This window comes from Nesoenas mayeri (assembly GCF_963082525.1).
Source record: "Nesoenas mayeri genome assembly, chromosome: Z".
NCBI lineage: Eukaryota > Metazoa > Chordata > Aves > Columbiformes > Columbidae > Nesoenas > Nesoenas mayeri.
In genome coordinates this window covers 41,674,426-41,818,604 of record NC_137542.1, presented here as the reverse complement: position 1 = coordinate 41,818,604, position 144,179 = coordinate 41,674,426, and the positions used below count along the sequence as shown (strand labels likewise).

Below are 144,179 nucleotides of genomic sequence, written 5' to 3'. Positions count from 1 at the left end.
AAAAAAAATCTCTTGTACAGAAAAAAAACAGGTTTGACCATGTCTTTTTGAAGCTTGCACTAGCTTTTTTCCTTCAAAACATTTTGTTCAGCCTTCCCCTTCCTTTCAAATAACATTTTGTGATCCTGCCTATATCCAGACCCTAATCCCTTCCTGCAATGACCCTACTACTTTTATTTGTTCAGGCTCTTCTTACCGTTTCCTTTGTCTTGAACGAGGTGCTTTCATTTAATGACTTTATACCACCATCCATTTATCCTATGCCACACTGAATTTGAAGATGTGATTGAAACACATGGAGGCATACCCATGATATCCTTAATCTACTTGCTTATGTTATGAGATTATTGCCTTCAGTGCAAACCTCTCAGAAATTTGAGTGACCTACTCAAGATATGACTGTCTTTACCCTGAAATCTATGACTCTACTTCTTCCCTATATTGCTTCCAAAATCTCCTGTTTTGTAGCTAGAATGGATATATATCCCAAAGGGTGCCAGTGTGCCAGGGCAAGACATAGGTAGAGACTTAACCACTTAACCACTGCTGGGCTGACAAACTGACCCTCTGCTGTGATGAGTACTATAGACAGTAAGTTGTGCTTCACTTCTTCTCAGTTACATGTATGGTCTTGAGCATGGGAATATTTTCACACAGAAGTGAAAATAATACCATAGACAACATATATATATATATATATTTTATATATATATATATATATACATATATGTTTAATACAATCTAAATAAAGTTATATTTGCTTTACTACAGAGATTCATTGTTTTTCCTGTGGTACTAACATGGACTTTCACTTGACTTGGCCTGTTTAGTTGTAGCAAAATGCAAAAAATCCAACGCTGTTCATCTAAGGCTGGTAGAAAGCTTTCTCATAACTTCCCATCCCTTAAGGTTAGTACTAAGACACAGGGTTTCGATTTCAGAAAAGCCAACTTCAGCTTGCTCAGTACTCAGTTGGGAGGGGTTCTGTGGGAAGCTTACATGGAGAATAAAGGGGCTAATGAGTGCTGGGAGTTGTTAAAGAATGCATTCCTGGAAGCAAAAAAGCAGTGCATCCCTTTTAAAGGTAAAGGAGGTAGATGGAGTAAGAGACCTCGTTAGGTTAACTTTGAGCTTCTGAGTCTGCTCAAAACCAACAGAGACGCGTATCAGAGGTGGAAAAGTGGATGAATAACTGTTGGGAACTATAAGGGCAATGCCAGGGTGTGCAGAGAGGCAGTTAGAAAAACAAAAGTTTTGCTCAAATTGAAATCAACCAGAGACATCGAAAACTACAAGAAAGGGTTCTTCAGGTATGTAAACAATAAGCAGAAACAGAAGGAAAATATTGGCCTCCAGTTAGACTGCAGAGATTAAGTAGTCACCAACAACACTGAAAAGGCAGAGGTTCTCAACATTTTCTTTACCAGCACTGTTGGGCCTCAGGACTTGGGAACAGAAATCCAGGTTGATGTTAATGCAAACCCACCATCAGTGAAGAAAGAGTTTGTATGTGAACTATTACAGGAACTTGGCCTCTATAAATCAATGTGCCATGACAATATCCACCCACGAGTGTTAAGAGAGCTGGCTGACATAATTGTGAGAAGTCTTGGAGATCAGGAAATGTCCCAGAAGACTGGAAGAAGGCTAATGTCACACCTATCTACAAGAAGAGCTTAAAAGCCGATCCAGGAATTTATAGGCCTATCAGTTTTACATCATTCTCCAGTAAAGTTCTAGAATGAATCTTCCTGGAGGTTATCAAAAGTCAGTTGAAGCACACGATTGGGAGTAGCCAGCACAGATTCACGAGGGGCAATTCATGCTTGACAAACCTCTGTGACAAAGTATCCTGCTCTGTTGACATGTGGCAAGCAGTGGACATTGTCTACCTGGATTTCTCCAAGGCTTTCAATGTGGTTCCCATAGCCTCCTCTTAGGGAAACTGATGTGTTCTGGTCTAGACAAATGGTCTCCATGGTGGCTGGGGAACTGAATGACAGGCCATATCCAGAGGGTGGTGGGAAATGGCTCCTTTTCAAACTGACAGCCTGCCACAATTGGAGTTCCCCAATGATTGATATGAACCCAACACTGTTTAACATCTTCAGAAGTGATATAGATGACTGGATCAACTGTATCCTTATTAAGTTTGCCAGCATCATCAAATTGAGTGGGGAAGTGGACACTTCAAAAGGGAGAGCCACCCTGCAGGAAGCCCTGGATAGGTTGGAAGAATGGGCTAACAAGAATCTTGTGAAGTTCAACAATGACAAGTGCAAGGTCTTGCACCTGAGAAAGCATAACCCAGGAGTGCAGCACAGGCTGGGATCTATCTGGCTGGGAGAAACTCTGTGGAAAGGGACCTAGGGGTCCTTGTAGACAACAGTCTCAATATGGGTGAACTGTTTGTTGCTGCAGCAAAGAAGGCCAAGAGGATGCTGGGCAGCATTAGCAAGGCCATTAGAAGCAGAGACAAAGAAGTCATTATGCAGCTCTACTCAACACTTGTCGGCCACACCTGGAATACTGAGTTCAGTTTTGGTCCCTGCTATGCAAAAAGAATATGTGGACAGGCTGGAGAGGGTTCACAGAATGGCCACAGAGACAATCAAAGGACTGGGAAGCTGCTGCATGAGGAAAGGCTGAGAGACCTGGGCTTATTCAGCCTTGAGAAAAGAAGGCTTAGGGGAGACCTCAGGACCAGGTTCCAGTATTTAAAGGGTGGCTACAGAGCAGATGGAGACTCCCTTTTTACAAGGAGGCACATGGAAGATATGAGGGGTAATGGGTGCAAGTTACTCCTGGGGAAATTCTGATTGGACACAAGAGGGAAATTTTTCAGGATGAGAACAACCAGCCTTTGGAACAGCCTCCCCAGGGAAGTGGTGGATTTCCCAACACTGGACACTTTTAAGATTTAGCTGGACAGGGTGCTGGGCCATCTTGTCTAGATCCTCCTTTTGCCAAGAAAGGTTTTACCAAATGATCTCTGTAGTCCCTTCCAACCTGGTATTCTATGATTCTATGATTTATTTGTCTTTTTACACAAATCATTCCATAACACTTTGTGCTGCTTGTCCCTGTATTAAGCCAAATAATAGTAAAAAATGAAAACACATCTTCTTCTCTCCAGTTTGCAACATAACCCAGAAATATACTTTCACAGCTGCCTATGCTAAAAGGTATATTGCTTCATTTGTGTTCTCTCTCAAAGCCATACCTTGATCTGTGATAATTCAACTCTATGGTTTTGTTTTATTTTTACTAAACAAGCTAACCAATATTGTTATCTGTACTTTTCTCCACTATGTTACTCTTAAATGCCAAAAGGGCTACAGCTGCTCCAAAATGCCTTGTAATCTTTCTGATGTTTTCAGCTAAAATATTTGCAATAGTGGCATACCATGGACTAGGAAGAGTTTTCAGAGGTGAAAATGAACTCCAGATGGAGTAGTTGGGAATCACTTATGTAAAGAATGTTTTTGCTTTCATTGATTTTAAGAACCCTTGTCAACCTGTGTAGATGGAAGGAAAAAATCCTCTCAATTTTCTCTCAGGGAAAGGAATAGAGAAGGGTAATAGTGCCAGTCTTTAAGTCCTCTGTTGGCAATAATAATTTGAGATTTTTGTTCCATTTCGGGTAATGCTAACCTCCCATAAAGGCTTAAAGGCTTTTGTATTCAGAGTTTCTCTGCATTTATGATGCTTCATTTCTGTTCATTTGCCTCACACACAGACCAACGGTCTTCAGTTTTGAGCATCAGTTTTCACACTGCTGAAAAGAGGATTATGTTAATACCCATTTTGGAGTCATCTGTAGACAGATGAAATTGTTCTCCCTGGTGTTGTTTTTGATCACTGCTGCTTCTTCATTTAACTCCTTCAGATTCTTTTATTTTGTGTTAAGGTTTTCTTTTAACGTTCACAGGACATTGGCCCAGAGCTGTATTCTCAAATTGTTGTGTTGAGCAACTAGATTAGGCACACTTCTTACGAAGCATATTGTTCCAAGGGACCTTTACTGGAGAAAAAGTATTACTGATGGCAACAACTGTACTCTGTCTTATTCCTAGGATTTCTTCTTTTGTAGATGATTCTTCTATCAAGTATTCTTTTTTTACAGAATTACCTGGTTAATACCCATGCCTGTTTTAATTATTAATACTAGTAAGGGCCAAGTCTGGAAACACACACTTTTGTACATCAGTGACCAGCCTAAAATAATTTAATAAACAATTTCCTTTCAGGCTTTTATAGAGAATTTGACTGTGGCATTTTTGCCAATTTTATGCATATTATGCAAGTTGTTAACAAACTCTTATAAAATGACGTAGTTATGTCTCTTGAAATATTGATATGTGTGCTGCGTATTGTCTTGGCTCCAATATCCTCCTGAGCAGTTGTTAGAGCTCTCCAGTCCTGAGTTTTGTCATTCTAAACTAGGTCTATTTGCATGAGACATTTCAGATTTTTTAACAATTTTTCTTGCTTTGGAGTGGTTCCCACATCTTATAAACTTTATTCTGGTCTGAACTATTTCTGATGCCTGCCCAATTGCTTTGTCAAAAGTCAGATTGAGGGTTTCAGTTGTTCTTTCACTCTCTTTCTCCTTCCCCAATTATTTTATTCCAGACTTAATTAAGATGCTATTTCTAGGGTACTGTTCATCTTTACATTCTAAACTAACATCACTTGCTTTTTGTAGTTTCTATTTAAGTGCAATGCCTTCAAAGTTTTTACTTTTACGTGAAATGTAAAAAAACTCCTCAAGCTTTCAGCTGTTTCAGCTAGCTTCCTGTTTGGTTTATCTGCTGTGCCCATCAAGTGTGTCAGAATTAGCCATTTGGTAGAAATATGGCAGGCTTTTTTTCTACCTTCTGATTCTTGCAGATAAAGAGAGCAACACCAGTAAAATTTCTGCCCCCTCTAACAATACATACATTTTTTTGGCCGTTGAATGCTTCAGCCTTTCATTCAGTTATTTTTCTTAGCTTCTTTTTAATTCATTACCCTGTGGGATTCAGAAGGTGCCCAGTGCTTCTACTGCTTTATCCTCTGTTGACTAAGCTTCATGTCTGAAGCCAGGATGAAAAATTCTGTGCTTAAACAGCTCCCAATTATTGATACAACCAGTTCCCTTGCTGTGGTAAAAACTGTAACTTTGAAATGGGTCATGAAGGACAAGCTACCATCTTCTGTCTGTGATTCCCACCTACACCTACCTCAGTGCTGTGCCCTAAAAGTTTCAGAAATTTCCCAGGCTTCAGCCCTGCTGGATGCGGCATAGAAGTATCTCATTTGGAACACCAGCAACCCACAGAAGTCCATTCGTGTGGAGAAAATATGTCAGGGGAAGGACCGTGGCAGCACTCTGAACTTGCCATTCATGGTTGTTGTCTCCACAGCTCCTTCACTGTGCCTGATGCTGTCCCAGAATGATTTATACTCATTGAAACTAGGATCCCAATGAAGAACCATAACTCAATTCCGCATGCAGTGATTTCAGAGTAGCAAAGTAACTACAGTAGTGGCAGCTTTCTTGCTTGCAGCTAAGTGTGTGCAGCCTTAGGAGGGAAGGGTAGACTGCTTGTAAGAGTGGAAGAGTCAGAACCAAAGCTTCGGGCAAAACCCACAATATCTGTTGCATTGTTCACTGACTCCCTGCATTGGTGTTCTGCTTTCAACAGGGATAATTTTCTTCCTAGTGGCTGGTATTTGGTTTAGTATGAAAATAGTATTGATAACACACTGATGTTTTAGCTGTTGTTACACAGTGCTTATACTAAGTCAAGAACTTTTCAGCTTACCATGGTCTGCCAGCGAGGAGGTGCACAAGAAGGGAGGGGTCTTAGCTAGGAAAGCTGACCCAAACTGGCCAGAGGGTTACTACATACCATATGGAAGTAATTGCACAGGTGGTGGTGAAAGCTGCCTAGGAACAGGTTAGGTAGGAATTGGTGAGAAAATGGTGAGCAATTGCATTGTGCATCTCTTGTTTTGTATATTCATTATTGTTGTTGTTATCATTTTCTCCTGCCCTCTTGCTAAATTACCTTTATCTTAACCCATGCCTTTCACTTTTTTTTTTTTTTTTTTTCCCCAGTTATCTCTCCCTTCCCACTGAGGAGTGGTGAGCGAGCAGCTATGTGATGTTTGACTGCTTGTCAGGCTAAACGACAACAACTGCTATACCTTCATCTCTGTCTCCTCTTTCTATCTTCTTCAGCATTACTTCCTCTCAGCCACCAGCACTGCTTTGCAAGTCATATGTGGCCTGCAGATACTCTAATGAGTAATTACATTTCTAAGGTTTCCCTCCAGTGAAGCAGTGAATGCTTCCACAACATTACTGTGCTCAGTAAGTGCAGTCTTTTCAGCTGGCTAGTTCCCTCCCCAAAGCAACGCAAGTGTAAGACTGGAAGAGTTAATCTCCTTCTCCTTTGTCAGAAAGACTTCACAGAAAGAAAACTTGATCATTTCAGGATTCTGGATTGCATCAAGCTAGTAGTTTATCATCTGTATCATTAAATTATCTTGTATCTTTTCATGTAATCCAACACATTTCTCCACAGAGCATGGTGTCTTAATCTTTGATTTTGGACACCTAACAAAAACAAATCACTTTTAAAAAACAACCATGTAATGATATAAAAATAAAAATAAAATATCTACTTCATTCCAGACTGGAAGCTGGTAAGTAGGAAAATAATTATATTTTATTTAAGTTGCTGAATCTGGATAAAGAAATATTCTTCCTCAAGAAGTCTTGTTATCTGTATTTCTCTCATCATTTTAAAGTCTTGTGGAAATAAGTTAATATTTCTTCTCTAGAATGAGTCATTGTGTTCATATACTAAGAGAAATTCAAGAAAGTTTCTTTCCTTTAAAAGCTATAGACAAGTTCATCTGTAACTTCTGAATAATTGTTTAAATGTCAAGATAAAATAATTTAAATTTGATTGAGTATACCACAATATCTTTTTAAATCATTCTTTTTTGGAATTAGAAAGTCATGGAATTTTCTCTACTAGGGGAACTCTTTCACAAAAACCAGCTAAAATTAGGTTCAGATGTCCTTAGTGGGCAATATACGTCATCTTATAAAATAGTCTAGTTTGTGAAAAGTACTTAGATTTTTCAATAATTTATCCATAAGAACCTAATCAAACTTTCTTCATGAAAGCACACTATTTCATGTAGAACTTCTCCACTTTAAAAATAAATTTTCTACCTTCTTGCACATAATAGTTATACATATTTTAAGATTTAGGATTCACAGCATCCTCACAGCTAAATTGAAGTAGTGCGGTCTGGATGACTGGGTAGTGAGGTGGACTGCAAACTGGCTGAAGGGAAGAAGCCAGAGAGTTTTGGTCAATGGGGTGGAGTCTAGTTGAAGGCCAGTATCTAGTGGAGTGCCTCAGGGGTCAGTACTGGGGCCTGTATTATTCAATATATTCATCAATTATTTGGATGAGGGAATAGAGTGCACTGTCAGCAAGTTTGCTGATGACACTAAGCTGGGAGGAGTGGCTGACACACCAGAAGGCTGTGCTGCCATCCAGCGGGACCTGGACAGGCTGGAGAGTTGGGCGGGGAGAAACTTAATGAAATATAACAAGGGAAAGTGTAGAGTCTTGCATCTGGGTAGGAACAACCCCAGGCTTCAGTATAAGTTGGGGAATGACCTATTAGAGAGCAGTGTAGGGGAAAGGGACCTGGGGGTCCTGGTGGACAACAGGATGATCATGAGCCAGCACTGCGCCCTTGTGGCCAGGAAGGCCAATGGCATCCTGGGCTGTATTAGAAGGGGAGTGGTTAGTAGGTCGAGAGAGGTCCTCCTTCCCCTCTACTCTGTCCTGGTGAGGCCACATCTGGAATATTGTGTCCAGTTCTGGGCCCCTCAGTTCAAGGACAGGGAACTGCTGGAGAGAATCCAGCGCAAGGCAACAAAGATGATGAAGGGAGTGGAGCATCTCCCTTATGAGGAAAGGCTGAGGGAGCTGGGTCTCTTTAGCTTGGAGAAGAGGCGACTGAGGGGTCACCTAATTAATGTTTACAGATATATAAAGGGTGAGTGTCACAAGGATGGAGCCAGGCTCTTCTCAGTGACAACCAATGATAGGACAAGGGCTAATGGGTACAAACTGGAACACAAGAGGTTCCACTTAAATTTGAGAAGAAACTTCTCAGTGAGGGTGACAGAACACTGAAACAGGCTGCCCAGGGAGGTTGTGGAGTCTCCTGCTCTGGAAGCATTCAAGACCTGCCTGGACACCTTCCTGTGTAACCTCATCTAGGTGTTCCTGCTCCGGCAGTGGGATTGAACTAGATGATCTTTCGAGGTCCCTTCCAATCCCTAGCATTCTGTGATTTTGTAGATTACATTCTATGAATTGGAGCAAAACCTAAACTGCTTTTATGTAGAAAACTTAGAAGAAATTTTTGAATATGTAAACACATGGATTATAAATCTCAAAAAAATCCCATTTTTTAGATGAATGAGTGTTATAATAGTGAGAGTATCTGATAGAACATTTTACTGACCTCTTTTTGAAATACAGTTTGGCTAACCCGTAATCAAAATTTATCATTCTTTCTGCAAAATAAAATGCAATCTATATAGCCTGAAAAGCCTCCTACACATTCCTCCTACAAAATGTTCACCTTGGCCTGTGCCTGTGTCTTGCACTTTAATTTGAAGAACTACATCTATATACAGAAGAATCCTCCAGCTTTTAAGGTGCTATTTTCAGCATGAACTGCACAACTACCAGCCAAAGCCAAGAAGGTTATGGCGTGGCATTGCTTATAACCAGTCTTCTACATATTTATACCTATATGCACACAGAGAGAGATTTCTTGTGTTTAGTTTCTAGCAGAAAGCCATTCATTATTTCATGAGTTTCAGACTGGGACTTGCAGTTGTTTATTAAATGAATGACAAAAATGTGAATGATACTGAACAGAAACGTTAATATAATGACTAATCATTTTCCTTTTTTGTACCACTTCCATTTCAAGGTCTTCCCTTCTTCAATTAGTCTCCATGAATTGATTGCTTAATGCATAACTGATCTCAGACTTGTTCTTCTTTTTCTAATGGGAAAATGAAAGTTAATTTTGTTGAAGTCATGATGCTTATGTTGTACATTAATCGAATTATGATATTTTCAAAATCCGTATGGCAGCTGTTCTGTTTCTCTTCAGCAGTACATGGATGTCAATTTTATTTACAAAAATAGAGACCTCTACCCTGGTTCATGCACATAAAACCCAGTCAAACACTTTATCCATCAATACAGAATTTTCCCTCATGGTGGTGGGAATTCTCTTACTGTGGCCTGCATTACAATAAGTTAAAACATAATATTGCTTGGGTTGGAAGGTCTAAACTGCTGGCAAAAAAGTGTAGAAAACCAACAACAAAAGATCATTTTTCTATAGAAGGCACACAAAAAGAATAGATGTAAAGGTCTGTGATATGTTTATTTGCTACAGCAGCTGTATTTTAACCAAGAAAACAATGCCTATGCCATACAATTACTTGAAATTAATCTGAACCTAACCTCCAGGCCTTTGGGGAGTACATGACTAGATTCACCCTTTGTATTTCAAGCTTTCAATTTTTCCAAGGGAATTTTTCCTTTATAAAGCACTGGTGAGGACTGTATTCCTATTCAGAATATAGTTGCAGCTTTTGTATTTACCTTCCACTGATGTTCAACAAATCTTTTTTAAAAGGGTATCTAATATAAAACTCTTGATAGGTCTGCTGGAAATGTAAAGTGAAATGAATGGATAAAGGTGAAAGTAATATAAACATTATCAAATCCTCACTACTAAACCAACTACAAAAAGGCTGTGAATCATCTACTGCACAAATGTAGAGCACAGACCATTTGTAGAGCTATAATACAGCTGCTAATACAGAGACTAAGAAATAACACACATTCAGACCTATTGCATTAATTTTGCCAGGATTTTTGATTGCCTCAGCTGTGTACTGTCCAAATCCCTTCAAGCCTCCTCAAGTCACTTCAGTCATTCATACCATATCTTTTACATGCACAGATGCCATGGGTTTGTTTCACTGGATGGAGAAGAAATCTGCCTGTTTCTCCTGTGCCAGTCTTTCTTTGTGCCCCAAGACACAGCAGAGAATCATGTGCCAGCAGGAGGATGGAAGAGATTCAATTTTATTCACTCAGGTTTGCCCACAGAATTATTCAAATGGTCTGAGCCCTGAGCTTTTGAACTCCCAGTCCCTAATCTTGACTACATCGTGGCAAGCAGATCATTCCACTAACTATAATGAACCATGTTATCTCAATTGCCTCTCATTTAAATAATAGAGGCATGACATTTTTACTTTTCTGGTTTTTACTTTGTTAGCTAGTTTTCTAGTAGCAATTACTAGTAGGTCATATTAAGTTTAGCTAAATCCCTTGACATACATGCTCAAGCATCAGAAAAGTCTTGTGACTTAGCATAACACGAAGAAGCTTTTATCATCATCTGAAGACAGTGAAATAAATATAGGTATCTAAACATATAAAACTGATGAAATTAAACAGCCTGAAAGTAGACAACATTACTCAGCATTGGGAAATAGTATAAGAACTCAAAAAATGGTTGAGGAACTGCCTGAAAGAGAGACACTATGAAGCTCTGATGAAAGAAGAACCACTGCGCTGGAGAAAGGCAATTAGGGACTTTTTCAAGTGTTGTTTTTAGAACTGATGTTATTTAAATATTTTCATCAATGTCCTTGGCAAAAAGAGTAGGAGTATGCTAATGCAATGTGTCAGTGCCATGTATTCCTGTTTTATCGGGTCATGGCTACATTCCAGCTACAATATAAAAAAGGCCATATGGATTTATTTTCACTACATGATCAGCTGCTGCTGCCAAAGCAGTTTGGCTTTTGGCCCACTCTGTGTCACTGTTCTTCCCAAGCCCCTGCACATGTAGGAAAGGAGCAGGACACAAACTTGATGACTGTTTTGGGAGTCTGGTGAATATTCTGGGAAGGCTGCAGTCTCTTCCTCATCATTCAATGGCCTCATGTTGTTCTCATTTTGATATGACCAGTTATATGTATCATCTGAACAACTTTATTTACTTAGTTATCTGTGGTTACATGCCAGACGCACACTGAGTTAGGGAATGAGACCACACATGTATTTCAAGGTACATGGGAAGAAAGAGCATGGGTGTCCTATCATATGACCTACAGACAGGTTAGGGGAAAAAGGCAAAAAATAGGGAAGAAATCTTGTGTTGCAGTGCTATCCTAGTCTCTTGTTGTCAAAAGTTATGTAATTAAGCTACCTAATAAGTCTTTTGAGGAAGCAAAAAGTGAATTACCCAGATAGCCTACTTAGGAATGTTCTTGAGGTATGAATAATGTCCTTGTAACAATATAACTTTTAGACTGTCTTTCTGATGACTCTTATTTAAGCACAAAGTAAATGTGCAAGATACAGCTGAAGTTTCTATTGGAACAGTTTTTCTTTTGAGTCAGTCAGCTTTTTATGTACATACTTCAGTAAGATTTTCCTTTTGTTATAAGAGCCTGACAAAGAACATGAACAACATGTGGGTCTGTCTTCAATAACATGTTCTAAGGCTATGTACCTTTCATGTACTTTTCAAGTATTCCATCCTCACAGAAAATGAAACTTTCTTCTTTCTATTTCTAAACTTACAGGAACTCAAACCTAGATGATCTCTGAGGACCCAAGAAAAACATATTTCTAAGGCTTTCAGATTATTATTTTCAAGTTTAAAACAAGTTTAAAAATACGAATAGTCAAAAACAGAAGAAAAAAATATCACTAAAAAGAGTCAGTAGACAAACCTTTCCTTTCAGGCTCTAAAGAACAACAATGAATCTTGTTTGTTTCCATCTGCATTTTGCAGGAATTTTATTTTCTTTACACTGAAGATTCTGCAGTATCTGTGATCATATCTCTCTTCTGGCAACTCTTCTGTGTACTTATGGCAAATAACAGTGGGAAGTTGAGTCAGTTTCACTGGCACAATATACTCCAAATACAAAAGTCAGTTACTCTACACAACTACTCTTAAGCTAACAGAATTAGACTACAATATCATGCTATACTATGTATGTAAAAAGTCTTCAACCCCTCTCTTTCTAAGAAACAGCAAAGTTTTATTAGTGATTGACCTACTGAGTCATTAAAATGTTTTTAGTAGTGATGTGAAGAGGCTACACATACTTTTTATTTTTAGCTAAAAGGGAGATAATGCTTATTTATAAATTTTAATCAGTGTATCTGAATTACACATATTCTACAACCACCTTTTCAGTAGAATCTTGCCTGAGAATTATCTTGCATATATCTGCATAAGCAGATGCCATTGATAAGATTAGCCATTAAGTGGTCTAGGGAGAGAAATGCACAATTTACATCTTGTGTAAACAATTTTGCATAATCATTGCTACATTGGTCAGATTTGGGGTCTGTGTAGTATAACAAACAGTGGTCAATATATTATCCCTAAGAAGAGAAGAACATTTGTACAGAACAGTTATAAAATAATCCTCACCGTGATTTACTCTCCTGACTTCCAACAACTAATTGTTTGGGAATTTTCAGAAATGCAGGTTATGCCTGTGTTCTTGTTTTTAATAGCCTTTAAAGACCTATCTTTTCTGAATTCGTCTAACCTCTTTTTGTGTCTCTTTACCCACAAGTTTTCCAGAAGTTATACTGCTACATTCTTCAGTTTTAATTTGTTACTCGATAGTTTCATACTGTCTTAACTAGTTCTTATAAGTTAAAAGATAGTAAGTCATTTCTTATTATTGTGTCCACACACATGTATAGTTTCATAATTTTATAAATCTCTTCCAGTTTTGCCATTTTGTCTTTTTTTATGCTGTGTTGAGGAGTCCCAGCTTTTTAATATTTCCTCATAAAGGAGTCACCCTAATCATCCCTTTTAGGCATTCATGGCTTTTCCTAGTTCTACTATATTCTTTTAAAGATGATATAACTGCAGGTAATGTTCAAGACAGGAGCACATTCTTGATTTGTGTAAATTCATAACAGTATTTTCTGTTTTGGGGGTTTTCATTTTTCTCTTTGCCTGTCACTAAACACTGGAACCGACGTTTTCAGAGAAGTGTACACAATCCCTTCTGGATCTCGTTCCTTAGTAACAGCTAATCTAGAGACCATCATTTTGTATACATGTAAATACATTTCATTCTGAAATTCAGCTCCCAGTCCAGTTGTCCTGTCTCCAGTACATGTATTGCAATGTCTAATCCTGAATAGCAGGTGTGGTGTCAAAAGCATATAAAAGCGTAAGAATTATAGAAGAAACTTCAATTGGTATATATGTCCAACATGAAAAATGTTTCTGATTAAAGGTATTTATATTCCAATAGAGAAGATATGTTTAAGGGAATATGCTGAAATATCAAGTCTACTACTATTGTTGCAAGGTTAGTTAAATGTCTGGACAAAGTATTACAGCAAATGCCAGAATTATTTCACAAGAGAGACTCTAGTCTCAAAGTCATCCAAGACTATGAAAATATTATAAGGAATTTTATCTTCATGCAGGTCTGAAGCTACTGAAAGCAGAGAACATTGAAGTCAGAAAGATTCGATATGAAGGAAATATCATCAAATCAGAAAAAGAGGGGAAGGATGTTTTCCACTGTCCTTCACAACAGGTGTTTCCTCTGATATTTTTTTCAGTCTAAGAAACACAGTATCTAGAATGAAAAGTGCTGTGAAAAGACATTTTTCTTTCTCTAATAGATAGCATATGCCCATTACATCACTTTCATCTCACCATGTATAGATGAAGAGATCTGGAAGACCTGAAATAAAACTTATAATTGACAAAACCCCTTCATTTATGGATAGAAATTCAAGACAGTTTGGAGAACTCATATCACAAAAGCTAGTTGAAATAAAAATTAAAGTCTTTCAAATGGATTAAAATCAGAACAGATCAATTCAACCAAACTTTTCATTTGCATGCACAGAAATTAGTGTATCATCATAGCAACCAATAACTTTGTATTCTGTCTGTTGGTCATGTGATGCAAATATTGACATAACGCGTTTAGATGAAGTTCTTAGGGACATGCTTTAGTGCTAGAGTTAGCTTGGGTTATTGTTGGACTAGATGTAGCAAGCCTTTGGGAAAACTGATGAATGCTTCATATGATAAATAAGGTATTGCCCACTCTTTCCTTTCAAATGTTTTCCTAAGACTCTACTACAAAAACATGCTTACAAAAACATTAGGAGATATATTTTGCTAGGTTATAGATCAGTCATAGACAAGTACTGTTGCTTATTTATGAGTTTAAAAATATGAACTCAACACTAACATGTAATGATTCTAACAGAAATAGAACTACTCCCTGATAATTTAGGAATTTGATTAATCTGGTACTGGGATATTTTCTTTCTGAAAAGTGAGGTTTAGGTCAATGGCAAATAGGACAGACACACAGAGGCTGGAAGGTGCAGGGAAAAAAAAAGAAAAAATAAATCAAAATAACTTCTTCATATCTCACTAGCAATAGAGAGTTAAGAGAAAATCCTATAAATGGACAAGGCTGATGATATAATAGACCAGAAAGATTACTGAAATTTATTTGATTGTTTGTTTGTTTGTTTGGGTTTTTATGTTGTTTTTTGGGGTTTTGTTTGTTTGTTTGTTGGTTGGTTTTTTTTGTAAAGGAGAAAGTGTTAGCTGCTGTAGTAGCTTTTATAATAGAATAAACAAATGCCCAGACACTTATTGGAACATTTGAAGATGATAAGACTTCCAGAGAATAAAGGTACAAATGTATACAAGAGAGTCTCTGTTAAGGTATTTATGATTTGTTCTTACCATTAAAATAAACCATGCATTGTATTTGTATCCATTTATATATTAATACACTCAGGGTATGGGTACAAGTGTACTGGCATTGTTAAGCAGAGACTTTTACACTCATCTATTCTGGAGCAGTCCAAGCCACCTGCTCTCATTTTCAATGTAAACAGAAATATAAATGGCTAGATCTGTCCTAGTCAGTTGCTTTCAATCCAAGAATCTGGAGCCAGGACTTTGAGGGGAAAGACAGAAAGGTAGCTTATGAATGCATGTATTGGAAACATCTCTGAAGTAATGTCTCTTAAGTAACTTTTTATTTTCCCCAAAATAATCTCCTGAGTAGACCAGCCATAACTTACTGATTTTACAGCCTATTCGTTAGGATTTATGAGTTGCTTTCAGTCTCCCAAAACAACAACAACAACAAAAAAAAAGTATAGTGTGGGGAGTTTTTGTGGAAAAAATTGGCACTTCATCATGCTATCTAGCAGCTCATCAGAAGGTTGAGCTTATCTGTTATAAGATACTGGTGCCAAATAAAAAACTGTGCAAAAAGAAAGTTAAGAAATTGCATTTAAGAATTAGGAAAACCTGAAGAAAGCAAAAGGAGTGTGGCATCAGTTTAAATACTGATAACAGATAGAGTTTGAAACAAGCAGTTAAAGAGAGTGCACAGTGCAAGAGTACCCCTCTAAATTGTGCATACACTGTAGAATAAAGCAGATCAGCCATCTGGGCAGCTGATGCCAGGCTGATCTATACCAGCTCACTTTTAGCTATTAGTCATGCCCTGACAAGTCAGGATCAAGTGTGTTCAGTAGCAACATTAGAGAATGCCTCTTGAAAGGGGTCATCCACCTCTTAGGGAATTAACTTTTTCACCACAACTCAGACTATCAAATCAAACAACAAGAGTAAGTGATGAGTCCTAGACATTTCTGGATGAAACCTCTTTGGCACCAGAGATTAGCCATGTTCTGTCACCTTTACCTATGGGGGAAAACCTGGATCACCAGCCTAATAGAAGGTAATTCTTATGAAACTGAGAATTATACATTATATATCTTAATATCCCATGATCCGTTTCTGTTGTTACCCCAAATGCAGATATTCAGGAACGTATAACAGAAACATTTTTTATCTATTAGCTGGCTAATCTACAGCCTTTTCAAATTGGATATTTTCTTATATTGGATAGTTGGTAAACAAGTGCAAATCACAGCATTCTATGCCACATAAGATAAAATTATAAGGATGCTTTGGCTTCTGAAGAACAGACTCTCATGGTAAATGACATACAAGTATAATACATGCACACATACTAATTTTAACTTTTGTTATTTTTTCTAATGCATGCACCACTTAACGATAGTCCTCTATCACCATCCTGCTGGCCAGCAAAAATTGTCACACAACAGAGTTTTTAATAACATCTCAATATTTAATAAAAACCTTCCTGAGAATCATACAGCAGGCTGCTATTTCCAACCCAGCTCACACAATTTTTTTCATATTTCATAATTTTCAACAGCCACAAGACAAAGTGAAGCGAAGGCACCCAGGTATTTTTATTCATTTTTAAATTGTGTGTATTTTGAAACTTTGTTCCCAGGAAGATGTTAATGAGACAAGTATCTCCTTTGAGTATTCATCTAGATGTAGGAAAATTTGCAAATTTGGATCTCTGACTAAGCCATTCAAGCCAAAATACCTCCCACAGTTATGCTGCATATGCACATTTGTTCACACCATTATCCCCTCCCTCCCGCAACTCTAGAGCAGCTCAATGTATTCCAAGCTGAAGAACAGATGTGTTTTGTCATCTACAACAGGCAATATTCTGATGTGTGCTGATGAAAAATTAAAGCTCCACAGTCTAACAGCTTAATATTAATAGATTTTATTTACAAAGACAATAAGAAAAAATAAAAAGGTTCACAAGAGGTGTCAATACACTTGTAGTTCTGGAGAGTCTTAAGCTATTCTGCTTTTTAAAAGCAGCATATTCTAAAAAAGAAAATAATAAGTTGAGTAGCCATAAGCATTCATCCTTTTCAAGGTCTGTATATTTGACCTTCTGGTATCAGAGAGGCTGAGGGAGCTGGCAGGAAGCTGTGCAGGGGAAGAGGAGCAGTATTTCTTTTTATGTGTAGAGGAGGAACCTTTCTTAAAGCTCACAGTTGAACATCATTTCTCCTAACACCAGCAGCTGACTGGAAACAAACTTCCTGACAGTTACCTCTAAGTGTGCCATTCCTGTTATTTTGTTTATCTTATTATGAATGAACATCCACATAAGAATGTTTGTTAGATAATGAGTTGCCAGAAAGACGCTATGGTTTGTGGCTTTTTTTTGTTTGTTTGTTGTTTCGGTTTGGTTTGGTTTTGGTTTTGCGTTTTGTTTTGGTTTGTTTGTTTTTGCTAGGAAGGGTTACTTGGGAAAGTCCCCACATCATTTTTACACTGTGATTTCCCTTAGTATTCATAAAGGAGATTGTGTTAAGTAACAGACTACCTTAGTTTGTTGAATTAGACTCACTGAAAAGCATACATTAGAAAAGCAGAATTAACAATAAGAATGAAGTTTATGAGACGGCTAAACCTAATTGTGGGTGTCTACAGTTTTCTTACCCCTACAACCCTTACACTTAAGGGTGGCATGTCCACATCTGAATTGCTAGAAATCCTAGCAGACATCTGGAGTTGAAATTCAAGACCACGTATGTTTCTCAAAACCAGTTCAGATAGCCATGTCAATCTGCACCTAGATAATCCTAGAATCACAAAGGACTGACTGAAATACCTGAAGATTCACAATTTATACTCATTACTGTCTCATATGAACAGCAAACTGGCAGAACCCACTGAAAGTGACCTGAGGCTTCTCACAAAAAAATGCACAGTAATGACGCCCTTTAGAATAAGATAAAGTGGACATTTTCATCCCAAGCCACTTGCATAGTGACCTAACCCAGCATGCAACCTCCAGCACAGCTGCCGAAGTCAGCACAGTTTTTAATTGCCAGTAGCAAAGTAACCAATAGAGGGCAATGTCATCTTGAAAGAATGGGATCTGTGAGAGATAACAATATGGTGTAAACGCTGAAGAAGTCAAGAACACCTTCATGCTAAAGAACAATACTGTCAGTGGCTCATTTATTTGAGGGGTAGTGTGTTCTACAGTTTGTAACAGCTTACATCAGATTTAATTTTTGAAAGAAAAGTACAACTAGCCGTCTCAACATACCATTTTTCCAACGCAGAAAATTGTTTGCAGCACACTGAATGCCTGTGAAAAATGCTCCTAACTTTCTTTGGACCAGAACTGACTTGTTATAATGGAAGTGGCTATGATCACAATGCATAAGGCCTTTCTGTCTTTATTATTGCAAACTATGGCTTTCAACTATATCTCTACAACTAAGGGTCAGATAGAGCAATAATAAAGTGATTTGGAAGATAGATTCTTCTGGTTTTGTTGGATGTGAACAGAAAGTCGATGGTGGTGCCTTCAAACCGTATATCTTCTGTGTGAATCCAACTACTAACATCCTGTTGTGATAGCTGCAAGCACTGATTATTATTCTTAAACTCTCAAACACTTTCTAGGATGTTTTCAGTCAACTAGGTGAGATTTTTTTTTAACACAGGTGGTTCACTTTGTGCAATGTTCTCAGGAAAGTTTTGCCGAGTGATAAAAAAATGCTGGAAAACCAAGCATACAACTGCTAGTAGAATAACTGTTGAAGAGCAAGGTGCGCATGAGGTCCAGATCTGCAAGATTCACTGTTATTTGCTACTGGAAGGACTGTAACCATCTTACATGTACTGAATAATACTATGCAGAAGACTCAGAGATTTTTACCAGTGAAATGTTACACTACGTGCTAAGAGGCAGAGGACACTGAAGTAAAACACTCAAGTCAGCAAGGAAGAACTGGTAACACTTTCTGTCCTAAACTCACCATTGCATTTACAACCGTGAAGTAACTAGCAAGGGAATGATTGGAGGCATGTTTTTTTCAGAGGAAGTGATGATGCCACTGCACTAGCTGAGTGCTTGTAAAGTTGAACACAAATATTTGAATAGTGAAAAATGGAGACAGTGAGCTGGAATAGCTCTGTTGTCTGAAGTGTCAACACTGGGGCACTGACTTTAACAGAGCTTCAGGAATGTAAATGACACTTTTTGGCCTGCTGGCTTCAGACTCAAACCTCATCACACCCTAAATTACAGGCAAAACTATATCAAAATTCTCATATCCTCCACTGAACTGTATTACCCTTCTTATAGAAGCAGAGATGTATAGTCAGATATGCTTGGCCGTGTGTAAGCCTACATTGTAAGACATTCTGCATTCACAACTTCTCCTCAACTGTATTTGGAGCCATACTTACAATCAAATGTTTTTTCTTATCTTCTTTGTTGTTAGACTTCTATTAACCTTATCTTATCTTTCTTCATGTAAGGGATTTGGAACAGGAAAAGTAAGCTGAGCATCAGGCTTGCAGAAAGAAAGCAAGCTCTGCCAAGCACAAAAGAGGGACTGAAGCCATTGTCATGGCAACAAGAATCAGATGTGAATGCTTCTGTTGCCTATATACTACTAAACTGGAGAAAATAATCTATGCATCAACTTGAGGTGCAGTATTCCTTATTAATGATCACATCTTTAAATTATAGATTACATCCTGTAAATTGAAAGTAAAAAAGAGTCAGAAACAGCTTTGTGTTCTAATTAATCTAAAGATATTATAATTTTCAAGAACATTGAACAGTGTACGGGTATGATATAAATATAAAATCTTTCAAGTATTTTATTTTTTTAAAAAGTCCTCCATTCTGAACAGTTGTCTCTCAGCATTATATATTGAGAAAATATTCTGTTTTCCAAATGCTATATCCTAAATAAAATTATGTCCTGAGACTCAAAATACAAACAAAATGTTTATCTGCACACTATAGTATACAAAACAATAACTTAAAAAAAGGCCCTTGTAATCACCTCACTAAATAGCCTAAGAGGTACACGATTTTTAACTGTGGTTTTTTTTTTTCAAAAAGCCTTTTCAAATGTATGTAATCCTCTTTTAAAATAAAAAAGGATTACATACATTTGAAAAGGCTTTTGGAAGAGCACAGAGCAAATTATGCTGTACTGTAGTACACTGCAGAATACATTAAACATTTTCAAGCATTATGTGCTGAATATTTAACACATTAAAACCTTTTTGAAGTATTAGAAAGTCTGGAAGTGTTTTAATTGAAAAGCTGGGGCTCTGGAGTCATTGTTTCTTTGCTCACAGGAGTTACACATAGTACAACCTTAGGTTTAAAGGAAAGAATTTTTTCTCCCATTTTTAACACGATACAGATTTACCAGCCTTCGGTTTCTCAGCAAGTTAGTGGGAAGTAGCTGGTAACTGGGGTCTGAACCAGCAATCTTCTTTCCAGAGCCTGAGCTGCACCTGCCTGCCTGGCGCTGCTGCTTCGCCCTCCACTGAGTGCCAAGGGTGGGAGTGCCGGGGCTCCCTCCCCTCCTCTGTGGCACTGGTCACCGCTGGCCATGCCTGCCTCTACACCTGTGCATCACCTGAGAATGATACAGCTGTGCTGGAATTCTTTCCTGGAGAAAAAAAAAACACGAACAAGTGAGGTGAACGTGCATTGTGACCCGCTTGGTGGCTTTTCAGCTACCAGATCTCACAGGAGCATTTTGTTTGCAGCACTAGCCAACACAGTCCCGTAGGGAATTTGGTGTTTTGGTGTAAATCAAACCTCTAGCATTATGCAGGTGATGATAGTGACTCTGCTTACTATTCTTGGGTGATGATCAGTGAAATACTCCCATGTTTTAATTAAATTGATGAAAAACTGATTCTGTTCAGCTGCAAGAGAGAAACTGAGTTCACAGACGAAGCAAAACTCATTGCAGCAACTTCAAGCCACAGCGTATCTGTGATAAAAGGTATGTACATACAATTAGTCAACATAGCTTATATTCTAGCACTGATCTTACAGTCTTCACTGACTCTAAATTGTTATATCACAGATTCCAAAGATATCTCTTTTTGCATTTTGGCTTTGTATCATGTTATATAATTTTTACAACTGTGGGGGTTGGATTTTTTGTTTGTTTTTGTTTGGTTTGGTTTGGTTTTGGTTTTGGGTTGTTTTTGTTTGGTTTGGGTTTTTGTGAGGTTTTAATAATAATAATAATAATAATAATAATAATTAATAATAATAATAATTATTATTATTATTATTATTATTATTATTATTATTATTATTATTATTGTTATTATATTATTTTTATTTTTATGTATTCATCTATTTGTTGGGGTTTTGGTTTGGTTTGGTTTGGTTTTGGTTTTGTTTTCCCCAGATATCATTTTGGCTCAAAGACTGCTGTGTCCAATCTGTTTCATCTCTTGATGTGAGGTGATATTCCAAAAGATAAAGCCAAACCCTGGAAGATTAATAACCCTATAAGCAGCTATATAGAAGCATGAGAGAGGGCTATGCAGGGAATGTTTCTGTGCACCTAAGAGTAGATGACTTCTCTGAGTCACTCTGCAGAAGACCTATTTACCCTCCCTGAAGAAAGAAGCTAGCCTCCTCTGGCTAAAGTTTGCCTTTCCACGCTAGTCTGAGTGGTTCTTGCCTTGGAGTATCCTCCTACATGAAACTATTGAATGCTTTTAATACTTTTGCTTTATGACAAAGTCCACCACAGACATGTCAAAACACATACTCTGCCATACGCACTGGTTCGAGGTACCATAGAAGGACATGTCCAAGGTCCCAGTTACAGAATCACAGAATTGTTAGCATTGGAAGGGACCTCTGGAGATCATCCAATCCAACCCACTTTGAGCAGATCACACAGGAATGCACTCAGGCACGTTTTGAATGTCTGCAGAGAAAGACACTTCACAACCTTTCTGGGTAGCCTGTTACAGTGCTCTGTCACCCTCAAAGTAAAGAAGTTTCTCCTTATATTTAGGTGGACAATTCTACGCTTCGGCCTGTGCCCGTTGCCCCTCATCCTATCACTGGGCACCACTGAAAAGAATCTGGTCCCATCCTCTTGACACTCACCCTTGAGATATTTATAAGCATTGATTAGATCCCCTTTCAGCTTTCTCCAGGCTGAGCAGACCCAGATCTCTCAGTCTTTCCTCTTCAGAAAGATGCTCCAGACCCCTAATCATCTTCACAGCCCATCACCGGACTCCCTCCAGTAATTCCTTATCCTTCTTAAACTAGGGAGCCCAGAACTGGACACAGTTTGCCAGATGCAGACTCACCAGGGCAGAGTAGAGGGGGAGGAAAACCTCCATCAGCCTGCTCGTCACTCTTTTCCTAATGCACCCCAGGATACTGTTGGCCTTCTTGGCCACAAGGCCACATTGTTGACTCATGGTCAACCTGTTGTCCACCAGAATTCCCACGTCCTTCTCTGCAGTGCTGCTCTCCAGCAGGTCCACCTCTAAACTGTACTGGTGCCTGGGGTTATTTTTCCCCAGGTGCAGGACCCTACACTTGCCCTTGTTGAACTTCATCTTTGCCCAGTCCTCCAGCCTGTCCAGGTCTCACTGAACAGCAGCACAGCCTTCTGGTGTGTCAGCCCGTCCTCCCAGTTTGGTATCATCAGCAAACTTGCTGAGGGTGCACTCTATACCTTCATCCAGGTCACTGATGAACAGGTTGAACAGGACTGGACTCAGGACTGACTCCGGGGGAATGCCACTAACTACAGGCCTCCAGCCATACTCTGCACCATTGATCACAATGCTCTGAGCTCTGCTATCTAGCCAGTTCACGTTCCATCTCACCAAGCATCTACCTAGCCTGCATTTCCTGAGTTTTTCTATGAGGATGTTCTAGTTTTCAAGATTCTTATGACTTCAAACAGCATTATCTAAATATATTATTTCCATGGGAATATGATGATGGTAAGAAATTTAGAATTTCAATCAAGGTGACACATTCAAATCCCTGATGGACGCAAGACCAACTCCTTCTGTTTTCAGCCACTAGTGTAAACTATGTTTCCAAGTAATTTTGAAGAATGCTGTGTTTTTCCAAAGTATGCTTTTTCTGTCTTTTCTGTTTTAATTCATAGGCACAAAATTTTTACATTTCCTCAGCTAAAACCTCAAAATTAAGGATTTTAGTAGTGTTGCCCTTATGGTAGAATACTCCTTAATCAGCCTTCAATGAAGAAATTTAAGTAAACTTTTGGGTTTTGAGACCTCCATTCAACTTACATGTTGTTTTGCTACATAGGTCAGAATCATTATAGGATCTCTCCCTTTTTCAGGTAGGGACTTCTATTATTTATTCTTCTCAGACAAATTAAATATCCACTTTTTTTAATGGGCTTCTCCATTTGGCTTGTCAGAAGTTATCGTCACATATTCTCTACTCAAAATGAAACAATTATCAGTTTGAGTTGTCAGGATCTGTACACTGTCCAAATTACAGAAATCCATTTGTGCTTTCCAGGATCTCCAAAAGAGAGTTTTGTGGAGTTGTCTGCTGATGCTGATGAGAAATGCTGTTGTTTGCCAACCAGCTTTTCATGGACAGTTGTTGAACAACCAGATGCTGTACACTGATCTCACCTCTATTGCATTAGCTTACAAAAGTGATCATGCACTGTCCCTTCCAAATCATATAGAAGACTGCATGTTTCTTAAGATAGTATAAATTTTTAGATTCCAAATATCCCAGCTTGCCAAAACACTCTATGTTCATGTTTCTCCCTTGGTCTGTAATAGATGCAAGAGTGTGTATTCACTATAAACTCTTCTTTCTATCTGTTAAGTTTCAGATCTTTTATACAACTCAAAGTCCCGGATGTTAACAGAAATGTGGTTTGTTGCTTTAACAGTGAGCTAGTCTTAGCTAGATGCTCTCTCAGTCCCATTTCCTGCACATTTCCCATTGTCAAATTTCCTTTTCCCCAGATAAATTCGCTCTTCCCTTGACTTTGTTTTTTAGAACTGCAGAATGTCCAATAGTTTAAAATAATGGCACAATCTTAAGATCTTCTTCTTCCTGATATAAGCAGTGCAGACGTGCTCTGATCATCACCTGGCTTTCCCCTCTCCCATTGAATACCTAACCCATGAAATCCAAGCATTCTCTCTGTGATCAGGAACCATTTGTCATGGACTTGAACATGAACTTTATTTCTAGGATGGATCCTTACTTGTTCATTTTTCAGCTCCATAAACATATTTAACGTCACCTTTACGTTAAAAAAAAGTGTTGTTTTTAGTGCAAGCCTGCTATCCTATACCCATTTCCCAGCACTGGAAATGGAAATATTTATCCTTCTTCTAATCATTAGAGCACTTTCATCTTTGAGAGGAAATCAAATCTTTTCCACAGCAAATTTATAGCTATTTTTCTGAAGGGCAGTGATTCAGCAAGGACTGAATTAAAAATGAATATAACAGAATTTCAGATCTGGTTAGCAAGTGCTTACTTTTCCATTAGATCAGATCAAAGATCTCTGCAGTAACTGCAGACTTTCTCCCAAAGTATCAGTGATACAAACAGTAAGGGAAATATCTATATTGATATTGATTCTCTCAATAAGTTCTTAAAGTATATTATAGCTTTTTTTTTTTTTTTTTTTTTTTGCAATATAGTCATCAGCTTTACAAAATTCCAATGTTCCCAAACCTGTGTCCACAGTGAAAGACAACATAGGTAGATGAATATATGAACAGCCACTAAAACTTTCCCAGCTTTGACCACTAGAGTATAAGTTGGTCACAGAGTTCTGAAAAGCTGTCAAATCTATAAGCAGATGATGTATAATAGGAGCAAAGTCCAACAAAACTCCTTCATCTATAGCTGGCTGAGAAATTATCCAGTTTAAAGCATTTTCAGTTCTGTTTTTGACCATGGAAATTTGCTTTTGATGATTGTGCGACTAAAATAGAAATAATTCACATTTCTTCACCTTTATTCATATTGACAATCTTGTGTTTTCACAGGCTAATTGAAACTATATTGATTCTTGTTCAAAGAGTGTAATACATACCAAGATACCATCTTTTGGCAAACAAGCAATATCCTTCAAACATGGTTTGAGGCATCATGTAGGACAAGGGAAATCACTTTGTATTATCACAGCTCTGGCATTACCATAGAAACATTTTTCCCTTGCCCTTTGGACTAGCTTCCATTTGCCAGTGTCTACTTCTAAAGCAAAGTGTAGTATGCAAAATTAAAATAACACTAGTGCCAAGTTTCTGTGCACCAATGTCAAGTGATAAAATCCTTTTAATCTCAGTTTCCAACTTGGTCTAAATGTAAGATGGCATTGGGTTGCCCTCACTTTTAGAAGAAATACAAACTCCAACCCTGACTACTCGCGGTTCCACATGTCCCATTACAACATAGCCAGCACTTTTCCAATCCAGTTACTCTGTGACCTGCATATCTGAAAAGCTACTTGTCACCATGGTCACAAAGATTTGGGTGCCTAATGAATTAGGCAGTACCAATGTGAAAGCAGAGTGCCTAGAAAGCCCTGTAAACCCCATATTTTGACAACAGGTTGTAATATAAAAATGAACTGGACTTTTATAGATCTTATATTGTGGAATTCTAGGAATCACAACAGAGATGATATGACATTCCCAGAGACTGGATGAAGTACATGTGTGTTGGGGGTGGGGCTGTTTTTTTCTTTATGTTTTTAATGGAAAGAATGGAAGGATGGCAAAGACTGCTGCAAGACTCCTCACAGATTTTGATAAAGCCCTAAGGAATGCTGTCTCAATACTACTTTTTTTTTTTTTTTTTTTGTTACTAATCTTTACTTAAATGGTGCCTGTTTCATGCTTACCTCTATACTGGTCAGCAAAAACCAGACATTTTTTACTTTCGACTTGAAAGGTTGCTCTTGAATCTTAGCTTGGCAGGGCTTTTTGATTCTCTCCACTAAAATGTACGGAATCATCAAGGGAAGAATTTGTGTTTGCTTTTTCCTCTTGGCTAGCACTTACATGATTCACTCTCTCATATTTTACGTATTAAAAATAATTTTAAAAACTCCCTACTACCTGGTTATTAGTTGTAAAAAACATTCAGAAAGTTAGCAGAGATCAATTTCTAATACCTATGTGCAGGAGGATTACGTACTAAAGTTTCCCAAACAATAGGTTTCACATTTCAGATACTCCTTGTATTCTGTACTGGAAAGAAACGGATAGCTCACAAATCATGAGTTTCACAGAGACAATATTTTTAAACATTAATCACCACAAATGTCATTTGCAAGGCACTTTTCCTAGCAGCAATACACATTTATTAGCTATATTAAAACCTAACTCAATTATTAGCATCTTGGCTTGCATTCCAAAGGCCTAGTTTTTGATGAATGAAAATTTGTAACTCATTTTCTCTATTTGGAGACGGATTAGGTGAATAGGTTGTGTCAAAACCATTTCAGTAAGTTAGCATTACAGTAATGTTGGGGCTTTCACAGCTTCTTTCTCATGCCTAGTAGCCAAGCCAGTAGAGTTCATTTACAAGCAAAAGCAATACGACTGATTTTGTATCTGTGAAAACAGACTACTTCCTTTTGGTGTGCAAATCTTAATTCTTTATCTGGGTAAAGGACTTTTACTACCATGCTTCATTCAGAATTGACATGTTTGTAACAGCTGTATTCAATCTTTTGACACAACAGCTGTCTATCTGAATTGCTTCCATTAAACTCCTATAGTTTAATTTATTTTAGCTTGGAAAGGGTTACTGTTTAAAAAAATTCAAAACAGAAGAAATAAAGATGATGCTTCTTTTCACTGTCACAGGTATTAAACAATTTTGTGAACAAAGGTCATGTGTTTGCAGAGCGGCTTCTTTCAGTACACTAACAAGTGATGCAGACAGCAGGGCTTCCTTAGGATGTATTTCATCTTCATTCGGCATTTTAAACTGCAAGTCCAAACTCAGCTTTAAACTTACCAGTTTCCATTTTTCCCTGGAAATGTTCAGTGCTGGACAGTGAACCAGGAAAAATACTTCTGGTAAAGGTATTTCCCTCTCTCAGTCTCCAGCTATTATCTTTGGCCTCACGTCTTCAAAAATGCATCTAGATATTGTGCAAGTTCTGGTTATCTAATGAAGCCTTCCTTCCCCTTCACAGGAACTGACCATGAGGCACCACAACACTGAATGGTTGAGGTTGACAGAGACCTGTGGAGGTCAACTGGCTGAAACTCCTTCTCAAGCAGGGCCTCCTAGAGCCAGTTACCCAAGACCATGTCCAGATGGCTTTATAGTATCTCCAAGGATAGAGACTCCACAGCATCTATGAGCAACTTGTTCCACCTGTTCCTGTGCTTAGTCACCCTCAGAGTGAAGAAGTGTTTCCTGATGTACAGCAAGAACCTCCTAGTTTTCAGTGTATGTCCATTGCCTGTTGCTGTCTCCAGGCACCACTGAAAACAGCCTGTCTCTGTCTTCTTTACACTATCCCTCAAGATATTTATACACATTGATAGGACCCCCTGAGCCTTCTCTTCGCCAGGCTGAACAGGTCCAGCTCTTTCAGATCCTCCTCATTTGAGAGAAGGTCTAGTCCCTAGCAGAACTACGCAATGTCATTACCAGATCCTTTTTTTTAAATTTTTCTTGCTCCTTTACACATGTATTCCATGGTGACTTAAGCCAAATAAGTCACCAAGGAATTTTCTCAGAGATAGAAGATTTCTGCATGAATTGGATTGGGACAATTTGCTTTTCTTTGTAGACCTTGAGAAGAACTGCTGTAAATGTACAGTAGTGCTGACAGCATTTAACTTCTATCATCAGAAAACTGAGCTCCACTGTCATCTGGAACTGCTCATTTTCTTTCATTAGTGCACTTTACTGCTGAAGTCTTTGTCCAGAAAACAGATTATATTAAAGTTTTGGCCAGGTTTTAATTTAGTAACAGAAAAGAGCTTCAAACTCTGATCTAGCACTATCAGGTTGCTGATTCTCTCTTTAATGTGACTTGACTGGGTTTCTCAATATGCTTAAATCTCGTGTTCTAACAAAGACTTTGTCTGTGCTTACAGGTATTTTTTCTAGCTTTTCTGGAAATCCTCCAGCTGCCCTTGTTTGAAAAAGAGTTTTAACTACTTTCACTGTAGTCAAAGATGGCAGAATATAGCACTTTCAGACAGTTTCCCTACAGCAATATTTGTATAACACATATGACAGAGGTTCGCTCACCGTATATTATTGCTCACTTTTTTCAGTACAAGACAGTTGCTATGCAGAAAAGTCTTTGGAATTGACTTGAAGCTGGTATTTACTGAAAAAGTGAGAACTTGCAAATGATTTTGATTTCCCTGTTCTCAATAAGTTCTTCCAGTACAACACCTATGGTTTAAAGAGATTTGGATTCTAAAAAGAAGTCTATAAAGAGTCTAGTTTCTTCAGAATGAATTGGCTTGCATTCCATTCTCACAAGTTAATTGAACTAGAGATTTCGTTTTTCAAAGTAGGTATATCTACAGGCTCATGCCTACTTGCTTCTGGAAAACAGAGTTAGGAAACAGAACTCGGAGAAAGCAGCCCAAATCACAGAAATGGTATAATTTTTTTTTTGCTGCTGATACTAAAAGGTTGATCCTCAGTAGCCAAAGCCATAACAGTTGGGTATTATCAAAAAGTCTCTGATTTACTGTTGCCTGGTCAAGACAGATTGATCAATTTGGATTGTACTCAGAGCTTCTGGAAGGTAGGTTACAAGTAAACCTGGGGATGACTGACAGGTCCTGAAATGGGGGTAGTGTTGGATCATACTACTTATGCAGAGCACTGACAGAACACAGTTTGTCAGCACTTGCCCATCTCTCTTGATGAGTATCAGGAATTCCTGGATTCTTGATCATGCACAATTCCAGCTCACTAATATGTGAATTTGTTTTGGAGAACTCTGGAAAGAAACTGAGAAGAAAAGTGGAGAACAACACCAAAGTCTGTTCCAGTGATTCACGAAAGGAATTTTTTTTTTTTTCTAAATAATAATAATTTTATATATATGTATATATATATATGTTTCTGAAAAGCAGGCTAGCAATGTGAGACAGTTGGGGCAAGCAAGTAGGGCATGTACCCCTTTCACAAGGTCATTGATGTAGATTGAAACTATGTAATCCTTGAAGAGCTGACTGAATGCTCATCCCAGCACATCTCATACGCTTAGGCTGACACTGCAGGCAGTCTGAATCCAGAAAGCTCTGTAGTTTGCACAGGGCAGAGCTGTAAGCTGTGTATAGGCCAGACTCTACAAATGCCTACACATTTAGCTGGCATGCTAAGAAAGGAGAAAGTAGTATAAAAGGAATAACTAAGTTAGAAATAAAAATGGGCTGGCTGAGGAGACCAAAAGTTACTTGGCAGGTCATGATTTAAGAGGAACAGAAGCACCCACCTTCCTGTATGGCGGATGTGACCCTGTGATGTACAGGGAGTGGTGATGGGGGTGAAGCAGGACAGACACCACTGGGATCAAAGTCTCCCATTTAATCATACCTGTAATATGAATGATTTTGTAGACTGACAGTCAAATGTCATCCCTCTAACAGGCACTGTGTAGCAGGAAGAATATGTTATACTGAGAATCTGAAGCTCTGAAATGCACAAGTAAAAATAATCCTGTCTCTACAGTTCAAATAGCACAAGTGTGCATACAAGGAAATATTTTATTTAATTATTTTCTCATTACCCTCAGTGTTATAAAATAATTTGCCTGAAGGAAGGAAAGTAATGTAAACAATGCATTATTGCTACTACATAGATATTCTGGCAGAAAAACACTAGTGATGCAGTAAGGACTTTAAATATCTTCTAGTTCATAAAATCTGTATATTAAACGACTGACAGGTCCACAATTTAATATTAGAAGTTACAGAAATGTTTGAGACAGAAAAACTTTTTAAGAATACTGCCTAAAAAATCCAACTAGTTCTCTAATGAACTGAGCTTATTCTAGATGATGCATTTTTTTAATGTTCCCTCTTTTAGATGACAAAATTAATATGTTTGGCTGATTTTTGCTGCTGCAAGTTCTTTATATATGACAGAGTAGTTATCCCAGAATAAACGGGACAACAAATTCAATCTCTATTTTGTATTTTGTCATATATATCACTCATCACAAGTTAGATAACCTGCTAAATCTGAGTAACGTATCTTACTGTCAGTATAAGTAAAGACGTATAGAGAGATCTAGTACCTGTTATTTTAAAATAAGACGGGCAGGTGTGCATCAAATATAGTTAATTCAATTTCAAAAAGTAAAATATGACTGTATTGGTAATTGGCATTGGTGGGATATGTTCTGTCCAGGTGGTCATGCTGGTTATTAATGGATTCCAGAACAGGATGACCTTAAAAAGGTGAAGGTGTGTTTTCAATTGGACCCATATGCATTGCTGCCTGCTGCAGTTAGATGTTATGTAATTTTATTTTTTATCTTAAAATCTCAGCCTTAAAATTACAGGGATTTATATAGTATGTGTGTATGTTATATTTATAGTTGACGCTACCCAAGTCCAATACGATATAGCTTCATGCACTGAGTGAAATTTATGCTATTCATCTTCTCAACTCATTATGCTCAAGCTCCATCAGCACTTTGGGAAGTAAACCTGTAAAGCATCTACGCCTGTTAAACTTGTCACATGTAATAATAGCATATTATATTAGCATTATATTACTTTCTTAAAAGTATTCAGTCTAATTACTGTTGAACTGTTATTTTGTCTTTATTTTCTAATGGTATGTTTGTTAATTTAGTTTACAAGAACAGCTTCCATTCCATTACTCTGAAATGCTTAAAAGAGACATGAGAATAATTCAAGTAAAAGAAAATTCTAGAATGGCTAGGGCATTAATGACACTGACTCCATCTCACAATGACAATATCTTTTATTAGAGATCTTATTTTACATATCCCCATAATATAGAAAACCTTCCAAGAGAAAATATCAAAAACCTTCAGTTGAAATCTGTTTGTTTCAGGTAACATGAGCAAATTAACCAAAGGCATTCCAGATAAATGAAAAAAAAACCAAACAGTACAGGTACAACTCTGGTATGGAAAGTAATTACAAGGTTTTAAAACATTTCTTACATGGCATTGTCTTTAAAACCATACTGGAAGGTAAGGATGCTTGGTTCTCTTAACCAGTAGTTATAAACCCAGCAGCTATAAAAATAGAGAAAAGAAAATAATATGATTAAAGTAGATGGCCAATGCACAGAAAAAAACAAGAACTTAATTGAAATATCCATATAACAAAAATACAGTGTAAGAATTCATTAAGAATTGTTGAAAAAACAAACAAACTCAACGCATCGATAGCCACATTCTCAATAAATAGAAGTAAAATTTATTATCAAACTTTGACTGGGGTTTTGACTTGGTAAAGGATTTCAGGAAAGGATCCCAAATTGAAGGCTCTTCTGTTATTACACAAAAAATGCAAAATAAAGGAACAAAGATTAAATCTGCTGGTTAAGGAAGATTCAGGCATCATGATTGTACAGCTGATGATAAGAGAAAAGATGAAACATCTTTCGGAAGCAATTCCAACAGGCAAAATACTTAACTTTATTGCATAAAAATTTTCTTTTTCTGCCTAACTAAAATGACATAGTATTTTGAAAGCTCTCTTGCACAGAACACATAAAAGTCTCAGAAGCACTTTAACTCTGAAGATGCAACAAAAATAAATGTTATGAGAAATTTCTGCTGGCAAGACTACCTAGCTTTGAGTTCCAACAAAAGCCAGTATTTTCGAATACTACAGCTAAGAAAAGTTACAGTACATGTTTATTGCATGAAAATATCCATTTATTGGATCCATCTGATTTTTTCATTTGTGGTTAGTGGTTCTCATGTTCTTGATATAATTTGCACCAGATCCTACTAAGTATTCCACTAATTACAAAACACACAGTAGATTGAAGCAGGGAAATCTACAGAATCTCAACAGGGATCCAACTTGTGACAATGCATGAAATTTAAGTTTCACTTTCATTTTCTTTTAAAATAGCCTGTAGCTACATGGTATAATTTGGTTCACTGTGGAACAACAATGATGAAATTAAATGGAGTAGGCAATATTAGAGTCAGAAAATAGCACATCTTTTTACCAGTTATGATGACTTTTCATGCATTAGTATTAAAGATAAGCAAGGATGTATGGAAAAGTAAAACATAAGTGAGAGGAACAAGAAAGTTATGAAGATAAATTAGGACAAAGAAATGGGATCATTCTCAAATGCATGTTTAATATATATTAACTGTAAACAGCAGGTCTACTTAGGGAAATACTTTTCACACTTGAATGGCTTCAGCACTAAATATGAATTACATAATATGTGAAAATAAAGCAAAAAAGTAAGACACTATTTTTCAGTAAGGTGAACACTGGCAATGTAAGTGAGGTTACAAGTTTGAAACATGTTTAAAATATAGGCACGTGATTCCAAATGAACAGGTCACCACAGTCTGTGATATACAAGCACGAGCTTTGATGCAAACTATGTCTTGCTTACTACCAACTCTCTGCATCAAGTTGCAATATCCTTGAAAGCAGTTGAATTCAAATTTTACAGTATATTTTTGTTTGTGTTTCATGTTATGACATCATTTTAATACATTCAAATAGTCAAAATATTCAGAATAAGACAGCACAAACTTGGTGCAGGAGGACATAGATCAGAGTGTGGCCAGCATTGTCAAATAGGAGATACACAGCTTAAGTATTATATAAACTATCTTTCCCTCCAAAACATTAACATGGACACCAAAATTGTAACAAGACTTATCAAAAAATAAGGCACATAGATCTTGATATGGTAATCTTGAAATAGAAAACTCATTTCAGAGAACATCAGTATCTAAATGAGTTTTATAAAAATCTTGTATTAATGATAATTATGGACATTTCTCATCATACATGATAATGGAATAATTGCACATATCCCAGTGTGTCTCAAGTAACAAAATGGGAGTTTTATTAAACATTTCCATTGCAAAATTACTTTGTAGGTTCATGTTTTCCTATTTACATAACTCAGGTGAATGGTAGAAGTATTAAAATCTACCATCATTTATCACAAGTACTGCAGGCTTTCATTTTACCACAATTAATAATCCCCTTTGTGTTGAATAAATTGAAATTAATTGTGGAAGAAATTGAGATTATTGTAATTTATATAAATTATTGTGAATATTTGGACATTAGCTACTACACAAGGACATTTTCTTCTGTTTTATTTCCAAGCTGCATCTGAACTTTCTACACTGAATTATTTGTACATAAATTCATCAAGGATCAGCAAAGAAGGCTGTTTAAAATTCAATCCCATCTTTATGAAAATTAAAACACCAGAAACACCATTAGTTAGCATTTAACCTGAGATTTAATCTGTTGAGAGGTTAACATCCTTAGAAATTTCTTCACTTGTTGCATTAACTTATACTGATGTTGCTGTTTTATGGAAAATAATACTAAAAAAAAAGTTGTTTGCAACATGGCTTTTCACTGTGTTGTCAAAAAAACTATAGAATGCATGTTTTTCTCACAGTATCCAGAAGCTGGAATAATTATGTGCTTCTTATTGCACGTGAAACTTAGAGGAGATATAATTGCAGATTCCTCTTCTTTATCTGAGTATTAAAGCCAGATTTCATCTTAGCCGAATCCGAAAAGTATTTATTTCCATAGAACTCATATTTATTTCACTTATATTTCTGGCATCCGGAGGTGAATGCATCAAAGATAAAGATGTGGGCGTAAGACTTTCCACTCTGAATTTGTTAAAGAGTTTATGCACCTTTATCTGGGAGAAAACAAACAAACAAACAAACAGATATTTAGAAAATACAGTATTTATCTTAAAGCTGACTTTAACCTAATCTCTAGCAACAATTCAAATGATCTGGCCAGGGGATTAGACTAGATGATCTTTCGATGTCCTTTCCAATCAAAACATTCTGTGATACATCATCTTAGAGCTATCAGTACAGCAATTCTTACACCAAAGATTATGAATATTTTTAAGTACTATGTCTCCAATGCTGTATGCTAAATTAGATCTTTTTAGGCAGTGTTCACTTGTCACATTTCAAAGCGAATAAGTTAAATCAATACATTAAAAATTGACCAGAAATATTTGGATTAAATTCCTCTTGTTTCTAAACAAAGCAACACTCTTCCGCTTAAAAAAAATCAAAACTATTTCAAAATTTGATTACAAAATTACTGTAGGTTCATAACCATCCAGTCCATCTCAAACCTTCACAACACTTATTTCATAATTTTATGTATCACATCAATTCTATAGCAACTGCAAAACACTCATATATTTGCAATGGTGTAGGTCATGTACGTGAGCATGGATAGAGATAGAACAAGTAAGTTTTCAAAGTAACAGTCACATAATTTGTGGATATATTAATAATATTCAGAAGATACATTTCAGAATATGAAATTTGACTCTTTTTACTTAGTAAAGTTCTAAACCACTATTAAAAATAGAGAAATACAAACTCATTTTATATGAAAACTTTCACAGAAAGTTAATGAGATTAAAACTGACCTAGAAGTTTACTTGATGATGTGGTCATTCCCACATCCCAGCAAGTCCGTATCTTTATCAAATAGAAAGAAGCTTTCAAGATAAACTTAACTATTATCCTGGAAGTATAATTCTTAAAAAATAACTACCCAGACATCACCTCTAGTTTGTCTTAAGTATCAGTGTTTCTTTAATAGTAAGCTATCCATAAAGTGTTAGTATACCTTTCCCTGAGTAGTGGAACAGAACAGATCCATGTGTCTGTTTGAAAATCTACAGTCAAATCCCTTTCTGTGAAGAATCAGAACAGCTTCATCAGATGGCTCAATGTCTACCTACAAATAAACAAAACTAAAAATTACTCAGGAAGTAGCAGAGTTAGAAAGACATTTATAACCTTATAAAATTATCATTACCTTACAGTAACAGAGCCATTTATGGTTTAAATAACATTTAGCCTAGATAGAACACGTTTCTTTTAATGTTTGTAAGACAAAACATAGAAAGAAATAAACAGTAAAGAGAGTTTAGATATACGAACTACTACAGAATCTAAATATAAGTTGATAACCAGAGTTCAAACCTCAACAGATGCACACATACACACTCAGAATTTAAGTGTAGCTACCACAGCTGCATGAAACTGTACACTAGTAAAACTAAGTTTTTTGTTTATAAGTTAGACATACAGTACTCTTGAGTGTCAGCAGGCATCAAACAATAACCTAAGAGTAACCCACAATCTCAACTTCCTAGTTTGGACCAAATCACTTAGAACAAAGGATAGAACATAAATTTCTCAAATCAGAATCTTGTTTTGACATGTACACTTCAGAAAACAAAGTCATAGCGGAAAACTGTCTGGGAAACTTTGATTTAGAGGAAAACTTCATTTTTTTTTTCCTTTTATACTAAGATGTAGAAAACCACTCTTGTATAGCAAGAATAACTGAAAAGAAATTCCTCACATTATAGTTGAATGTGCATGCAAGTTATCTTCACAGGACACAAGTGGCACATGACAAGATGCCCTTCACACTGCAAGCTGTTTGCTGTATCACTACACTCACCTTAACCATTTATTTTCTATGATGCATTATTTGATTTCTTTTTTGTTGTTGTTTTACATGCTTGAGCTCTTATCATATAAATACTGAGGACATAAAAAAGGTGGTTCTATCCACTGCCATGCCAGCCCCTAGGGCTCTTTTTATTTAATTTATTTCCAGTTTAGTTGGTTTTGTAGTGGTGATTTTCCCCAGAAGTCTCTAACATGAGTTAGGTTATTTTCTGGTACTTTGGTAAGTATCTATCACCTCGGAGAAAGCTATGACAACAAGCATCAAGCACTCTGTGATGCCTTAGGTCTTGAAGGTGTAACAAATTAGAGAGGTCTTAATCTAATAGGCTTCAGATACAAACCAATTTTCTATTAATAAAGGACATCTTGGAACAGTTTGAACCAGCTTTTTTGATAGCCAGCATGACACAACTTCATAGTATGACAAATTCATAGTATTAAGTACTCATTCAGATAATAAAAAATGGTAAAATGATAAAGTTATTGTTTTCTAAGTAAGTTCCTCATGTAAAATATTAAAAAAATAACTCAACAGTATTTGGAATTGAAATGAGATACTTTGCAGTAAAACACACACTGGTAAAAACTTTGCATAGTTTAAAAACAATGAATAAAATTCAGTTGGAGATTTTCATGAACAACATTAGCTTGTAACCACCTAAATCTAGGTTTTTTATTAACGAATTACATCTAAAGTCAGCATATTCAAATAAGTTTGCAATACTTAATATCACTGATGGTTGAAAAAGTTCTTATCCTGTTTATAGATCACTTTCTACATCAAGGTAATGATATGACAAAATTATTTTCCGTCTCCAACTATGAAATACTTGACATGGTTTTCACTGTCACTGATGTGACAGTTTTGCACTTAAAACTAGACATTTTTATGCACACAATGTAATATTGTCTGCCTAAACATCAGATTAGTGAAATATTAAAATTCATACTGCAAAAGCCTGAGTTCCTATGGGTTAAATTGATGTTAAAAATGACAAGGCAGTAATGAGTATCAACACTTTCATTATTACAGTGGAATTATCTTGTAGTAATCTGCATAACAAATGCATTTCAAATGATGGCATGAATATTTCATGTCAAGTTTTTAAAACTAAATATTATCTTAATTAAGATTCAAAAGATATAAACCAGAAATGCAATAAACAATTAATGGCACCTTTAGGTAAGTATAAAGTATAAACACCTATGATATAGTACTCGATCTTTTAGAATTCCCAGGAGTTTATCATGCACAGAATATTATCCACGCATAATAAACTATGCTGTTCTAACCTATTAGCAAAGCAGGCGTAAGACTGACTAAGTTGCCATCTACTTTCACTTACCTCTTCTTACATAATCTCTAGGTAAATTAGATTAAGCATATGCAAGCCTAAGGAATGTATGAGCAAGTACCAACCTGATCTACACCAATAAGACCTTCTAAACATGACCTTGCTAACTGCATGAAAACCTGTAACATTTCTAAATTTGCAACAGACATCACCCTAAGCTTGAAAACTTCACAGCACTGTTATATGACAAGAATTCCTTAACTACTGTAGTATCAAATCTCTGACTACCTTTCTTGGAAGAGCTGCCAAAGTTTGATGTGATTTTCACATCAGGCCTCTAGATAGAAATAATTTTTGCTAGGCTTTCTCATAAGCACTATCCCAGGGCAATGCTGATAAAAATTTGATATGAAAGAAAAAAAGATTTAAACACTTATCTGATTACTGTAAGCTAACAGACATGCATTGAGAAGTTCAAGTAATGTGACAAAAATATTTATTTCTATTTAGTATAAAGGGACAAATGTACTCAGATTTTAAATCTTGAGGTCCAGTCTGTTTACTGTGGGTAAAATCAGTGCCAAACAAATGAAAAACTGAAGCTTTATTTAACATTTCTTTAAATTCCTAAGGTATTGGACTCTTCCACAACAAGATCACATATCTTACAATAGTGAGATTCTTCCCACTGATAGGAGTAGAGTTCAAAGGGAAACCAGGAATTCCCTTACATTTTTTCTAATTTATGCTTTATTGCCTTTTCATGCATTCTGATTTCTACCTTAATTCTTAGTAATATTTTATTTTAATTTGGTATGTTTTTATGTGAAGCTGTAATGATATAATTTCTTAAAAATCAACTTCAACAGCTAAAGCAAAGAAGTAGTACTCTACATTTCTGGAAAAAAATTGCATTGCATCAATTAGCCAGAATTATGAGACTTGTCATTCAAATTCTTGGAAGACAGAGAAAAGGAGCAGAAAGTGAGAAGGGATTTTAGAAGACCATTTTGGTGTACAAGAAATCATTTGCAAGGCATAGCACCATTTCTGCTGCAAGGAAGAACTGTTCTGTACCTATAACGAGAATGGTCCTGTCCTATGACTACTGATAAATTTCACTTTGAAGTAATGCTGCAAGCTCAAGGGTTGTCAATCAAGAAATCATTGAAATATACAGTTGTGCACAGGGAAGAGATCATAGCCTCAGTCTTATACCAACTGGGATAGGGAGGCTGGAATAGCACAGATAAAATTGTACAATTCACCTGTGAGTAGCAACACTGAATTCAACAAACCAGACACAGAGCCAGTCTTCCATTTCTCAGGTTTACTAGCCACATGATAGAAACACGGGGAGGAAGTTTAGGCCTTGAAAAGGGAGAGGGGGCATGTTCATGAAGGCCTACCCCTGAAGCAAACAGGTCTTGCTGAGCTGGCTGGGATAAATGAACAGATGTTACAGTGAAGTGTAGAACATACATGTCATATGAAGATCTAATTCAATACAATACTAACTCTTCAAAGGCATAAAACCTACAGAATCAGAAGTTATTCCACTTTGAAACTGAAAATAAGAAACAGTCACGGCTGAAGGTGTGTACATAAGATTACTAACAGAGAAAGTGTGAGAAGGTAACCTCATTCTTCAAATTTCAAAATAAGGTTTAAGACTAAAGATGAAGAATTATGATAAAACAGTAACTAATGGCAAGTTTTGTAGATATTCTGAATAGAATGTGAGGTTATTACAGATGAGAAGTTCTACCTCAGCCACCACAGAGACTCTAAGTAAGTAAGTATCTAAGTATAGCAGAATTATTAAGGTATGGTAGATTTTCTTGAAGTCTTCCAAATGGAATCAGATGGGTTTAAAACTACAAGCTTTCTTAAAAACACAGATTATTGTACTCAGAACAAAGTCAAACAACCTTAAATTTAATTTTTAATACAGAAGACAAAGTATATGAACCATTCTGCACTTAAACTTTGGAAATGCACTGAAATTTGTCCCCTGCAGAGACAGAATAATGCACTATGAATTTTATTATGTTGGGAAAAAATAAATTACTGTATTTCACGCTACTCAAACAGATACAAGTTCCTGCAGAATTAACAAAAACTAGTCATCACACTGCAGTTTATCACATCATATAAACCGCCCCCGCCCCCCCCCGCCCCCCCCCCCCCCCCTTACTTTCCTAGAAGGAAGTATTTGATTAGGCTATATAATAAGCTACATGATATGTTTGCTCATAAAAATAGTAGTATGACCTCACCTTTGATTGGATTGTCCTGAGATTGACTATATGCATATCACAAGGCATGGACAACACGAGTGGAGAAAAAGTATTTAGCATCTCTGGGACACCTGAATCTGCATAAGTTGTCATTGGAATTACAGGATGATTCAAGAAAGCAGAAGTCATATGGCTAAGCAGTGAGGGAAAACTGACTGACGCCTTCTCTTCATTCTGCAAAATACAAGAGAAAATATTTGTAAATTCAAGTTAATATATCATCATGTCTAAATTCTGAAACCCACTTACTTTATATATGATTCCATTAATTTAATACAAACATTTTACAGACTGTCCATTTAACTACTTTTAGAAACTTCTGATCATCCACTAACTCTCTCCTAGGAATAGGTATACTTCCTGTTTTTACAAATCATTAGTACTACTTTCAAAACAATCATTAAAAGACACCTCATTTTACACCATTCCTCTGTTTTCTGTGTTAGCTCCTGGTGTGTAAACAATGTAGTGTAGAGAAAGAAACTAGCTACTAGTTTAGCATTTTGCTCTATCTATTATCTACTTGAATACTGACAGCCAGCTAGTCTTTTGCAGGCCTCTTTTTCTGCATAAAACGTCTGTCCCAAGTTTCTTGTCCACTGTCATCGGATGCATCTAACTTGTACCCTACATCCCTCTTTCTTCTTAAATCTAACTTCTTAAAACTGTTTGCTTGCAGAAATCACAACTAGCATATTTTTCTTGGTCCACAGTGCAAAAGATATCTTTCAGCAGTTTTATTACAATGTAATGCTGGCAGGAACAGAAGTGACTCCTCTCTTTCAAGATTTTACAAGTTTTATACTTTCCCAAGTTTTGTGTTTGCAGTGCTTTTACAGGGCTGCAGAAGTCATGTTACAAACCTAAAATTACTAAGTCCTACATATTGCCAACAGCTAGTTAAATCTCCATAGAAGCCAGAAAAGAAAACAAAGGAATTTCAAAAAGGTAATTTCTGTTTCAGAATGTCAGTGAAGGCAGAATGTGTGAAAAACTGTTTTGCTCTTGTTTTTCCTTGCATACCTAATCAGATAAATACTTGTTTGTTTATAGTTGAACAGGTGATTTTTAGTGAAAACTTTGCAGAAAGTTTACTGTAAACAGTATCTTAAGCATTACTATCTTAAATTTGCACTTTTTGATAGGCTAAAAAGATGGAAATAAAAAAAATAAATGGGAGATACTTAAAGCAAAGGAGAAGATTATTTATCAGCTTATAATTGACAATCGTAACAGTAATTCCTGGTTTGGGGTGCATGTTCCTGTATACATATTTATTTATACATCTGCAGTACCATTAAATACTTCCGACAGTGTAGCAATTGAAAATATGCCAGAGCTGAACTGATGCAGGATCATAATTTCGGTTTTATTCTTGGTTGTTTTCTTAGTAATGAGTAAAACTGTTTGCCTCTTTGGTAGCTACTAATCAATGAGACTAGTATTTTTATAGATCTATTATGAAATTTACACCCCCAAATTACACCCCCAAAATGTAAGAGTCAATACTTGTAGAGGATTGCTACTCTATGCACTTCACTACATTAATTTACATTGAATTCCATTTGCCAGTTTACTGCATGCTTAATCAGTCTTAAGTCCTCCAATTCCTCAGTTAGCCTTGATTTTTTATTACGTTGAATAGTTCAGCATCAGATTCTGGAAATAATGGAGGATTCCAGAGAAACAGAGTCTTGAAGGATTCTGGCAAATGCTAGAACCAGAGCTGATTCAACACGGCTCATTTTTGCTCCCACTGTGTTTAGATGTTTTATCACAGGCATAAGCATAGAACTTAAGCATTACCCACTTTGAAAATCTGAAAAGCTGCACTAAGGCTTAGGTGGAGATTTTATCTTGAATCTTGTATTCACACATCTGCACCAACAGAAGAAGTGCAGTCATTCCATGAATCTATATAATAGTAATGAGAATGAAGAGTATAGCAAGTGTTAAAAGCTGCCAGGAGACCAAGGGAAAAACGAGTTTGCAAACACCGTGAAGACTGCTACCACAGAAGATCCAGAAGGGACACTTCAAATCCCAGTCCCCCCTAGGTAGATGCCAGTCATGAAAGGATTGGAGTACATCTTTCCCCTCTCAAAGAGAGATTCAAAATTTACATAGCGCCCTGGGGAAACACAGAGATGGGAAGGGTTTGCATGCACAGACAATGCATTTGGAAAAATAGTTACATTATACACACATTCAGTACGTGGGCAGCTTTCAGCAGTACCCTGCTGGTGTTAAGTCAGGAGATGCAGTCCCACAGACTCCACCTGCTCTCTCAAAAGTGGCATTATTTCCTCAACTTCAGTGACAGTGTACAGCACTCAAAGTGTGAATGGAGCTCCACTGGTAGCCTCACAAACATTACGTACTGGCAAGATTCTGATGAATGATACTGATGTAGCTGAGTGCTGGCTTAATGAGCTCTGATCAAAGTAAATACTGCCTTTTAAAACTACTTTACAGCACATTTTATACAGTTATCCAATTGAAAACTGTCCATTGAAATACAATCCCTTGAATGACTGTGCAATAGATGTAACAAATCCTCATATAGGATCTTTCCTTGTCACCAAAAGTAAGGTGAATAATTATTAACATTTTGTTTTGAGGAAAAACAAACCAACTAACCACACTTCAGCTTGCAAGAGGTTCTAAGAATGGCCTCATCTATGAAAAAGTGCCCTCCTATCAGCAATGAGCTATTTTATTGATAAATGGAGGATGGAAAAGATAAGAAAAGACTCAAAGGGTTTTCGGTAAGAGTTTAAATTGAGAAACTAATGATCTGGATGAAGGTACAGAGTGCATACTCAGCAAGTTTGCTGATTATATCGAAGTAGGAAGACGGGCTGACACACCAGAAGGCTGTGCTGCCATTCAATGAGACCTGGACAGGCTGGAGGACTGGGCGGATAAGAACCTGAAGTTCAACAAGGGCAAGTGTAGGGTCCTTCACCTGGAGAAGAATAACCCCAGGCACCAGTACAGGTTTGGGGCTGGCTTGCTGAAGAACACGTCTGCTGAGAAATACTTGGGAGTCCCCCCGGACAACAAGTTAACCTTTAGCCAGTAATGTGCCTGCCTGGCCAAAAAGGTCAATGGTATCTTGGGGTGCACGAGGAAAAGTGTGACCAGCAGGTCAAGGGAGGTTCTCCTCCCCTGCTACTCTGCCCTGCTGAGGCCGTATCTGGAGTACTGTGTCCAGTTCTGGGCTCCCCAGTTAAAAGAAAGACAGCCACTGCAGGGAGTCCAGCAGAGGGCTAGGGAGACCATTATGGGTAAGAAGCATCTTTCTGAAGAGGAAAGGTTTAGAGAACTGGGTCTGTTTCACCTGAAGAAGAGAAAGAATCTTATCAGTGCTTATAAATAACTTGAGGGCAGGTGTCAAGAGGATGGGGCCAGATTCTTTTCAGTGGTGCCCAGCAACACAGGAATGGGCAAGGGACATAGACTGAAACATAGGTGGTTCCATCTGAGGAGAAACTTCTTTGAGGGTTCCAGAGCACTGGAACAGGCTGCCGAGAGAGGCTGTGAAGTCTCCTTCTCTGGAGATATTCAAAACCCACCTGGGCATGATCTTGCACAACTTGCCCTAGGTGAACCTACTTTAACACGGGGGTTGGACTAAATGATCTCCAGAGGTCCCTTCCAACTCCAAACATTCTGTGATTCAGCACTGGACTTGATCAGACCCTTTTATGCCCCTTCTACCACTGTTTTTCTCACTTGTTCCTCCTTGATGACTTGATTCTCCTTCCTCTTCTATGTCCATTCCACTCAATATCCCATAAGAAACCTCTTGTTTAAAAAAAAAAAAAAGTCCAGAATGGTCTGAAATTCTTTTTCAAATTATTTTAAATCCTGGACCTCTTTAGGCAATAATACCCTTAGTCTGCACAAAGTGATTTCTGTCAAGTTGTCTTGTTGGGTTTCACACCAGGAGCAGTCTAACCTTCCTCATTTCATGGTCTCTGGATCAGCCAGTTCAGTGTGCTTCACTCTTCCGTCTTTAGATTCCTTCGCTTCTTCCACCTATCACTGTTCCTGAGGTGACTGTTAGGTCCTTGCATTTAATTGAGTTATCTTTAACCAGATGCCATAATAGCAATCATGTTCTATAAACAGGTCATTTGGATAAGAGCTGCTCACTGGTCTACAGAAAAGTGCAGATGGCAATGAAAGTAACTGGTCACCATGACCTAAGCACATCACCATAATTATCAAAGTTGACAAATATGCACCCATCAGTATAGCTGGGATCCCAAAGGGATCCCAAAAGCAGACAGACAGCATCACATGCTATTCTCAACAACAGAAATATTTTATACTTTAGTTATAGCCTCTCCCACTAATTTTATTTCTAATTCTTCTTGCAGTGTTTAGATTGTTCACTAATGATCAGGAAGAAGAAGGAGGGGCTTAATGCCTAAATAAACAACCCATGCTAGAGTTGTGGAAGGGGCATGGTACTAGATTTTGTTTCCTGTTGACTGGGAAGAGCTTATCTTGTTCCCAAAGATGACAGAATACAGTGATCACAAATTTTCTGGAGTTTTGCTTTGATGAAAACAAAAACAAACAAAAAAACCACAACCCAAAACCAAACAAAACCAAGAACAAAACAAACAATAAAAACTCCCAAAACTATGATAAAGACAGAAACTACACAATTATATCTCCTCATTTTTGTTCTCCAGAACAGGTATCTGCTTTGGAAGTCTGCTGCTCACATGAAGTTCTTGCTGCTGATGAAAACTGCTTGTTACATGTGCAAGGAGAATAACCTTTGAGAGATACATCACATGAGAATACAAGAAGAAGAAGAAGAAGAAGACAGACTTGTAGCCTTTCTTCCCTCTTTCAGGAAAGATTCTGCCCTACTGGCAGAGCTTGCAAAATGAACGAAAATGCCCTCCTAGAAGTGGTAATACAGAAGGTTTAGCTTTAAGACCTCAAACTGCACCAGCTCGGATAAGCTCTCAAAAGACCCTAAAGAGGTCTACCCTCCCACTTCTGTGAATTACATGGGCTGAAATTGGAGAGACCAAGCTTGAATACTACGCATACTACTGAAGTAAAATAACTTCTTTCTAAACAGAGTTGGCAGACAGGTACATAGAAATGAAGGCAAAAAAAAAAAAAGGAAAGTAACTCACTGTAGAGATGTATATACATACACACACACATACACACACACAAAAATCGAACAAAAGAAACCACATACACAGAAGAGACATAGCTGTAGGTCCAGAAGTCAGAGGATGGCATTACTCTGTACTATTTGCTTCACCATGAGCCAGGTGCAATGAGTGGCTTCTGCCCTATTGTAGGGTAAGAACATTAATTTCCTATAGCTTTGGACAGCACCACATAAATGGAGCTTGGAGACAAATCCATCTTTATTTAGAATCTTTCTCCAACATATCTTTGTCACAGTGTCAAGAAAAAAATCAAGTGTTTGAAAGAAATGAAGCTGTAAGGTGCTCTAGCATAAAAATGAGGACAATGCTTGCCCAAAAACAGATAGTATCTGTAGCTAAATCTGAGCAGCAGACACATACTTCCAGCATAATAAATATAGTATCATCTACACAGTAGTAGCAGTAATAATAATTTAAATGTATTGTTTTAAGCAAAGCTGTAAGAGCTAACACATACCTGAATCCCTTTTCAAATCAAACAAGAAATAAGTGTACCTTCCTTACTAAATATCTGTGGCAACACTCCAAAGAAGATGCATTGTGTTCTGTGCAAGAGGGAGAGAAATATCTTTTTTTTTTCTTTTGTCTTCTGTAGCCACCATAAACACCCAGAAATTTCAAGTTCAAGATTTTTTATACATTTGAGGAGTTCACTATGTCAGTCATAACCAAAAACGAAATCAGAATATCTGAAGTTGTCACACATGGGTTTGAAAATGCTTCTAAATGGCAGTTGTTAAGCCAGTGTTTCTGCTTTTTTGAAATAACATGTTGACTATGGTTGTTAAGATGTGTTTACACATAGCATAACAGTGCATGATATAGTATATAGCTACTACATTCAAGGTATGTATGCATTACAAATATGCAGACCAAGTAACTGGCAAATGCAACTCAATAATCAGACATAAATGGTTATATCACCAAGCATATCTTTCCAGAGAAAGTGGATACTGACAGATACTTCACAAAAGAAAAAAAAAAAAAGAGTGGTTGTATATGGTGGAAGAAAATGAGTTGGATTATCTCACTGCCACATATTTGTTATTTTATTAAATGCCTTTATCACTGTTTCTCTAAACAAGCTCTGCCAAACCACAGCAGCTATTTAAGCCATTGAATCCTGGTCCTCTACTTGAGACTACACTATAAATCCAGTTATATAAATTACACAAGTCAAAGCAAGGTATGAAATAGGAATGTGAAGGAGAAAGTGTGTGCTTGGCATGGTATCTTTTCTCCAGCTATGTCCTTGATAAAATAAATATATCACCACTTCCTGTAAATGCTTTTTCATTTATATTCTTATACTAATATAACACAGCAAGGCCCAGAAAGCAAAAAAATATTAATGCCTTTTTTTTAAGAAAACTTACAATAAATGTAACAAGTCTGTATTTTAAAAAATAAAGAAACATTTACTGTTTTGACACGCAAGTATTGATAACTGTACTCAGTTTCATTCTCAGCTAAATAATAATAAAACCTTCAATTTAAAAATTAAATGCATTCCATTCTTGCTTAGCAATCTGAGGAAAAAGGTGAATTAATATTAGAAGAGAAGTCAAAAACATATGTAGAGCCCAAAAATGCTTGCAAGGACAAAATGAACATAGGAGAATTAGTTAGGAGAAGAAAAATATGTATACAGAAATATGTACATATACAGAAATTGTATCAAAACATAGTAAGAGCATCAACAGAGGGTTGAGGGACACAGTTGTCAATAAGTCAGGTGAGTATAATGCAAAATGAAATGAGATTTGCCCAGCTCTTACTACATAGATAGCTCACTTAATGAACAATATCGTCATGTCTAATACACATTTTGGAGTACACAGACTGGGAAAAAATATAGTACAAAACTTCAGCAAAACACATCAATCTGAAGTCTTTTGCACAGTGGCAATATCAGTCTGAGTAGTTACTACTGGCTAGATGAGCTAGAATTCAAGAGACAAAAAACAGATAACATTGGGATTAGGGACTATAATACAGGCTACCTGAGTATGCTAGCAATTATTAAGAATTCTACCTACCTACTGGACAAGTCAATCTTATGCTTCAGGACATTCATGTGGTTTGACTCTGCCATGGAAATATACTGTTCAGGGTGGGGTTGGGGAAGTATTTTGGAGACATAAATTAGAAAAAACTTTTAGCTGATATTGACACAACCAAAAAACTACATAGTGATTACACTGAAGTGATCCACATTTATTTTAGTTTATTTTAAAGAATTGCTCATCCCACACTTCACACTCTACTTTTATGGGGAAGTTTTCCGAAGAGCAGAAAAAAAATCCTGTTCTTTAGAACTGCTTTTGAGAAAAGACAGAATGAAATATTTTGAAATATACTTTAGGAAAAGTTTGTACTAGCAAATATGCCAAGTGATCAAAACTCTCTCCTCCTATAGCTTCCATGGTTCCTCAAGTCAATAACAAAATAGAGCTTGACAACAAAATTAGGGTCAGTGTATGAGTCACATTGCAGCCAATTACATATATAACCTGCACATAATTTCTTTGTAATTTTTTTGACAGGCTGTTTTAAAACTATTGTAACAACTACTTTATGAGTAATACCGCACTAGAAAAAATATGTTTGTACATTTAACAAAACGAAAAGAAAGGGGACTGATATCCCTCATTACTTTAATACATCTGAAACAGTTACATGAAGCAGATGTTCAGACAAATTTTGAAAAACAAAATGCTAGAACACCGTTAATATAGCAAAGGGGTCTTCCAGATATAACACCAGAAATATAATGTGTCTTTCAAACATCCTGTTTGGTTCCTTGATGCTGTGCACACTGTATCAGCTGGGCCAACAGCACCTCTTTGACTGTGCCCACCCCCTCATAGCTTTGATCCCCCTTCCTTTCAAGCCCCTCTAAGTGTGCATAAGAATGAACTGCACCTTCAATGCTTACTCTGCAGCTATGTAAAACCATTAGAAGCTCAGCAGTAAAGGTCATGGGGAAGGAAGGTAGATGCTGCAAGTACATAAAGTACCCAAAACACCTCAAAGATTCTTGATCATAGCATGTAACTGTCCCTTCTCCTTTGAAAGATTCTCAGCAACTTGCACAGAACCTTTCAAAATGGAAGAAAGGAGGAGGATTTTAATAAGAAAAGGGAAATATATTATTATTCTATTGAGCTGATGTCTGACTGGTATCTCAAACAAACTGGTAAATGTATGCAAAGACACATGTAAATGTTTCACTAGCAAGTTAAACCCAGAGTTTTTTTAGGCTGCCTTTGTTCTAATGGAGCTAACCTCAAACTATTTTCCAAAGGAGTGTTTTGGTTTGAAGCAGCAGTGCCTTTCTGAAATTAAACTTACAGCCAACCCCACTTAATCAGGTACTGGTGCTAGTTTGCAGAGGAGTCTCAGTGTGCATGGACTAGTTTTCTTTTAGAATGAAGTAACTAAGAAGCTCCCCTGGAGGTATGCACCAAACGTGCTCTAACCCTTCACATATCCATTATGGTCTGAACACATGACTAATGCTTTTGACAGTTTTTAAGTCTACTCTGACACAAAAATAGACCTGCTCTGAGCGGGGACTGGACTAGAAGACTTTCAGAGATACCTTTTAGCAAGTTATTTTATGATTCTATGGAAAATACCAGAACTGTAGACAAGTGTCAAAGCAAGTGCCATGGCGCTAACTGATTTTTTCTGCTCTTGTTGTTTCAAATTATTTGCTCATGTAAACATAGATTTCCATGTCCAATAATTCTTTCTTACCTTCTTCACATTCTAATTTAATATAACACCAGCTACACTGGGTACTAAAGTTTTCTGTGGCAGTATAGAACTCTCTGCAGGTTTCTTCTTGCAAAGGTAGATTAACTTCTGCACTGCTCATTGTTGTCAAAGCTAGAGTACTGCAGAACTCAAGTTAGCTTCTTTCAGGTTAGCTCAGATATTTGCACACTGTACTGCTAAATGCAGTTAATATGCTGCTTGTCTTAAATAGGATGAGGAACTATAAAATCATAATGGCATGTACAACTTGAAAAAAACATTGCCAGTCATTAAGTGGTGGATATTAGCTATAAGCTTGATATTATCATACTCTCACAGTGGTTAATGATATCCATTATAAACTAGAATTCAAATTTATCTGGATATTCATTAGCAGCTCTGTACACAAGTTCTCATCCTTAGCTATGTGATGATTTCAAAATATACTTAGTGCTGTCATCATGATTCTACTGCCTTAGTATGAAGATGTACTTATTTTGACCTGCTGAAAAATGCTAGAAAAAAGTAAAGAGAGAAAAAGCAAAAAACTGCAAGAAAACTGAAGAGTTATTCAAAGGACTAATACAGAAAAAGGTGAACTGAGATGTATAAAATCCCCTTACAACAAAATGGTCTCAACTTTCCCAGAAACACAATGAAGTGAGAAGGTTTATATGTCTGCCATCTAAATATTTCCACTTGAATCTTATTTCCTACGAAAATGAGATTTATAAGATATTTTCTCCTTCCATCCATTCATCTGCAATAATTTGTCAACCTTTGTCCAGTTCCAGTTAAATTTGTTAAGATGTAAAAGTCTTGCTAATTAGAAATTTTTCAAAAGCTTCCTCAATCAAAAAAAAAAAAAAGAAATTAAAGAGACAAGACTTCCACAACAGTACCCCAGTCATGTGTTGAAGTGTAAGACGCTACTGCAAGTATTTGTGTGAGAAATAGTGAAAGATGAAGGCTTTAAAGTGAGAATACGCAGGTGAGCTGACAAAACTCCCTTGGAAGCTTAGTTTCCTTACTTCTACTGCTCATGGAATGATTTCTTTAGTGAGTTTACTGCTGCTGCAACAGAAATAAATATTTATATCTTAATTAGACAGAAAAATACAGACAGTGAATCCTACCACATCTGCTCCATGTCTTCTTTCCAGCAGAAGTCGGAAGACATTAGCTGTAATCTTGTTATCTTGCACACCTTGTCCAAGGCCACGGTTGTCATCCTGCATAAGTCGACGATCCATGATCACTTCCAACTGACCTGAAAGAGCAACACAATGATCATATAGGTTACAAGAATATGTAAAGGCTCTATTACACATAAGAAAAATACCTTGAAATATAACTTAAAGATTCACATTTTTTCTCTTGCATATGGAAGAGTAATAGCAGGTCAATATTGCTAGGACTGATTAAGAAAACAGTTCACACCTTTGGGCTTTGGCTGTTTATAACCTTCCAAAAATTTTCATCAGCCTTTCAGCACAAAGTCCTGCAAATTTTTAACGTAAGAGTCTAAACAGAAGTTTAGCACAAAAAATTGTTACTGTTAACTATTATTTGTAACAAGGATACTTGACACATCAAGCAACAAAGAAAAGAATCACCCCAAGTAGCTGCAACCATATGAAGAGGCTTTCTTTTGAGGAACTGTGTCTTCATCTTATACTCCATAAAAGAGTGCACTTCCCAAATATTTTTTTTTTCCTTTATTTGTATTTGTTTCACAGTTGGAGGCAGAAAGAAAAACAGGTAGGTAATATGAGTATATAAATACTCACCATCACTCCTTTTTGCAACAGTATTTTCCCTTGTGGGAGCAGGAAAGAACTTTGTACAAGATGGACACTGAGTATGAAGTTCTGAGTTTATACTGAATTGCAGCATGGCCATTCATACCTCTTTAAGCACACTGTTAAATCATAAATAACCTTATGGAAAATGAAGTTTATATCTTTTCAAGTTTATATCTCCAGAGGGAAACCAGTTCAGGGCATGTAAATAAGGCTGTTACAGTTTTTACACACTCAATCTTCCAACAATTGTACTTGTTTCCTAAATAAAACTGGAAGACTGAAGTAGTTGTTTCCTAAATAAGAAATGCACAATTTAAGGTACTAGAAAATGCTGCTTAGCAAGGCAGCCTCTTTTATACTTCATTTTTGTCCTACAAGTACTTATCCAATTTTTCTAAATACTTGTTCTTCCCTCAAGAAAAACAGATTTTATGACAGAAGTCAGTTGGCAATGAAACAAACTACCATTTTGAAATAAGGCATAAGGCTAGGACTGTGCCTCAAACTGATGGCCTTTGTGGATTGCTGCACAAACATGGGCTAACAGACATGTATAAGTCTCTGAAAAAAACTGCAACCCCAGTAAGAAGGACAAACCTATGATAAATTTTGGTCAAAGTTTTCAAAGAAAACAGAAGATCTAGATCCAAAACTAGCTGACCACATTTTCAACATTCACTAGGAAATGAGGATAATGAAGGCTGGCAAAATAAAGCTTTATGATTCTTAACACGATTGTGAACAGCAAATACAAATGATCAGTGCTGCACAAGTCAGAGATTAAAAAAAACATTTCAAAAGTAGGTAAAAGATTAAAAAAGACTGTTTTAGTGAAATGTCTGGCTTAAAAATGGTATAAACATATTGCATCAGACTTCAGGACATAAGTGATCCCTTCTATTTATCCATCAGGCTGCAGGGAAGTTCACCTCTAAATGACAGCGGTGCATCTTAACTATCTGGAGGATTTCCTTGTGGCTTGAAGGACAATCCACTAAGTAGTCAATTATAGTAGTACTGGATGGAACTTATAAGGTGGAGGATGTTCAGCATCTAACATTAAAAAATGATTATGCATTCAATCCCACCAATGGGAAAAGTAATAGAAAGTAGGAATAAAATTGTGACAGTTATTGAGTCTCTGAGAAGCTGTTGTTGAAGACTCATGACAATACAGTCAGAAACCATACTCCATGGTGCCGAGATCATCTGACAGCATGAGAGTTCACTAGCCACTCCATAGTAAGGAACCTGTCTCTAATTCAAGAATGAGAAGCAAGAAATAATCAGCTATTTATATACATCTCAGATTGCAGGTTATGCCTTGAGACATACAGTCTCAGACACACAGATACACAGCTGCTGAAGGCACTTGCCTAAACTGTAATGTTTTTGAATTTTCTTCCAGGATCCCTTTGAGATCCTGAAAGGCCTTCAAAAGAAGTGTCAGCAGTCACACAACTTTCAGCATCATTTTTGTTCTGATATTGTTGCCTGATATTTAACTGCAATATGGGAAACAGCACTAGCCTTGTCTTCCCTAACTTGAAGACAAAGTGGGGCTCCCTGTGGACTTAGATGTTTCATTATTCTGTGATGCAGAGACTAGGATTGTTAAATCACAAATACTACAAAGTAATGGAGCTTCTGCGCACTAATTTAGTCTCCAATACCTATGTAAGAAGTGTCTACGAACATCTGGTGGTGTCAAGTTCATTTACAAGGTCAGGCCAAAGGGAATTTCTAGCAATAAAAGGCATGAAAAAATGTATTTTAGGTCTTGTATCAGGTAGTTTTGGAACAAAAGGCTAACATTATCTACTATGGCTTTATTAATGCGTTGGTCTATAGGCCAGTTTTAACTCTTTGCCCTAAAGCAAATTAGGTTTGCTAATACTGCTGTCAATCTAGTACAATACTCACCTTTTGTCAGAATAGACATTAATATGACATTTTTTCTGAAAAGAAACTGGGAAGTAGGTTTTGGTATAGGTTCTGATGTTTTGGTTTGTTTTGGTTTTTTTTTAAATGTTCACTCTGTTTTTCAAAACTACATAAATTTAAAACTCATACTACAGCAAGGAATTATACAACTTAAATTATGATTTATATACCTCATTTTGCCCACTGCTTGCTAGTTTTATTTGAATGCCTCCTCATTCTGGTAGCAGTATAGACTGAAAAAATGACCTCTGTTTCCATATCTCCAGGCCATTCATCACACCGTTCTCTGCTGAGAGGGACAAGACTTTTGGAATTCTTAATATGAATTGATTTTTCTTGTCAACATATTCATCAGCTCAAAGTACTTCATCAAATCTGTGAGGTATGATTTTGCTGCAGAAAAAGCATGTTGGTTCTTATCCAGGGTCATTTTTATCGTTTATTTTGCTAATTCTGGTCTTCAAAAAAGCTGCTATTGTTTTCCTTGTTGGGGATGTTAGACTACACTGCGTATCCCTTAAGACTAGCGCTTTCTACTCTAAAGTAAACAAATCAAAAAACATGATCACCATTACATTATCCATCTCAAGCCCTCTGCTACCAGACCAGTACAAAAGAGAACCTCTTAGTTTTGCTGTTTACTACTTGAGTTCCATCAGAGTTCTTAGGTGAAAAACACCTGTTTCTGACAATTTATTGTTCATTTTATCTTTTTTTGTAATCTCTTTGCTCTGTCTCTAGTCTGAGACTGATCTTCCACTGAAGATGACAGGATCTCATGTGGGAACAACCTCTATCTCCTCCCTTATGGATATATGCTAAAACTTGTCAGAGTTGGAGAAATGTATTTCCCCCCTTCAAACACTAGTAGGTATGGCAACCTCTGAGCGAACTATTTCACACGATCAAGAAGGATAAGCCTTTATAATACCTTTCATCTTATACTTACCATTTTTCAAGCTTGCAACACCTAGAGACTGAGCTGAATGAAGTGTCAAACGAACGCCAGCATCTTGGATATAAGCCATTGTAGTCATAGGATAGATATTCGCTTGAAGAGGCAATTTACTCATCGTCAGTCTGGGCTGGATCTGCAATATGAACACGAACTTCAATAAAATATGTTATTTTTATGCATTTAAATTTCAAAGACCATTTCAGATATTTATCCGTCGTGCTTTAGAAGCACAACTGGCACCAAAGCATTCACTCAACTCTATTATTTAGCTTTTTGGAGATTTGTGGCTGAAATTAAACACTTTGGAAATGATAACTTCAATGTACTTTTAGATCAAAGAATATTTTAAAAGCCTGAAAGATTCATCAAGGGAACCTAAAAAAAAGGAATCATCACAGTTATAGAATGAAATACATTTTTTTTTCTCCTCTAGAGAGCAAGTGGTGAATAGATTTAAGGTAGCAGAAAAGGAACTGTTCATTTATGATGGAAATTTATTAAAGTGCTAGTGGAATTCCAGAATGGTAGATGACAAATGAGTAGTAGTCGTCTTAAAATTATTTTCATGTTTAAATATTCACCTCAGTGTCTCCAGCAAAATGCAGTCCTATCCACTGACTGAAAAAAACAGTAGCCTCTTATTCAGCAGGTATGGTTTTCAAGGAATTTGAAAAACTATTTGCAGCAAGGGAGGAAGGTAAGGAAAACTTGCTTTTCTATCTCATGCAGGGTCTAAGTTACAAAAATAGTCACACTATATTTCATCAGATGCATCACCAATAAAACAAGTTATTACACTGGAAAAATACATCACTTATTTCCACCCCAGCAACAAGCAGTTGTTCTCCAGGTCTGAGTTGCTCGACCTTATATACATGTGGTGCTGTGCTACTCAAAGGGCTCTAGTTAAACACACAAAGTGGAGGGGAGGCAAGGCATGCAGATATAAAAGCAACTACATAGTGTCTTGTCATAACTTTCTGTATTGCAAGTATTATGTTAAAAAGGACACAAAAGGATAGCTAACAATCTCCTTGAGAGGGAACAGCTGCTGCTTGATCTGGTATAAATCAAATTTTGTAACTGATACATTTTTAAAGCTTTTCTCCTTTTAAATGGTTAGTGGACTTTAAAATGAGAGTCTGATTAACATGACTCAAACTCTTTACAATCAGAAGTATTAAGAGAGTTAAAAACTGAGACCCTAGGCATTTATAATTTATAAACAATAATTACCTGATATCCATTAAGATCAGTATAGAATCTATTTTGACTGTTTATGTCAGATGAAATTCTCATTGCAAGCTCACGATTATATTCTCCTCTAATATCCACAATATTGGAAACTTGAAGAGACTGGCCTTCCAAACCTACAGGAAAAAGATGCATTTAAAAATATCTCAATTTTTAAAAAGAATTGCCAAATACATAAGAATGACTATGCTTCCAGAAACACAGTGATCTAGATTTCCCCCTCCCCCAGTTTTCCCTTTCTGTTATATTTACGCAGATATTTGAAACCAGTTCAGTTATGTACCATATGCTATAATAGTATTTCTAATTCAGTATTCCTTGAACAGACAGTTTGAAACCTTCACTAAAGTGGAACAGAAGGAATTAATGATAAGAAACAGTTTGAGTTCCAGTAAATCAGTAGGAAACAGCACACAACTGTTAAGTGCTGTCTTTAGCAGCAGCTAACATGCTCTAGCAAGACCCAGCCATCCACTTCTCCCCTTCACTCTTAGGTGGCTGTCACCATTCACAAACAAGAATGAAGTTACCAGCTTGACAGCAATTGTTCCACTAAGCAGGAAACCTGTCAGCTGCTTTAACCAAAACACAGAGAACCTTCCTTAAGGACAGTGAATTAAGAAACTGCACATAGATTTGACCACAAGCAGGTCACAAGATGCCTATTTATTAAAAGAAGGATTAAGTATTTGAAAATGCTGATAGATATTCAGTGAGATTTCTTCCTACAGTGCCTCACACTGAAATTTAAATAACTTTAATAATAACCTGGCCTTTTCAAACAGTTCAAGACACAGTTTGGAATGGAATCATACCATCATTCAGCATGATCACTTCTACCCTTTTTGTAGTCTAATGGGACTAATAATTCTGAAAAGAATTCCACCAAGCAGAACAGAGAAATGAAATATCTCCTTGTAGTCAGATGAAATTACAATGTGCTTGTCTGATGGATTGTAAACAGAAGACGGTAGAAACAGAGGGACTGATTAACCAACTTAGTCCTTTAAAACTTGAAGACAATATTTTAAAATCTTAGACACTAACTACTTTTTTTTCCAACAGTTCAACGTACATGACCCAGAGGTGTTCTTGTCAGCTTGGGCTCCTGAACTGTAAAATCTTGTGCAGGATGATACAGTACCTTTCAGTAAAATTCCTACATTCCTAAGCACACAGACAGAGGCTAGCACAACCTCTTTTCCTTTTACGCACTTTGGTCTCAAATTTTTTTAGCAGTCCTGTTTGAGAGTATGTTGGAATAGTTTCCTTAAGGTCTTTACTTTGTCAAATTCTAAAACAAAACCTCTCAACTTTTACACAATGGAATGCTGAAAGCATCACCTGCTTCAATTTTTATGCTATTATTTAGTACACAAAATGCAGTCAGGGTTGTGATTCTGTCACCTGAAGGAGGAGGATGTCAAGCTCTGTATTTGTTTCCAACAACCTTCTTATGTAAGTTCCCTCCTTGCTAAAAAGTTTAATTTACTGAAACCCAGAGACCAAAGTAACCTTCTTTTTATCTTTTTGGCAACCTAATACATCTTTAACTCAAGGTACCTTTTTTTCCTCTAAGTCCATTTTACATATTGGTCATACAAAAAAATGTGTTGAATATAAGCATGTTTCCTTAGGATCTTTGACAACAAATTAATATACAATATCTTGGTTTATATTCATAAGTAACATGATCTAGATTTTGATTTAGTATTACAGTATCAGATGAGCTGGCAATGGAATTCTGATCACTGTGTGGCAGATGGGAAAAACTAGCAACTTCAAACTTTGAAGCATACACTTACACACTTACATCCAAATCCATTTTAGTTCTAAAGAAAAAAAAATACAACTAAAAAAAAAGAAAAAAAAAATTCAAACAGATCAGTTCTGTGTGACTGTAAAGTAGGTATTGTTGGTGTTGGCAGTACTATTTTTTAAACCTAAAAGGAATACATAAAATAGCAAGGAAGACTTTCAAAATATTTATAGCTTCATTATTTGTTTTTGAAGGTGTTTAAAAAATAATTCAATGTGAGAAAATTTTAAAAACCATGAAAACCATCTTGACACCTACAGTAAAAGTAATGCTGACACAAAAATGTCTAAATTCTTTCAAGTGCTGAAAATTATAGCCAATGTTGCTGTATTTACTATAACTTTTGAAATACAAATAGATGAACAACTGAAAATCTATGTTTCCTACTTCAATTACAAAAAGATACAATCAAGCATTTTAAATCAAGTTTCTATGGGAAAACAACTTTATGCAATTGCACCATGATTTCCTCCCTCTTTTACATTTTTCACTGGCCAATTTAATCATCAAGTTTGGAAGAGTACAGAGTTTCCAAAGTTACTGTTTTACCCAAATTTTCTTGGAAATCAGTAGTGAACAGTAGAGAAATAAAAAATGAAAGCCATACTGAAGTAAAAGCAAGGAAAACTGATATGAATTTACATCCTAAGAGTCAATAAGCCCATGTTCAGTGCTGGTGCCTCTTAACAGACACAGCCTATTCCATCACAAGCTCTTCCATCAGTGAAAGGACATAAAGAGGAAGCTCGCAATAACTAAAGTATGCCTATAGTTGTGGAGTAAACCAGACTTCACTATTAATACCACTACCCAAATAACCTTACATTCTTTATGACTTCAGAGAAGATATTGTTGTACCTCAAGTAAGTTTGAGGCTATGAAAGAAAATACGTTTTTACATAATCTCCAAGATATTTCTAAAATTCTTCTTCTAATTTTTGTAATTTACAGCTACCTACAGCATTCAGATGACCAAGTAAAGTTCAGGATCCCCCTGTAGGTAATTTATACTATAATATTTCCTAATAATGAGAGGTACCTCCAGTAAATCTGTTGAGTTTAAGCATGTCAGCTTCATGACCAGCATGATGTTCAGAAAGGGATCACAGTGCACTGGACCCGGTAAATACTTTAGTCTGACAAATTCTGTACTAGTTCAGAAGTGCATTCAAACATTAAAAATACAGGTAAGATCCAAGACTGTAGTGATGAAAAATAACTGCTGAGAGAGACAGAATTTCACAACTCTTACCCTGGACTTTATACAGTCTCATGGTATGTGTCACGTGTTGGAAAAAACATACAACTTCTGAGAAAAGTCTTCCATGAGCAACTCTTATGGTAGGTGGATCTGTAAAAATATAAGGCTACAAAAAGAAAATAGGAAGTTAGAATAATTATTTTAAATGTTTTGCATAAAAGAGTGTAAATAAATCAAAGTACTTAATAAATATTAAATAGTACCTTAAGTTTTTAAACTGTTCTCTAAGTCTAGTCTAAAAACTGGTAATTAAAAAATTACTCCTAATCTGAAATTCAGAAACTTTTCTTCAAAGCCTCAATTTTCCTTTAGCTAAAACTAAGATAACCTTCACTACATATCTCACAGGTATTTTATGAGGATTAACGGATACAAGGTCTACAGTTAAACAGAGTAATGTATTAATACTGCAAACATCTGGATGGAGCTTTTCTGCTATCAAAATTATACTTGCTAACCAGTAATCAGATACTGTAGTTCCATAATCTATGGCAAATGGTTTGACTGTCTGTTTGGTTTGCTCACAGTTTGCTGTATCAGTGGTACACACTGCATGGGGAAAGCTGCCTCTTCACTGTCTTGTGGATCAGTTTGCATATCCTTTTGAAAATGAAAGAGGAAGCTTTTTCTTCATCACAAGCAGCTACAGTTGTTCAGGAGAGTCCCCTGGAATGCAAGCTAGAGCTGGGAACCATTAACAAACCTCCAGAGGGACACTGGCTTCTTATTAATGTCTCTCAAAGACTGGCAGAAGTTTCACCTATCCACATGCAAACCAAAGAGATGAAGAAAATTATTTGTCCACGTAGTTACAGTATTTTGAGTCTTGGCTAAGCAAATGATGACTTTTTTTTAAAACAGTTGATCCCAAACTGAACTGTGTACACTATACAGAAATACATGGATGGCTACAAAGGTAAAAACAGGTTAGATATTAAGTGTGTTGAAAGCCAAAAAAGAAAATATAACACCTACTACTACTACTACAAAGTAACAGCAATAATAAAGACTTAACTCAAAAAAATCCCTCAAAATACTAGGAAAACACGTTATTCAGAGGGATCTAAGCAGAAAGCTCTCAGAGTGTGGCTGTCCTCCTCCTGTATGTACCAATGTCGTAACAAGGACAGAACATGCTCTTTCTTCTCAAGCAAGGAAACCAAAGACCAAACACATCTTGAGGAAGAGACGAGATCAAGATTACATACACAGAGGCAAAACATGTCAGAGAACAAGTACCAGTACATATCATCTGTTCATCTTTGAGCAAATAACTATATGTACGTTGACAGATAATATTTCAAGAAGTATTGTATAAAAGAATAAACTGCAACTTCTGAAGACTAAAAGCTTGCCTTTCTATTTACATATTTATTCTTAAAACTTCAAACAAAACATCATTTAATAAAAGCTTGGCAGAGCTCCAAGAGGCTACTCTGCAGCTATCAACTACGGGAGTACTTTGTACAGGAGTTTGGTACAGGAATCATAGTTGCTTACACTTCAGTAAGACTGGTTGTTTTAGGGAGAGGACAGGTTTTTTCCATAGATCATCACAGCAACATTTTATCCTGTTAATCAGTATAAAACCCAAGTGAGTAAAGTCTTTTTGACTTCTTAACAATTGACATGAAATAATGATGGCATACTTCCAAGGGGTCTCATCTTATCAAGACAGACAAGAGTTACTAAGCAAAACCTATTTCCTAGCTGACAAATCCAGGAGCAGCGTAGTATTAGGAGGGTACAGAAGCCAGATGAAATAACCATCTGGGATAAAGGAAACTTGAAGACCACATCTTAGGTTAGAATTTGAGTTGGCTTTTGGTTCTTTTATCTTAACAAAAAACTGCCAAGATCAGTAAATGCAGACTGAATCTCCCCCATTCTTCTGGCAGGAGACGTTGCTATCTATCTGCTTATCTATCACACACAGCTAGAGAAGACAAACTCATTTAACCTGGTGACTACATGCTCCTAGAAGTATGTTTAGATTACCATCCCACAGACTGGATTACTGACTGGAAGGTGCAATAATCAAATCCTTCAAAATCCTACCTGCAGGGCAACATGAAGAGCTTCAAGTTAGCAATGAAGGGCTGAAACAGCAGCTAAAGAAACTCTCAGAAAATTAACTGAGATACCTGGGGTCTTCAGGCCAAGCAAATACCTTCACTAATTACTACTTAGGAGAATACTACTCACACAAACATCAGCCTATCAAATACATTCTGTTAGCAAAGTAACACGTATCTTATGGGCTTATTTCTGTTGTTTGTAAGAACACTTCTCAGTAAGGCTCTCACTGGAGCTATCCAGGATCAAACCAGCAAAATGGAGAGATGCTGGATGGGTGACAAAGGTATGCAAAAGGTTGTACTCTTATTAAAAATTACTTGAAGTAATTTTTTTAAATAGTAAAAAAAAAATCCTTGGAAAGAACGCTGTTCCATTAAGCTTGTTAGTATGAAACATGATTGTGACATTGACAAGTACCAAAATACATTGTTCCTACACAAGTAGAAAACTGAAATAAGATGCATTTAACAGCTCTCAGATTCTGGGATATTGCCTCAAACACCAAGTTTACATACTCAGTCTCCAAGCTCCATATGTAGCCTGATCAGCTCCCAGCTGAAGATAAAAGCAATCATAATTACCCTTCCGAACTATATGGAAAGAAAAGGTGATAGGAAAGAAAAGGAACTGCCATTTTGCAAATATTGTCTGAAGTTAATTATTATTTTTTAAAAAAGAGAGAAATGTACCAAAACCAGTTTGCAGGCGGCTAGTTCAGACACACTGCAGGGAAAAGGTACACATGAGTAAAGAGAGTCATAAAGGCACATGCTCTCATGTGGCTTTAGGGGTTAGACAAGTTCTTTCTGACATCAAGAGCAGAGCTATGATGCATACTCAAGTTCTCAAGGACATGTGTTGCTTCCCAATTGTTGGGCAAATGAGAAAAAACAAGAAGAAAAATGTACTGAGAGAACAGGGAAGCCTCTTAATCCGTATTTAGTGCCTAGAAAAACAAAAATCTTAGAAAGTGATTTCTTGATAGTCATCAGGAGACATACAAAGTTCAGAACCTATAAACAGACAACTGACCAGGTTTGCCATGCTGAAAACATTTCACCGAATCAGGCTTTTAAGCACCAAAACATCTTCATGCATTGAACATGAAATTATTATAGTATCACTGTAAAGATCCTTGGAGAGATGCATAGAGCCCTGTGAAACGATCATGGTCCTGGATCTGAAATATAAAGACACTTTTGATGTGGAAGTCTGACCAAAATGCAGAAATGGGCCTCCTACTACTCAGACAGAAACCACTTTCATTTCTAAGTGGAAGGAAAAAACAATGATAGAGCTATTTGCAAAACTGACTGGACAAAGCCCTGGTCTAAATTCAGTGTTTACTCTGAGAGGGAGACTGGATTAAATGACCTTCCAGAGTGAAGGGTTCTATGATTACTCAAACACTAAACCAGGAATAAAAATATCTGGATCTAATACCCAGTGGTAGTCCCAAGACTACACTTCTAAACAGTTAAAATGAATGTGACTACTGTAAAATCTGTTTCACTCAGCTCCACTGGAATGACTTCTGTTGTACAAGATTAAGTAGCCTGCTCTTGTAGGTTTTGTTTAGCCTGGAAAGCAGTATTTTCAGAAACAGGACAACAGAACTATGGGTCAAAGGGTCCAGAAACTGTTTTTCAGTACTCTTATTCAAAAGAAATACAACAGCCTTGCCTTGAAGGACAGAGTGGCGAGAGAAGTGAGCTAGAAATTTTAAGCGAGAATACTTGGAGCAAAATAATATCCCGTAGCTCCCTATGATATCTTAAAATACTTGGCATCAAACGGGGTGCCTAAGTGCCAGGGGGCAGAGACAACTGGAGAGATGCCTTCACTTAAAGGTTTACTGCCCTGCATAGAAGCTGGCATGGCATATTGCAGCCTGAAGGCATGAAGCATGGGCAGTAAGCCTTTCCCCTGTAGTCAAGTGAAGCAATGCAAACTATCTTAGCGTGGCCTAGAAATTTCTGGCAGTGCAGTACACTATTGGTGTGGAAGTCAAATAAACTATGCCTAGAGGAAAGCTTTCCAACACTGTCCGAATTGCTCTTGATATGCCTGAGATTTTAGAAAAAGAACACAAGACAAAGCCTACAGGAAAAGTTGCCTCTCAATAGCAGACTACCCTTCATTTGGAAAGGTTTGAGATTATACTGCGTTGGGGTGGTGGGGAATAAAAATCAAATACTATGAGCTCTGGAGCACTGAGTTTTAAGTATTACTTGGCAGAAGAAGATGGTTGTCACTTTAATACTTTTGTCTCCAAAACCAACCCACCCAATAAGGGGGCAGATTTTTAGATGACAGACACAATGTCTGCGAAAAATACATAGCACCAAGGAAAGAACAGAGACTGATTCTTGAATATTTTGAGTACCTGCCAGGTAGCGGTGCTTGCGTACTTGTCTTTTCTTGCTATCAGGCATGCAAAAACAGGACAAGCATTGAAAATAAGGCTGCTATGCTTGAATGAAGGTCCTCTACCCTTTTGAGAGGTCAGATCTGAAGACAGATCCAGCAGGATACTCTAAATGGATAGTCTCTCTCCTTTTGGGCAGTGGAACACCCCAAGCTCATTTATAAAAATGCAGAAAGATACCATTATATTTTGCTTAGTTTTGAAGGCCAGGCATTAGGACAACTCAGATATGTGTTCTTCTGTGAGAAGTAGAAGCAAGAGGTAACCCTGACGTATTAAAAAAGGACCTGTCTCAAAAACAGTTTTTTGAAGATAGTAGCAGCCTCTGCAGCTATGCAAGTCAGAGATCACCATCAGTAAAGGAAGTCCAACCATGGAGATAAAGTGTGAAGAGGAAAAAAAGGAGAAAAGCTCTAGCACTAGAGATCCTGTGGGACAAAAAAAAATATGCAGTATATTTTCTTGTATATTCTGTTAGTACATAAGTACATACAGCAACTCATACACACATGCATAGACACAGCTGCCTGAGGGAGAATCGCAGCTTCCCAGTCTGGGTCTATCAAAGAAATCCACTTTGATTCTGAAAAATTTATCTGTAAAACAAGAAAATGAACCACTCACATTGATCCCCCAAACACTTCAGCATCTGACTCCTTGGGAAAAAAAACCTGTTTTTTTCTATTCCTTATCGATACTGAGCAGGCTTGTAAGTAGAGCATCACATACTAGCTCTTCTTGAACACACGGAAGAAAATACAGACATCTAACCATTTCAAAGTTTATTGAATACTGATTTGCCCCTTCCCCAGATCTAACAAGTTTACAGAGTTGGTCATCCTTCACAAAATCACCAGAGATACAATCATGTTTTGCCTGCATAGGCAGGATGCTTTTGTTTACATTTGTTGTGAGGTCCAAGGTAGTCCCGTCCTTCCAAACCTTGATAACATTGTCAATAAGTTAAGCAGCACAGACATTTTAAAAAATTAAGATACTGCCTGTCTTTTTCGCTGGTACCTTGCTTTTGTTCTGTTTTGCAAAAAATACAAAGACACAATAGGAGCACTGCCTCATCTCCAGAGCTGCAGCATGGAGCATCTGCTCTGTGTTATTGTCCTGGACTTCACACCAGTGTCCTGACTCAAGGCTGCCACTGAGCTACTTTGACACTTGAGAGACAGGAGGGACAGAATCATTAGGAATGAGTGAACCCTGTTGAACGTAAATCACACAAACAATTACGCGACTAAATATACTAAAAGCTTTAAAACTGCCAGCTCACAGATATGAAAATACGAGTTTCTAGGAGAGAATACTAAAAGGAAAGAAAACTGTTCTGTCTACTTTCAGACTGATCCACACATATAACAACAACAAAAACCAGAATGATTACTCTTGCCTATTTCCTGAACTGGTAAACATCAAACTCCAAGCTTGCTTTATGGAAGCAACTTAAGTTTTCCTAGGAGAAACTGGGCAGAAGAAATATTCTGCAAACTAACTAGCTTCTTTAAAGTGTTCATTATTTCACCATATCCTTTCCAAAGTTGTACAGTAGATTCTCCATTATAATTAAGTCAGTGTAAGAACACTGTCCTTTCTGAATTTCCAATTTGAAAACTAATAGGAGTATGCTGTTGCCCTCCAATAATTATGTAGCTAAAAATACTGATAACCCTAGACAAGTATAATAAATCAGAATAGTTGCTTGCTACTCTGTCATTATATTCATCACTTGGGACTCAGTATCTTAATTACTATATTAAACTACATATGCTAATATCAGCTAAAAAAGTACTACACTCTGAACTGGAAGCTGCTCATTCACAATAAAGAAATCTGAAGAATCAGAAAAGTGAAGAAGTGCAGAAATGAATCAGTATGTCCTATACAATCACCACAGGAAGTGAAAGTGAACTTATTTTACTGATAGCAAATGTTCACATCTCACTAGATTTCTTGCAAAGCGTACCTTAAATATTCTGTATATTTTTAAACTTTCAAAGTAAAGCTGTGTTTTTACTCAAATCTAGGGTTATGAAGTCCTGCCAATCATTTCAATAACAGTGTCATTATTTTTAGCCACATAGCCATATTTCAGGGTTGGGGAATACTAGCTCTTCCAATCTGTCTTTGCAGAATGCTTCACTTCAAGATTAGAATCTCTCTGCAAATGGAAGACTTACCTTGGCATCTCCATCAGGTAAGAAGAGATAAGCTCCACTTTTATCCCGGTTACTTGTAGTTCCATACCAAGCAAACTCCACCTTCATTGGATGATTTTTACCATCTTCTTTGGTATTTATTTTCTAAGGACAAAGGATCATGTTTGAAATAGTTGACACATTTGGGTTTCCACAAATAAGAACAGAAGTTCTTGAAAAAGTAAAACATAGTGTTCTGAAATATAATGCAACACACCTCCAGTAATCCAGACATTCCAGAAAACCACAGTTTCATGTAGGAATTTTCTAATATTATATTATCCATAGAATTCTGCATTTCTTTTATCTTGAATAGTCTGTCTGGCTTCTCCTGCCTACTATTCCTCGTGTATATATTATAGTCTGCTAAAACTGCTTCTGAATTCTCAACTTCCAAAAGCTGGTAAACTGCAAGTCCCAGAGGTGGTAGATGCGCCACAAAAGAGACCTGTTGGGAGCAAAGAAGAAGCCATTATTAAAAATATCAAAGTATCAACTTTTTATACTAAATTTATGCTCACATTAACTCCTTTTACTTCATAGTAGCTCAAGTTGTGTTATGTTTTCGTAGAAACTATGTGGACAACACAAAGATGTTTCAGCTATCACTGAGCACTGCTTATGCAGCATCAGAGCCTTCTCTGCTTCTCATGCTGCCACAGCAGCAAGGAGGATGGGGGTGCACAAGAAGTTGACAAAATAGCTATTGAGAAGCACTTTATCAATTAGATAAATCATGTTTTTTAGGGCATCCCCTTCATTGCCCTCCATTATTTCCAGAATAAATGCAGCTAGTACATTAAATCCTTGACAACAGCCAACAGATTTATTCCACCTGGCATAAGCCAGCAAAATACATTTTAATAGGACTTGATCTTGCTCTGCCTCCTGGGAGGGGACACAGCTGGGACAGCCAACCCCAAGCGGCCAAAGACATACTGCAGACCATATGGCATTGTGCTCAGCACCAAATCTGGGAGAAGGAGAAAGATGGGACATAGGTAGTGATGGTGTTTGTCTTCCCAAGTAACAGTTACATGTGATAGAGCGCTGCTGCCCTGGAGATGGCTGAACAGCTGTGGGCCCATGGGAAGTGGTGAATGAATCCCTTGTTCTGCTTTGCTTGCATACATGGCTTTTTCTTTACCTATTAAACGGTATTTATTTCAATCACTGAATTTTCTCACTGTTACCCTTCCAGTTCTCTCCCCCATCTCACTGGGGAAAGTAAGCAACTGGCTGTGTAGGGCTGAGCTGCTTACTAGGGTTAATCCACAACTGAAGGACAATTGAAGACACTTATTGAATTATCTTCACAGGAATATTATCACAAAACAAGTTCAATTTAGCTGCCAAGTCACAATCAATCAGACTAAGAATTTCAGCCCGAAAGTGACACAGTACTATTACAATAATACAGTAATATTATATCACTAAGAATTTAACAAAATACAGTTTCTGATGTGTGATCATTGAGGACAATGTTCTATAATGACATATGATTCAAAAATTTGCAGAAACTTTGTTTAAAACCAAAAACGAGATGTGGACTCAAAGTCATCTGTCTAGCCTGAGTAGAAGAGTAACAGAGATTACTACCTAGCCTCAATATCTGGAAGACACACACACACACACCAAAAAAAAAAAAATAAAAAAAAAAAAAAATCAAAGAAAAAAACCAACCAGAATCTAACTACTTAAGCCATTACACTTATAAAATCATCCAGCTTGGAGTGCTTGAGCACATACAGATTGTGACTGTGTGTATAGATTATCACTTGAAGGATGAAAGTGTTTTAGAAAGGTAGGGGAAAAGACACATACTCAGTATTTTGTATTCATGCAGCTGAAACTGAACTTTTAAATGTTACATACACCATATCACAAAAGTTTAATAACTTAGCAATTTAAGAAACATTCATGCTAAATATACAAGGTGTTTTTTCCTTAAAATGACTGAATTAATGGCGTTATCTACAGAAAACAGAATTGCGAATATTTGAAGTACACTTTCTGTTTTCTTCTAACTGTGAAGCTACATCTGTCAAAAAAAGACCTCAATGCTTTTACTTAAGAGTAGCATACCTGATATGCTTCATGTGATACTGTAGTTGCTCCATCCCAAATAGCACTGATCTGGACAACAACAGCTCTTCCCAAAGGAGATAATAATTTAACTCTGGGTGAATTCACATTGACTGAAACAACTGAAAATCGCTCTTGTTCCGTAGGATTATATATCAAAAGATACCTGCAAAAACATATTTGCCAAATTATCTTTTGGCAAGCAAGATTCCTCCTTCAGGTTTAATATTATTGCACATAAATTTTACAAACAAAGCATTAAAACAAAGTTAGAACAATAGTACATACCACAACAAATAAATATGCAAAACATAACTGGGAAACAACGGATATTTAACATCGATTGTTGGCAGATCTTCTTTTCTTAATGCTATTATTTTCCAAGCTATTTTGAAAATACGTTATAATAAAAATATATCAGTTTGCCATCTTAGCTCCTGAAGTACTGTTATTAACAGTTGCAAGCAGAGTTGAGACATTTAAAGGCATTTAAAATGTATCTTTCAGGCCAAACTATTAAATTCTTATGCACAGTTGCTTTTCCTTTAACATCATTTAGAAACAATGAAGTAATGAACAAAACCTGCTATGCATATATTTATCAGATACTCTTTAAAGCAACTAGTTTCTCTCTGCTATAAGGGAAAGTTCAAAATTTTTTAAATTATAATTTACAAAAATTGCCTATGGTAACTGCCTGCATATACGTAGACATCTTTTTATAATGTACATATGGAATAAATAGTTTTAATGTAACCTTATGTCTGTTCTTCCATTTGAACACAGATTGTGTTACTAACTGAAAAAAATTAACCCTGAAACTGAATAGAGTAACTTTATTAGCCTATATATACACATACTTTTTTTTTTAAGAGGTTTGTATATTTTAAGGTATAGAAAAATAGAATTACACTAGAACATTTGTGCCTTATGTATCTGCAGGACTATCACTGTACTTCTTGTCTTTTCAATGCCAAGCTCAAAGCATTCACTATTTACAACTGCTCCCTGAAGTTTCCCTCTGTTCATTTCGTCCTTTAAAAAAAATTGCCTTTAACAATGAAAAATGTTCTTGCCAAAATTCCTAATAACTTCTCAGACACACAGCAGAACCAATATTCTATCTGCAACCTCCTTGACCCTTCCCACAGTAAAACATGGTTTACTTCTTCATGAAATATCCTGCACCAGTTTTTATGACATCCACTTCTTACTTATGAAATCACTCCTTCAGCTTTTCTTCAAAGTAGATTATCCTCATTCTCTGCTGTTCTCTATGAAGATTCCTGAGGGTTTTGTCAGTGGTTTTCTTTCTTTTCCTTTCACATCTTAGCCTTCAAATTCAATCACCACCTTCACAGATGAAATCACTTCATCTAGAATTGTCTCCTTTCACCCAAACTAGAAATCTCATTCTGTCACTTGGGTCTTTAACTTACACATCACCTGTAGCTTGAACCTCTTCAATAATCTCACATTCTGACTGTAAGTCTTCCAGGTTCCTTACCGATAAATTTAGATGCTCTGTTCTCCATTATTCACTAGCCTGGCACTTCTGCTAACAAGTTACTGACATAGCTAATGCATAGCTAAACACTTTAAACTCTTCTCTTTTCCAACATCAGCTCTAAACAGACTGAGGGTAGTAGCCCTCTTCCACACACATGCCAGAGGAGAGTGAGGTTGCCCTGACACCATAAAGTCTGGCTGGCAGCAGACAGAAGTGCTGAGATGATACTTTGGAAATAATGAAACAGCAAAATTTCACAGCTGAGAAGCAGCAATAAACTGCTTAGAGTTAATAAGGAAGTACAAATTTAACTCCTCCTTTATTCTGAGGGAGAAGACTTTACACAATTTCAGTGTAAAATCAGAGAGACTAAGTTAACCCACCACTAAACTACGAAAGCAACACAGACAAAACACAAAAATTATTCCTTCTTCTCCATACTACTGAAAAATCTCACCTACTTCCTTTCCATCCCATATTTTGATTCTTTTTTGCAACACTAGCTTAATTTTAACAAATGCAGCTTTGCTCTATGCATACTCAGAATCCTTGTGAATCCTAGCGAAGCTACCACCGCCCCCTTATCTGTCATTGGCTCCCTCTTTTTTCTGTATCAAACTTAGGCTGTTCAATTTCATAGCCCTTCACCACTACCCTATTCCCTCACAATCACTAGGAAAGGTCAACTGCAACTTCTCACTAGTTGAATAATGTAAAATCGGAGGCTATATTAGCTTTTTCTATCAGAATCTTTGCATTACCTGCCATAAAAAAAATAAAAGATCTTTCCATAAAAATTATATTTCCTTTAACTCCCTAGATGAAAATTCCTGTGCTGAAAGTCACAACTTTGGTGCATAACTACTATTTTCCTTGCATATTCGTGCATCTAACTATGGTTAAATTGCCTTGTATCACAACAAAAAGCACTTTAGGATGCTCTTTTTGCCCTGTTTCATGTTCAAGACTCCTAGGTTACTAAACAACACATCGTTAATCATATTCTTGGACAGCTTTCAGAGTCTTTAAGAACTTGAGGGAGACTAAGCAAGAACCTCCCCTGGACTTCAATAGGTGATTTTACACCTCTGCTTAACTTAGGATGTCTTATTTTGGATAAGATTTTAATTAAAATCTTAATGTAACTTTTTGGCAACAATTGCGAGGTAAAACCAAACTAAACCAACACTGCTCTCTGTGTAGATTCCTTAAAAAGTAGGAAGAAAAAAAAAAAGTGAAATACTTTAAAAACTTCTCATATACTGGGAAAGAAGTGTAAGAACAGTGTCAGAAACAATACAGATCTAAGAGATGATCCAATACGAAAACTCAGAATAAATCACCATTCTCATCAACAGAATATTACAAAAATCCTTTATTTTTTTCTGTAAGGTGGAATTCCTCAATTCTTATGCCTCTAAATAAAATGTTAGCTTATGCATTCCATTTATTTCTAGTAATGCTACACATCCTCATTAAATTTCAATTTTCTGCCAAACAAATGACATATTAATGTAAAAATATTTCCAGAAACTTTGTTCATTTCCTGTTGATATAAATATGTTTCACAATCTTAATTAGCTGCATGACAAATTTACCCATGATAAAAGACCTGAGGAACTGCCATATTTTCATTATATTTCTGTAGACTATATATATATATGTATATATATATATGTATATATATTTTACGTTTGGATAAAACAAAGCTCTTGTTGTACCAAGGTACATATGCTTTACACCTTGAATCAATTTATTATAAGTACATTATGTGTATGCTGAGTAAGAAGGCAGTCGAATTAAGCTAGTAAAGACAGGGCAGTTTTTCAGCATTTGAAATACAGGAATTTTGCCCAGATGCTAGTATTTTGTTTTCAAATTTTATTTCAGCAGGACTTAGGCATTTATACTCCATAAGATATAATTCTTGTGCATATACAAAAGCACTGATTAATGTAATTAGATCACATTACTTCTGAAGTATCATTCAGCTCCCACCCTTAGATAACATCCCACTACCTTTATTTAGACTTCTATATGAAATAAAAGAGCCTAAGCTGTATCATTACAAAAGAAGTCCTCCACAAATGTAGAATACAACTGCTGTTGTTACATTGCACAGAGAAGCTACTTGACAACATCTAAAGGTTCTCTATTCCAGATTTTAAGGCAAAAACATGAACATTACTGTCTTTCAGAAGCAGCAAGCAATTAGTTTCCTTTCATTATTCAGATTACTGGTCTTTGACAACACCATCAAAAAAACTACAAAACCTCACATCTTTGTCCAAATAAAGGATGAGGGGTTGTGCTGGTTTGACTGAAAATGGGTTAACTTTCTTCATGGAGTTAGAAACCTTTCTTCTTTATAGCTAGCACAGTCATTATTTGGACATAGTTTGAGAACAAGAAGATGATAACCTGGGACACTGTCAGTGTTTTTAATTGCTCTGGTCTGAGAGCCAAGGACATTCTGAGCACTCTGCCCACAGGTGTGAGCGACCAAGGAAGGGGGGCATGGATGGGGCAGAGCTTGACTGACATCCAGACTGATCAGTAAGACTATTCCATCCCATTAGTGTCACGTTTTAGATATAAGGAGATTTGGGCCTTCCACTTTTTTCTCTCTTCTGCTCTAGCTATCTGGGTTGCAGCCAGGGGAGTTTCAATCGGGACATTTAGTTTGGCTTTTTGCCATTTTGCAGAGGCTGCTGGGTTTTTCTGCCTTTTTCCCTTTTTTTTTTTTTCTCTTTTGGGATCAGCTGTTGGGACCGTGTGTGGCTTCCTGGTACTGGCTGCTTGGTGTGGACAGAGTTCATGGGGAATTGCCTTGAATAACTTTTATTTCTATTTTATATATATATATATAGTAGTGTATTAGTATTTTGTTATTTTATTAAACTGTGTTTATCTCAATCCAAGTTTCTCCATTCCCTTTTGATTCTCTCCCTTATTAGGGGGATGGGGGAGGGAATGTGCGAGTAGCTATTGTGGTTGTATTGGTAGCTCAGGCTAAACCACAACAGGGGTTTTAATGCCTACTTGTAAAATTCAGATTAAAAATTTTACTCAAAATATTTTAGTTTAGAAACACCATTACGGCCAAGTGTCAGCCGCCATTTCTTTTGCATATTCAAGATATTAAGGAATTCTGAAACTATTTTAATATACACAGTATTGAAACAAAGGAAATCATATAACTTTCTACAAATAAAACCATGGCAAATTTACTCACAAAGAGACCACATATTCCACCCGTGCACTAGGAGCAGGAGTAAACAGGTCTCAGCCCCTCAAAAAATGAGATACATGTGCAGATTTTAGCTTTTAATCCTAAACTGGACGCATCTCCGATGTGCAAATATTTGTGGTTTTAGAAAAGCAGATCCTGCCACCTGCTTTTCAGTCAGTTTTGGAAAGATATACCTAGAATTTTTTTACCCCACACTTTTCTGGGTCTCTGAAACCCAGAACGAGTATATTTTATTCATACAAGCATGGTCTTTTTGCCTATATAGCCTACTATATGCCATTAATAAACCCTTCTATCAAACACATACATTCAAGAGTCAAAGAATATTTTGACTAGTCTTTCCTATAGTAAGGATTTAACTTACTGTGAAACATTTTCAGCCAGAGCTAAAAAAAAGCCATTCCCCATTCTTATTTCAAGTAATTTCTTTACGGAGTTATCAAGAAAGTATTTAAACCAGTGTACCTATATCCATGGGCAAAATACAAATAAAGCAAATTCAGATCACTAACAACTTAAATCTCTGTCTCCTAAAAGAACACTATTCCAAATTTTGTTTCTTAAAATGAAAAGTGACAGTATTTTGGACCACTGCTCATTTAGCTTCACTGATGTGCATAAACATTTGGGCATACATATATGGAGATACATACACACATGTACTGGTAACACCTACAACACAATTATAATTTTCTTTTAAAGTTCATTCAATGCTGTCTTCACAAATTATGCATTCAACTAATGTGAGAAACCAGAACTCATTATTAGTAAATATTAGAGGATAATCCGTGACAAAGAATTATTCAGAAAAGCACCTCTTCAAGGCACTTGGACTCACAGTAGTTTAGGACAACAGCTTTTATTGCTCAGTGGAACACATTTATTCAAGTTTGCTTTGAGAACCAGTTCCCTGAGGCACTTGATCTCAGACTGATCAGTTTTACTAGAAACTCTCTGATGAACCTTTGCAGAGAGATAAGAGCATTCCCCATTGTAGCTCATCAGAACCAGTTCTCTGGGCACATATGCAGAAGTTCAACACAAAGTTACAGGAACAGCACCTATGAAGATGGTTAGTTTCTTTCCCTCTTCTATTACAGAGGCTAAGCCAAAAACCAGCTAGGTGGTAAAAAAAAAACAAACAAACAAAACTGCTACAAGTACATCCAAAATTGAGAAAAGATACAAGCCACAAAAACAAATCATATACTATGTCAACAGTCTTCCACTGAAGAACAAAAAAGAATCTAAGTATGTAAGTTCTCATGAAACGTCAAAGGTGGGGGGAGTGAAAGGGAGAGGAAAATAATGAATACACATTAAAATGCTTTAAGCCCTAAAGAAAATAACTGAAGTAACTCTGCATATGTTAAAAATCACCAGAAGGACTGGTGGGTTAGAAACCAGAATTCAACTAGAAAATGGTTCTGACATGTCAGCATTTGATGGACTTTGATGAACTAAGATTCTGGCATTCTAAACAAAACTGAAATTCTCTAAGCAAAATCATCTCACTGGGATGATAAAACAATAAAAGCTCCAGACATCAAATGGGGGACCAGGAGAGAATCAAAACCATTCCATATCTCAAAATATACTTTGAAAGATGCAAGAGTCAGTAGATAGTAACATTGTTTAATTAGTAAATACTGATGTGTATGAGGTGGAAACAAACTGGAGATTAGTATTGAAACTCCATAAAGCACTGCTTGACATGGCAGCCACTGAAAAATACTATTAAAAAAACTGAATTACGTTACTTCTGCTGTAAATTGGAGTCTTAAGAAAAAAAGAAAAGCCTGAGAAAGCTAGAATCATCAAAAATCAGAACCACGACTATCTACTTAAAACAGATATTTATCTGTGCATTGCAAACACATACAACCTCCCATGAAGAAAAGAGTTACAACTTCCTTGCACTGAAGCCCAAGAAAACACGTAGTAGAGACTTACTTTTCTAAACTTTTAACACAGAAGAAAACTAAAAAATAACTGGACTACAAAAATCACTTGTGTTATTTAAAAAGTTCTCATTGCTTCAGAGGGCCATAAGAAAAAACTTCGAGCAAAAAATACCATAACAATTCCTTTTTCTTAAGAGGAAAATCTCTGCTGAATATGTATTCAAAACCCTAGGTTAGGAAAAGAAAAAGTTATATCAAGTTACTTAGTTATGTTCAAAGCTCTTATGGTCTTTCACATAATAGTCAAGGCCTCCTTAGTCTGATTAGTATGATTAAAGTGACATGTTAAGTACAGGTACCCTCATCCAGTTTTTTCCATATCTGGTCAAGTTTGCATGTATTTCTGCTATGAATTACTAAAGATGGAAGGAGTCTACAAACTAATCATTCTGAAAACAGATGACATATAAATGCCATATATACAACCTGAATTGTCCCTTAATCAACATTTTTTTTTTTAATTCCCCTCCCTACCCTCAAAAAAGGGGATTCAGGACACCATCTGGAATCATCTGGTCATGCTGGTCTTCTAGAATAAGTAGACATTTCCTAATATCTCAAACCATGCTCTTAATATTCCTTTAAGAACAAGACTAATCATTAAAAACCAACTGTGCAGGCTCATAATCATGACACTCTCCTTGATGGCAGATAAATGCTTTTTTCTAGAACTCTTCTATCAGTTACTAAATTGAGCTTTAGAATTGAAACGTTTCACAGCACTTCCAGAGACTTTTCCGTCCCATTCAAAATTTATTTAGCAAGAAAGTTAGGTAACAAAGAAAGTTTTGGACAAAGTCACTAAAAATCTCACACATTAAAATCATGTGACTGATCTAGTTCCTGAAAGCACTGAAGTCTGATTCATGCTTATTTTAAAGAAAATTGGATACTGCAGGTATTTTTAAAACTATCTTCATTTCCCTTTTTGCCACATGAATATTTATTTTTGAAATGTAAGAAGTTTTCCTGATATTATCCAAATTATACTTTTTTCTAATACACTATTCAAAACACCAAACTCTAAACTTCTGTGTGTCTTGAACTACTATCAATGATATTTGGTTCACAACTTTATTTTAATAGTTGCAAACCCTACCAAAAAGTAAGGAACCAAATTCAGAACATGGAAATTAAGAATGTGGAAATCAAACTCTCGGTTAATTTTGAGTTAAAAAGTCCATAAGCCCCTACGCAATTATTTAATGTATTTTTGAAGAGATATGCATTACTTGTCCAATAATCCAAAAATAATTTTCTTAGTTCATATTCAGAAAGGAAGAAAACCAGCAATAACTAAGAGATGGAATAATTCTGCAGAGGTTGCCTTTTTTTTTTCCAGACGTGAAAATATACTTTCATGTCAAACGATACCAACTAATTTAGAGAAATATGATGTTAGGGATTTAGGATTTTTTTATTTTTCTAAATACAACAGGATACATACATCTACTATATATGCTACATCTATATGGGGTGAGGAAGAGGTAGCAGCAAAATCCAGAATTTCCCAATATCAGGAAATAAGCCTTGACTTTTGCATTCCTATAGAGGACTGATCTGTTGCTACTAATGTAAATAGTTATTACTCAACACTTCTGACCTCATCGGAAACCTACCTACCCACAGTAAAAAAAAAAATTCAAAATAAAATAAATGTATTACTCTGCAAACTGTTAATGTGTAAAACAGTTAAAATACCCAACACTCAGACAGCTCTTTCATCAAAAGCAATACAGAAACACTTTTCCTTTTAGAGCAGATCTGCCAAGTGCCAAAATGACATTTGTCAGAGGAAAAACTTTTTATTCTAAACAGGAAATTCCTTTTGCCTATACGACAGAGAGCATAAATTGTTGTGCTTGTGCATTAGGGACAGCACTTGTACGAAGAGCTATTATCTCATTACAGGAACTAGTTCTCATACAAACACCACGTAACATTTCAGGTCACTGGAAGGTCTTACATGCCTTAAGCTAGTCCACTTTTTTTGGTTTATTTCAGTTGTTCAAATAAAAGACAGTATTTACAAAACAGATTAGCCCATAACCTTAGGCCATGCTGGGTACTGCAAAATACCCTTGTTTACTAGAACTCTCAACTCTACATTCAGGTGAAAAAAAAACAAATGTAGATATTAATTACAAATAATACAACAGTGGACTAAAAGGTTGCTGTAGTTTGACCTCTTAACAAGATTAAGGATTCAACAGAACAACCTTGGACAAATGCTGCCATCACTATTCTTGAAAACATCAAAAACTGTTCATACTGTTCTGCAGCTCAAGCACCCATTTTGCTAATATAGAATTAAATTTAATTACTTTACAGAAAACACTATTTCTTCCAGTGATGCCCTCCTTCTTTCCACTGCAAGCATGATTCACTTTGTAACAAACCTGTATGTATTTCTAGATTTATATTCCTCATTATCAGCCTTTTCAAAGGCTGAACAGATGATGCTCTTTCAACATCTCTTCAGTCTGCGTACTCCTGTTTCCCCATTAGGCCTTCACAAAATCTCATCTCCATCACCCTGAGTATAGCACACTATTTCAGCTGTATTTTACAAAGTACATTTCCATTCAAATCATCCAAAAGCAAAATTGCCTCCGATACCACACGAATAACTATCAATCTGATCTTCTGTAATGCCTAGTCTTTTTCTGCTTCACTAGTGCCTGTTCAGTTGGTCCCTACATTATTCTTCCATGTGGTGTGTAATACTTCAACTTGCCTACTTCATTTCTTTCTTTGACTATGAAATATTTCCTCCAGTTAACTAAGATGGGTTTAAATGCTAATCCTATATAGTTTGTTCCCACTATGACTTCAAATTCTATTTACATTCTATTAGCATGATTGATAAAAATAGAAAATAATTTGTGATTTTATAATCTAAATAATTTCCTGGGTTTTTTGTTTTTGCCTCACTTGAACAAAAAACTCCACCCTGCTCAGAAGAATACCCAAATATACAACTTGAATAATATATGATATCCATCAATTATCAATGAACATTTAAGTAACGGCTAGGCAACTAGCAAGTTTTTCTGTTAAAAGAGTGAAGGTAGCACTGGCAAAAATGTAGTTACAACAAACCCACTACAAATTAAACGATAGTGTGGAATTAAAACATTACACCAAATCTGCTTTTTTGCTTTTCAGTTTTTGAAAAAGGGGATCAGATTTACTTCAACATTCTTGTTTGGGTTAGTGGCTTGCTTGTTGTGTTTGTAATTTTTATTTTGTTTGGGTTTGTCTTCTGGTTTTGTTTTTTTTTTAAATTTTTGTCTGCCTATTTTGAGAGTGAACTTTCAGAAAACGCTACACCAAGTTAAGCTCAAAACACCAAATGAAACTACAGGGAAAGTACTCTTTAAAACGCATCAACACAATTATACTGGGTGTTTCAAAAAGATGGAGCCAATCTGAAATCACTATTGCTTTGAAATCAGGTTAATCTTTTTGAAACACCCTGTATTATCACATTTAGTTTCAATAATTGCTACAGCTTCAATGTATACCACCTCTGAGATACGGCAGAGATGCTGAAATCATTAGTGTTTATAACTGTACAACCCTAAACACTCAATTAACTAGAAAAGTATTTTGTGAGGAAAATCTTATGATCCAAGAGCTGTAGTCTCAGATATACTGATACCTGCCCCTGTACTCGGCACTGGTGAGGCTGCACCTTGAATACCGTGTTCAGTTTTGGGCCCCTTCCAACAAGAAAGATATTGAGGTGCTGGAGAGAGTTAAGGGCAATGAGGCAGGTGAAGGGTCTAGAGCACGAGCCTGACGGGAAGCAGCTGAGGCAACTGGGGCTGTTTGGCCTGGAGAAAAGGAGGCTCAAGGGAGATCTTATCGCTGTCTACAACTACCTGAAATGAGGCTGTAGCATGGAGGGGGTTGGTCTCTTCTCCCAAGTGGCAAGTGATAGGACGAGAGGAAATGGCCCCAAGTTGTGCCAGGGGAGGTTCGGATTAGGTATTAGGAAAAACTTTTTCATGAAAAGGGTTGTCAGGCATTAGAACAGGCTGCCCAGGGAAATGGTTGAGTCACCATCCCTGGAGGTGTTTAAAAGGTGCATAAATGACATTCTTAAGGACATGGTTTAGAAGTGGGCTTAGAATCACAGCATGTCCTGAGTTGGAAGGGATCCATAAAGATCACTGTGTCCAAATCCTGCTCCTGCATATGACAACCTCACAGTTCACACCGTGTGTCTGAGGGTGTTGTCCAGTCTCTTCTTGAACACTGGCAGACTTGGGGCCGTGACACCTCCCTGGGGAGCCTGTTCCAGTGCTCCTCCACCCTCTGGGGGAAGAACCTTTTCCTCATGTCCAACCTAAACCTCTCCTGGCACAACTTCCTGCCATTCCCTTGGGTTCTGTCATTGGTCACCAAAGAGAAGAGATCAGCACCTGCCCCCCCTCCTCCCCTTTTGAGGAAGCTGTAGGCTGGCAACGAGATCTCTCGTCAGTCTGTTCCAGGCTGAATAAACGAAGTGACTTTAGCTGCTTGGCAATGTTAGGTTAATGGCTGGACTCGATGACCTTAAAGATCTTTTCCAAACAAAACAGTTCTATGAATATACACTGTCAGATCTAAACATGAAATTTGTGACACTGGGTGTTTTAACAAAAATTCAAGTTAAGCAAACAGATCTCCTCTATATTGTCAGACAAAATCAGGTTCTCCTGAAAAGGAGATTCCGATACCTTCCCAAGGGGCTTTTCATTGACTGGACAAAATCTAAGTAGATTTTTGTTCTTGTAAATTTAAGAATCCTAATTTGGGAATACAGTAACAGATATTAAAAAAAAAAAAAAAAATCAGTTGCTATCTAAGCAGAAACCCTTATAATCCAATTAAACTCTTGATTATAGAGTAGACTATTAATCTTGAATATATATAATCAAATATTGTTATATATTAACAAATATTAAGATTTTTGCCTCTTCTAAACAAGACATATTTTCTAGTTTATGAAAAAAATCCTGTAGGAATCTAATCTCAATTTGAAACTACAAGCACACAATATAAATTTGTGTTGCTTTCATAATGTTAAAAAAAAAAAAAAAAGTGGAAAGAGAATTTATTATCTACAGATCAGCTTTTCATTATAAAATCATACTGATGACATCAAGAAATAAAAAAAAAGATACTACCAATAAACAAGTAAGTCCACAAGAATCCTGTAGAGTTTTAACTAACACAAAATAGAAATACGCTATGACCATAACAGCATTTGAAGAAGTTAAATGCTTAGTTTAGAAACAGAGCTAAAATGTTCAACGCATACATTCTTTCTAAAAGCAGTAATGGCTGACAGTTCTGATTAACATACAAATAATTAAAAGCAATGATACTAAGCTTCAAAAAAAAAAGTTCCAGGAATGCCCTTCCTAATGACAAAACCGAAGTAAAACTTCAGGTTTCTTAATAAAGGTGAGAGAACCCACACACACATTCCTACCAATTCTCCTTTTTATAACTCTACAGATATATCTTCATAATATCCATTGCTCATGCAAAAGGCAGAGAATCAGACACATATTCCACCCCGCTGCTCTCACAGGAAACAGGATCTTTGCACGGCTTTCTCAAGAACAAATCACGGAACATCCTTAAGAAAACAGCATTCACAATAAACACAGACAACAGCACGGCAAGAACTAAATTTTGAGAACACAAAAAAACCAACATCAACCTAAGACAAGACTTTGAAAATGTTATGTACCTAATACATATGTCAGATACACATACTTCCTATGATTTGGATGGATTGTAGCGGCACACATATCCTAATCTGGACTACATGATTGTTCTCCAAACAGAGATAAAAGGATTAAGTCCAAAGGCACTATTTGAAATTTTTCTTTTACCACAAAGTTGTGAGGTGTTCTGAAGTCCAAGATGGGCTTGAAGCCCCCTGACTTTTTCAGGATCAGGAAGTACCTTCACTAAAATCCTTTCCTTGTTCCTCTTGTAGTGCAGGCTTTATAAATCTGCATTTAGAAGGGAAAAAAAATCTGGTTCAGAAGAGCAGAAAGAAAGACTTCAAGTATGCCATATCACTTCAGTCTGTGCCTTGAAAGCCTTGGACTAACTACAGTATTGCCTCAAAGCAACTCCAGTAAAAAGGCTGAAGGGGCCAGTGCCTGGAAAAAAAAGAAATAATACACAGGTATACTAATATACTGAAAATGTGCCTCTTCTACGTCCAAAATTGCTTCAACAAGTACATGTATATAATGCAGATCCTTCAGCTGTATTCAGTTCTTTACTATCCATATGCCTTCATAATGACCACTTTTTGGTTTTGAAAAACAAACCCAGGTATTTTTCCTCCTCCCCAAAGTACATTCAGTTAATCTATGCTTTCTGCATTTTATATAACACTTCCATTACAAACAGTGTTTTCAGAGGAATCCAGAAATTTCTTCTAACACCTAACTGTGGAATTTTAAAATTATAACACTTAAAGCAACTGAAGCACCATCATAATCTGATTGCACTGGTACTGCAACACTCCACAAAAAATGTTCAAATTCTGTGCACTAAACTGAAATTCCTAAAGTTGTGAAATCTTGAGAACCTGCAAAGATGCTACAAATGCTACAAACTGTATCACCTTATTTACTGGCTTAATTTTCCAACTGTGGTTTCAAAGATAGTCAGATCATCATTGGTTTATCAACAATAAGACAGACCAAAACCTGAAAAATTTTATTTACAAGAATTTTTACAGGCTGAAAAAGTAATGGTTAAAAGTTTGAAATTTAACGACTTTTAGAAACTCTTGAATTCAGAAGCATGACAGTTAAAACTGAGTTTTAAAAAATAAATATTAATTCCAAAGAAAGCTTCAGAGTGGAATTTATTGCAAATCAAAGCTGTTTCTTTTTCTTCTTAATAACGAAAATTTATAATAACTCAAAAAATGAATACAGTTCAGTTTTAAAGAGATATCCCTTACATCAAAACAGACATTCATCCCTTAGCTTATTTGTTGCTTTGTTTTTAGAGTTCACAGATAAGCTTTCAGCGAAATGTCAACAGCCTGTGCAGGGAGTCAGTCCCGAAGATAAGCCTGAATGTAGTGCAATTATAACAAGTAGAAAAAAACTTGTACTGTAAAAATAGAAATAGCTGAAAAACTGCTATGACCTTACAGAAATAACGAGAATTAAGAGATCAAGGTGCTGTGAACTCTTCCATGCTCGTTCTCTCCCATTAGACATCGCCAATGCAGGAAATGCCAGTTTTGGTCAAAAGTAGCATAGCTAAATTCCACCTATAAAGCAGAATTAATGTACTCCGATTTTGGTTTTGTTTATTTGTTTCACTTTTGTCAGAATGATTTTTACTAAAATATTTATTTCACGTTCATATTAACCGATGCCTCAGGATTCAGACATCCGAGTTACCCAGTGTCAGTGAAGCACTGCATTGCCTTTGCAACAGATTTGCTATCATGAAAACCAGGAAGGAGAATTCTTTTTAAATACCCATCCAATTTAGTCAAAAATGACCTTGAGTTTACTACAAACAGAACATGTTCGTGGCAGTTACAGGTCACCTGAAGTCCGATAAATTGATCAGGCTGCTGACAACCAAGATTAACACTTTAAAGTAACTTAAAAAAAAACCACTAGGCTGTATTCAGCCTGAACAGCCAGGGTATGAGAAACTAGAAGTGCAGCTCTTCGCATATTTCAGATCTTTTAACTACTTGCACAGAGAATACTCCTTGCTGAGAATACAAGTGCTTAATTAAATGTTGTTTGTTAACAGAAGAGTCTTAAGGCTCGACTGAACAACTACTCATCCTGTCGACTTAAAGTTATTAATACAGAGGTTCCACTTCAACAGAAACATAACAAGGCTGTGCATATTGCTATCACTATTTCATCCAATAAAAAAACAAAACTGTTGGTTTGTTCAGGGATTTTTTTTTTTCACTGGGGAATAAGTGGGCTTATTAGCAATGTACAGACAGCCACAAATACTTTCAGCCTCATTTTAAATGTTACTGTATTCTTTCTTGTTTTCTTTGAACATTTTTATTCCCTCACTGACAATTGAAATTACCCTTGTTTTAACTGTATATCTAAACTGTTTCAGTATATAACTAGAAACACATATGCCTCAGAATTCATGTAAACCTAAAAAGTAGTTAAAATGTGTATTACTGAAATGTCAAATGCTGTCGGAGCATCCTCTCCTTCAAACTAAACTGGACAGCTGTTTAGACTGATAGTACCAACAAGGGCAATGTAGGTCAAAAAAAAACAAAAAAAATCCCACCATCAAAGTTAAAGTTGCCAAATGAGAATATTAAAACATTACCCAAATCAAGTCATCTTATACGATCAAAAAGATACAGCTTTAATCATGTGCTTCACATCATCAGGACAGTTTTACCTTTTGGCATATCACACCAACAGAATTTCCTTCTTATGCAAGTTATTGTTGCTGTGATCTTCCAACCAAATACAGCAACATACACACTGCTCTGCAAAGAATTTTTTACCTTTGTACATTACTCTTAATCACACGTTAAACTTAGTAACATAGCATTAATTTATACATTATGTGTTGTGTTGAGAAAGCAGTGGGTACACCTGCCAAGTGATTTTTTTTAAAATGTAACCAACATGCAAAATCTTAAAGGTAAATCAGAATTGTCTTTCTCAGAAAAAAAAAAAAAATAAATAGCCCAGATTACTTTGTATCCCCTATTGGGAAAAAAAAGAATCTTTCTTTTATAAGGTGGATGTCACTAAGCTGTTCGGTTCTCTGACAAATCTTTGACGAAATAATTGATTACTGCATATCCCATTCAGAATTAATCTTCTAAGCACCATGAATATTTCAACTAGTAGAAAATGTGTCTGCTAAGCTATTCAACCAGCCTGATAAGGAGGATATCATACAAATTTTTTTACAATTAGCTGATATGAGTATTTGTGGGCAAATAAGTATTGCTGATTCAGTATTAAAAATAATTCTAAATCAATGACTTAAAAATATTTCAACATCGTAGTATCTTCAACACAGATGGGCCTCGCAGCTGTTGTCAAAGGGTGAACGTAATTTTAGGATTGCATAAATGTAACTACTTCTACATTTATAAATGTAGTCCTAAAATTACCTTCGCCCGTTGACAACAGCCATGAGGCCGATGTAGCCCCTGGTGAAAATGAGTTTGACAGCCCTGTGTTAGACCATGCTTGTAGAGTGCAATGGAGCTCACTACTGCAGCTCCCCACGCAGGTATACGTGAAGGTTCAGAAGCAGGAAAATAAAAAGAAAAAAAAAAAAAGCATGATTTGATACTGTTAGATCTCATTCACTCCTATGTTCACCATTTTGTGCCAAACATTACTAATACAAATCCAAGTTAGTACACACAGTCAATTTAATTACTTGGTCATGTACCACATTCCCCTGTAATGCTACCTCTGGGAAACACCGTAGATACAAATAGCTAGTAAATCTTGCCACTCACACTATTGACAGACCCTTCATCAACAGTCAACAGCTTAAAGTGCATGGCAAAAGGGTCAAGCCACACCCGCTCTCCGAAGTTGAGCAAGTGTTTTGACATTTGGGAAGTATGACTTGTGGCAGATTATTCCCAAGAAGCAATGATTATATCAAAGGTCAGGGCTCTCACAAGAAGTATGATGCGCTATCCAATTTATCAGCACACTCATGGGCTTTGTCTTCAATTGTTAATTTCAAAACAAGATGAAAGTACTTCCATATCTAGTTGGATATTATCTTGTGAAAGCTTTGTCTTTCAGCTGAAAGTAACAATTTTTTAAAAAGCATACAACTTCAGTTATCAGGTAAAAAGAGGTTTAGTGTAAATAAATATACCATAATGGCAGTACTCAAAAGCCTGATCATAAGACCACCAGGTTGTTCTAAGGTGGCAGAGTCACAGTAAGATTTAAAATGCTCTACACACCTATTTCATTGAAGTTGACACATCATGTTTTTTATAAAACTATGGATTCATAAAAATACAGCAACAGCACTACAGAAGAGATGCATGGGGGGGGGAGGGAATAATACTGAATATATTAAAAGTGGTACCTACTTAGAAGCGGTTTGAAAGGTACTTCTCAACTACACAATCTGGAACTGTTTTGTACTAGGACAATGACTCCTGAAAGATTTTTTTTCTCTTTTTTTTTTTTTTTTCCATGTAATCAGGCTGTACTAACTCTTCTGCACAGTCTGTCCCATCAGTTTTCACTACTGACTACAACTCCCACAAGCAGTCAAGAGATCATTTAACTAAGAACACCAAAAAGAAAGGCTGGATGAGGCAAAAGTGTACTACCAAATACTTCCCTGTTAAAAAGTAGGTTAGATTTGAAATTGACAGTATCAACTCAATAAAATAAGGAAAAAAAAAATAAATTGAGTAATTAATCAGATAAAAACCTTCATTATTTTGTGAGCTTCCCATTAGTAGTGCTCTTTCAATTTATAGGTGATATGAACCAAACTTCTACAAGAATAATCAATTTACAATGCAGATATTTGTAAAAATCTTGACATGGAAATGCAAAACTACAAAAAACTAAATATTCAGGCAACTCAAGAAAAGTAACACCTTGTCAGTTACATTGACTTAATTTCTGTCCATCATAATGGTATATTAAAACACATTAACAGACAGATATCTAGAGATTTCATGCTACAGACATGAACAATAAAGACTATTATGAATAAAGGACAACCAAATAATCGAGTTTTGATCAGAATCAGTATTTTCAATCTGCTGATATCTCAAAATTTGAAATGAAAATTCAGTTTCTGTCTTAGATACTTCAAATTCTGAAGTTTAGGCACAGTAATCCTTAATGATAAGTTTTTCAAACTGAGTTTAAGATTCTAATAAAATGAACTTTTCACATATATACTGGTTACCTAGAAAACCCAGATGCATAGTTACAATATTCACATGTTATATTTAAGCAAAAGTTACTGTCTCAGCTTGCATACCACTTTTCATGATGGTAGTAACACTAGTGGAGATTCAGAGTACAACCAGAGATAAAGTTAGAAGCTAGAAAGATTAAGCTTATGAAAATAAGAGAAAACAATTGAACATACAGATATTCAAGTGAAAATTTTACCAACAAAGGAGACATGAAGTAGTGTGCACTGAAGCATTGCTTTCAAAGTGCCTACAAACAGGAAGCCATTATAAAAAACAGATTTTTCAGGCAGCAATATCAATATTCCCTTGTAATCTTTCTCATTCCCTTCTCTCTCCGTTTTTTTCCTCTTTCTTCTGTCTCCTATAATTCTGATTACACAGTCTTTGGAACATGAATCACATGGTACATGATCATATGGTATCTTCACAGTACCAGACAAGTAAAAACTAGCAATTATCTACCAACATTATCTTCTTAGTAAGTTAAGACAAGTTTAGAGAATAGCTGCAACAGGCTGCTAGGATAACATATGTATTATAAAGCTTTTTTATTTTAAAATTAATGTCTACTTAATGCACGAGAGGAGAGGGGGAAATAATAAAAAAAAAAAAGCAAATGCCTGAAATGCATGAACACCAGAACTGGGAAAACTTACTATGCAGAGAGGTAAGTGGAACAGTGGATGCAAACAAAAGGCAATTCAGGGGATGGATAGAAGAAATTTCAATAGCTAACCTAAAGAAGTAAAGCTATCCTCAAATGGCTAAGAAACTCTACATCACAACTTGCCTCCAGCTAAGTGTTTATATATAATATATATAATCATTTCCCTGTAAGGATATCTGAGGGAATATTTTGAAAAAGTTAAAAGATTTTGTTCAAATAAATAGCTAGGCACCTGAGGTTTTGTCCATCTTGGACAAGTTTAAGATAATGTATTAGCATCTATCTAGCACCCCAACAAGAGAATAAAATTCCTATTAAAAAAAAAAATAAAGTATGCTCTACCTGAATGCTGCAGAGACAAGCTTACACTAGAACTACATATACGCAAACGTTTAACTTTAGAAGACTGAAGACAGCTTCCCCCAAAAGCTCACAATGACAAAACTTTACCCATTTTTTTGAAGAATCTGATCAGAATGTTTTAACAGTAGCAGTCTGTTTGTTGAATAGTCTAACACCTTCATGAGTTAGGCAATTAAGCTTTGCCACTTTCTAGAATTAGAGAAATTAAATACTAACACCAGCAAAAATAGCATTCACTACTTTTTAAATTAATCTTAAGCCATCTGCAAGCAAAACCCTTGATATATATTTGATTTACACACATAGCCGCTCTCGCAGCCATACATCTTACTTTATTTGGATTAGTTGATTTTTAATGAATGTTCAAGTTCTTTCAGGTTGGATACCGAACATTCATGGTGACAGCAGGATGATAGTTACAACTGAATGCTCTCAAACTACATATAAAGAAGCCATCTTAATACAGTGGAAAGTTGCAGTTAACAGAAAACAGTGTCCTAGTTTACACTCTACTTAAATTTTAAAGACAACCCAGTATTTATATATTATGAATTAGTTCTATGTGAGAAACTTCTATAGTTTTAAAGTGGTATGTTTTCTTTTGACTAGACATAATAGTATTAGCATAATACGCCAGCCTATCCTTTTTTTTTTTTTTAATTTCCCTTTATTTTGAGTGAATGTTACAAAAAATGAAATGGCATAAAAACCTACTTGGTAGTGAAAACACACACACACTACTAAAAGAATCTCAGACACCAAGTAAAATGTAAATTATTTACCTTGGTTGCGATGTCAGCTTTATAACTGTCTTGTGTGGCAAAGAATCTTGGGAAGACTGAACATCATCCTAGAAGATAAGATCTTTGAATTTGCTTAAGAATACACTTAAATGTATAACATATGAGTTTTGTGTATTACATGAATGAATTTTATGAAGTACAAAACCATACTAGCCATACCATAAACAGAAGTCTACATTAACACCTTATAAAGGACACAAAAGTTTATAAACTAAGTACTTCAGACTGACAAAAGGGCTCATTTTGACTAATTCATTAACAAACACTTGCTTTCATTGTACGTATCTTAGATTAGATATCACCATCAAATTGTGACCTCCGTGTTTTCATTTTTGCATACAAGATATCAATCTTCAACTTCCTTCAGATTTTGCAAATATTTATCATATATTACTTTCTCTTGCTATAAATTTACCCTCTGAAACCCTACACTCCTGTATATTTGTCACAAGGATTGAGTTTAGTCTTCTGTCAGATGCCATTGTTACCTTACACTGTACATAAAGAAAATGTTCAAAAGAGATAATTTTGGGTGTATGTATGATTTTTATGTGACCAACTATTTGAAGAATTGTTTCACAATATTGATCAATTCTGATTTTTCACTGGTTTCTCTCCTATATACAATATGACCAAGGTTCACTTCCATTAAGAAAAGTTAGTGACAAAGGCATTACTGTCACTATTGCATTAGTATTTAAGCAAGACAAGAGCCCAGCTGTCCATGTCACATCCCTATAGTTATTACCATTATATGAACCAATAGACTTTATAACTGAAGTGCAAAGCTCCCAGTTCCTTAGAATATTCCTCAAAATCACGTTTTTCAAATCCAACTACTGTCTCTTATATGGAAGCATTCTTTCTGCACTCAAAGGTGTAAGACTAATACACAGGAATGACGCAATGGTTGCATAGCTTTAGTTTTATAGGTTGGATCTCATCCTATCGGTTGGATCATTCAGAGATCTCCAAATTTCTTCCATTTTTCAGTGTATTGTCTTCCAAGCAATTTAGGCTTTGTTTATTTATTGATGTAGTCCATAAAACATGCACATAACATACAAAACATCCTGTTATCATCTGAGAAAAAACATGACGCTTTTGTGTGTAACTAATAATTAAGAACGGCAGAAACACAGTGCAAGCAGTGGAATTCTGGAACCCTTCCATCTTGTCTCATTTCCAGCTTCCTTTTCTCTGGTTTCAAGAAGGGCAATTTTCCCCTTGTTGTCCCTACAGTTTGCTGGAATACTACTACAGTCTGCTGCTCTGCTCCTTTGACCATGTGCTTTTTCCTTCTTCTACCTTCAAAGACAACATCAGTTTTCAATCTTGCTCATTGGTCTTTCTAAGCTCTCTCAACAATCCTTCTGAATGCCCATCTGTGTAATTTTTGATGTCAGCTTCTGTCAGCCACCAAAATATCATTATAGTATTTCAAAACAAGTGCCTTTTGAACTTTCTGTTTGCTGCAGATTTGCAAAAGGTTTTCTGTAAATATCCGGAAATTCTTCCATTAGCATTCTACAAAATCCACAATAAGAACTTCAAAATATTTGTAGTTTATGAAGGTGCGTATTCATTTTGTTAGCCTTTTCAAATTGGGAGAAAAATTACATTTGTGGCACACACATATAGTGCATACCCACAGCCACATATATATAGCATGTGCATATATATTAGCATCAAAGTCATAAAATGTATAAAGAATTATTCTATTTTTTTTAAATACATGTGATTGGAAGTATAATTTGAGGTATGACACATCTAGTACTTCTAAGCCAGCAGAATATATGTCATCCTAGTTATATCAGAAGTGTGAGGTAATCTCATAATAAAAACTGCTACATTTGTACACAAAAAAAAAAAATTAAAGCATCTCATTTGCTCTCTGTTCCAGGTGTACAGATTTCAGTAGACTTCAGAAAACTACTTAGCTATCACAGGAGAGAGCATTTGTTCAGAGAGTGAAGAAACTTAACAATTTTGCAAGGAAACACTTAGTAAGTGTTTCTTCGAGGTGCTCCTCACCGTAAAATGGGTCTCAAAATGATATGTGGGCATCTGTTGCTGACTTTATCATCTGTGAGTTCCTGTTTCAAATACTTTCAGCTAAGGAAAAAAGCACAAGGTCTTTCCTAGACCTGGTCTTGTGAATGCATCTTAAGCTTACATTCAGTTGGAAATTTTCCACTTCCTACATTTGCTTAAGTAATAAGCAAAGTCAAATTACAGGACTGGATATTGTTTCTTATTTACTTACCATATGCACATCACTGAAGTCACGAACAAATTTATGCTCACAAAAAAATCGGAACACATGGTTTTACTGTGTGATTCACAAAGTGGAACAAAATAAGACAATTTTCTTTAGATGTGCTGTTTTTTCAGTCTTAAGTGAAGTTTTTACTTGTTACTTTCCCATATCTTCAACTCACATGAACAGTGACAAGTAGCTGATTTTTCAGCAGGTATTACTACTAGCAAATTTCATTTTTACTTCTTCCAGGACACTCAAACTGTACTGAAAAGACAGTTCACATTTTATGTTTGGAGGAAATCAGGAATGATAGCTCACCATCTTCAGGAATGGAGTTGACGTGTCATAATTATAAGCACCTTTATCCTTTAGGATAAGAATATGAGCAGAGTCAATTATCACTTTCTTCAAGTTCATTATTGAGTGGAAAAGCCTGTTAAAAATGTTGAAGTCTTGTTAATTTTCATATTTTTATTCAATGATATAATAAAATCTTTAAAATATTAAAGAACTCAAAAGGATGAGTTACAGAAAGAGAAATGGAACTTTTAATATCAATATAGCATGAAATTAGGCACAGCTAGTTGCAATGAGTGACCAGACTGCAAAATGCAAAAATACATTGAGTTTCATTGTATTTCTACCTTGCATACTGAAAATAAAGTATATTTCCACCCCACTGTTATGCTATAAAACACCCTCAAAAAATCACATACTTTTTCAAAATGTAATTTCAGGAAAGTTGGTGTTTTATATGTTTAATTTCTAGTATCTATAGTGGAGACAAGCATGTAACACTGGTCACAAAGTCAAGACTGCATTTAAGCAGAACTAGAAAAACAATTTGAAACATAAAAATTTAAATTATTACCATTATTTCCATTGGTTCAACTGACACAGGGTTTAAAAAAAAATCTTAAATGTAAAGAGTTTAGATATTTTATTTGTGAACTGAAAAAAGCCTTTTTTCTACTCTCTCATAACCAAGTGCCTTGCACATATTTATGCCTTGACTACACCTATGCTTTACTAGATTAAAAAAATAACAAATTTATGGAATTTGAAAATACTTGTCATGAATGCACTAGTTTACACCAAGAAAGAGTATTTTAGAGGCATTTAAAACAATAACTTATTAAATAGACATGCTCTATCATCAACTGTCTACCATCATCTACCTCAATCAATCAAATTTACCAGTGCTTAACATTCCAATGTTAACAATTGTTACACTGGAATGTTAACATTGGAATGATAACATTGTTACATACAAATACATAACCATTTTTTGAACAAATGCATAACTAAAGCATATATCTACATACACACAGATATACATAATTATATCCTCTTAAAAAAAATTCCACAAAGTAGCTAGCAGAAGAATTTGTCAATACTGAGAAAGCAACTACCCATGAGATTTATCAGCAATAAACAACAACAAACTAATTAGAAGATTTGCAACATGAAAGAGATTTCCCACACTGAAGAAAGGTAGGTGACAGAGGGTATGGGATTTTCCAAGGAATATATGCTTAAATTAGTATCCATCTTGTTCATTGCTTAGCACAGCAAAACAATGTTCTCCTATACAATAATTACTGCAGAAAATAGCCCTGTTATTACAGAACTCTCAGCATTGTGTCTACCTAGCTTCTTTTGAAACCTCAGAAATTTTGTTCGGATATCAAATTCTTCAGAGGATTAAAAAATAATTTATAAATTAAAAGCACGGGCAACCAAATCCATTTCCCTTGAAGAGCAGCACCACCACACTTCCAGTACTATGTTGCTAGCTACAGCAAATCTGTATCTCTGAAATAAATACTTCTGTTTTAAAAAAGCAAAGAGAAATTAAGATATAAATTAATATATTTATAAGAAATTACCTAGTGCCATAATCTACAACTACCCAATCTTTAGCTGTTCCTGTAATAGCATCATGATGCTGAAAGAGTCCAAGGTTCCTCCTAGCTTCTGTCAGCAATTTATAGTTATTCACTGAAGGAAATACACTCATCTTCTCAGATTTACTGGACTGTACCAAAGCCAAGGAGTAGAGGATTTCAGCTGCCCTGGAAATGCAGAGAATAATAAAATATTTATATAGGTTTAAAAAGCAAAAAAGTAACGCATTTTACTTGAAAAAAAAAAAAAAGCAACAAAACTGATGTTTTTACTTCATTCACTTTGCCTAGTTCCATGAGTTCTTTAAACTTTACTCTTGTACTTTTTACCCTGTTTCTAACTTCAAATAGTTAAACATCACTGCTGCACTTCATCATCAACTAGTTTTAAACCTTGTAAGCTCCTTGAAAGGCTTTGGTGATGGAAAATAGAGCTTTAAAGTAAAAATATGTCAGTAGAAAATAACACAGCATTTTGACAAACCTGTGAGGTATACAGATCTTACCTTAAAACAGCACAGTAAGGATAGATGGTCTTACAGGAGTCATACAACTCCTATTTCAAAAAGCAACTTACTAAACAAATTAAATCATCTGAAAGAAATATATCAATCTGTATAGTCCATATAGTATCTATTCTGTTATTTGTACTTTAAGCAAAGTAAATTATCCCGAAGACTTAGGCAGTTCATGCACCTGCTCACTATACATTCACCTGAATATTTAGAACACTGAATTAAAAAACTCTTAGACTGAACAGAATGCAGAGCTCTCTTCTTCTTAAGCAAAAGCCTAGCACTAAAATATTACCATTACATTCTGACCTGCTTTATCAGAATCTAATATCTGACTAGAAAGATGCCTGTAGAAATTGTAGGAAGCCATGTGTTAACTTTTTTTTCCTGTCTCCTTTTCCTAAAATATTACAGTTCTTTTTTTTGTAAGTCTGAGAAGGGCCAGATTCCTTTTCAATCTTTGAGGTTTCTCAAGTGTTTGATGAATCCAAGAAGATAAATGTTAATGTTACAAAAACAAAAGAGAGCGAAATAACATATGTTCTTGAAATAAATGTAACATTAACTTCTAAGCATGTTTTATTATTTTTTAAAGAAAAATACGTCAACTTTTACATTTACCCAAGCTGTCAGTGAGTGCATGCGTTCAAATTTAAACTAGGTACAACAACGAATTTTAAAATCATTCTCTACCTGGCTTTTCAGACTGTGCATTGATATTAACTATTAAAATGAAAAATACTTCAACCTGGTGTCTTTCTCTTTATGTATCACACAGGTGACAACTGTGTAGAAACTGAAAGTAAAATGTGTCAAACCAAACCGAAAAGTAGACTCTACTACATGTAACCACTCAACTCATAATAATGTAAATATTTGAGTGATAGAATGAGATTTTGCTCTTACAGATTAGCAAACTTCTGAGAAGTTACACACAAAATCAAAGCGCCAAAAGAAATAATTTTTTTTTTTGATTGCTAGTGCACTTAAGCTTAATGGCTGTGATTTTAATGTTGCTTAGTGCCAATTCCTACATCTATTCATTCCTCCTACTTTGTTCTCTTACAGTTTAACTTGAAAGGAAAACAAGTATATAGTAGTTCGAAAGGTATCAGATACACATCTAGTGGATAAACCCCATCTGAAAGTGTTTTATCCTTTTAAAAAATTTGCCTTGGCCACTGAACAGTTACTGAACTGTAGCTATGAAGCAGAGAACAAAAAAATTTAGTCCTCAAAATACAGGTTAGATTTCCCTCCCCACAATTCATCTTTTTGTTTGTTTGGTTGGTTTGTTTTGTTTTTAAATAGGAAAGTCTATTATTTATGAACATGGTAACAACCTTAAAATCAAAAGAAATAACACTAAAATGAAGCTGTAAAAACATTTTCAGGTCATACTGCTTCCAGAACCTCACTTCAAAGCCACTTTGTCTATAAGGAAGATTTGAAACTCCTATGCCTTTCGGAAAAGTAACTGAAAGGTAACTGAAACTCTTACATGAAGGAATCAATGTAAAGTTCTAAATACTACAAATAAACTTGAAAGCAATTCATATGATTTTTTTGCAGCATTAGTAATAAAAAATTGAAAAATGACAATAAAATAAAAAAAGTTGACAAAACAGGCTATGATAAAACTAAAAGAAAGTTAAATCCTTGGTGCATTTTATCAAACTGTAATTGAGGCAAAATGTGAAAAAAAGAAAACCTAGGTAGGGATCTTGATTTCTAAGGACATAATCTATCCTGTTTTCTATATATCTTGCGTTTTCCAATGGCAGTATTAAACAAAGCTGTTTTCACTGAAAATCAAAGATTCCTATGAAAAACAAGCTAATCAGAACAGAGCTAATTAGTATTCATTTTGATACAGTAAGTTAAATGCTTCCAAGAAAATAATATTCCTAGTGCTCCTTGGTACTGTATTTGTAAACTGTTTCTGAATAGATGTCAAACTTCCTGATTACTGCTAACCTTACAAATATCTTCTCTGTAACCTTCTAACATTCCAGGGTTTTGTACATAACACTTGTAACATTCCAAAGTTCTGATTAAAACTCCTCTGGTAACTTCTCCTTACTATATTATTTTTACATTCTTCTGCCAAAAGGATCCTAGCCTGGCTTTTTGTCATTCCTCTCAGTTTTGGTCTTATTTTTCTTATCCTTCCTGACAGTCTTTGGCTTCTTTCCTCTCTGCTTTCAGATTTGTGAGACTTCTCCTTGCTGGTCAAGGTAATGACTTCTACATTACACTGCCTCTTCCCTAACACCTTTCTATTCTTAGGCCCTTGATGTCACTTCACCTTACACATTACTTATTCTTTCAATGCTTTCTCTTATGAAAGGCACTTGTATCTGCCTCCAAAATGGTACTTTCCCATGCTTCCAAAAGGCTACTTTCCACACCTCTCTTGCTTCCCTACATTAGAATACAAACACACTCCCCGCCCTGCTCCCCCCCAAAAAAAAGGAAAAAAAAAGTAAGGAATCCTTAAGGAAGGATTTCTCTAGCACAAAAAGGTCTGGACAGCATATAGAAGTACTACAACAGATGTATTTTAAAGGGCCCTTCCAGAAGACAAAATATGTCCTTTATCTAAGGATGCAAGGAAGAATAATCTATGGGAAATAGAGTTTGCAAGTTTTGGCAATTGATGAAATGTTGAAGGTTTACATCATACTCATCTGTTCCAGATTTCTTTCTGGAGCCTTAAAATACAGCTAAATGATTTTACAATGTGTTTTATCATGAGCTGCTACAAGGGAAAACCACTTAAATACTCCATTACCAAAATTCAGCAATAATTTCTCTTTTAAAGAAGATGCAAACCATTTTCCGCAGAGTAGTACCTCATACTTTGAGATCACTTGGCACACAATATTCCTGACTACTTCTCAGCTGTCTAACAACCTTTGTAAAATTCACACCTTTGTTTTTCTCTCTAAAAGAATTAACAGTATAGCCATAATGACAGATTGATCTGACAGCTAGCCAATCCAATACAGAAATAAAAAGCATACTATCTGCTATTTTTCATGAAATCAGGACTTGCTGATCACTTGAATAATATTCTAGAACAACTTATTTGTTTGGATGGAAAAAAAAAAAAAATCATTGTCTTTCTGTGAATTTACCAAAAAAAAAACCAGACACACAAATTGATCCTTGTAACAAGAACTGTATTTGGAGGCCAGTTAGGCTTTATTCTGAGTAAACTTAAACTATGCATTTCAAAACCACTTTTCCATCCGTCCAACAGATGCAGAGTACTCATACATTCATCTCTCCTGTGTACCAAGACATATGTTATAAACATACTGGGTGGCAGCATTTACCGTAAGTAGGATTCCAGGACTCTGTCCAGTCGTTTATAGAAGGGTCGTGATGTGAAATATCCACTCCAGTAATGATGATCTCTGTCTGCATAGGTGAAGAAGTCTCCACTTAAAACAGGGAAAAATGAATTGCTGCTCTTTTCACCCAAATTGCTTTCTTTGCGCAGAGCTTCAAAGTAATCTGATAAAGTTCCAAATTGGGCCTGAATGAAAATTAGAATTACGATAACATAGTTACATTTTCTTTATTTAGACATATGAAGAGAAAGAATATGCTTGGTTTAATATAAATTTCAGAAATGTGCCAGTCTTCCAGCAGTACTATAACAGAAATCCTATCCTAAAGAGCTTTAAAATTTTCCTGAACACTTTTCAGACAAGTTGAATAATTCTTCCTAAAGCGTTTCAGCTTCATTTCAACTCAGTACAGGAAAGACATGGACCTGTTGGAGAGGGGCCAGAGGAGACCTCAAAAATGATCAGAGGGCTGGAACAGCTCTGCTGTGAGGACAGGCTGAGAGAGTTGGTGATGCTTAGCCTGGAGAGGAGAAGGCTCCAGGGAGACCACACTGCAGCCTTTCAGCACTTCAAAGGGGCCTATAAGAAAGATGAGGACAAACTTACTAGCAGGGCCTAGGCTAGGCATGAGGAAGACATTTTTTACCATGATGGTGGTAAAACACTGGAACAGGTTGTCCAGGGAAGTTTGTAGATGTTGTATACTTAAGACTTCAGTAGAGCCTTTGACACCGTATCCCACAGCATTCTCCTGGAGAAGCTGCAGCTCATGGCCTGGATGGGCGTACTCTGCGATGGATAAAGAACTGGCTGGATGGCCGGGCTCAAAGAATTTTGGTGAATGGAGCCAAATCCAGTTGGCAGCTGGTCATGAGTGGTGTTCCTCAGAGCCAGTTCTGGGGCCAGTTCTGTTTAATCTCTTTAATCTGGATGAGAGGATTGAGTGCACCCTTAGTAAGCTTGCAGATGATACCAAACTGAACCAATTGCTGGAGGGTAGGATGGTCATACGGAGGGATCTGGACTGGCTGGATCATTGGGCTGAGGCCAATTGCATGAGGTTTAACAAGGTCAAGTGCTGGGTCCTGCACCTGGGTCACAACAACCCCAGGCAGCGCTACGGGCTCAGAGAAGAGTGGCTGGAAAGCTGCCTGTCAGAAAGGGATCTGGGGATGTTGGTCGACACCTGGCTGAACATGAGCCAGCAGAGTGCTCAGGTGGCCAAAAAGGCCAACAGCATTCTGGCTTGTATCAGGAACAGTGTGGCCAGCAGGACTAGAGAAGCAGTTTTGCCACTGTACTCAGTGCAGGTGAGGCCCCACCTTGAATACTGTGTTCAGTTTTGGGTCACCCGTCATAAGAACGACACTGAGGTGCTGGTGAGTGTTCAGAGGAGGGCAATGAAAATGGTGAAGGGTCTAGAGCACAAGTCTGATGAGAAGCAGTTGAGGGAACTGGAGCTGTTTAGCCTGAAGAAAAGGAGGCTGAGGAGAGACCTTATCGCTCTCAACAACTACCTGAAAGGAAGTTGTAGCATGGAGAGTGTTGGTCTCTTTTCCCAAGTTGTAAGTGATAGAACAAGGGGAAATGGCCTCAAGTTGTGCCACGGGAGGTTTAGATCGGATATTAGGAAAAACTTCTTCATGGAAAGGGTTGTCAGGTGTTGGAACAGGCTGCCCAGGGAAGTGGCAGAGTCACCATCCCCACAGGTGTTTAAAAGGCATTTAGAAGAGGTTCTTAGGGATGTGGCTTAGTGCTAGAGTTAGGTTATGGTTGGACTAGATGACCCTGATGGTCTCTTCTAACCAAAATGATTCTATGATTCTACCAAACAAGAGCACAGTTGTCTTAATCCTGTGTTTTCAAAATTAACTCTGTTGTGCTCCAGATCTCCAACATATGCTTAACCCAAACTGACTGCTGATCATAAAAATCAGCATTTGCTTTCAGAAGCTGCTTCTTTAAAAACTATATACAAAGAAACTGTGTTTAGGGATGTAACATGGAAGAGTATAAATAATTCAGTATTGTCTGGTCATTTAAAAAAATGCCCAAATAAGGCAGTAACAGCCCTTTACAGGGTAGGTCAAAAGATGGTGAAAAGGTGTCTCGTGTACAGAGAACATCTATAGTACAAGAAGTCCCTAAAGTACTCAGTTTATATATTAGACAGTACGAAATGTATATTAACACTCAAACATCATTAAAGTGATAGCTCATCTGATAACTGTATTACTATATTCATTCCTTTTGTAGCCAGGGCAATCTATTAGATTTTATTGTATTCAACATGTGCCAGCAATGGCAACTCTTAGGATTGTTTTGTTTATATGTTTGTATTGGGACATAAAACCAAGAGGATCCAAGCAAAGCAACAATTTTTGCTTGAACTTCTTATTAGAAAATGCAACAGTTTCAAATAACAAAGCCTGTGAGCGAGTGCCTGAATCCTGTGGAGACCGAAGTACTAACAAAACAAACAAACCTAACAGACATTCTGTAAAATAATCTGGTTTGGATACTATTTATAGTTTTCAAGTAGATATTACTAATAGCAAAGTTTTTGCATTGGAGGAAGAGGAGGTGGTAAAGGTAAAAAATTATAATCTGCCAAGACAAAACAACCTGCTGTTAAATAATATATAAAGCTCCACAGTTAAAAAAAAAATAAACCAAACAAAACTCCATACCATGTTTTTTTTCCATGAAGAATCTAAAAATACAGGGAAGTATTGTTTTCTCCCAAAACCAGAAAAAGTCTTGCATATACCTTAACATGCCACTCAGGACGAGAATTCATATAATCAAACAGCTTCTGATAATTCTGGTACTGCTGATCCCATTCTGAGCTCTCAGTATAGCGAAAATCATCCCCTAGCGGAGCCAACAGAACTTTAGTGCGGAAAAGCTTTGACTTCTTTCTGTATTGATCTAAAATCATCCAAGCCCTTGAGGGAAGAAAAAAGAAGGTAATTAAGAAAATAGAAGAATAAGGGTCAGAATGTGACAAAACATTTCCTGCATATCAAGTTGTACAATTTGGTGACCTTAAACGAGACATACAAAACTCTGCTATCTCATTTTGTAACAGAAGGCTGGATGCAACTCCCTCCAATGGGACATCACACTGAAACTACTATTGTTTCAAACACTATGCTAATTAAATTCTCCAATAAGCTTAACAAGCTCTATCTCAAACAGTATGTCAGTCTGCATCAATTTGTTCCTGTGCCAAAACTAACCTTCAGTTTAAATTATGTTTACCTGCTTTATATTTAGAAAACAATACTAATCCTCTCCAGCCCTTATTTACAATAATAAGCAAGCTCTTCTCATCCCCTTTGGTAATTCCCTTGGATACTTCACTTCATATCTTCATGTCCTTGACAGAAAAACTGCCCATAAATTTATCTCTGAAGAACTCTAGCCTTGCAAAAAAAAAAAAAAACAACCAAACCCAAACAAACAAACATAAAAACAATCAACCAACCAACCAAACTGGAAGAAGTTCACAGCTAAGAATCACCGTTTCCCCTTCAGCCAGCTTCTCACCTTAGAGCCAGCCCTCTTAACTTTAAGTACATGTCCTGAAAATTTAAACTCATTGCTTTCCAGCTTTTGGCCTTAAATTAAGAAAAAAAAAAAAAGTGCACATGCACACATGGGAAAAACACTAAAATTATCCTTCGGCACCTACTAGCTCTTTGACACCCAAAACATCATTTCTGTCACAAAGCAGCAACGTATCAAACGTTACAAGCCCCACGTATGGGTAACTAAAAAGGTCTATTTCCTCCCCCGCTCCAAACCACAACCACTATAAAATTTGTCATATATTGATGTTCTCTAATTAAAGTTATGGAAATCATTTAGCTAGGGAATATAAACCATAGTAAGTAAACCATATTTAAGAAAACACGAATACAAATTACAAGGTTTTAAAGAGAAAATAGTAGTGCAATCCAGATTCCAGTGAGCTTTTTTTTCCCTAAATCTTTTTAATAGATGGTCTACCAAAATCTACATTCAACCCATACTCCTGAAGATTTGTTATATAAACATTAAAGTCAGAATTTAATCTAGTCCAATATATTTGAAACTCATATTTCTTTGACCAGCAAGTCACGGTTTATTTGTTTATCAGATTATATAAGTATTGAGTAAATATAAGATCTGACTATTCTGAAGTAGGAAATGGGGCACAACATCTTTAGTTAAGAATCTACATAGTTCTGCTGACAGCAGAATAGACCCAACTAGTGGCTTCCCCACCTCTCTTGTCTGTAGTTTGATTTATAGTTCAGATTACCAAATATTTATGCTTGAAACAATATTTTCCATTACTTTCGACAGGTTGCAAATCTAAACATAAAGACCACCTCTCCACACAACTAAGAGAAAAACTGGCACAACACATGACTTTGTATTCTACCTTCTAAGATGCCAGCTTAATTCAAATCTTCCACATGCAGTCTATGGTTCAAAAAATACTTCATTTTAGAGTCTCTTGAAAAATACAGGACTTAGGAAAGGTTACAGTTAACAGGATATTTGACTTTGACATCTCTGTTCAAACCCCTCCTCTAGTTTCTTTCCAAATCTGCTGCAAAATTAATTAGTGCTGCTGTTCTCTCTTTTTTCAAAGTACTCGTAACTGTGGGATTATTAGGTGCTTTTAAGGGGGGCAGCAGGATCTTCCTCCATTGCCAACCATATGTCTCAAGTTAGGTATATCCTCTTCAGTTTTTCTCAAATAGCTTCCTAAATCACTATCTCATACAGGAGTGAGAAAGAGGCAGCAGAAAGCCCCACAGAGAATTTGTTTAAGATGAGAAATACTTCTGGAGGAAAAAAAAAAACCAACCACACACCAAAATCAACAAACAAATAGCAAAAAACCCAACCACAAACCTAAACCAAGCAGATTCCACTGAGCCTCAAACAACATTTTCCCTTTCTGGTTCCTTAGTAAGACATTAGATACATTTTGCTATATGTTTATCCTGCCTATCTGAATGAAAAATTGAAATCCACAGAGATCAGTCATGATAAACTTTTTGTAGGACCATGATTATGGATATAGCATATCAGATTTTGATTTTATACAATCAAAAGTTCTTGGAATTGTACACAAGATGCATTATGTACAATAGTCAGAGCAACCCTAACTGCACTCTTAGGAGGCAACACTGAAGTATAGCAATGTTGTCAGTAACAGTATCAAGAGTACTTTTCACCTTTCTTTGGGAAGCTTTCATAATAGTATTGAATATATAATATGTATTTCATAATAATATTGAATATATAACATAATACTGGATGCCTAAGACTTTTCACAAAAGTAGAAAACCCCTTCATATCAGAAGCATGTTCTTTTAAGGCAAAAATTCCAAGTATCAGACCAATTAACATGGCTGGTTTTGCCCCTTCCGATGTCAAAGGAGAAGGTGCAGTAAGACACCCAGAGTCTGTGGGAATCACAAGAAATTTTGTAGCAGCTATAAGTAAGTCCTATGTGACAGGTTTGACACTGGTCATAGCTTTGCAGTCTCTACTACTTCACCCATACAGCACATGAAGCATTCGGGACTCATTCTTTGCTCAATTATCTCAACTAGAAAACAGAATCATTTGGTGGATTGGCAATTTTCTATTGAAGTATTTTTGTAGAGGAGATGGCTATGCAGATAGGATGAGTACTTTCTAAGATGGCAGTCTCAGCTCCTAGAGGTTCACAATCATAAACATTAACCGTAATGTCATATCAGCAATATAGTTCTGAATGCCAATTACACGTTGCGTAATGTGGCCAACCACAAAGAGAAAAAAGCTGAAGGGTAAAACTGGTCTCCTGAACAGTAGAGGGTGTAGAGTAAAGTAAATTTTCGTGTAACTTATAGTACAGACTCTTTCCTATTTCCACACATGGGGAGAGAGACACACACCAAAAGAAGCTATGCTTCTTCTAATAAAACAACTCATGCACATTCAAGGGCAAAAAAAACCAAACCAAAACAAAACCAGCTGGTTTTGCTTGTTAGTGTGAAAAGCCAGAATTTCAGCATTCAAACATACACATAAGGATGCAGCTGCAAAACAGGGCAAGTGCAGCAGCAATCTGTATAACGTTAGCTGTTATGAAGTGTAATTAAGCAAGTACAGGCTCTTAATTAGGCTTCTGTTTCATTGCTTCCTACCAAACCATGACGCAAGTCACAAGGCAATGATAAACCAGTTACTAGCCCTAAGTTTTCAATTCAATATCTCTTCAGTAATATTGTATGGCCATAATAGTACTGAAATCAAAAGCAACAGTCCAAGCTGAGTATTCAAGATCTCTGTTTTACTAATTCTGTTGCACCTTTAGCATTGAAGAAATGTCAGTGACCTAAATCTTGCCTCTAAATTAAACAAGTGTGTATCAAATACTTTCTGCAGATCCATGTAGTGTGGTTCTTCTGTAGTTTTCCAGTTTTGTAAAACAAGAGATAGGAGACAGATTAATTAATGTGCTACAAACCTTTAACCTTGGAAGGCTTACGATGTAAACACAGATTTTCCAATTACTTTTGAAATTCATACATCTCCTCATCATAAGAACTGTAAAACTTAAGTTGTTACAGAGGTCAGACTCGAGAAGTTTTGGGTTGCCTACAATATTCCAACATTTTATTTTTCGTAAAGCATAAGCAGTGTTTTTGGTATTCTCCAGTTAAACACTACTTCCTATGTTTTATTTGAAATTTGGATTTATTTGAAACTACAGTCTCAAAAGTATAGTTTCTGTTCCTTCCAATGTTCCAAATGTAAATAATCAATGCTGCCAACCCAAAGACCATGTGATAGTTTTACTTTTCCCTTAGGTATTATCTACCACAGTGCTATTTCAACTCCCTGTTCAACACTGAAACACTTTTTAGCTACCAAAAGCTGAAGCAAAAGATCACATTTCAGAGACCATTCTCAGAGGATGACCTCTTCAACTTGATCATACGTTCACTACATACACACCACATCTCTCTTGTTCTTTGACTTCATATGAAATAGTGAAAGAACCATTTATTTCACAAGGTCTAATTTAGATCGGTATGCAAAGGTTACATCTTGGAAGTACAAGGATAAATTAATATCTAATTAAAAACCAAAGAGCTTAAAAAACATTCTAAGCAGGCTCTCTACAATGTATTTATAGCCTGGATGTTCCAGGTACTTGTTAAACAAGCTTTTACTCTTCTACAAATATTTGTTTCCGATAATTAGGATACATATTCAAGATTTTTTCTTCTTTACAACTTTAATTTAAAGACACACAAGCTTTTCTTCACATTTGATAAGCACTCAGTGTGCCATAATGATTCTTCTATTAGCTCGACTGTTCTCATATTACCTCCAGCACTCATTTTCCTACTTTTAAAGAAAACTACTTTTTACTGTCCATTCAAATTTCTACTTTAAAATATGACAATTGTGATATATTATTTTTATTTTAGTTTTAACTTCGGTAAAATTTTGTAACTGAATTTTACTGACAAAGTGAAGTTTTCAAGATGCTTGGCAAAATTCATACTCAAAAAGGACACATAGACTTGACATGTAGACAACCCATGCATCACCATCACATCATCACTTCAAAACTTCAGCATCAGGACTAGAACCAAAAAGTCACTATGCTATCCTTAATACATTTGTTATACTCAGAAATTTGCAATAATTTTAAACACCTATTCATATTTCAAACTCTTGAACTTGGGGATGGTTTGAAGGCCTGGAAATAGTAACAGGACTCCAGAGTACAATCTTTCTCCCTTTCATGTTTTTTGGCTTTCTGTTGGATTTTTGTTGGTGTACTTTTTTTTGGTTTGCTTTTTTCCCCCCTCCTCTAAAAACTGAAAAGAAGTTTTCTAAAACTGTAAGCTTGATTCTTACCCATGGCAAAACAACTCAGTATTTCTAGTTGAAAAATAAAATTGAGGTTCATGTGATTCTCCCTGCTCCCTCTGGACATTAAGACAGGATTGAGATTGACTGAAAGTGTTCACTTTAGGAAACCAAGGCTACAGATTGCCAGCTTTTGCAAGGATATACCATGGAAAAATCTCACCATTTGCAGTTACAGCATACTACAACATGCTGTCCCTGAAGTCTTACACTGGAAGGAGACTGATCACCGTGTATTCATAAAATTCACAAAAAAATACAGTAAACCAGTAACATGACTATAACCAAACAGATAGCTATGTTCTGTCTACCATTCAGAGACAGTAATAGACTCATGTACCATGAATGGAAAACTATGTAATGCATCTTCAGTAATTTTAACCTACCTTCAAATTTCACTATCAATTATGTCCTGAACTTAAGAGAAAACATGAAGTAATAGGTATTATTTTCCTATAACAAGTTTATTTTTAAAACGATATAAATTCACCAAGCTACGCTAGATATCACCCTTGACTAACACAAACCTTTGATTTTTTAAAGTTATTCCCTTGCAGAATATGCAAAAACTGTACCTGTGTTGAACATTCCCAACATGAATAGCTTCTGGTGGAACTCTCCATGGACAGCTTACTCTTCCTCCGGGAAGACGTTTGAAATCAAACTGGCAGCAGATTTTTGGATCTGGACCACAAGTATGAGGAACATCATAGCTATAAAAAGGCATCATATGACAAAGGATATCTGTACTGGATCCCAAATCTGGAATTAAATACATAGAGCACACCTTTAAAATAAGCCCTTTCAGATTTGCCAAAACTAAATCAGTTCCATGTTCTTAATCTGAGAATTTTAAGAAAAACTTCAGATTAAGACAATTCCTTGCTCTGACTATCTATACCTGGAGTCTACCTTTGTATCCATCTTACATATAAAGAGGCTAAAAACAGAGATGCAACCAAAACTGGAATGTTCAGCACCAGCTGAGTGGGAGAGATAGGAACAAAATGTTACAGTTTTGTAACCCAGATAAATCTCTTGATTGCCAGAATTTTAGAGGTCAACAAAACACATATATCATACTTTTGAATGAACAAAACCAACCAAACGAACAACAAAACAACCAACCAAAAAACCCAAAAAACAAACAAAGAAACCAACCAAACAAAACCACCAACAATCACGAACCTGCCAAAACCACAAACCAAAAACCACCACCCTCATTAGTCCAACATTTGAATTGGTTGGCTTTAGCAATATCTTAATTTCTTGATCACATAGCTTCAATATATTAACAGTATGTGCTTCTAGATAGATTATGTGTGCTTATATGTAAAATTAGAGTTCTATGCACTTCAGAGACCATCTTTGCAATCCTAACTTCTCCATGTAGTCAGCCCTTTCCCTAAGTTTAACCCACTAGTAGCAAAGATCTACATATATTTTGTCAAGTCTCAACATAAGGTCTGTCAAAATTCAACTTAAAGACAACCTGAAGTTCTCATAGACCTTAAGAGAACATTAAGCTTATTTATCTGGTAAAACCACTAAATGCTGGTTACCTATTTCCAACACTAAAAACTTAAAAGTAATTTCATGCTGAAAAAAAAAAAGGAAGAATGCTGTAGATGTGCCACAGAATCTGGATTCTAAGTATGCCAACAATAAATATGAAGACACTCTTCAAAACCTTAACATCATAAGTCGTCACAGTTCCAATCCAGAACCTTTATTTAAAAACTCCTATTTTACTTCTGCTTATTACTAAAAAAGGTAATATTACATAAGCATATGCCTTTACTTTTCAACTACAGGAGTTCTCTTTCTCGACGTATTATCCCAGATGAGCATGCAGTGACCTTTGCTATGTGATCTGTTTTGAAAAGCTTTCTTTTGAAGGCCAAACACTAGAGCAAATCATACACGTGATTTATGTATGCAACTGTTCAGGAAAGAGGCCTGTCAATTAAGTGTTCTGTACATTGAGTGTCATACATCAACATTCAAAGTAAAATCTCCAAAGTGTCAGTTTCTTACAAATTCTTTTACAGTGGTATGTTTTCCTCAAGTGAAGTTTACTTGTGCAGTATATTGCTTTCTGCAAATACCTTCCTTCCTACAACTTCTGATTAAAAACACAGAGGAAGTTCAAAATCACCACCACCTTTAAATAGTAAGTACTAAATATGTTTGTCTGACCCTTTATTGATAAAGTGGTGATATACTATCTTACTTCAAAAACCAGAAAGACCAAAACCTCAACTACACATACATTCATCATACAGCTTATTAGAATGCTGGTACAATACAAGGCAAAACAAAATTTTCATATAGAAAAGTGCATTCATTTACAGGCACATCAGTTTGCTAAGGTGTAAACACTACATTAGTTAAGAAAACTTTCATATTCTGTATTGCCTAAAGATATCAAAAAAGCATTTGTATTTATTCTAAGAATAAAGCTTTAGATAATAATTTCATTGCAAGTTAAAATGGTGAAATATTTTTAATCTATTTTTCTTACTAAAGATAACCTACAAATTTCAAGTCCACAGAATGCTACTGTAAATAATGACATTATCTTGTCACACCAGCTGAGGAAAACTGGTTGCTTGAAATTTTTTTCCTTAGTAAGAACATAAGACAGATGTCTCCACCTTCAGATATTCACATTTTTTTCTTTTCTCTGTCTGAGAGAAATGTTCATTCTCCTCCACTTTATTTCCACACAGTAGGAATAGGAGGAAGAAAACAAAAGTGAGGAAAGGAAAAAGAATATTCCACCCCATTTAGCTTTTTTTTCTATATACTTGTAAGGAATGTGGGAGAAGGGAAATAAGCAAAAGTAAAAGCAAAAATGAAAGAGGAGAAACTGGGAACAGTGGCAATAATACAGTTTTTATATTTAACCCCTTCCTAACACACAGACACTCACATTCGCTTTCTGCTACTTAAAAAAAAAATCCAAAACTTTACCTAGATTAAAATTATTTTTAGCAGAACTACAAGTCTAAAATTTTCAAGCTTACAGTAAGTTTTCTAAATAACCTGTTCTGTAAAGATTTCCATAGCATTTATTCAAGTACTCTCCATATTTTTAACTGTGTAAATTAACAAAACAAAAAACCACATACCCCAGCTCTGTCTCCAAAAGAATTCTAGGGTCTTTTGTGCTGCAAAATGTTTTTTAACTGAGTAATGAATTCGCTGTATAAGCATATTGGAAAATCCTGTGCGTTTCAGAAGGTAGGCCATTGTTGGTGAATGCCCAAAAGGATCAACTGCCCAGCCAGACTTTGGTTTTACTCCTGTTTACATATAAAACAGTAAAAAGGAAAGAAAGTTTTACTCTTCACTCAATAAAAACTATACTAATATAATTCAAATCAGAGCACTAAAGTTAAAATTTCCAAGAAGATAAATTAAAATACAGCTGAATATTAAGCCTCCTGCAGAATACATCCTGGAATTAACAAGCTAGAATTAAACAGATAATTCATTAAAAACAAAACAAAACCAATCAAATGTGTTAGAGGCAAGGCATTCTGTGTAACTGCATAAAAACCTGATATTAGTACTCTACATTATTACAATATTTCAACTGTGTCTCAAACATCTTTACATAGAATCATAATGAAATACAGCTGCTTTTTCACTTTTAGTTGACAGATGTTACAGATGGAAAGGAAAGCTAAAAGAAAATGAACGGAGGGAGACTAATGTTGTAGCTTGTTAAATTTTAACTTTAATTTAAATAATCTTAACCTTTGTTGGATTTGGAACTAAATTTTCTTCTGATTTATTTGGTTGGAAATCATTAGAATCATGTTGACTAACATGTTTCCACTGAACTTCACACTAACAAGTAAAGAGGCTGTATCTAACTCTTATTTAACTGATTCTATAACATGGTTCCTTAGCCACATTTTTACTGTCTTACCAAAAAACAGTAGGGAATGCATTAACTTTTATAGGCCTTCTCTCCCCCCATCTATTAAATATGTCAAGCTTTGTCTATGGAAATTTTAATCTAAGAAAAATATAGTAAAAGAGCATTTCAAAATAATTTCAGTTAATTGGATCAAGTAATGTTAGCTTATTATCAAAATCACTGTAAAAATATTTTCTATATAAAAAGGGTTATCTCTACTTATGAAACTTTATCTGTACTCATAGAAGTAAACAAATAAACGAACACTCCCAAAGCCACCAAAACAGTTTGGTCAATGCTACTGCAGTCAGTAATTCCTCAAAGTTGCAAAAAAGAATGAGTTGGCTTTTTTTTTTTTTTTTTAAATATAGAAGATTCTAACATTACAATGGGTTTAGGTTTTATAACTAGTACTGCTACAAGAACTGCTACTAAATTTCATATTTATTTTTTGAAAGTCTTGCATATGAGACCCTAATGAATATACAGCCTCAAGTACAAATTAAAACACAGGAACAGAATATCAATTTTAAGTAATTTTAAGGCCTTTGTCATGATTTTCAAAAGACAGAAATGACAGTCTGAAACTGTCTGTGATACCAGAGGCATGGGACCTACAATTGAGCATTATCTAGTGTTATATTCTATTATGTTAATATACTATGCACACCTTTCATTGATTGAGACAAAATATTATGGCATAAAATCATTTAAATACACTTCATCCAAGAACTTCTAACTGCAAACAGTAATTGCAAATACCATATACAGTCCTATAGCTTCCAGTAAGTGGTCTGATTTAATGCTTCTGGAAAGCAGATTAAAGAGAGCCTTCTAAGCACCTCAGAAACACAAAAAAGCATTTTCTAGTTGACTTAATGTATTAACACACCTAAATTTTAGATCAAGCTACATACCAAGATTCTTTTCTAACCATTGATGTCCTTCTATCAGTTGGTCAATTAAAGCAAAATAATGAGAAGAGGCTTCATCAGGCATGACCCATCCTCCTGTTACTATTTCAAATTGTCCATCTTTCATTAACCTGAAAAATATGTAAATTTTGTTAAAAATCTTACATATAAAAATGCACTCTTAAAAAATCAATTTCCAAATATCCAATAGGTATTTACCAGGGAAAAGATGCCAAAATATAAATCGCTTGTGCTGCTTCCATCACTCGACTATATTTCTTTAACATGGAAATAATTAATAGATGAACAGTGAAATTTTTAATGTCTCTGTGTGACTAAAACTACTAGTTCTACTGCATGTGCCATAATATTTGACTTTTTTTTTTTTTCATCAGGAAGAAGGCTATTTCCTGCATAGATTAGAAAAATAAAAGTGTATGTGCCACAGTACTGGAGGCCAACTGAGCAAGATGCATAGGCATTGCACATTTCAAGCACTATTAATACCTCCCCACCATTCTTTTTATTGTTTTAGAAAGCTGATAGAGCTTCCAAGTTTATTCTATCTATAAAGTCTTCAGACCATTTCACTCATTGAAATGCCTTCTTGAAACCGACCACGGGATGATCCAGTCTCTCTCTATTAAGATGCCAGTGATTCCAGCCTCAGGTGATGCCTAAAGTTCAATAATGTAATTTCAGCACTTACATTGTACAATGCCATATAAACGTTAAATGAATTCAAGAACGGAATACAGTAAACTTACTAAAAATTAGTCACATTACAGATAATGTCCATAAGAGTAATGAAAACCATACAGCAAAAATTATCTCCAGTGTAGCTTCTGTAAGTCTTACAGCAGTTTAACCAATACCTGTCTCCCCTCAAGAAAGGTCATAGTTCCCTAGTGACTTATCCATGTACTGTTTATTTTGCTCCAAGGGATCTTTTTAATCTCAAAATCAACAGCTGTACTGTAATACTCAGGCATTGTACATGAATTTTCAATCGGTAGCTTTCTGTGTCATTCCCAAAATTCTGAGTACTACCTAACCTTTGCAGCTGTGAGATTCTCGTAGCCTTTAAGATGCAACTCATGCATCCTGAAAATGGTCATGAGGAGGCCATCACAGATAAGAGCCAAAAACTGTTGGATTTTGTCTTAAAGCAAAGTTAAAAAACAAATAAACAAACAAACAAACAACAAAAAAAAACAAACAAACCACAAAACCCAAACGAACAACAACAACAAAAAAAAACAAACCACACCTTTTCGAAAACTCCAAACTACATCCTTACTTCAAGTTTATCCAACCAGCACACTGTTGTCTTAATATCTAGGCAAACCTTTTATTTCTGTATTACATTTTGAGTTACAACTTTTAAAATACTCTACACCCATGGTCTCAGTTATGTACTACTTTACCATTTAAGCAGCTGCATATTTATAAAAACTACACATATATAAGAACAAAAAAAAAATCTCAATTAATAATTGTGTTGCAACTGAATAAAAATTACCCTATATAACTAGCTAATACGAAATATTGTTTTTATTTCATTGCCAAAACGTCAATGTGACTTCAAATGAAGTTTATAATCACAACGCCATTACAACTTGAATGACATTTTCATGGTTGTACAATGAAACTTGCAGTCATTTTTTTCAGCAACTCAGTAATTTGAATTCTCGTCTCTAAACGTATTTTTATCTTGTAACTGGAAAGAAAAAAAAAGCAGCCTCCAAAGAATCAGAACTCGAGTGGTCAATTATTCTAGCAATTCCACATCACAACAAGTGAAATCGCAAGTTTACAGTGTAGTCAGATACACAAAGTCTCAGACCATGCCATGTGGAAGATAAGAAATAGTTCAGTGTTCAAACCTTTTAACAGCATCCTTTTTTTGGATATCTATTCCATCCCACCATTTTGAGAAGTAAGAAATCTCAGACCATATAAATTTCCTTCGGTTGTCTTCTTGCAATTTTATAACCATGTTATTTAAGATATGCTGTGTCTGATCTCTGAAATAATCATCAAAAGTCTTCAGCCAACCTAACAAAAAGAAAATAAGAAATTTAAATTGCTTTCAACAGTCTTAAGAGACCTGCCTTCTTCCCACTTAAGTAATGCATTTTCTTAAAATGCTGTGGACAGTTCAATGTGCTAAAATCTCCAGGAGTTTCTTTTCACACAGTTTAAATGTTTTATTTCCTAAACATATAAAAATATGAAATCTATTTTTATGTTTAGAAAATACTTTCTAATTTGATAACAGAAAACACAGATTTAAAGAAAATGTGGATTTTTTTTTTCTCATCTAAGCAAAAATTAACTAGTTGAAAATGAAGATGTACATATCGATAAGCTGGTCTTCCTGATAACTTTCACTAGGTTTCCTCATCTCTCACATCAGGAGGACTGTAGCATCTACCAACAAATCATCATCCCAGCCCAAGCCCTAATCCCAACACACACAGCCCAACTCTCCCTAATCCTTCTCTCAATGTGTTATCTCTTCTTTCAAGTCATCAAGCTCTCCATCACTCTACTTTATGTAAAACAATTGAACAAAAATCCTTACTAGCAGCATCTTACACCTTCAGATTGAGGAGAAAATTAAGACCCACAAATGCAGGGGTGTCAAACTCATTTTCACTGGGGGCCACATCAGTCGGGCAGTTGCCTTCAAAGGGCAAATGTAGTTTTAGGGCTGTGTAAATGTAGGAGTAGCTACATTTTCAAGTGATTTTCTTATTTGCATTCAAAATGGGTCATAAAGCAGTGGAGACAACTTGCAACATCAACAATGCATTTGGCCCAGGAATTGCTAACGAATGTACAGTGCAGTGATGGTTCCAGAAGACATGAGCCTTGAAGATGAGGAGCGTAGCGGCCAGCCACCAGAAGTTGACAACTGAGAGCAATCACCGACGACTAACCTCTGACAACTACATGAGAAGTTGCTGAAGAATTTAACATAGACCCTTCTACAGTCCTTCAGTATTTGAAGCAAATTGGAAAGGTGAAAAAGCTCGATAAGCAGGTGCCTTATGAGCTGACCGAAAATTTAAGAAATCATCATTTTGAAGTGTCATTTTCTCTTATTCTATGTAACAAAAGCAAACCATTTCTCAATCGGATTGTGATGTGCAACAGAAGGCGGATTCTATACAACAACCACCAAAGACCAGCTCAGTGGTGGGACCAAGAAGAACCTCCAAAGCTCTTCCCAAAACCAAACTTGCACCAAAAAAAGTCACGGTCACTGCTTGGTGGTCTGCTGCCAGTCTGATCCACTGCAGCTTTCTGAATCCCAGCAAAACCACTACATCTGAGAAGGATGCTCAGCAAAACAATGAGATACACCAAAAACTGCAACATCTGCAGCCAGCACTGGTCAACAGAAAGGGCCCGATTCTTCAGGGTAACACCCAACCAACATTTCAAAAGTTGCATGAATTGGGCTACCGAAGTTTTGCTTCATCCATCATATTCACTTGACCTCTCGACAAGCGACTGCCACTTCTTCAAGCATCTTGACAACTTTTTGCAGGGAAAATGCTTCCACAACCAGCAGGATGCAGAAATTGCTTTCCAAGAGTTCATTGAGTCCTGAAGCACAGACTTTTGTGCTGCAGGAATGGACAAATTCATTTATCATTGGCAAAAATCTGTTGATTGTAATGGTTCTTATTTTGATTAATAACAATGTGTTTGAGCCTAGTTATAAAGATTTAAAATTCACGGTCCAAAACTACAATTACTTTTGCACCAACCTAACAAATGCAGAAAATTTCAGTATAATTATAATTATTCAGTTTAATAAAATAAAACCACTTTATTATAGAATAGTTTGAATACTTTTTCAGAAAGAATATACTATGCTTTATCTTAAGGATAAAAAATAAATTATGTTCTTCTTAAGTAGAAATGCAGAGCTAATGTAAATTGACAATATGCATTCTTCTCCAGTTCACATCCAATTGATAATTATATTTCAAATAAAGAATCTTGTCATTAGGAGTAACTACTGTAAACTGGAGCACTCTTACTTCCATTACACTACTTTCTGGTTGCACTCTCACTTTATAATAAACACCACATGTTTTCAAAAATCTACTCTCTTATTTTGCAAGTGAGGAAATAAAAATATAAAACTCCAGAGGAAAAGTTCTACCTCAATATATTAAAAAAAAATAAAAATTAGCAGATTCTGTACAGCTAGAACATTAGAGTCTAATCTATCTTAAAGCGGAAAGATAAATTTTTGTCAAGATAGTTAATATGAGGGATTAAAATTTAAATTTAAAACTTTCTTCAGAGGCATGGAAACAGTTTAACACAAGCAAGCTGAAAGTAGATTATTCTTACACAAAAGTTTCATTAAGACTGAAAACAGAAAAGCAACGAATAAGCAGTATTTATTATCCTTTTGTGCTGGTTTCAAGCAGCATTTGTTGTGATCTCTGCCTATTTCAAGTAAGTGCTTTCCTTTTAATGCACACTTTCAGCCGAATAATTGAGATCTCATAATCAATTAATCTTTTTCAATGCTTATATACTTTTCAACAAATCAAACAAATATTTTCCTGATATTTACATAAAAAGATCCACATGTAGCAGACTTTAAATTTACTGCTTTTTACCAGGGATTTCTTCTGCAAGAGACAATATCATGCTAACACACAACTAACAGAGGAAGGATGAACTACAGCCATCCTACATTTTTCCTATACAGAAATACATCATCACAATAAACTATTTTAGCATCTTTTCATATTGCAGCAATAAAAGCACACTTACATTGAATTAGTCTTAAACATTATTGAAAAACTTAGCAAACCAACCAAAATGAAGCAGCACAGAGCTAAATGAAAAAGCAGCTGGCAAAAGAACACAATATGATGTAGAAAGAGCGGTGTTACAATTAGAGATTGTTTTAATATATTCAGTTTATTAAGCTCTACCGAAAGGGTGTTACATGGAAACACACTGAACTTCACACACTTCAGAAAGTCCTAGAAATATTTACAACATTCACAAAATTAGTTGCAAGCCAAGAGAAAGCCCTCTGAAATTTAATTAGCATGTGTCAGCCTTCTTGCAATTAAATATACTTTTTTTCTGAATAGAGTATTTTCAGTTGGAAGGTGCATACAACAATCAGCTAGTCCAACTGCCTGACCACTTCATGGCTAATCAAAGCTAAAGCATGGTATTAAGGGCACTGGCCAAGTATCTCTCAAACACTGTCAGGCTTGGGTCACCAACCACCTCTCTAGGAAGCCTCTTCCAATATTGACTATGCTCTCAGTAAAGAAATGCTTTCTAATGTCCAGTCTAAACCTCTCTTGGCACAGCTTTGAGCCATTCCCAGATGTCCTATGCCTGGATCCCAGGGAGAAGAGATCAGCATCTCTCTCTCCACGTCCCCTTCTCAGGAAGCTGTAGAGAGCAATGAGGTCACCTCTCAGCCTCCTTTTCTCCAAACTAGACAAGCCCAGAGTCCTCAGCTGCTCTTCACAGGACATGTCATGTAAGGACCTTCACATCTTCCTTGTATCATGGGTTCCAGAACCACACACAGTGTTCAAGGTGAGGCCGCACCAAGGTCGAATCCAGGGGACAGTCCCCTCTTCCGAGCTCTGGCTGTGCTGTGTTTGATGCCCCCAGGACGGGGTTTGCCTCTGGGCTGCCAGGGCACACACTGCTGACTCACACTGAGCTGCTGTCAGCCAGCACCCCAGGGCCCGCTCTGCAGGGCTGCTTCCCAGACACTGCTCTCCCAGTTTACACCTGTGACTGGTGTCACTCCATCCCAGGTGCTGTGTCATTTGTTCTTTTTAAAATTTCATGCCATTTATAGCTCTTAACCCCATGACTTACAGAGGCTGTCCAATTTTGCACAGAGGAATAAAGATTGAAAAAAAAAAAAAAAAAAAATCAAAAGCCAAACAGAACAAGGAATAAGTAATTTACAGTTCCTAGCCCTAAGTCTGCTACTAAAGACTACCATGCTAAATTTAATATTTCACATCTCAGTCCTTCATGTCACATAAGAATTTAGTAAAACTTAAGTTCATTCTTGTGCTTATCCACAAACTAAGAATTTATTCCCAAGCTGAAAGAAAAGATTTCCCAGTGTGTTTGGATCAGGAAAATTTTAACATATATACAGTTTACACAGGGGAAAAGTGCAATAGTTTAAAGCTACAAATACCAAAACGAAGTAGTTCAATATAAGCAAAAACACACTTATTGCTTCAAATCTACATAAGGATCTTTGACAATATAAAAATGTAAACAAGACAAAATATAATACTGACTTTAATGGCATTATGCTAGCCTTGCCTTTCTACGTATTCAGGACTTTGCCAGCTACTTTCATTTTCTGCCAATGCGTGTAATAGCAAGAGAGGGTACACACTGTTAAGCTGCTTCCTTTTGATTGCCTCACTCGTGTTTGTCCTCAAAAGCATGGAAACTTGATTCCTGCCCATCCTCCCACCCTTTCAGAGATTTATCATCATCATCATGCAGTTATCTGTTTTTTCACTTTTTTTCCCCACTTTGTTAATGCAAATTTTTCTTGGGTCAACAGCAGACTCCAAGCATCACATCCAAATGTCAATGCAATCCATTACTATGTAAAAAATCCTGAAGCATTTAATTAACTGATTTGCCACTATTCCTGTCTACATTTTACAGTCAAATTTCCTTCTACAAGCTCTATCTGCTCCTTATGCTAGAAAAAGGTGTTCTTGTGTCTTACACAGTTGACACATTCGTAGAGATACAGGCATAGCTTCAGGAGAAAATCATAACAGAAGTTGACAGGTCAGCAGCATTTTAAAAGTAACTTAAGTAAAAGCACTTCACAATTTGATAATCACAAAAATCACCGATCAACTTTGAGAACACAAAATCATTATTACCAAGAGTGTTTGAGTACTGCCTACATGTATCTGCAGGCTGGTTTTTTGCTAGTTTTGTTTCTTGGGGTTTTTTTTGGGGAGGTGTTGATTGGTTGGTTGTTTTTGACATCTGTATTTCTTTTGTCTTTTGGTTTAACTACTGAAATTAAACAAACAAGATTTTTCAATTGCTTACAACCATAAGTCATCCTCCAATGTTTAAGTAGAAACATGTCTTTAAAAAATGTCTAGTTTCTCACAAAATCTGTTTTAATGAAGAGGCAGATTTAATGAATGTCTGGAATACTATCCCTTGTTAGATACAAACTGCCCTAAAAAAAGCATTAATCTCTGATTTACTTTACAGTACATAATAATTACTTTCACTGACTCTAAAACTCACACAACAATGCTGCTTCTTGCAACCTAAGAAACTCGAGTAATTTATTAATTTTTGGCAGAATTAAAAAAAAAAAAAAAAAACCCACAACATTGAATTGAATTTCAGCCAGCATTATAAGCTTTCGAAAAAATAACAGCAATTTCTTTGCAATAAAATTAGTGGAACTTCAGTTCTTGGATTTTAAAAATGAACACCTGATTTACTAAAAAAAACTTTTTTTTTCCTTTTCATCTGGGTTGTTTGTTTTGGTTTTTTTTTTTTTACAGTTATGCTTCATTCCCTAATTCCTGGAAAAAGACACAAATAACTGTTTTTACAGTTAAAGGACTAAGAAAGAATCATAGGCTGAAGGAGGATGTCTTAGTTCTTAAATTACATCCATGTTCCAGATAACATGTGGTGCTACAATGGTAAAACTTTTTCATAAAAAAAATATTAAAAAATTTAAGGGACATGCAGCAATGTGTTATTATCAGTACTTTGGAGAACTTAAGCGTGTTGTATGTGTTTAGCTGATCATACACAGCTACACAATAATGACAGTAATGCAAATAGTACAAATAAACATAAAGCTAAGTTTTCATTTGCATTTTAGTAAGTATGATTACAGATGGAAAGAATTTAGCATTAGCTCCTCTGTAGATCAAGCAATTAAAAACACCCCTTATTTTAAAGTATAGATTTTACACATCAATTTTGTTTAGAAATCTTGCATCACCTTTTATAATATCAAAACTAAATAAATATACAAGTTAATATCTTACAGATGTTTCTGATATAAAATTTTAGAGCTAACTTCACCAAAATGAAGTATTTTTTCAATAAAGTTGAATGGCTTATTGGCCAAGAATGTGAAAGAAAACTTGAGAAACAGTAAGTCTCTAAGGCAAGGCTATCTCAGCATCAAAACTAAAAGCAGTCTAAGGTTGTTTTTCATTTTTCTGTTTGTCATAGTATAAACCAGAATAAGACAGAAAGCCACAAGGAACATCCTCCCTATGTTTTTGCTCCCCAAAAATATTCTCTGAAATAATGTCATTTAGATAGAAGCAGACACACCATTATTAAAAAGGTACAACAGTGTATTTACTTTTCCAATGGCATACTTCAACTTGTAAAAGATCTCTGCTCGACTGGCCACAAGAATTTCATATTTATCACATTTAATTTCACAAGCATAGATAAAACCTCAAATGATTGCACATTTTACCGAAAGCAAAATCTGTCATGAACCATGAGGTACTTCACAAATAATAATTAGACTTATATGTTAGGTTAACACAATGCAAGGTCTGTTTCTGCTCTAATATATCAAATCTGCTGCCCTCATAACTAAGATGGGAAGAAAATTTCTTCTGATCAGGAATCAAATGTATGCTCTCCGTAAGAGTCCTGACAATTTTAAATGGAACTGCCCTGAATACTTTTTTCCTCAGACAAAGGAAGAAGAAAAATCTCTCTCACTAGATGTCCCCTACCACCTCATATGCAACAACAGAAATACTGAGAAGTGAGACAGGAATAAAACTCCTATTTCTTTAATTCAGCAAGTCACAGAACATTTGTGAGCTGTTCAGTTTCCCATTCTATTCCTAGACCTCATCTTCCTCTACCATAGTGAAATTAGGTAATTAGGTGATTACCATTCAACGTATGTTTTGTAGTCTTTACATGGCCTTCATAGTTCCTGGGGCTTTTTAGAAGAAAAGCTATACACTATTGCTGTTTAAAAAAAAGGAAAACAAGTTCTAGACAAACAATGGTGACTGATTTGTCTTCAGACTAAAACACAACATGAATGTATTAATTGGTGAACTTTCAATTTACAGTCTGAAACTTTGAAAGCTAAAGCTTGCAGATGTCATTCAACCAGCTTTTTTTTTTTTCCCCTGCTTCAGCTTTATACTAACCTGTTCTTATATTTTGGTGGGTAAGACAACAGTCTAAATAATCTGTGTTCCCAACATGCCAGGGAAACTAGGAAGTCACCTGAAAATCATATCCAGATCCAGTCAACAGAAAATTAAGCTGAAACTCCATAGTATATTAACAGCACCAAACTTTTATATTTAAATTTTCTTTTATCTTAACACCGCAGTTAACTTCTTAGGGCTATACAAATTTCCTGTTGAAAAATTGAGACTCTCTTAAATAATAAATAGGGGTTAATGTGGGTGCTAGTAAGGTAAAGTTACCAATGTTATAGATAATTAATGAAGTGCTAAAAAGTAGCATGTAGACCTGACATATGTGCACACAAACTTTCACACATACTTTTACTTGGGTAGAAATTGGGCGGGAGTGGGCAGAGCAGAGGGGAAAATCTACTTAAGTCTCTTTCAGTTCCACTTCAGTGCTGCTTGTACTAGGTCTGTTACAACCACATTAAGCAACAAAATATTCCATTCTGTTACACACATATATTACAAAGCTCACAAGTCTCAATTCTTAAATATTTTAATGAGAAGACATAACCAAAATCATTACTGCCAACAGAGCAATAAATGCTAGAGATGTCTTTTGACCCCTTGGGTCACATTTGAACATCATCTTCCAAGTCCAGTTGTGCTGGTTGACAATATCACTGTCCCTGAGAAGGGTTTTCCCCTCTGCAGTTCATCCGCCTAATCCATTTCAGGCAGTCACATTAAACTGCAGCTGAAGCACATGAGAGCTAAGGTAAGGGCTTTGCCAGCACAGCAGGTTACATGATCGTTCATTAATCTGCTCCAGAAAGAAATGCCACCCATCTGTGATGGCTATAACATCACACACCACAGACATTTGTAAATTGAGTATAACTCCACAGCTTGAGATCAGCCTGCACTGGGTAAGCCCCCGTCCAAATCAGACATGCTGCTGAAGTCCTCAAACTGACTGCTAGCAACGAAAAGACAATTATGCCTGCCACTGATCAAAAGTGTGAATGGAACTCATTCTCATACCTATTGAAGGGACAAGCATAGTGTGTAGATCCAGACTTAGCAGAATTTAGCAAGACCAAGAGCTTCAGAACATCAGTATGTAAGCAATCTCCCAAAACAGAACTTGGAACCTAAGACCAGCTCCTTCCCTACAGATTCTGTTTCAAGGCAGTTTCTTTGCCATTCAGATACAGATTCTTAATAACGTAACTGGTTTTACCAAAAGCTGAAGTAGTCTCAGGTGAGAAAACATAATATGTAACCAGAATTTAAAGCTTTTGCAGCTAATGCATTTATATCTTTACTGACTCCATTTCTTGGTAAATTTCTCAGTTCTCACAGACATTGTTACACAATAGGTTCATTATGCCTTAAGCTTCTTTGACAGAAGGTATTTGCTTTGCACCATGCCTTTTAATCATCTGTGGGAAAGAAATAATGTAACCATCAGCTGTATAAGAGATTTTGGATCTCTCTTACAGATAATTTTTCCTTCTTTCAAGTGCTTATTAATATGCAGTTTCATACTACAGACAATTCCACAGATATGTTCTTAGCAAAAGCAGTACCAAGTCAGGAGATTTCTATAACACTCCTTGTAAAAACAAACAATAACCAGTCTCATACAATCACCTTTAGTGATGGAACTGTTTATATTTACCAGGATTATATCTCAGTTTTATTCTACTTGATATCAACTGAGGAGCCCAAACAAGCTGGGAAATATTTACATTACGTATGAGGAGATGCTGATTTCTTGATTTTAGTTGCTGCTGATGGAAGAACAGACGTAATTTTATAGTAAAGGCATTAAAAACTTAAGGAGGAAGACTTCAGGAACCAAAACCAGGTACCTGTAAGAAAGTCAGCTAACAAAGGGGAATGACAACACCATTAAGACTTCACGAAAGTCCTTGGAGATAATATATGCAGGAAAAAAGTCGCAAGAGAAAGATAAGAGACATCTCTCATAACTTGACAGAATTCTTCAAATCTTGTTTTTGAAGGGGCAGCCACAGAGAGGATTTCTTTCAGAGAGCTGGAAGAATAAGTACTTTACTATAGATTTATTGAGTGACTCCCTTCAAGACATATCTGAATGCTAGTAAAGATCCACCTTAAGCTAAGTTCGTTATGGCCCACACCTCTAGGTTTGGAACAGGACCAGAGGAGCACTGGAGAGGGCAAAATAGAATCAGATTAAACTTAAATAAACAGAGCTCTCAAGTGTAGCTCAAGATCCCATTCAGATGTAAAATTAAAGAATAGACAGACACAAATACACTTCCTGTGTAAGCAGAAAATTCCTGCTGGCAAAGTACAGGAAATTTCATGATTGATAACATAGAGAGTTAGAGGAAAAGGTGTTGGTGAGGCTACTTCTGGCTGTAGAGCAGTATCTATACCTGTCTCAGAAATTTAACAAACCTGGTTACCCAAAAACGTTTTTGGAGGAGATGAGCGGCTGAGGCTTTTTGTTTTGGTTTCTGTTTGGTTTTTTGATGGCATGGTTGTTTTTCATTTGGGGCTTCTGGGTTTTTGTTTGGTTTGTTGTTGAGGGTGGGTGTTTTTTTAATTTGTTTAGTTTTTTGGGGTTGGTTTTCGTTGTTGTTGTTTGGTTGAGTTTTTTTAAAACACAGATCAAGAACCCAAGAGAAGAATTGCATACATAAGAGGGTCTCTGGACCTGGAAAGAACTCTTGTTATACTCTGATCTTCCAAAAGAAGGTATAATATTTGAAGTGTCATAGCAAATACATAGTGAAGCTCAAGGGATTCCTCACTGAGTGAAATTAGTAACTTGCCACTCTAATTTGCAGGCTAATAAGAGATGTGTCCTTGCTTTTTCGGACCCTTCTCATAGGAGCAATACATAGCTATTCAGTCTGCTAGCCCCAAAAGACATATAAAAGTTTGGAGGCTCAGATGAAGCCTCCTCCAGCATAACCTGATCTTATCAAGATCTTTGCTATTGGCTAGCTGAGCCAACAGCAGCCTAAAGACTGTACACCTTGCTTGGCATACAGTGAAAGGGAATGTAAGTTGTAGTGACAGATGTTAGTACCTGCCAAAATAATCTTAACGTGAAAAGATCACACTCCAATTCTTTAGAATACAAATGCTCCGTGGGCTACTTTTGGCTAGCAGAACTGGTGCTACAAGGTGAACCAAATACTAGATTAAGGCACTAAATGCCAAAGTTTGTCAGGCACAAAAGGTGCTAGCTGTGAAAATATACCACAGCTGATTATAGGAGGCAAGACAGGAATCCAGATGCAAAGAAGAAAGCGGAAGGCTGGCTGTCAGAAAGCTAAAGGTTAGCCCCAAAGAGTCCTTCCAGAATGGAAACAGAAACTGGCCAATTCTGAAGGTACAGGTGCCACTGAGGAAATCAGCCCAATATATTTGGTTTTGAAAGACAGTTACAGAAGGAATGTAAATAAAATAATGAAATATATTTATTAGAAGTAATTAAAAAATACTAGAACCTCTTAAAAACAAACAAACAAACAAACTCGGGGCAGGGTGGAAGTAAGTGACAGAACACTGCGCTCCTTCCAAACCTCATGACTTGAATGGACACCAGCAAAGTTTTATGCAAACCTCTTCTCAGTTTCCCTCAGGACCATTCCCCTGCAGCTCCCAAGTCTTGTCCTCCTGGAGAGCTACCTCAGTCTGCACTGTGCAGGGCATTTTTGTTCCATCTGACTAAAGTCAGCTCAGGAGGACAGACGTGACACTAAGCAACAGGCCTATAGCAGGATGCCAGCCATCCTCCCACAATTAGGATATGATCCTCCTAGCTTCAGCAGAACGAAGCCTTACTAATAAGAACTAAGGGAATTAGAAGTTCTATACATTCCTTTAGGCTGGTTTCAGATTTGTTAAGTGACTGTACAGGGTGTGACTTATTTCTAGGAAAGTTTTCAGGAGAACAATAACCAGAGAGGAAATAAATGGACACAGGTTTAAAGACAGTTCTACAGAAAGATAAATCAAAGTTTATACTGTGATTATTTTCTGTCAATATTTTTACTATATCCATACTTTGTTATTTTAGCTGTCATAATTGGACAATACAGTCCCTCCAAATTCCAGTGTTATTTTCTTTGAAAACACTAGTTAGGTGCAAATAGAAGTCACTTATGTTCAAACTACCATATTTTGCTTCATTCAGATCCACAGTACTTCAAAAAAAAAAAAATTTTTAGAGATACACAGTAGTAAAGATTAAAAATAAATGAAATTGTGGCTTTCCATAATAACAAGCAGCTTCACCTTCTCTTAGCTGGTGTACATGTACCAGGATTAGATTACAGTAGTATAATTCACTGCTTTTTTTTTTTTGTATTTTACAGTCATTTCAAAATAAAGTGACACTTCTCCATTTTATTTATTACACAGTATATACCTACTTTGGAGGAAGAAGTCAAATAATGTAAGCATACCTAGGTTTCAGTTTAAACTCAGACTTTAGATTATCCCACTGTAGGTTGGGGGAAGGGGTGCATACAGAAGAGTAAAGGAAGTATTACAGTTAAAAACCTCACATTTGCCATTGTCACATCTTCCAAAAAGCACATCTCTTCAGCACAGCTTAAGGGTTAAATACCTATTACAGTCCAAAAAGTCAAAAAGCCTTCCCAGAGCTTCTCCTCATTACCAGAGAGGGTCTTGTGGATGCAGCAGCAATTGGTGGCTGCCTAGGCCACAGCAACCATGAAGCAGTCAGGTTTAAAATCTACGCTAATAGGAGGAAAACTGCCAGCAAGACCTCAGCTCTGGATATGAGGAGAGCAGACTTCAGGTTGCTTGAAGAACTACTTAGTAAGGTCACCTGGGAAGAAGCTTTTGAAGGCGCTGGGCTCTAGCAGTGCTGGTCACTTTTTAAGTACCACCTACTAAAAGCACAGGACCAGGCAATTCCAAAATGTCAAGAGTCAAGCAGGTGAGGCAAAAAGCCGGCTTGGCTGAGCAGGGATCTTTTTCTGGAAATATGGCAAAAAAAAAAAAGTATATGGTCAGTGTAAATATGGTCATGTATCAAAGGAGGTCTACAGAGATGCTGCTCGCCACTTTAAGGAAGAAATCCATGCAACCAAAGTTCAATTAGAGTCAAAACTCGCCAGCACTGCAAGAGACAATAAGAAGGGCTTTTTAAAATACATAAATGGCAAAAGGCAAGCCTGAAATAACATTGGTCCATTACTTGATTAGCATGGTCACCTTACTAACAGGGATATAGACAAAGCTAAGACATTTAATGCTTTCTTCACGTCAGCCTTCAACACCAATGATGGGCTCTGCAGCCCCCACAGCTCTGGCTGGAAAGCCACAGCTGCCTCAACAATAAATTCCCAATCAATTCAGAGCTTGTACAGGATTTGCTACTCCAGCTATGGCCCTGCAAGTTGATGGGGCCTGATGGGATCCATCCAAGGGTGCCTAAAGAGCTCGGTGATGTCTTATCAAGACCTCGCTCCGTGATTTTTCAACAGTGTTGGGAATTTGGAGAGGTCCCAGCTGAGTGGAAGCTGGCAAACATTGTTCCAATTTACAAGAAAAGCAACAGGGATGACCCCAGAAACTACAGGCCAGTCAGTCTCACTTCTGTTCCTGACAAAATCATGCAGATTTTTCTGGGAATTACTGAAAACACACAAATGACAACGCAGTCATTGGTCCCAGCCAGCACGGGTTCATGAGGGGAAAGTCTTGCTTGACTGACTTCATTTCTTTCTACAACAAGGTTACCCACCTAGCTGACCACGGGAAGCCTGTCAATGTGATCTTTTTGGATTTCACTAAAGCCTTTGATACTGTCTCTCACAGTATCCTCCTGGACAAGATGTCCAGCACACAGCTGAATGAACACACAATGCAGTGGGGGAGCAACTGGTTGATGGGCTGGGCCCAAAAGGTTCTAGTAAAGGGGGTTATGTCGGGCTGGGGATCAGTCACTAGCGGTTTCCATAGGGATGCAACTTATGGCCAGCTCTCTTCAATGTCTTTATAAATGACTTGGATGCCGGACTTGAGGAGATACTAAGTTTGCCAGTGACACAAATTGGGAGGAGCTGTTGACACTCTCGAGGGCAGAGAGGCCCTGCAGAGGGATCTGGACAAATTGGAGAACTGGGCAATCACCAACCACATGAAGTTCAACAAGGACAAGTGCCAGATTTTTTACCTGAGACACAGTAACCATGGCTGTACATACAGACTGGCATATGAGATGCTGGAAAGCAGCTCTGTGGAGAGGGATCTGGGGGTTCTGGATGACATGAAGTTGGACATGAGCCAACAGTGCCCTGGAAGCCAAGAGGGCCACCCATGTCCTGTGTGCATCCAGCACAGCACTGCCAGACGGGCGAGGGAGGTGATTGTCCCACTCTGCTCTGCACTGGTGCGGCCTCACCTGGAGCCCTGTGTGCAGTTCTGGGCAACACAGGATAAAAAGGATAAAGCTACTGGAGAGGGTCCAGAAGAGGGCTATAAAGCTGGTGAAGGATTTGGACAGGAAGCCGTATAAGGAGTGGCTAAAGTCACTTGGTTTGTTCACCCTGGAGAAAAGGAGACTAAGAGGAGACCTCATACAGCTTCCTCACAAGGGGAGGAGGAGGGTCAGGGACTGATCTCTTCTCTTTATTCACCAATGACAGAACCCAAGGCAACGGCAGGAGGATGTGCCAGGGGAGGTTTAGGTTGGACATGAGGAAAAGGTTCTTCCCCCAGAGGGTGGTGGAGCACTGGAACAGGCTCCTCAGGGAGATGTCACGGCCCCAAGTCTGCCAGTGTTCAAGAAGAGACTGGACAACACCCTCAGACACACGGTGTGAACTGTGGGGTCGTCACATGCAGGCACAGGAATCAGATTCAGTGATCCTTGCGGATCCTTTCTAACTCAGCACATTCTATGATTCTGTGAGAACAGGCCATATTTAATGCAGCAATGAATAAACCAACTAGATTACTGGCAGGATGAACACAGAAAATCCATATTGCCTTCCAATATCAACAATGAAGATCTACTCCAGTTAATAAATAAGTGCATGTACAAATTTTATCATAAGCTGTTACTTGAAGCCAATGGCACTTCAATTATACATCTGCTTAACTGCCTTGCTAGACTTACATCTAACATATTAAGTAATATGCTTCAAAAAATCCAAATATCAACAGAAATGGTAACATATTTCTTAATTCAAAAGCCTCTAGATACCTAAATGAATACAGTTACAATATTACCTGGGTCATTATGTGAATGAGGCACGACAAAAACTTGAAGTGGTTCACTGTCCCATTCATTTTCATTGTATGCAATATCAAATCCTTGCTTCCACACGCCACCATCTGGATTATCAAAAGGAAGAATGTCATAGACATCCAACATCTAAAAAAGAGTAAAAGGAATTTAAAACATGAATTCACAAAAACAGTTCTACTATTGAAAACCAAAGCTGTTTTCATCAAAAATGGATCAGCTTGTTCATTACACAGGGAGAGCTGAAGTGTCAAATGAATAGAAAAGTGACAAATGAGAGCAAGTTTCAAGTCACACTAGGACACCCAAGACACAGCTGGTAGGAAGAGGAGCATTTGGCAGGCTCTATTCTGAGGAAATTGAAATGGATTAGATAAACAATAGATATAAGAGCCTCGAGTCACAAAAAATTATGACAGCTCACAATGGCATTGGGGCAGGAAGGTAGGGAGAGGATTATATAGGGCAGCACAACACACTAGAGGAATGCAGAAGATGGAGAGGACAAATTAAGCAAGAAGTAAGAGGGGATGACAACATGAGAGAGATCGAGCTGAAAGTCAAACTCACAAAAGGGAATGGAAAGAAACTATCAAGGAAAAAATGGTCAGAATTATAGCCAATAACAAACCTCCTTATATACTTACTGTTGCCCAGTACACTAATTACACAAGGAAGAACATATTTCACTTGTCAATGCAAATAAGGTCACAGGTAAATAAAGCAACCCTAGAGGTACTTTAACAAGTTCCTATGAAATTTAGATACCACCAGATAGCTCCAAAGATAATCTTCTAATGTAAGTTTAGTAACTAATGTAACTTTAGTTTAGACTAAAGTTACCATATCCAACTTTTCCTTCTGTTTTTGTTTTGCCTTTTACTGGCACTAATAGTTTAAATAACTTAAACTAATTTTTAGTTCTAATCCCATGTTAGAATATAACTGTACACCTGAAAAACTTTCTTCAACAAACTTTTCACTTGCACAAAAATAGCCTATAGGAGTCATTTACTACATAGAATCATAGAATGTCCTGAGTTGGAAGGGACCCATAAGGATCATCAAGTCCAACTCCTGTCCCTGCATATGACAATCCCACAGCTCACATGTGTCTGAGGGCATGTCCAGTCTCTTCTTGAACACTGTCAGGCTTGGAGCCACTACTGCCTCCTTGGGGAGCCTGTTCCAGTGCTCCTCCACCCACTGGGGGTAGAGCCTGTTCCTACTGTCCAACCTAAACCTCTCCTGGGACATCTTCCTGTACATTCCCTTGGGTTCTGTCATTGGTCGCCAAAGATAAGAGATCGGCGCCTGCCCTTCCGACTACATGAACACCACAAGAGTTAAAACTTGCCAGTGATAAGCTAAAAGCTCATGGGTAAACATAAAGACAGAGAAATTATTTGACAATTACCATCACAGACATAACAGACCTGACTTGGGGAACACTAAGTTAATTTATCACCAAAGAAAATAGAGTTTGATAGTGAGAAACAAAGACAAAACTGAAAGACCTCCTCCCTACTTCTCTTCTACCCTGGTTCAACTTCAGTCCTTCACTTCCAATTCACTGCAAGTGAAGAATAACTTCCAAGTACCTAGTCAGTAAGAAGCAAAAAAGGTTCAAGACAAGTATTTCCTGGACTTGTTTTAATATCGTTTCTATGTATAAAATGTTGATCTAGTAAGCAAGGGCTTTGTAAGAAGAGTAAAAAAAACAGAAATCCAAAAAGGATGCTGCCAGCCTTCACTATAGCTGCTTCAGAAGACAGTCATGTTGTTACAAGCTTTCCAATTAAAACATTTGAAAACTTACCAGTTGTCTCTTTTCCGCCCTATATGGGCTTATTCTTTCTCTACACCAAGAGACTTAGACTTCTGAAGAAATGCAAGTCTTGGGCAAACATCACAGCATTTACCCCAGTGAACACTAAACTACTGCACAGAAGAAATAAAAGTATAGCTCATGTCTCTTTGTCCATCTTTTTAAAGAGTGATTCATACCTCATTTTTAAAAGGAGAGACATTATTAAGCACAATGTCAGATACTTCAGTGGCTGAAGGGGACAAGAGATGAGACACCTCACTGTATTAGTTAAAAGACCCTCCAACTCAGCATGATGGCTGTTTAGAATTCCGTCTTCGAGAACAAATTCCAGATACTTCTTGAACTACTGACCTTAAACAGTATCAGATCATAACCATATTTAATCCAGAGTTCTTAATTTTGTTTATTACCTAGCTCCATTTTTAAAAATTTAATTTTAATTATACTAATTCTCAATTCAGTGTTATTTTCAGTGGCCAGCTGTATTATAATTTTCTACCTGCTTACAAACATGACAAGTAACAGAGTATACAACTTCTTGATTTACAGTTCTGCCATGAAAAACATCCTTTCACTATCCTATCCACGAATCTTTCAGGTCTCATGTTATTAGTAACTTTTGTCCAATTTATGTAAAGAAAATACATCTATTTGAGTAGGAAGGCCTGGTAATATTTCTCACTGAAATTTTACAAAGGTTTAATCCCTATTTGAATGCATTCTCATAACGGTTTCTCCATTATGGGAGACTATAATGCACCGATAATTTATTCACTGCAGCCTCTTTTGCCTTCATTCTCTAGAACGATTTTTATCTAAACAATACATCTTACCTATACTAGCTCTTATTTCCTTCTAGTCTCTCTTTTCATTCTCATACATCCACTTAAATGACAAACATGGAAAAAGTAAGGTCCAAATCTCTAAGTTAAAGTTTATGAAGAACAGGTAGTTAGCACTTACAAGCTCTTTTAGAATTTAAAATATAGTTTAAAAAAATGTTCCAAATTATCTACTCAGAATTTCTCAGTCTTTGTAAAAATATTTAGAAGAAAATAAATTAACTGAGCTTGCAGAATACATCAGGCTTGACAAAGCAGCAAATAGTATAACTGTATTCATATAGAGTAATTTAGATCAGCTCGTTAACATTAGGTTTCAGGAATTCTGCTAAAGCCAAGGTCTTAGATTCCATAACTGAAATGTGGGTCAGACTCACAGGAGAAAAAATGTATACAGAGCAGTATTAAAGTGACTTAATGATGATGGTGGATAACCTGCTGAGTACAATGTACTAATGTAATGACATGAAGATTAGAGCTCTCCCTGTGCAAGGCAAGGAAAGAAAGTATGACCAGGGAAACATTATTAAGAATATTCCCTACTATTAATTGTTACTTAAGTACATGCATATACCCTTTAAAGAGAATTATCAAAAAGCAGTTTCACTACTACAGTGTACTATTTGGTAGGTACCTTAGCCGACATTGTGCAAATGTGAAGCAAAACATGAGAACAGTTATGCAAACATGTTTTACTTTCCATTCATAACAGGTTAACATGTCCAAAAATTTAAGCCAACACATTTTATCTCAAAATTCACAACTCACATTTACTATAACTTTTTCTAATGCATCTGAAAAAAAGCACATCACTTAACATAGTAACAGACTGTATGAGAAATAACCTGTTAACAATCCAGTAACTCGAAAACATATAGTCCTACATCCACAGGCTTTACTTTCTTGCACAGAAGTCTTAAAGCATATTAGAAACATGAACAGTCAGATATTGCCTTAAAAAAACCCAACTAATTTCTCTGTAAAATACATACTAAACTGGTACCTATCCCTCAAGAACTTAAAGGCATTATAAATGATTCATCAGAGGTTACAATTGTTCTAATATGTGTACTTATTCATCCTAAGTCCACTGTCTTTCTCCTGCAACAGAAATACTTTCACTTCTAGAATGAGAAAGCTGGACTTCAGAACTTCATCTTTGCTTTAGAATACTATGAATATTTATAGTACTCCCACAAGACTCCCAAAAACAGTACAGATCACAAACTTAACACAGTATTCTCAGTGCTCCTGAAACACTCCATTAAAACCGAATATGTAAGAGTCCATGAACTCACAAGCATCACCAGAAAGCAAAATAAATTCAACTTGAAGTGTCTGACTTCAAAAACTTCAACCTCTCCAGTTCATGCCAACCAGTCAACATGGCATATGCTCTTCCTTTCTGATCAAAGTGCCTATACAAAACTGGAGACACACAAGAATGCTGAAATACAGAAATGGCATTCAAAAGGGAACACAGTACAGACTTTTTAAAAATTATTAGTTCTTGACCATTCTTTACCTCCCCATGAAGATCCATCTACGCATACATCCCTAAAATGTAAAACCTGTTTAAATCAAGACTATCCAGTATTTCCAGTTTATTTGTCATCAATTTTAGAACTATTTGTGGAAACTGAAAGAGTTTCTCAGAAGATTTTTTTTTTTCCAAAGAACTTCTGATAGTACTGCATAATCTTCACTGGGTTTTGTTTGCAGTTCTTTTAAAGAATTTTTAAACTTTATGAAATGTCAGCTCTTCATAACCACTGTTCCATTTATAGACAGGTAAAAAGCAACAGTTTCATAACATCTGTTAAACACAAAAGTCACTCGAACAATTCTATTGTGTCTTAGATTAGGATCTTAGTACCAAGCTCTTACCAGTAATTAGACATGTTCAGAATTACAAAGTAATGACAGATAGGACTTGCTTACCTGTACATCTGAAATATGACTTCCACTTTTTGAAGCAAATAAACAATCCTCAGAATCAACTGCAAGCAAAACTGAAGCAGAAGGAAAGAGCTCAGCAACAGATCCTTGACTGAAGTTTATAGCCTCTGGATTTCTTTGCCCATCCTTTACTGATTCACTCAGATTGATCACAGAATCTCGTATGTTTGAAATAATCTCATTATTTTCTGCCAACAGGCGTTCTAAATGATCTATTTTTTCTTGCAATATGGAAAGTTGGCCCTGTTAACAGAAAAAAAAAAAAAGAAAAAAGTTGAATTATTTCTCAGATCAACTCTTGACAGAATTGAAATATTTATATATATTGATTTCATAATAGTACATGATCACACAAAAAAAACTGACTACATCTTTATTCCATATTTTATGTAAAAACACTGATAAGAAATCATACCAACATATGAAATCTCCTCTCAGAATAAAGGAAAAGAGCAAAAGTTATATTTTCTACTACGAACTTCAATTTGCAGCACAAGATTTAATCAGTGATAGAAATATATTCTTAAAAGGTCATATTGTTTCAAGGACCAATTAAGCTAATTTCAACTTTTTTCATGTCTTTCATAGATTTGCAAAAATCTGATCTTTTCGTTTATCCTCACATCAGAACAAAGAGAATGCCAGTTTTTAGAAGGTATCACATCATAATGGGATTGATAGGATACATACATTTTAGGTTTTTCCTGTACATGTAAAATAGTATTTCAATAAATACTGAGTTTCTTATTTTCAGTGAAATTTAGAGATGAATCAACAAAAGCACTTAATGAGCGTAAAAGATCCCTGAACAGCCTAATCATAGTAATTATCTGTATAACTGGACCATTACAAACATCAAGATAATCCTGTAACAGACAGCTCAGACTGATAGCACTTTCAGTCAGAAGGTCATATTAAGTTGCTGAAGAGGATTTTGTAGATGATACTAGTGTGCACAGCGAGAGTAAGAATACAGAATAACATCAATATGAATTGAAATAAGTCAGTGTACCTCCCAAAGCAACTTGGAAGGAGAGAGAGAGACACCACAAAGCAATTTAATAGTATCTAATCCCAGTATTGTTGGAATACAGGAGGGAGCACAGCAGAACAAGGTACCTGGAAATGCTGCTGCCTTCTCATTTACTAGCCACTCCTTTCAAATTATTTGATGCATTCTTATTTTTCAGGCATGGAATTACAATTGGAATCACAAAAGGCCAGATTATTTAACATGTTTTTAGGGATATTTTATCTTAACAGTAATTAATTTCCTTCCACAGACTGACTTCAAGCTAACAATAATAAGATAAAGAACAAAAAGCCAGTCACTTCCTGTCATTAAAGTTGTGGTCAGACCCCAAAACATACACTGTAGTATCAAGCTTTTTTCAAGAAGCTGTCAATATAACAAAACCCACTGCAGATTCAGGCATTTTCATTCTGCCCACTACATTCAAGACAAATAATATTGATTAATAGACAACTACTGTGACCTATGATTTAATGACAAGTAAAACTTTTTCCTAGCCTTATTTTCTAAGTAATCTAGAATAATATTAGAAACAACGCATGTACATGAGACTTTTCCCTTTTGACAACAATTCACTTGAGGTCTTTGCATTTTCCTTTTAAGGGACAAATTGCTTTCCTCATTGCCAAGTTAATTCAAACTTCTGTAGTTTGCAAAGGATTAAGCCTCCTTTCTAAACTGTGATGTGCACTTTTTTTTAAGTTCTGCTCACTTTTAGAAGTTTGCAGGAATTAAAAACACCATCCCTTGCCAAGAGATACTAGTCAGCCTTCTGAGTCCTACTAAATCATCATTGCTATAATTCTATCTTTATTTAAGTTATTTGTAATTCTGTAGATGATACATTTTAGTATTGTTTAACATCTTGTTAAGTTTGTCCCCTCTGCTTTCTGGGCTATGTAAGGTGCTGACCCACTGGTTTTTTCTGTTGTTTTTTTCTTAGATTGATACACTCTGAAAACAATAGCAGGCTTTAAAATGCAACACAAGCAAACAATCATTCCTTCCCGAAAGACAAAAGATATATTTTAATAACAGATCCAGATTAAGCTAATTGAGGTGTAGGGTAAACAACCTACAATCTCAACAAATTAAAGAAAAACACTAGAAACTTATAAAATAGATGAACTGAGAACAACAGGAAATCAACATGCAGATGATGGGATACTGGAAAGAAAAAAACTGTAGTCCCATGCCCCCTGGTGGCACAAAAGAAGCAAGCAGACTGAAGTCTTTCAAATTCTACATTAAAGGTTAGTGTACACACATTTTTGTGTCAAATTAGTATTTTTCCCTTTCGATGCCTGTGACATTTTAGAAGAAAGAAAGGCTTCTCTACTCAGAAAACTAATAGTCTATTATGCCACTCACTCTAAAAATAACACATATAAAATAATACTGATTGGGGCTTTACAGGCTGCCCAGCATAGGTTCTGATCTTTAGATTCCTAAGAAGCTAAACTGTAGCTGCCATCTATACAAATTATTGTCTGCTTCACTGCACTTCACTATAGTTCAAAGTTATCAAGTGTGCAAGAAACTGAAACACTGTCCACACGTATCCCACCAATGTATGCGCTGCCTCTACAACTGTAAAATCAGACAACTGTTTAAAATTTATATTCTCATTCACATATGTTCAAGAAATATTTCACTTCTTCCTACAAGAAAAGAGTTTGATATTGCCTAGCAATAGCCTGTCAACTACCTAGTCCCAGATGACACCACCAATCTGCCTTACAACATATAGCCAATTACAGTCTCTCCAGCACTGGCTAAGAACAAACAAAAAAAACCCCACCAAAACAAAACACCACACACCACCAAACAGATGTTTAGACTAATCCTTCCTTTGACATATACTGCCAAACTCTAGGGGTCAGATATAAACTTGAAATATGACATAACCTCCAAATTTTATATCTATAAGATGGTCCTTTCATTTAACTTATTATACTTTAAGCCCTCAAATATCCACAAAAGCAACTGCTATCATTTTGATGTTTATTATGGGACAAAACACTTGGCTTTGTAAATTAAGTCACCTGCTTCCTGTGTCACAAGAAATCATAATTTATTCACTGAACATCTTCAAACAACAATGATTTTATTTGTTTTTACATACTTGAAGCAATAATTTATTAAGGTGGAGGGTTCACGGCTTCCTAGGAATCTGAAGAGCAGTGATTTTTAAAACCCTGTTGAAGTACATTACTTTAACTTTGAAGGTATATATTCTGTTATTTGGAGAAATAAATACTTACAAGGACCCTCACTGCAAAACTTAACAGAGGACATTAATAAAGACAATCCTTGAGATGCACCACACCTCTATTCTAAAGCATTTAAACATGCCATGTACTAACTCAACTTGAATGCAAAACATGCAATAAAAGCTACAGTTAAGAACACATAACTAAGACCTTGTGCAGTAGCCAAGTCTTGAGATTTTAAAAATATTTTCAGTTTCTGTTGCGAAATGCATCAGCCATGAGAGCTAACTTCAAGAAACAATAGTGTCACAAACTAGAAATGGATCCCACTTTTCATTCAGTATGAAAATAGTTAATGTCAGGAATCCAATCGCAAGTTGAAAATTTCACATGGATGCAAATTATGCAAAAGCTAGGTGTATTTTCATTACATATTCTCCTTTTCTCCTTACCAATTTTAAATAGGAGTAAACAATGCCTAGGATATAGTATTTAATAGTAAAATTATTTGAAAATATGGGCTAAACATGGAAAACATTGCAGCTCTTCGAGACAATAGTATTAAAACATGAAAATAAATGAAAATCAGTTTCAACATTTTTAGAGGAAGGCAGACAACTAACACTGCTGAACTTCAAATGTCAAGGCCAAACAGCACAAAACAGTAAAGTTACTCTAAAACTGCGTCATCTTATTGATTGCTAGTAACAGATGCTGGTTTGCTAGTAAAACAGGGGCATTAAATAGGTCTAATCAAACAATCTAATCAAAACACACAGGTCTCCTCCATTACTAAAAACACACCTTAGTAGTATTTTGTTTTAAAATAAGTTTGAAAATTTTCCACACGTTTAGGAGAGAGTGGGGGTGATTTTTTTAATCTGAGCAGAGGGGCACCAATTTTACCGTAACCAATTCTCTCTGAAATTTTGTAATCTACACGACTTTGTATATACTGGATAGCAAAATGTGCCTATGTGTACAATTCATAAATGTCAGCAGACCTCCTCCCAACTTTACAGCACCAAGCCTGCTCAGAAAAGATTCAATCCTGACCCAAGACTTTGAGCCCTGCCTTGCTGCACAAGAAACTGGAGGCACGCTGCCTGCCTAAGTATGCCTTAGCCTCAGTGAACATCATATTAAATGATGCTCTGTTAATCTCCATACTTGTTTTAACATAAAGAAATGCAACGTAAAGTTATGTGGATCACCTGGCCTATACAACCAGTTAACAAGTTTATAACATCTTTGGTGTAAACTTCTTTCTTTCATTTTTTTCTGCTTTTATATATTGATAGGAGTGTGCCAATAAAGATTTTACTAAAAATCAAGAAAGGCAACCCTGCTGTTAAGCCATGGCAAAACTACTATTTCTACAAGAAGTGATATGTACCAACAAATCCAACAGTACTGAAAGTACAGCTGCATTAGTAGAATGGCATCACATGAGCAGGGCAACTGTTTACCATCCCCACAGTTACACACGGTTGGACTTAATCAACAAAATCTTCCCATGTATAGCACAGACCAGCAAACCCTCCTCCCATTTGGAACAAAAACTGTCCCTACCTGATAGCTTCACTGAGCAACTTGCTGCTACCACCACATGAACCAGCTACATGAACAGTTCCTTATGCTTCAGTCAGTCTGAACCCTTCAGCAGTTTTCATGCCCCAAATACTCCAAAGCAGTCTGTTTTCCCACAGCTCTCTGCTTGTCCTTCTCTGTTTGCTTCTGACACCAGTCTGATCCATAGCAAGGACTCTCTCCAGAAAGGAGCACACTGCCACACAGCACAAGGAGGGAAGTCCAGTAAAACAACAAGAGATCAAGCTGCTTTATTCTGGGGAAGTGGAGTGTGGACAGTTTCTTCTACGTAGACATTGTACATTGCAGAAAGAATATTGGTTGTAACTTTAATTCCCTCAGCGAACATCCACTGGTACTCTAAATGCAGTCACTTTTAACAGGCCACTAATGATCATTTCATCAGGAAAAAGACTCAACTAATTGAATTGAGAGTATGACAGGTCCACAGATGAGGAAATTCATGTAAACAGGCAGACAGAGAAATCCACATTAGAGACCTCTGAGGCTAGGTCAGCTGGAACTTATTATTTGTATTCAGGCTCAGCCAGCAACCACGAAGTGCCTGGTTCAAAATCAGCCAAAGCCCGTTCATTCTCCTTTTCACCCACATGAACAAGCAGGAGACCACAAAGGAGCTGGCAGTGTCCTGCATAAGAGTCTCTGATGCACGAATGAGCTGTGGTGAAGAAAGCAGAGGACCACAATGAACAGACTTCTCTGAGGGATGTTGAATTCAAGTCAAGATCGTTGCCTAAACAGATTCACTGAAATAAGCGGTGAGGAAACCGGATTCAAAGTCTTACTTTCTGGCAGAACTGAATGTCAGTCACCTTAATTTTCTGCACTAGTCTCGTCAATAAGTCTTTCCAAGTTCATCTTCACAAATCATATACTAACTTCACCAAAATCTTGATGTAAACCTCTGATAAGATGCCAGCATACCAAGATTGTAAGACCAGAAAGCATTTTCTGTTCAGTGCTAGAGCACTATATGTGAACTGAACATACTAAATGTACAATTAAATAGTCACCTCCTGAAAAAGCAGAAAAAGCAAGCAGCTAAAAGTTAAAAATGCAACCTGACACAGCATCAAAGCTTAATATTCAAACACACTGTTTCAGCATGTATTCACATTGCAAGGTAGGACATGGAACAAAAAAACAAACATACGTGCATCAGTTAAAAGAACAAGTCAAGGTTTAACATCTTTATTCATCTGAGAATGCTTATATGCATTTGTGATTATGAAAATTACATAAGTAACCTTGTTAGTCATTTCCTACCTTCAAAGAACCATTCAGAACAAACTCACTTTACAAAGACACTGGAATTCTTCTGAATTAACTGAGCTACGGAACTATAGTCTGTTCTCTTAAAAAATGAGAAAGTTCTACTCCAAAGATGCAGCAGCCTGACAAATAGATTCTAAGAAGCTGATGGACTTCCGCATACTGTTTTACTAGAGGCAGCAATAACAGAAGTGTTTAATGTACTATTATGCTAGACTCAAGTTTCATGTAACTTACAGAGATAAAAATAAGGCATGCTGTTAGGGACTGATGTGAAACCATAATCAGTGATCTGAAGGCAAGGAGAATGAAAGTGAGATGGAAACAAATCTAGAAATATTCCCTGTTTAAAGCCAATTAATCTGAAAAATGTTCTCTACTGCTCTGTCTAATATGTTTCAGGTTCATTTCCTTTTTGATTCTCCTCCCTCTTCTATACTGAATCTTTATTTAAATGGCTAACAGTACAACACTGAAGTTCAGCTTACATAGCATTAAGAGTATGAGCGTTTTAGTCAGGTTTATTTGGACAAGTGAAAACTTAGTAAAACTATGTGTAAGACAAAGAAAACATCAAGAAAGAGCAAACTAGGAAACTTTCTCCATTTAGTTTATGCAGTTTAAGTTAGGCATTAACTCTAGGTAGCTGAAATACTCATTTATAGGTGAGTGTTACTACCTTGCTGAAATATATACTTTGCTCAATATTTTGCACCAGATTTAAAGACTGTAACTGAAGGAGGCTACTATCATCTGCTTGACTGCTGCTTAGCCAAAACTTTACAGAAAATGTGCACGCAATGAAGACAAATACACTCCGTGAAAATCAGGAAGTATGAAGAATTGTTACTGGCCTGTAACTATGTTCACAGAGGTGGCACCTCCTCCTTTGCAACATACTATAAATTCAGCAGAAGAAATCCTAAATTTTAATTGTTTTCTAAACAAGATCATTCCTGTGACAATCAAAGGCTTTCAGACTGTGAACTTACTAAGTGTTTTTATTAGGGTTTTGTTTGTTTTTTAAATAAGCCAAAACGTTTCAAATCCAGGAAAACCACGGTTCTTTCCATGAATTTCTCCACTCAACATCCAGTCTTCTCTGATCTCAAACTCATAAGAATGCTAATAAGTTACTGTGCCTGCAGTTTTGTAACGTGCAGTAGTCAGAAAATGACAACTTCAAAATTATGTACAACCTTAATTGCCACTGTTCACATTTTAGAGTAAAACAAACATTTCCTAAATACCTGATCATGCTGTTTCCAATACTTTTGCATACAGAAGTCTCATTCCTTGTTACACAAAGTCCTGAAAGTTCCCAAACAAATTCATAAAAATACACTAATAATGAAGAACATGCAGCAGCAAAATGTGTATATTTGTTGTCCAGGTAAGCCACTGATTTCAGCTACTTCACTACAGCAAAGCACTGAGCAAAACTCTAGGCTGGAAAAGGCATTTACACTGTGTTAGGAGCTATTTCAAAACATGAAGTGTACAGACTCGTCAGCAGTGCGGAGAGCTGAGGTTTGAATGCACAGAACTGGGACACAGTAACTACCATTTTGAGCTGATACACAGCAGTTCAGCTACCTAATCGAGACTCAGGGCTGACTGCAGGTAGTGCTTCCTTGTGGTAGGGGAAGTACTACCTCAGCAGTGCTCCACAGTAAAGTTCACAAGGTGCCTTTGCTCAACACACAGATTCAGAGAACTGCTAGTGTTTTTGCCATGTATTTGGTCACAATTTTCTACTATTACTGCTTAAAGCAGTACTTCTATCTGCGCAGAGGTAATTGATACACTGTGTAGATGTCTTGAAAGCATGAATCCAGAACAGAAACTTCAGCAGTACCACCAACAGCCACGTCACTTAATACTTTACTGGAAGGACACTGGAAACAAAAAAAACCAAGCATGCTGCTTTTAAAGGAACTGAACTTGATTACCTCTATTCAATGCAATGTAAGTAGTGAGCCCACAAAAGCAGTTAACACAGAAGAATATCTGAGTAAGCTTTAAATAGGCAGGGCTGGAGAAGAAAACACAGTGGGTGGGAAGAGAGAGATCTTATTCAAATAACAGTTGTTCAGAAAAAATAGAACAGTAAGGATGGAAGTTGCTATGTGTTCATCCTTAGCCTTTTAATACAGTTTAAAGGAAAGGCCAAAGATAAAGAGGGGCAATCACTTGGTGCTGTTCCAGTTATCAACCAGAACCATGGCAGACTTGAGTTTTAAAAATATATTTCCAGAAATAACCTTGCACAAGTGGAGAGTTATGTCCCACAGAAGCCAAAGCAGGCTGTGTGAAAGTGGTTAGAGGAAAACGGTGGTGTCCAAAGCATCACATATCCAGTAGTAACAGAGGATGCTGCATTGTATTGCTTCTCGGCCTTGCTCAGGTATAAAATTCACTTAAAATGAACTTTCATGTAAAGACTACACAAAGGCCACATATTTCTGAAGCAATATACTCGTACAAATGAATCCTTGACTTTTTTTTTTAATTGGATTTTTGATGTGTGCCATGTATGCTTAGGTGTGAATCTAGCAAAATTTAGAATTAAAATAAATATTCCACAAGCTTCTGCAAATGAACGGCTTTTATGGATCTGTTCTAAGTCAAAGTAAAGTTAGTTGAGAAAACAAGCCATGTTAGGCTAATGATTTTTTTTCAATTTGGGTCCAAAATACGGAATAGATTAATACAGGCTTATCAGTATTTTGTATTCATCTGTATAAAGTAGCACACGTTCTTCAAGATAAGCTGCTTACGGACTTTATCCACTTTAGACTTGATTTGAATGTAGTTTTCATTTAGTAGTTCTCAATTTAGTTCACAAATCACTTGCACCTGACACTCACTCCACAAGAAATTTCATAGGACTAACCACCATTCTGAACCTCTCTCCACTGGAGTCACACAAGATTTCTCAGAGAATTCCGTGTTACTACAGACAAAAACAACATACTCAACCATTTTTCCACTATATTCCACTAGAAGACTCTTACACAACAATCTGTACTGACAACTTCTACAATAATGATCTAAAAACGCACCTAAGGCTATTTTTCCACCTTGAGCTCACCTCTGTGCAATGTTCTAGCATTGTTCATAGCCTGAGAGAAGACACTAGGACATATCGTATCTTGACACAGGAGCATCCTATGGCTAGGAATGGGCTCAGACAGATATACAGAACTAGTGATATGGCCATCATAAGAACAATACAGATCTGACAACCAGGCAGGTTCCAAAAAGATATATGTAGGAATTACAGAGGAGAGCCAAAAAGTCTTGATCTCCATCTATTATAGGTAGCTAATCTTCCCCAAATTAACAGGGACTTCCGCACTATGGCAACATGCAGACCTTTTGATATTACAATTTAAATGCACCACCAATGGTGACAAGGCTATAAATCACTTTAGCTCAAGTTCTACTACAGTTGCCACCTTACTATGGATAGGTGTGGATAACATTCACTGCAAAACTGACTACTGATGCCAGCTTTTCCAAAGCCAACACCTATAAGAACACAATGTCAACACTGCACTCCCAAGCCTGACCACAGCTGCCGTTTAGCATAGCAGTGAAAGGCATTTACATGAACTTGGTTAGAAAGTATGTAAGGGCACCTGTCTATGAATATTCACCCATCTTAGGAAATCTTGTCCAAAATTTTTTTCTGCAAGATATTTCTGTTGGCATCCTTGAACAACTACCTAAACTCTCAAACTGGAAAGCAAGCTCCAGCAGGAAAACTCTTAACCAGATTCGCAGATAAGCCTGAAAGAAGACAGGTTCACAAGACTGAGTCTTTCTGGAAGAAAAACATGAAGCAACAATCTAAACGTTTATTTTACTACTGCTACCAGGTATCACAACACTTCGGGTGAATGCAGACTAACAGGCACTGCCAGCTGAAAAATTCCAATTCTAATCCTGGCAGAAAATACATATGAAGCCTAGATAAATATTCACAAGCTAAACAGAGGACTGCTTCCAGAGGTACCCTCTTCTCTCCTCTGAGCTTAGTGTAATCCACGTATGTCAGGAAGAAGAAACTAATCAATATGCAACTTCCAAGACACAGAAGGTGGCCTATGTTGTTACCAGAACTGCACAGAGAAGCAGCAAGGCTGAAAAATTAGTACATTGTCAGAAAAGAAAGAGGTATGAAGTGAATCAATCCAATAACTTCTGAAAAAAAATCAATTCCTATTTCTAAGAAAAAAACATTCTGACCTTTGTCATCAGGAAAGAGACTGCCTTTTTAAATATTCAAACAAACCATCTACTGCTGCCATAGCTTTTCAGAATCAACAACAGTTTGAAGTTTTCACATCTGAAGATAGTTTCACTTAGAGTACACTGAGTTCTGGCAATACTGCACTAACACAAACAACTTTCTGTCAGATGAGGTAGGACTAAAGCTGATCCTTTAAAATATTTTTGGTGGCTTCTAGTCCATTCTACATCTTTTGCATTTACTTTAAACTGATGTTATAGGGCTTTGAAAGCATTTGTTATGTATTAGAGGTTTCCCAGTTTTAATAAAGTGAAAAATTTCTGCCCTATGGGCAGCAAAAGGAAATGACAAGATCACAGCAACTTCATCTGTAACTTCCTCAAACAAGAAAGCAGTAAGAAAGGAAAAGATAACTCTTCAAAAGGACCAAAACAATGATGGGCATAGGATTTTTCAGTGAGAGTCAGTAGCCTCTGAGAAATTTAGATATGGAAAAGGTAAAAAGAGTTAACGCTGACAAGACAGTTCTAGAAAACCGAGGGGAGAGAAGAGGATGGAAAGAGAAATGTTGGTCTCTAGCTGACTAGATCACAAAGAATGAAGAGGTGTAACAACAGATTAAGGTACTAAGGCCTTAGTCAAAAGAGATAAAGCCACAATATACCGCAGACTAGCACTACACTGCAGGACACAGATAGGATTTCAACTGCAAGGCACTGACTATGGAAGACCAAAAGGTATAATAAATCTTCCCTATTTACTCATGTATTTCAAACCAAAACCTAACATGAAAATAAAAAAATAATTAAAAAAACCAACAACCAAAAAAAAAAAAAGAGACCACCCATACACAAGCTTTCCTGTTCTGTACTTCACCTGGATTAACTCAACTCATGCTATTAAGGCACATAAAGTGATTTCCTAATTTAAGATACTGACCATATCAACAAAGTGGAACTTGTACTTCACTGTTACAAGTGTCACACACAGCATTAATCTCTGGCTGGAATTACATATTGAACAGGCACAGATGTTGTAGCCAGCTTTGTCTTGCTTTCTTCTCCTAAACTGCTTCCCCTTTCTCTTAGTTCCTGCACAAAAAAGTGGCTGACCTCTGAACTCTAGTGAGAAAGAATTAACACAGAACAGATCTGAACTCTTTCTTTACATTTAAATCAAGGTTTTTGTCTTTACCGTTAACAAAATGGTATCAACTACTACCTTTACATTAAATGAAAAATTAGTGATTGTATCAGGAAGATCATTTTTAAATAAGCCTTTTGACTTATTCTGCTCACTTGAAGCCTCACTGCTGTACTAAAAAACATATCCTTTTGGTTTATTACCCAAAAAATAAGTACAGTTACATAAATAAGCTACAACTTTACTTTGTATAATTTTTTGGTCTACTACTACAAGAAAACAAAGGTATTTATACACAGCAGTATTCTGCCATTCTGCACAGCATACCACAGGCTCCCTGAAATACCTTCTTCTTCTCATAGTTAAACATTCCTTAATAGACCACTACCACGATATACAGCTTTTAAATTTCTCTCCCACACAGACAATATGGGAAAGTGAGGAACTGAAGAACTGCTTCCTTTAGCCATGCCGAGCAGTTAGGTATGAACTAGCTCCTAAGCAAGGCTTAGCGAAAAGGAAAGCAGTAACCTAAAGTCAGCACTTCTCCAAACCTACCTGTTGATGCTATAGCTGAGGTCTACCCTCGACTTCTCTGCCTTTCCCTGTGCGTCCCTACACGTCCTCGGCATGGATTTCCACAGTGCAGAGTAAGGCTTGCATTCCCCCTTCCGCTGCCGAGCAGGGCGGCGGGCTGCTGAAACCTCAGCGCAGCCCCCACCCCGTCCTGCCCGGGGCGCGCGCCCAACGAGCCTCCCCTCCGCACCGCCCTGGCCCGGCGGGTGGGCTGCGCTCGCCTCCCCCCGCAGCCCCGAGCCCCGGGCCGGGCCAGCACCAGCGCCGCCCAGAGGCGGCACCGCTCGGCCCCCGCCCCAACGGCCCGGCAGCCGCGGCACCACGCCACCGCCCCTCGGCGCTCCGACAGCCCCCGCGGGAAGAGGGGAGGGGGCCCCCTGACGGCACGGCCGCCCGCCCCTCCACGTCCGCCCCGGCGGCCCAGGAGCTCGCACACCCGCCGCGCCCCGGCCGCCGCCCCACTCACCTTGGGGAAGGTGCCCTCCCGCCTGGGGCTTTTCGGGTGGTCGAAGTGGCCGCGGTCCAGCATCAGGTAGAGAGAGAAGATCACCACGCAGAAGACCGCGCTGCCGAACACCGTGAACTGCCGGCTCAGCTTCATTTCCGCGGCCGCCCGGCCGGCCGCGCCGCTGCGCTCCTCCCGCCGCGCCGGCGCTCCCGGGCCCCGCTCGCCGCCCCGCGCTCGGAGGGGAAAGTTTTCCCGCCGCGGCGGGTAGCGAGGACCCCAGGTGCCGCCGCCTGCGGCGTGGGGAAGCCCCAAGTCTTCTCCGGAGAAGTGCGAGAAGTTGCCCCCGCACTGCGCCGGGGTAGAGAGCTCCGCCGAGACCCTGCCTCCGCGGCGAGAGGCGAGCCGAGAGTTTCCGGGAGCAGATCGGGTTCCCGGGCAGACGAGCGCCCAGCGGGGAAGTGGCGGCGGCAGCGCTGCGGAGCCGACCCTGTGCCGCCCCTTCCTCCTCCTCCGGCCGTCTCACCAGCCGCTCCGCTCCTTCTCGCTGCCGGTAAGCGGCGCCTGAGTCCGGCACCTCTTCCCGCTCCCGGCGGACAGAGCGCTGCCGCCGCCGAGACACCGCGGGCCGCCGCGCACACGCTCCGCGCCCGGGAAGCCCCCGCCTGCCAGCGCCGACCCCGCCGCTGCCGGAGCGCGGCGCTCCGCCCCCGCGCGCCCAGGCGGGTGGGCGGTGTCGCGCGCGTGTCACGGGCGCGGTACCGCCCCCACCGGCCCGCGCCGCCCCAGCGCCGCGGGGCTGAGCGCGCGGCGGCCGTTGGGGTTGGCGCCGCCCCCGGGCGCCGGGAGGAGCTGCGGCCGCCGCCGCTTCCTCTCACCCGCGGGGTCGCTGTGCTGCGGGGAACCCCCGCTCCCCTCCGCCCGGTGAGGCGGGCCCGGCCACGAGGTGTCTTGCACCGGTCGGCGCGGGGACGGATGCCCCGCGGCAGCAGCTCGGAGGCGCCCCGTCGCGGCTTCCCCGCGCCCGGCGCTGCGTCAGCGTGTGGTGCGTGGCGGCCTCCGCCGGGGGAAGCGAGGAAGCTGTAAGGGGGAACGAGAGGGCTGTCTTGGGCCTCAGCCGCCCTTACTGGGCCGCTGCTGAGCGGGGAACGGCAGCCGGGGAGAGGAGGGTGGAGTGTGGGGTGCCCTGTGACACCGAACGAGCTCCAGGATCCCCACGTTGTTCGGCAAAGACCCGTCGCACCTTTCCGTACGAGTCCTGTTGCTGCGCCAGCAGCATTGTACACGTTTGCGGGCCACTGTCAAGCCTCAGCTTGAGTCAGGCTTTTCTACGTCTAAGTAGCAAGCTTCATGAAGAGCACTGCATGTGCTCATAGAAATGAGACACAGCCTTAAGAGGCTGGTCATGGGCCTGCCATTCAGATTGCCACACTGCTCCGTTGCAGCATTTAGCTCCTAGTTTTCATAGATTTAATCTGCTCAGGTTTGAAAATGTTCATGCCTAGTACCTGTGTACAATCTAGTATCTTGGGGAGGTACCTACTTAAGATGCATTTGTTGCCATTGAGAACTAGACATATGCTGAAAACATCTTTTACTGCTCTGTGGGTTCTTCTTAAGGACTGTCGCTGAGATACACCCCTATGACTTGAAGTCAGGATGTGTGTGTTAGCATCACTACTTTCTTTTTCCATGAAAAATGTGGGGGCTAGTGTAGGAGCGGAAAAGGGGCTGAGAACCAGGGAAAGCAATTAGCAAGAGGTAAAGCAGGTTAGGGGAAAGAATGGCAGTGGAGGGGTACGACATTCGGTGTCAGGCAAAACAGAGGAAACATGCAGATAGATCTTGCACAGAATCTGGAATAAAACCCAGGAGTTTTGAAACCTGACATTACTGTGCTGTTCTCTGCACTCCCGAGAGAGAGCAGAAGAGAGCGAGAAATTGGAAGACCCCACTCTTAAATCTGGAGCATGGCAGTAATGGGATGGAATACTCTCAATCAGTCTGGATGTCTGCCCCATCCATGCCCCCCTTCCTTGATGCCTCCCACCTGTGGGCAGAGCACTCAGAACATCCTTGGCTCTCAGACCGGAGCAATTAAAAACATTAGCTCTGTGCTAGGGTGTTATCTGCTTATTCTCAGACTAAGTCCAAATGATGAACATGGTAGCTATGAAAAAGAAAGGTTTCTAACTGCACAAAGAAAATGAACCCATTTTCAGTCAAACCAGCACAAAAATATAATCCATTAGTTGTTCAAGAGTACCTTGATCGAGTCAAAATTATTACACCATTTTCTGTTTCTTTCTCCCTTCCTGTTCACTCTCGCCTTCCACTTCCCCTTTCCTTTTCTGTTCCCCTTTCCTTTCCAGTTTCCCTTCCCATTCCTCATCCCTTTTCCGTTTTTAAACCAACAAGGCTTCACATTCCTGCCAGGCTATTTTTATTTGATGTTTTCTCAATGTCAGATCAATCACTTTTATTTAAATACAAATGAAAAAACAAGCAGGAGACAGTTTAGCAGTGCCTCATTGCCTACTATTAGTATCATATAGCAGTACTTGCCAGATTTTGCCAGACTGCAAAAATCAATAGACTTTCAAAGCCGTCATTTCATTCTTCTCTAAAATATTAGTAACTCATAAAGGAAGATAAGGCATTGCTTTCACCTTCATTTAATTTCTTTGCTTCGTTTTGGTATATAACTTTTAAATACTGTGTTTGATCCCTTGATTAGATCAAGAACCAGAATTATGTGGATTTTAAGTAAATCATTAGTGTGTGTATATATGAAGAGACAGATGTTTAAACACTGATGGGTTTAGAATGACTGCTTTGGCCTAGTATAGTTCTTGAAACACTATATAACAGAGTGGACCATCAGGCAATTAACAAAGCTTCTTGTATATTCTGAAGTGAATTGCTGCTGAAATTTTATTTTTGTAAGGTCCTTGTATATCCGTGGTTTTCTTTTATTCCCTTACATGCAGAATTAGCCTCCAGTTGCTCTTAGAGTGCATAGTTTTAAATGTATGTTCACTCTATGTGTATTTAACAATATATTATTTAGAGAGGAAAAAGTAACGTGGTACATCTTTGTTAAAATTGGAATGCTGAAACAATATCTATGCAGAAAGTTAATGAAGACGCTGAAAATCAATTACTTCTGTTATCCTGATAGGCGAACTCAATCATTATATTAATCTGTTATAGATTGCACCGAACTGCAAAAGCATAAAATAAAACAATGCTAAATGCATATCCATTAAAATTTGTGACTCTTCTCTCAAACCCATGGAAGGCTTTTTGTTTGTCTACAAACAACAGTGCTGACTATTTTTACAGGTCAAATTAGAACTATATGATCCCTCTCACAAAGTGCTGTCTGACACTCTTTTTCCAAACTTTTTCATAAACCGTATGTCTTAACCTGTATAAAGGACATTTGCCCTGAGCACTGAGTTTGTTTTTCCTAATGAATGGGCAGTTTGCCCACTAACTCTAAAAAAGCCCTTTTCTACTGGAGAACCTTGAACTGAGCAGTCCTGCCTTAATCATAGATGGGCTGAGTCAAAACAGCTGGATTCTAGGAGACAGGTAGCTTCACAACAAATGTCAATTTAATGAACATGGCATGACAAAAATCAAAAAATTACCTTCAAAGATCTGAAAACAAGCCATGACAAGACATATGTCATTAAATCTGGCTGAATGTGTGTAAATCCACATGAAACCTTACTGAAGTTCTATAATAATAATAATAATAATAATAATAATAATAATAATAATAATAATAATGTGCAACTCTGTAACAAGGAGCACTCAAATCAAAATTTTAAATAATAATAAAAAAAATATTGTAGGACAATCCTGTTCATTCATGATGAATCTAGTCATTACACAAAATATCTGCATTTCTACAAAGCAATATAATGCCACCTTTTTTGCTGAATACTACTGGATATCTTTCTTATTTTTGTACTCAGTCATGTATTTAATTATACAGATATTCTCTAAAAAATAGACAAAATTAACAATGTGCCTGCTATACATATATTCATCAAAATAAAAGCTGATTTTTTCAGTATTCAACACAAAGCAAAGATGGAACACAGAGGGAGAAATTTTTATTG

At 36.8% G+C, this 144,179-nt stretch overlaps 1 protein-coding gene across 1 annotated transcript; it reads right to left on the bottom strand.

Moving 5' to 3' along the window:
- Positions 1-33,610: 33,610 nt before the first annotated feature.
- On the bottom strand, positions 33,611-140,512 carry MAN2A1 (mannosidase alpha class 2A member 1; the record flags this gene model as incomplete). The annotated part of the gene is made up of 22 exons (XM_080362024.1): positions 140,068-140,512; positions 127,478-127,738; positions 122,848-122,992; positions 108,238-108,409; positions 106,355-106,482; positions 104,641-104,814; positions 102,082-102,268; positions 96,339-96,516; positions 93,551-93,753; positions 89,677-89,862; positions 88,106-88,220; positions 85,504-85,571; positions 65,993-66,158; positions 64,125-64,355; positions 63,890-64,012; positions 57,185-57,299; positions 54,096-54,229; positions 52,851-52,992; positions 49,289-49,422; positions 39,157-39,351; positions 34,726-34,836; positions 33,611-33,763 (listed from the first exon to the last, which is right to left on the bottom strand). Exons 1-22 carry the CDS (start codon positions 140,200-140,202, stop codon positions 33,611-33,613), a joined length of 3,456 nt encoding a protein of 1,151 aa, XP_080218150.1. The 5' UTR covers positions 140,203-140,512.
- Between the last annotated feature and the right edge of the window lie 3,667 nt (positions 140,513-144,179).